The sequence below is a fragment of the Carlito syrichta genome, unplaced genomic scaffold, assembly GCF_000164805.1.
Source record: "Carlito syrichta isolate Samal-C Ts95f unplaced genomic scaffold, Tarsius_syrichta-2.0.1 Scaffold301957, whole genome shotgun sequence".
Lineage (NCBI taxonomy): Eukaryota > Metazoa > Chordata > Mammalia > Primates > Tarsiidae > Carlito > Carlito syrichta.
The window spans coordinates 389,279-499,053 of NW_007246053.1; the positions used below are offsets into that span (position 1 = coordinate 389,279).

Here is a 109,775-nt window from a genome sequence, read left to right on the forward strand (position 1 = left end):
AGTGGCCACTGCACTCCAGTCTGGGCAACAGAGTGAGACTCCAACTAAAAAAAAAAAAATAGTCTCAGTGGTGTAGTCACCTACTACAGCTCAACATAATACTCTGGATCCTAATATTTGCAGTGTGGATTTTAGATAAGTCACTTCCCCTTTGGGGGTCTTAGTATCTGTCTGGAATGATGATTTTTAAAAATCTCCTTTTTACCTTTACATTTTTCTTTAGGACTTTCAGATGGTTTTTCTTTTTAAAAGTGAGGTAGAATTAATTTTGGCCACCTCACACTTCCATTGAAATTTTCTGGGGCCCCTTTTCTCTGTTTCTCTTTCTCCCTTCCTTCTGGCAGAAGTCTGGAGAGCAGACTCCTAAATTGTGTCTCACACCTAGGTTATGCGGTTTCAGGGTGACAACTCTGCCAAGTGTTTGACTGCTGTGGACATGTCTGAAGCAACGAGATCCCTCTAGATCCTTCAGGGACAATGCTCTGAGAACCCCTCATTAGGGTGAGACCTTGAGTTGTAGTCTTGCATTATGATACAAAAAAAGACATGGTGCAGTTGGTGTGGAGTTTTATTGACTACAAAACAGAAGTGTAATGATGGGAATCTGAACATTATAGTAGGGAAGTAGAACTTTAAACTCATACACTCATACTTTGATTCAAAAAGTACAGTACATTAAGAGCATTATGGGAAGTCTGGTGAGATGATTACAGAGAAAAATGTAAAAGTTTCTGAGTCTGATAACTCCAAGGACACCTTTTAGGCCTTATTCATTAGTGTCTGGCAAGGACTTTTCATTGGGGGAAAATCGTCTTTACAATAGGCAGAAACTTTGGTCTCACATGTATTTTGGGATCTCATTCACTTGAGAAAGAACTATCCTTCCATTGACGCTCTCCTGTGTGATGGCCTTGATCTTTGGAGCTGCAGACGCTGAGAAAAAGAGCACGGAAGAGATCACTGCCATGCTCTCTCCACCACCTGAACTGTTCTTAGTTTCAATTCCCTGCCCTCAGTCCTGAAGGCTTTTCATGCCTTCCAAAATGATCACCAAGCAGTATGGCCGGCTTTGTGGTAGTAAAAAGGGATCTCATCAAAGAGGGTTTTTCCTCCTACTCTCTAGGAGATAAAGGGCCCTGAGTAGTGTCACTGTAAGGAGATTAAGACCTTTATTTTAGGTGTGCCTGATGCAGAATTTAATCTCTGACCACAACCACTCAACAAGCCCATTGTGTACGTGTGGCTTTTGTGACACGTGCACCACAGAGTCTATGACCTGAGGGAGCACTAAATGCCACTTGTGGCACCTTGTTTTAAGACCTAGAAGGTGTGCTGCATGAGGGTTGGGTAAGAAGCCAGGGATGTTTGTTGTGACTGTTTTCAAAGATATGACTTATTTGAACAAGTGCCTTGTTGATACATCAGTAAACCAATTTTAGACCACAGGGAAAAATTGAAGTCATTGACAGAGATATAAGAGAGAACTTTGTTAACAGCAAAGCTCCCCAACAGTAGATGGGGCCATCCCACTAAGTAATGGGTTCCCCATTCTCAGACATGTGAAAAGAGAACCTCACAGACCATCTGTCATATCTTGTGGAGGGATAGTGGTTAGATCAACTGTTCTGTGATGATTAAGCTAACACGGATTCTTTGAATCTCTAATGCCTTAGAACAGTTTTACTACTAAGTAATCAGAAAGTGCCACTTGTCCCAGACTGTGTCTCTTGGAACTTTTCTGTGAGATAAACGTAATCTGAGGAAATAAGTTTCCCAGCTCAAATGTATTTGGGAATACTGGATTAAACAAAGGAAGACTTTTGTCACTGTTTATCTTTCTTGTTCCTTTTCTTTATCAAAGCAGAACTTGTTCTATCTCTAACAGCCCAAAACGTGACATGACTGTTAAAGAGGATAATGGCACATAGTATTTCCAATGTTATCTGGACATAGAACACATCTGTCATAATACACTATTTGAGTCTCTTGGAATACTAGTGTTTAACGGAATAGAGTTTGGGAAACGACATGAAATCATGTCTCTTAATTTCCCAGGGGTTTAATAAACAGACTACATTACTTAATAGAGAACTAATACAATTAATTGTCATTTTAATCTTCTCTACTGCTTACAGAGAGCGTTCCTATATATTGAGGCCAATAATGAGAGTTCACTTCTTTTTATATTACCTAATTGGTTAATTGAAAATTTCTGGCCACTTGGGGGGTGAAATATATTTTGAACACATGACATTTGGGAATACACTAAAGATTATGATTACTGCAGAATGAAAAAACATACTGTTTCATTAAAAAATGGTTTAAAAGTGAAAATTTTGTTTGTTTTTACCTTTCATGCCCGACTTGGATTCTTCCATTGTCCTGCAAAAGAGATAAAGGTTAAAACTTACTGTAGTATTAGCAACAATCATAAAAACTTCTCAGAATGAACTAACTTCCTTTGCCTGCTTGTAAATTCTCACCTCTTTAATGAGGATAATTGTCAGAACTCAGTAGTCCCAAGGTCATGAGTTCATGGGAGAACACTCCTGGATCCAAAAGGCAGTGACCTGCTAACCCTAGGGTCAGGGGAAGTTCACCAAATCATCTTGTCCTTTTAGCTAGCTGCAGGATTTGCCTCTACCAGGATCCCTTCCCGGGTCTGGATCTCAAACCTGGGACCCCTGAGCTTCTGGCTTTTCAAAGTTTGATCCAAATATGTTCTATTTATGCATTGAAAAAAACTTCTAACCCTTTCTCTTGGGTCATAGAATATATGTGCTTTTTATATAAATGGCCAGCTATTGTTATTTCCTGGGGTGGCCAGAAATATTTGATTGAAAATTTAGACAGCTCTTATGAATCTCTTACAGCTGATAGGCTAAAACATTCCCCTTGCCTTCTTTTTTTTGTTTTCAGCCAAAATTCTGTGTATTCCTACTGAGAAACACAATAGTCAAAACCTTCTTAGTTGCTTCTCTCAGGCAATATTAACATACTTGTTTTAAATGGTCTAACTCCAAGTCTCATTGTCCTGGGAGTATGAGCTAATTAATTCATATTCGCTGCTTAATAAAACACAACCTCATGTAGATACCTTTTGGAGGAATTTGGAATGAAGCTTTCTTTCTCTATTGCTAATTGCTAACAGAACCCACAGGATATACGAATACACCCACCAGAGCCAGATGCCCACTGCACCCTCCCCTTGGGCCAGACTTTGCCTTACCCTTCGCTGTCTCCCTCCAGGAGCTGGCGGTAAGTGGAGATTTCCTTCTCTAGGTGGGTTTTCATGCCCAGGAGCGCCTCGTACTCTTTGATCTGACGCTCCAGGTCATGGTGTATCTGTGTCAGTTCCTCCTCATAGTGGGAGATGATCTCTTGCATGTCCTGGAGCTGGTAGGCGTACCGAGACTGAGTCTCTGATAACATGTTTTCCAAAGCAGATTTCTGCAAGAGGAAATGATATTTCGTTTGCTCATTGACTGATGGCCTGATTGAGTCAATGACACGTGCTTGTTGAGTACTTATCATATGCTGACCACTCGGTTGGGTGTCTTGGTGGCTACCAGGGACAACAACATGAGAAATAGAATGACATAGGTTTGGGGCTTGGGCAGTCAGGAGTTGAGCAGTGTTGGGACTTGGGAAGCCCATTTTCTGGGCATAAAACCATTGTTATCAGGGAGCTCTTGGCAACTCTGTTGCACTCGTTAGCATTTATTGTCTTTGCTACTCATTTGGGATGGGGCAACCGCTGCTCTGAAGTGTTCTTTACCTCCTTTTGATTACTTTTCGTGGACAAAGGGAATCTAATGATAGATGAATGAATGAATTTATTGAATCTTGAATGCTTATGACATTTGTATTTTCCTGAAACATGAAGATGATAGAAATGACTTGGACACAAGAACTTATAGTTCTTTGGGTGACAAGACACATATATAATGAACAGAGTAGTACTTTGGAGTTAGCCAGGCCTGGATTGGCCACCTACCATGTTGGCACCAGAATTTCTCTGTATAGGGGTTTGAGGGGCAGCCTAGTTGTAAGTGAAGAGGACACTGATAGAGAGCATGGAAGTCTAGAACCTTCCCAAACATCACATGGTTTCACCACTGCTCACTTACTAGCTGTATGACCTTGTCCAATTTACTAAACTGTTGAAGATTTGGTTTCCTCATCTCTAAAACGAGGACACAGTAAGACCTACCTGGAAAGTAATATGAGGATTAACGACATTTGATGTGCCTGGCACCCTCTGGACACTTGATTCATGGTGGTTTTTATTAGCATTTCCGTGATGAACAACTTGGATGGAACGTGGAGAGTGAGAGATGTCCCAAGGGTGCTGGTGAGTTAGTTGGGGCCCAGGAGAGAGATCAAGGAAGGCTCTGTGGGTTTTTCCCAGCCCTGACTCACCTTGCTGTGCTGCGTCTGCAGGTCAATCTCCAGGGCCTGGAACGTACGTTTCAGCTCGTGGATGTCACCTTGGCTGGTCTGCACAGCAGCCGGAGTGGCCACCTCCTGGGACACGGCTGCTGACTGTGAGACCAAGCAAGGCAGAGAGAGGCATCAGCATTGGGACACCATGGAAACGCAGGATTTAGAAGTTCGGACCCCAAGTAAATGCAGCCTTTGGAAGTTCGGAAGTTTTTACCTGCTCTTTATACCAAGTGTCCAAGTCTCGATGCTTCCTCTTTATTATAAACTCATATTCCTGCCTCATTTCCTCCAGGACCTTAATCAGATCCTCCCCTGGAGTTGTATCCACCTTCACATTGACCTTGAAGTCATTTGGCACATGATGCTCTTTCAATTCCTGTTTAATAACAAAGCAAGAAAATGAGCCGGCTGTGACAACCAGGAGGCTGGATTGCTGTGTTGGTTGGCAGCAGTAAATGAATTTTTTAAAAAATTCAGCTTGGCTGCACTCGGTGGCTCAGCCTGTATTCCAAGCATTTTGAGAGGCTGAGGCGAGTGGCTTGCCTGAGCCTGAGGGTTCGAGACCAGCCCAGCAACTTGATGAAACCTTGTTTCTACAATAAACAGAAAATTAGCTGGGCATGGTAGCATGTGCCTGTCACTCCAGCTACTTGGAAAGCTGAGGCGGAAGGATCGCCAAGCAGGTCGACGCTGGAGTGGCTGTGAGTATGCCACTGCATTCCAGCCTGGGTAACAGAGTGAGACTCCAACTCAAAAAAAAAAAAAAAAAAAAAATTCAGCTTATGTGGTTGCTATGCTTTCACTGGTTTGTTTTGGTTTCTCAGTTGTCACTTGTGGATGGCCAAACATTATATGCCTTTTTTCTGTCATAATTTTATAAAACAAAGGCTAGCACAAGCAGGTAATCAAATGGCCTCTGTGATTACTGACTTAATCCCTGGCTGAAAATATTTCAGAAAGAATTAAGCTTACAAAGTGTGTAAAGTCCTCTCTAGCTGCTATTCATTGATGAAGCAACTACGCTATTAAGCAGTTGAACCTTCGCAGTGATAGGCAATGTTTTTGGGAAGCCATTCAGTAAACAAAAGTCAGAAGGTGAAGAGGCTTTCAAAATCTTGTCAATGGCTTATGACTCTCTAGGGCTGACTCCCATAGGAGCAACCACAGGAAAGGTTTAATTAACAATCATTGTCTAACCAGCTATTTAGACACCAGCCTCTTTGATGTTCAGAAGCAATTTTGTTTGTCTAAAATGGGAATTGTTTTTCTATCGTTTTATGAGTGTCAGAGACGGATGGTAACTCTTTGAAAGTAAGTTTTATGCTTCTGGAAATTAGAATTCTTAATTTTTACCACTAGTCACGTTTATCTTGGTTGGTAGCAGATTCTTTTTATTCTATTACATCCTAATTTGCTGCACTCTGACTCAGTAAAGAAAGTTCAATCTCATGCTATTATTATTATTATATATAATATTTTTGAGACAGGGTCTCACTATGTTGCCCAGGCTGATCTCGAACTCCTGGTCTCAAGTGATCCTTCTGCCTCGACCTCCCAAAGTGCTAGGATTACAGGCATGAACCACTATGCCTGGCTTCACACATTTATTCTTAGAGCATCATACGTACAAACACATCTAGGTAAACATTGTGTGTTAACAAAACTGTTGGCCAATTCATTGTGAATTATGATTGCGTTTTGGTTGTTGTATTTCACTTGTGAGTAGATAAACTTGAAATTGGAGAAACTAGCTATTTCTATGTTTTTAATGGTTACTTAGGTTGAAGGACAACAGGAATGACGTCCAGATGGTAGTGTCATCTATAGTGTGACCCTGAAACAAACAGGCTGAGAGCTGTGCTCACCTCTGGGAATTCCCGGGGGGTGGGGTCCTACCTGTTCGTGACGCTTCTTCATGAGGATGAGCTCTTTCCTCAGTCCCTCCACCTCCTGTTCCAGGTCTGTTGTGACAATGGTTAGATTGTCCAAGGTCTTTCGGAGGCCCTCAACCTCAATTTCCAAATCTTTCTTAAAGGAGTGTTCATTTTCATACCTTTGGTTAGAAGGAAGAGAAGAGTGCACCTGCCATTGGAAGGTCATGGTCTTTGAAAGGATGCATCTTATTTTAGAGGTGACTCTCTTACTTTTTAGGTTTAACAAGAGTGAATAAATACATGCAGGATGTACTTATATGTCTGTTTCATGCTATGCTTTTCTATGATGGTGACTCAATGTCAAATTTTAAATTGAATAGGGAGGATAGAACAATAATAACTATGCACCCATCACCTAGACTTAGCAACCATATTTATTTTGCCATATTAGTTTTATCTATATTCATTACTAGTGTATTTCAGAGTAAATTATAGACATGATGACACTTCACCACTAAATACTTGGGAATGCATCTTTTAAGAAAGGGATTTTTCCTGAATAAACATAATAACATTATCGCACCTAAATTAGTAATAACTCTTTAAAATGTCATTTAATTCTTGACGCACATTCAAATTTCCTTGTACTATAAAATATGTTTTATATCTGGTTTGTTAAGTTAGAATCCATTCAAGGGTCACACATTAAGTTTTTGGTTGTTATGTCTTTTAAGTATAAGATTTTTAGATATGGGTAATAGCAAGATGAGGCTTTTTGTTTTTGTTTTGTTTTTTGGGTTTTTTGGCAAAGAAAACAAACAAAAAACCCCATAACCCTGTGAAGAAGGAACCTACTTGAGGCTGAAGTCATTCACTGCCATCTGGGCATTGTCAATGAGAACAGTAATCCGAGCATTGGCCATTTTACCATCCACGATCTGCAAAACATGTGCCGAGAGTTATTTTAGTTGGACACACTCACACCGGACAGTTGCATCTCATTTCTGTCCCCTAATTTCCTGGGTATTCGACTCGTCAGCATAGACAATCTCTTTTTCTGGCAGTGAAATAATGAATAACCAAATAAGTAAGTATTTATCGAGCATATACTAGGTTCAAAGCACTGAGTGGTTTTATATAAATCTAAGTGGTTTTATGTTAATTGATAAGACTGCTGGAAGAATTACATAGGAAAAGGAAGGACAGAAATTGTTCAAAATGCCTTCTAACTTCGTGTTATGAGCATGCCGTAATGTTCTGCTTAAGCTCATCTACATCTGAAGATGTTAAAAAGACTTTAGGTTATTGTGAATATTAGTCCAGCTCTCCAAAAGAACAATTGTTAATATTTTAGATGAACATATTTCTTCCTTATGATAGCATTCATGTTTTCCAATCCTTGTTACTGAGCAAAGTTGACAAACTAATTTTTTTAATATTATTTATTCATTTTTTTTGAATTGGAGTCTCACTCTGTCACCCAGGCTGGAGGGCAGTGGCACACTCCCAGCCACCGCAGCCTTGACCTGCTGGGCTCAAGCAACCCTTCCGCTTCAGTCTTCCAAGTAGCTGGAACTACAGACGTGCGCCACCATGTCCGGCTAGTTTTTGTGATTTATTGTAGAGATGCAGTCTCGCCAAGTTACCCAGGTTGGTCTCAAATCCAAGAGTTCAGGAAGTCCTCTCAACTTGGCCTCCCAAAGTGCTGGGATTATAGGCATGAGCCACCGTGCCCGGCCAACAAACTAATTTTAAACGAATGCTGTAATCATCATCACATAACATGATTTTATTTTGCCCAAAGTGACTATAGTCATGCCCATAACTTATAGGTATGTGTATGTGTTTGTAACTTATTCCATGGTGAGAATGCTCCAATTGTAGCAATTAAAATATTAACATAAATAATTATTTATCATCAAATGAAGCTGCTTAATAAGCTAAACACTTTCCCTGGGTGTTTATATAATTTTTTACTTCAAAAAGAAAAATATTGTTGAAAGCCTGAACAGTTGCGTACGCACTTAGGATTTGTAAATACCTGCAAGTATGTTATTCTCAGATAAATAGCCCACATTTGATGTATGTCACTGCCTTCAGGAAAATGTAGTGGAAGAGGTCTCACTGTCCAAAGTATAATACCACTTTTGTGCCAAGTGTTGTGCTGACCTAGAAATGGGGAGCTTCTTTTTGGTTCTGACTCTGCTCCTGACCATCCCTGAGGACATGAATTGTTCACTTCACTCCCTGGGCTTCAGTTTCATTACTTGCTAAAGAAGGAGGTTGTACTACAAACAGGCTACCTTGGAGGTCTTAGCTCTAAACTTCTGTAATTTTGTTAGTGTCAGAGAATCTTGTGACATTCCCATTGTATTTATACAGCTAATTCCTTTATTTAGAATGGATTTTCTCAGGACAAAGCTATACCTCAGTACAAAGGCACCTTTTAAAAAATCTGGTCCTATTTAAAGCTCTACTGATTACATGGAATTTGGTATCATGAATGCACAATAGCAGGATTCAGAGGTGGCATAGATGCTGGGCCTGGAACTCAAAGAGCAAGGCCTGGGATCCCGCCCCAGCCCTCCTTGACCGAGTGAGCTCTGGCTGAGTCTCAGTTTCTTCATTCACAAAATGGCAATAATAACTGTCACTTCATCAATGAGCTATGAGATTTAGGAGAGATTAAATGAACTAATGTTATAGCATATTCTTGGCATGTTATAGACACTGAAAAGTTACTTGAAACTGAATTAATTCAGAAAAATATAAATTATACAAATTTCTAGTACTTTTGTAATTAGGTCTGCATTGGATACATCCCCAGACTTTATTTTATTTTATTTTTTTAGCCAGGGGTCTTACTCTGTTGCCCAGGCTGGAGTGTGGTGGCACAATCACGGTTTACCATAGCTCCCACCTCCTAGGCTCAGGTGACTCTCCTGATTCAGTGCCTTGTGTAGCTGTGACTACAGGTGTGGGCCACTATGGCTGGCTAATTTTTTGATTTATGTTTTGGGTAGAGACAAACTCTCACTATATTTCCCAGGCTGGTCTAGAACTCCTGAGTTCAAGAAATCCTCTTGCCTTGGCCTCCCAAAATGCTGGGATTCCAGATGTCAGCCTGTGCCTGGCCACCAGGTTTTCTATGTTGAGAAGCATCCTCAAAGTTTTGCTGTTTGTAGTGGGAGATAGCAGGGCTGGCCACTCCTGCCCAATTCTTCCTTCCCTTTGTGGAATTCCAAATGGTACTATGGCTTCTTCTTGGCTCTCAAAAAGGGTGTCACAGGTATGTCCTTATCTCCTCTCTACAGTGCGGCTTAGGGGCATTCTTACCAATACTTCCCCCTCCCCAGGGCCCCTTTTTCTTTGCATTATCTAAGCACATGCAAAATGAAAAGTAGCTTTATCCCCCAAATCCTGGGGACACCTGGGGTCAGCCTCACTCACTTGGGTATTTGACACATACTATGTGGTGTTGATTGACATCCAAAGAAAGCTTGCACTATATACACCATGGAATCGGAAAGTCAGAAGTACTCCCTGTGGGCTGATTTGGCTTTTCTGAGTTAGATTGATAACCTATCCATTGCAAAGCCCACCTCAAGTGTGGTTCTCCCAGTCAGTGTTCTCATAGCATATGCGTGAGAGTTCTGAAATGTGTTTGATACAGAGCACATTTTAAACAATTTTCCAAGGCTGGGGGGCAGTGGCTGACACCTGTAATCCTAGCACTTTGGGAGCCAAGGCTGGAGGACTGCTTGAGCCCAGGACTTCAAGACCAGCTTAGGCAACATCACGAGACCTAGTCCAAAAACAAAAAAAAATCAGCCAGGTGTGGTGGCACGCATCTGTGGTCTCAGCTACTTGGGAGGCTGAGTTGGAAGGATCACCTGAGGCAAGGAGGTTGAGGCTGCAGCGAACCGTGTTAATGCCACTGCTCTCCAGCCTGGGCGACAGAGCAAGACTCCAACTCAAACAAACAAACAAACAAACAAACAATTCTTGGGCTTACTTGATACAGTATTATTATACAGTCACTATTTCTGAGACAGCTTTTATGGTCATAAATGAATTAAGATGAATTGAGAAATAAAATACGAGGTACAGTTTTTATACTGAATGCTATAATTAATCACCTGGTTTCTCCTCAAGGCCCTGAGTTGGTTCCCTTAAAACCGAGTTGGTACATTAGTGCAGCATGGCTGCTTCAGGGTGTTTGTCCTCCTACCACAGAGAGGGAACAATTTTTTTTTTTTGAGTTGGAGTCTCACTCTGTCACCCAGACTGGAGTGCAGTGGCTGCTCCCGGCCACCGCAGCCTCGACCTGCTGGGCTCCGGCGACCCTTCCACCTCAGCCTTCCAAGTAGCCGGAATTACAGGCATGTGCTACCATGCCCGGCTGATTTTTTGATTTATTATAGAGATGAGGTCTCACTGCCCAGGCGGGTCTCAAACCCGCGGGCTCAGGCAATCCACTCACCTCAGCCTCCCAAAGGCGCAGGCGGGATTACAGGCTGAGCCACCGAGCCCGGCGAGAGGGAACAATTTTGACTGTAGACCAAAATGCCAAATATAGTGCTATTAAGAATCATTCAAGGAATTGTACTTATAATACTCAATGACTATTTCTAATTCTGTATTTCAAAAGGATGAGATTGATTTTTGAACTCCATTTCTTATGAACGATTTTGAGTAACATTTAACATCTCTAAAGTGAGGGTAGGGGAGAGCTGTGTCTACTCAGAGCATTTCATCAAGACCCAGGGAGGACCAGTCCAGGTCACTGTGGGACTTCTTTGGGTCTCTGTTTTCTCACCTGCAAATGATACACAGTCTCATGTTAAATAGTTGCTTTCTTTTCAAATGTAGAGAAATGCAGCATCTGGAGTAAAAATCCAGAAAAGACTGAACTTTGAAGCCAAAGAAGCTTCCTATTTAATCTCAAAACCCAGAATCCTGGGCCATCTGGAGGGTAAGTTTCCCCACCCCCAATAATTGTACCCACTTACTTTTCTCAATTCTGTTCCAAATAACTTGGACAACCACTCAGTCCCAGTCTCCTTATGTATAAATTGGGGATTAAAAACACCTGCTTCACAGAGTTGTAAGAATTAAATATGTGTTGCATAATTAATAATGCAGATGTAGCATGTCATTTTTATTAATAATGTGTCACTTTTGTATGAGGTGGGCTTGTCAGCACCAGGCCGTAGGGGAATTTACAAGGTCATTGGAAACAGACCTGAGTTCCATCCCACCTCTGCCTCTTGCTGGTGGTGTCTGGTGGCTATTTCTTTTTTCTTTTCTTTTTTTGAGTTAGAGTCCCACTCTGTCACCCAGGCTGGAGTGCAGTGGCATGCTCATAGCAACCCCAGCTAGGATCAGGTGATCCTTCCACCTCAGTCTTCCAAGTAACCAGAACTACAGGCATGCGCTACCACGCCCGGCTAATTTTTTGTAGAACCGAGGTCTCACCAAGTTGCTCAGGCAATCCACTCGCCTTGGCCTCCCAAAGTGTTGGGACTACAAGCTTGAACAACTGCACCCTGCCCTGGTAGCTATTTCAGTTTTGTGAGCTTCAGTTTCCTTGTTGTGAGAATTAAATCGAATGTTATAGAACTTTTCTGTCATTGCAGAAAGTTCTTGGGCAACACTGATTAAACATCCAATGTGATGTCTGGGCATATAATAAGTGCTCAATAAACGTTCCCCATCCTTTCCCCCTTTCTTTGTTTCTCTCTTCGGCTGGTGCATAAATTATTTAACCAGGTCTAACCACACATTTTTGTTTTCTTGGGAGTCTTGTTTTCAGCACTCTACCTGCAAAAATCTTCTATTCTTTCCTTTCTAAAACCAAAGCAACTTTATTAGACAAAAAAATATGATGAGGACAGTTGAGTCACCTTGTTTTTTTTCATAAAGGCAAGCATGCACTGTATAGTTAAAGCAATTACACAGTCAGTTATTAGGTTGATTATTCAATAATTAGGGTTCATTATGAGGACAGATTTTTATTATCTTGATTGGTCTTTCCTACATTCAAGCAAGAAAGACTGAGTATTGTGAAATGATGTGGTACACATATTGGAAACCTGTGATGCCCTTTCTAGGTAGGTTAAATCATGATCTTACAGGGAATTTGCTGGGACTGCTTTATGTAAGAGGGAAGTTAGCTTTTAAAAATAGCCTACCAGATGGCTGGATTCCCTCTACTTCTTGCTAATATTGTGAGATGTCCCAGAAGGTATGATCCTAACTTTTTTGATTAAAAATTTATTTATTTAAAGTTATTATTATTTTTGAGTTGGAGTGTCACTGTGTCACCCAGTCTGGAGTGCAGTAGCATGCTCACGGCTATTGTAGTCTCAACTTGCTGGGCTCAGGTGATCCTTCTGTCTCAGCCTTCCAAGTAGCTGGAACCACAGGTGTGCGCCACCATATCTGGCTAATCTTTTGATTTATTATAGAGGCAAGGTCATGCTAAGTTGCCCAGGCTGGTCTTGAACCCCTGGGCTCAGGCAATCCTCTGGCCTCCATCTCCTAGAGTGTTGGAAGTACAGGTGTGAGCCACTACACCTGACAAATTTTTTTTTTTAAGAATATTTTCACAACCCCTCTTAACTCTCAGATCCTAAAAATTGTGCTCATTTTATTATTCTTTTTCTAGCAACAGGTCATTCTTAGAACTGTGAGCAAGTTTATCTTCTAGCAACTTTCAAAAAGAAATATCTAGGAGTGTCCTGATGATTTATCTACTACTGGAGTGACAACTTTCAGGCGTAATCTCTAAAATAGTAAAAGTCAGTCTTCTGTTGATGGATAACCACACTGTTGCCAGGACTTTGAGGTAGAGCAGACCTGATGTAATGAGAAAGCAAACATTCTCTTATGCCTCCTGCACAGAGCATGTAACATGAAAGCTGGCACTTACCATGACTAGGGCATCGTTGGTTCATAAGTGATACCAAACAGCAGCTGGTTGTCTCACATTTTAAAGATTTTTTTGGCGTGTGAAAAATCAGGCAGTCCCATTTTTTAAAATAGCCTACAGCACTTCTGTCACCTTTTCTGAATTCTTTTTCTACATAATTTATGTATAGAAGATTAATGACACAAAACAGACTTGCCCAAGTCCACATTTAAGAAATAATAAGAAAGTCTCTGCAAAAACCTTTGTGCACAACGACTTTTGCCATTTTCCTGGAAATTGACTTCTGTGCTGATTTTTCCTTCCGAGTGTCCCCTGGCTGTGTGGCCCCATCTCGAGCTCCAGGGTCACCCAGCATCTTACCTGTTCCTGTAGATGGCCGATGCTTTCCTCGTATTGGGAGTAATCCTTCTTACTGCCAGGATCTCTCTGCTGGTGCCACTTCAGGATGCAATTTTCCAGTTTCACGTTGGCCTCCTCCAGGGCGCGCACCTTGTCCAGGTAGGAGGCCAACCGATCATTGAGGTTCTGCATGGTGGCCTTTCCATTTCCGCCCAGGAGGGAGCTGCCTCTTCCAGACCCCCAAGACCCTCCGGAGGGTGGGCAACTTGGCGTGGTGAAGGAAAGGGAGATGCGAACACCTCCTGCGCCACCATGGACACTGGGAGCCCGGGGGAAGCTCCTGGGCCAGGCCCAGCCACCGCTGCCGGTGCCATGGCGGGAGGCCAAGTGCGTCTGGCTTAAGCTGTGGCTGGAGTTCATGGTCCCATCTGTGTTTGGGGCAGCGCTGGGCTCTGCTCCACTCCCTGGCACAGCCGAACTGAGCCGCCCCAGACTGCCTTGGATGGTTTTATGCCCTTTGCTGTGGGAGTTCCCTTCGCTGACAATTGTACCAACAAGATCATATCATTGTGCAACATGTGTTTCCTCTTGGTCAATCCAGAAGTGCCCCCGGGCCTTCACACGTTGCTGTTGTTTAGAGCCACATCAGTCTGACAGTTTGCTTCTTCCCTTCTGCTTGCAACTGGGAGGTGTGGCCCACGACAGCAGGTGGGTGTTCTGTCTCAGGTGTCCTTCTGATCTCGCCGTGGAATTTTTTCATTGTCATTTATCTGAAAAGGGTCAGATTAAAGTCTACAAAAAGGGTTACTTGGTGTGACATAGATTTCCTTTTTAAAAAACAGATGAACACACAGAGACGCATTGCTTCCCCTCTCTCCCAAAAAACAAGCCTCAGCTTTAAAGTGAGAGTGGGTGGTATTAGGGGGAGGCTTGTGAGGAAGGAGTCAGCTCAGAACAGCCTCCTGGGGCCTGGGATAAAACTGCTTGTGCTGAGGAAATAGAGAAGGTTCTGAATATCAGATTCCTCTGTGGCAGTGGCTGTTTGATGGAAAGTAATTTCAAAGGACTCACTCTTAAGAACAAACCTTCAATTATAGTTATAATTAATTAATTAATAACCGAGCCTTCCACTTTCAGAGCACCTTTCATCCCAGCACACCTCAAAACCAAACAACCCCGGCCTGAGCTCAGGACTCCTCTTGGTCTGTGGGAAGACTGCGGCCGTGGTGAGTGGCCCTGTCCCCTGTTGAGTCCCGCAATGGCTGGGTCCTGGGTGTCTGTGACCTGCAGAGGGATGGTGGAAAACAGGAAATGTGCCATGGGTTGTCAAATGTGCTTGATGAATCTTATACTTCACCTGCCAAGGTAAAGGTTAAGCATGAATAAAGAAGTAGTCTGGGGGCGGGAGCCACGTGCTGGTTACTGGCAGCTGGATTTAAAGAGGACCTAGACATAAAATGTCAGCGTAGGAAGGGCCGTCAACCTTCCTGGTTCCGAGACTCTAATTTGACAGATGAGGGAGACTGAGGGTTATAGGGAAGAAGGGGGTATGAGGAGGACAAACTGTGGGCTAGTGGCAGCACTGTTATCTTGAGTTGAATATTGATGAGTCCTGTTCAACAGTGGTCCCCAACATTTTTGGCATCAGAGACTAGTTTTGTGGAAGACAATTTTTCCATGGACCAGGGTAGGGGATGGTTTGGGGATGATCCAAATGCATAACATTTACTGTGCACTTTATTTCTATTATTACATTGCAATATATAATGAGATAATTATACAATTCACCATTAAAAAAAGAGGCATGGATGGAAGTGGTAAATAAAACAATGGGCAGGCCACTCGCAGACTAAAATAAGTGTTGGGTTCTGACTTAACTGAAGTATATCAACTCACTTGCCACTCATGGATAGGGTTCTGATATGAGTCTGCAAGCAATTGATTTATTATGTTCTCTGTGCAGTCAAACCTCACTGCTAATGTTCATCTGTATTTGCAACTGCTCCCCACCACTAGCATCACCACCGCACCTCAGATCATCAGGTATTAGAGTCTCATAAGAAGTGTGCAACCTAGATCCCTCGTATGTGCAGTTCACTAGAGAGTTCGTGCTCCTATGAGAATGTAATTCCGCTGCTGATCTGACAGTAAGCAGAGCACAGGTGGTAATGCCAGTGATGGGGAGCAACTGTGCACACAGATGAAACTTTGCTCACTCACCCGCTGCTCACCTCCTGCTGTGTGTCTTGGTTCCTAACGGGTACTGATCTGTGGCCTGGGGGTTGGAACCCCTGCTGAACATTACATCTCTTTCATAATGATAATGGGACTGATCAGTTGACATAGCTCTTTGATATTCTTTATTTAATCCTCACAACAATTCTTAATGTAGCCAGGTAAGAGGTGTTGTCCCCATTCTGCAGATAAAGGATCAGGGGCTCACAGAGGCAAATCATGTGGTGCTGATTTGCATGTCATGGAGCACACTGATTCGTAGGTGTCACTGTCTGTGCAGTCTCCTGTGTCTGAAAAGTCACCAATCCCTGTTTCCTTTGTAGTTCAAGAGTTACCTCCTTGAACAATCATCTGCTAAATTCTCTTGCATGAGTTGGGGGGGTTCCTTCTTGGAGGAACCTGCCTCTTTTGGATACCAAGATTCTCCAGAGGGGCACACACCATGGCATCCCTGCCCCACCTGGAAGCTGGGAGCACCCAGCCAGGCCCAGACATCTCCTGTTCCTGGGATGAAGCCCACCAGTTCTTTCACGCACCACTTTACCCTGCATCTGTCATACTCCTCTGAGACGGAAAGTTCTTGAAAGCAGAGATTATGTCTTCCATCTTTTAAGCACCAAAGACTGGCTTCTTGTAGGCATTTTGCAAATGTGAGTGAACTCTGTAATGAGTTTTCTAGAATCAGAACTTTAACTCAGGTCTTCCAGTGCCATCACCTCCCGCTCCTTTTTGGACTGTGAGTTATAGGACCAGAGAGTAGGCTAAAGTCTCTCGTGGCAGTGTGGACCAGCTATCCACAAAGTCCAATTCACTTCCAGTTACAAATGTAACCACTGAAGCACACCAGCTGTGCTCCTCTTGTCCTTAAAGCAAAACCATGTGAGGGAAGATCCCCTGGATTTTCCTCATCTCACTATGCATAAGCTGAAAAAAAATGTAACCAAAGAGAAAGGATGCTTGAGGAGTGATTAGAAGGAGTATCTATGGTTACTTACATCTCAGACATGAGAGAAAGACAAAAGGGAGTTGGGATTAAAAAAAAAAACAAAACAAAAAACAGAGCATATGAGGGAGCCATTAGAAACTTGTTTGGACGTGTAATGGTGAGCAGTGTTCTGATGGACATGGACGGTTCCCGGTCAAGGTTGTGGTCGGCTCTGGTTCCTAGACCAGCCTTGTAAAATAAGACAGTATCATAATAAGTACAGGGCTGAGACACCCTCCCTTTCTCTCATGAGAATCTACATCAGAAGTGATGGTTCTCTGCTCTTTTAAGGCGTGTCTGAGTGGCAGTGACTTAGCCCTATAAATTTGACCAATGTCTCATTTTATGCCAGTGTGTGGGAGTTTTGATTTATAGGGGTTGACCTTGAGGAAATATTTCTTGTAGCATAGCAGGACCAGGGCAGGAAAAAACTGGTGGTGAGGTGGGAGAGGCCTGGGGAGAAACAATTACTTCTAGTACAATCATATGCTGATTTTCTTTGAACTTCTAATGTGTGGAGTTCCGCTGGGTTTTAAAAGAAATGATGCCTTTTGCGGGGCCTAAAAATGATACATGCTTATTATACACAACTCAAGTAATACATAAAAGTACAAGAAAAAAGATTTTAAAATTCTATAGTTCCACCATACAGACAGACCCATTGGTGACATTCAGTGAATATCACTTCAGATACTCTCTGTGTGTGTATTGGAAGACACAAGGATGGCTAGAATTATGTTAAAAAAGTAAGCTCATGGCTGGGCTCGGTGGCTCAATATGCAATCCCAGCACTTTGGGAGGCCAAAGCGAGTGGATTGCCTGAGCATGTGGGTTTGAGACCAATCCAGGCAACCTGGCAAGACCTTGTCTCTACAGTAAATAAAAAAATTAGCCGGGTGTGGTGGCACGTACCTGTAGTTTTGTCTACTTGGAAGGCTGAGGCAGAAGGATTGCTAGAGCCCAGCAGGTTGATGCTGGAGTGGCTGTGAGTGTGCCATTGCACTCCAGCCTGGGTGACAGAGTGAGACTCCAACTCCAAAAAAAAAAAAAGAAAAGAAAAATGAACTCATATAATTTATTATATTTTAGAAAAACTTAAAAATATCAATTTTCAAATAAGAAACAAAAATGGATTTACTTTAGTTCCTCTTCAAAAATAGAATTTTAAAACTTTCATCATATTCTTTTAAATTTTACATTCTTAAGAAGAGTAAAATAGGGCCAGGCACGGTGGCTCAGCCTGTAATCCCAGCACTTTGGGAGGCTGAGGTGAGAGGATTGCCTGAGCCCATGGGTTCGAGACCAGCCTGGGCAACTTGGCGAGACCTCATCTCTACAATAAATCAAAAAATTAGCTGGGCATGGTAGCACATGCCTGTAGTTTCAGCTACTTGGAAGGTTGAGGCGGAAGGATCACCGGAGCCCAGAAGGTCGAGGCTGCAGTGGCCGGGATCGGCCGCTGCACTCCAGTCTGGGCAATGAAGTGGATGAAGTAAGACTCCAACTCAAAAAAAAAAAAAAAAAAAAAAAAGAGTAAAATGACCTGTAATTGCCAATATTTGTGGAACCACAGAACTGGAAAGAAGTTCAACAACAAGTCATTTGCGGATGATTTCTGCTTTCAGGTAGGCCAACAGCAGATGGTAGAGCTTATTTTTGAATGATTTTTACAGAACTCAAGGATGAAATTTTCCACGGCTTTCTCGGTAGATGGCTAACATTTAATCATCCTTGGCTAATGAGCATTTTTACCTGTGAATGGTTTCATGATTTTCTTTTTTTGTATTTCTGAGGAGTACAGGTTGTTCAGAATCAAATGATTCGTTGTGTGATTTTCTGGCTAAAATAGTTTGTAAGTTTTGAGTTTTCACATTTACTTCATTCTCCTGATGAACTGAGATGCCGTCATGAGAAGGGAGTGAGTATCTTGTAGGAGAAGTTGGGTGATGAGTGCATGAAAGAGGTTTCATGCAGGTTTATCCGGGGTCAGAGGGATACCTTGACAGTAGGTAGCATCATTCACTGGGGGCATATTCTCTTTGTGCCTTTTAAAGACAACCATTCCATCACTGAAGTGTTTTATAGGCATCTCTTCTTTATAGTGAAGGAAGGATGGCTAAAATGACTCCCAAATATATTTTTTACTATGCATGACATTTCGGAACGGATGAGTAGCAGGTCTTTAGGCAAAATCGCTGTCATTATCCTGGAGGATTATATAAAAAGATTAGACCTTTATAGAAATAAAACACGGCTTCTGCAGTGACACCAGACCGGACCTTTTAGAAGTGCACTTGTAGAATGACCATAAGTGACCTTCTTTCCAGTTCTGTGTTTCCGAATTTATTGGCATTTATAGGTCATTTTACTCTTCTTAAAAATGTAAAACTTAAAAGAATGTGGTCGAAGTTTACAAATTCTATAAAAATGTAACATGTATCAAACTGTGGCCAAATAAAAAGAAAACAAACTTTTTTTTTCATATTTCTTTTTGTCCAGGAAAAAGGGTCCAACAGGTAGACGTTTTGAGTTATAAATAATTCAATGCAGTATTTCAAACGAGGAGAAAAACAAGGATTAACCTGAAGGCTCTTCCAAATAGTGTCTGTATATAGTGACTGACATTCAAGGGATAATAATTTAAAATACACACACACAGACAAAAGAGGTTTCAAGATTGCAGGAGGAAGTCTTCTCAAATGATGGGTTATGAGACAACCATGGTGGAAATCTTTCTTAATGTGATTTTTTTAAAATGAAGACAATTTTATTATTTTTATTGTTTAAAATTGTCTTTTAATTGAAGAAGTAATATATTCTTGCAATACAAATCCAGACATTACAAAAGGACATGCAGTATAAGTGTCTTTCCCCTATCAAGATTTCTTTCTTTCTTTTTTTTTTTTTTTGAGTTAGAGTCTCACTCTGTCACCCAGACTGGAGTGCAGTGCCTGCTCCTGGCCACCGCAGCCTCAACCTGCTGGGCTTCAGTGATCCTTCCGCCTCAGCCTTCCAAGTAGCTGGAACTACAGAGGCATGCTACCACACTCAGCTAATTTTTGATTTATTGTAGAGATGAGGTCTCGCCAAGTTGCCCAGGTGGGTCTTGAACCCACGGGCTCAGGTAATTCACTCATCTCAGCCTCCCAAAGTGCAGGATTACAGGCTGAGCCACCAAGCCTGGCTAAGATTTCTTAATTAGGATGTTTCATTGACCTGCGTACCTGTCAGATTACTTCTGGGTTTATATTTTCTTTATATGAAATTTATTTGATTTTTGAGGACAGGAAGAGCTTAATAAAATTGATTGTAGGTAGATGATAAAAACATTTAGAAAGGAAAAAAATTGATTTTTAAACACAGGAAAGCATTAGAAAAGGACATAGAGGTGAACAGGATCTTGTAACTGATCACCAGTGAAGAGCATTTGGGACCTTTAAAGAAGAGTTAGAAAATTTGAAGAGACAAAAATATCAGAATAAAGAAAAAAAAAAGCAGATTTCAATGAAATAGGGTCTGTAGTTACAGAATGCAGGTCAATAAGTATTTATTAAAGTTCTGGTCTGTATTACTACAGTTCTAAGTGATTTGGACACACACAAATGAAAGACATGGTTTTACCTACTGCATGATAACTAACTGCCTGCTTATTTCATTGTTTAGTTGTGAGAAAGCTCAAAGGCCAAAGCCAAGGCCAACTCATCTTCAATTCCCCAGTATTTCCACCTTATGTCAGACCCCATGTTTGTTAAACTTGGTCTTGGGAGGAGTATAAAGCAGAAGGGGAATGTGCAGAATAGACATAGTGAGATAGAAAATGAGGTAAAAAGAAATATGATCGTGAGCAAATATATTTCAAGACAATAAACTCTTCAAAGGCTGGATCTAGAGGGCCAGAGATTGATACTTGAGGGACTCCCAAAGCTGGGAAGGAGCAAGAGACCCCAGGTAACGGAATCAGAAAGAATCAATCCTGGAGAATTTCCCAAGTTCTGGATTTTGCTGATGGTGTGTTATTTTTAAAAACATGTCCCTCTGTATTTCCTGTAAGCTAGTAATTAGTTCTAAAGGTTTATTAGGTTCAGATTTGACTTTTTTGGCAAGACTGCTTGACAGAAAATGCCATATGTTTCTTGCTGTTTATGCAGTAATGAAATGTCTTACATCAACCTTACTTAACCATGGATGCTTAAACTCTTGTTGCATCTTATCCATTGGGAAAATTTTCCCAACTGAAAAATCGACGCAGTTCTTCAATTTAAGCTGTGATTTTAAACTTGGAATTCATGGATAGATTTCAGGAAGTTAGTACAATGTCTAAAACTGTCTGCTAGATTTTGTCTGCATGGTCATATGCTAGCCTTTCTGAAAAGGAGTTTTATTAACTTTTCAAAGGAACATATGGGGGGGCAAAAAACCCTTAGGCAGGCCCCTTGTAATACAGTGAGGGTCTGTCCTGGTGCTTAGGAGTAGATACTAATCTTTACCCATTTATTCTTTCAATTCATAGTTGCCAGTGTTCGGAGGGACAAAGCAACTTGGCATCTCGACCAACAGAGAAAGTCTCTTTCTCCTGATTGTCAAGATCATTTCACCTGGTGGCGATGAAGTCATCATAATTTGAGTGGCATAAATGTCATTCACTATCTTGGTATAAGCCTAGGAAGAATGGGTCAGCCCATCCCATGATACTGGGAGTTGAACCTCATTTATCACAATCGCTTTCAGAGGAGGCCCACCTCTTTCAACTTCCTTTTCCAGCTGACACCAAACCTTTCTGAAGAGGTAAGTGATGTTTCAGCTAGACAACTTCTTTGAAAGCAGTGCCAGGACACTCTGACTCAAGCCTGGCTTTAGAAATATCGTTCAGTCCTTTTGCGCAGCCTGTGGCATGTCACCATGCCTATTGGGTTGATTTCGTTCAGTTAAGGTGGCAGAAGAAAAACAGATCTCTCCTAATGAGTGGGGAGTGCTACTGCAAGGCTGAAATGACTTCACTCTTCTTTTTCTTCTTATTATCATCTTAATCCGATGAACTTGATAGGTGATTAATTAAATCCCTTATGCAAAGACTGCCGACATTAATAATCCTTGAATGAACGGTGTGTTCACTTTCATGCTCACTGGGCGTTGCTCTCTTTTGCCATATAAGGAGACGTTGGGAGTAACTGTGGTATTTGGTTTGCTGAGGCATCATCTTAAGCACTTTGCTGACATTTGCCCTTGTGGTTCATGTCGGAGCAGGGCCAGTGTATGGGGAGCTGTGGGAAGGTCCTTGCCCCACAGGGTTCTTCCCCTCTGGATAGCTGTTGGTGCTTGAATTTCAACCACGTGTTTGGTTGGGTCACCATAATGTTACTTCTTATTCCAAAACAAACCTAAATACATTGTTCACATAGACACACACACACACACACACACACACACACACACACACACACACACACACACATTGTTTGGCTTTTCATTCATTTAGTTATCCACTCATTCACTCAACAAATATCTTGCATACCCACCCTGAGTGGAGCAGAGAGGACAGAAGGAAAGAGGGCTGAGAGGATGCTCGTGCTGCACGAGGACACCAGGTCGTTCCGGGCTTTTCAGATCTGCTAAGTACCTTGATCTCCAGTGTAAGAGACATGGGAGAACAAGGGTTTTAAGCAGGAGGTGCCATGCCACGATCATATTGGTAGCTCAAAAAGGTCACTCTTGCTCTCCTGTGGAGAATGATCGAGAGTGAAGGGTAAGGACAGCTAGGAGGCTACTGCCCCATCCAGAAAAGAGATGAATACTTGCTGTGTTCGTCTGTTCAGCAGGATCATATGATACACACAGTATTTGTTATACTGTCTTAAACTGCATGTTTGATACGTGCCCTATTCAGTATGTTTTGAGACAGGAAGTGGGGTAATCATACGTCTTGCCAAAGTATTCTTTTGTTCAAGGCTCTCAGCTTGTTTTATGGACAAGTGACTACTAGGAGGGACTCTTACAGGTCAAAAAAATTAAAGTGGTGAGGGGCGAAAGACTTGTCTACAGTTGTCCAGTGAGTCAATGCAGAGGTGCCCTAGAGCCCAGCCTCTATGTACTCTCTGGTTCATATTGAATCCATGCACCTGCAGAGACTTCACATGTGTTCACAGTGTCTTCCCATATTTACTTCCAGGTTTCTCTCTTCTAGATTTGTGGATGCTGTTCTCTTTACCTGCCTTACTGCTTATGAATTTCTAGTCACAACTTGACGTTTAGCCTGGGAAACAGGTATATTCTTTTCCCGTCTCTCTTTTCTTTTGGTTTGAGATGCTTGATTTTCAAAGCTCTATTCTTCCAGTGTCAAATAATTCTTTTTATTGTAAAAAATCACCTTGGTGATGATGACCTTTTCTGTATCTTTGTTGCAGTTCAGAATAGCAGAAAGGATTCTGGGCTGGGGGTTAAAGTGTCTGCTCTGCTGTTAACTCAAGGCAACCTTAACCTCTCTGGTCTCAGTGTTCTTATCATGAAAATGAGAATACTAATACTCTTCCCCCTAATTTACAGGGTTATTGTGGGGGATTGAATACATTAATGTACATACATAAGCTCTGTAACTTATGTTATGTTATTACATACACTAGCTATGTAATTGGTATGTACTGTACCAGGGGGTACCCCCAAAAATCTGGAATTATCCTTTGGAGGGTGGACCCTGGTAGTACAGGCTTCTTCTGCTAGGTAAGTGTTCTAGGAGCCCATTGACTTTTATGTGGAAGTTTTTCAGAAGATTGCATCATGTTTTGTGGAAGAAACATCACAAATTGTGGCAAACAAGTGACTGGCTCTTCCATCATGACGACACACCTGCCCATACTGTGCTGAGTGCGCAGCAATTTTTGACCCCAAACAGCATGACCCCATGCTCCACTCTCCTTATTTACTAGATCTTTCCCTGAGTGACTTTTTTGTTTCCTCAGATGATAAAAGTCCTCACAGGGAAACGTTTTGCTAATGTGGAAGAGGTGAAAGGCAGAAGTGCTAAAAGGCATCAAAATTGATGAGCTCAAAAACTGTTTTGAGTGGTGGAAACAGTGTTTTTTTTTTGAGTTGGAGTCTCACTCTGTCACCCAGACTGGCGTTCAGTGGCCTCTCCTGGCCACTGACTCGACCTGCTGTGCTCCAGCAATCCTTCTGCCTCAGCCTTCCAAGTAGCTGGAACTACAGGTGCACGCTACCACGCCTGGCTAATTTTTTTTTTTTTGACTTATTGTAGAGATGAGATCTTGCCAAGTTGCCCAGGCGGGTCTCGAACCCGCGGGCTCAGGCAATTCACTCACCTTGGCCTCCCAAAGCGCGGGATTACAGGCTGAGCCACTGAGCCCGGTGGTAACTGTTTCGATAGGTGTATCCCATCAAACGGAGAGTACTTTGAAGGTGACCGAAGTTTAAACATGTAAGAATAAACACACAATTTTTAATAAATAAATTCTGTTTTCTTGGGGTCCCCCTTGTACATACATGATCCATGTAATTTTTATGTAACACATATACTTAAGCTATGTAATCTGCAGGCAATGTACATACATGATCAATGTACTCTGCATGTAATGTACATATACAGCCATGTAATAGGTCTGTATTTTACATACATGAGCTTTGTGATCTGTAGACTGCTGTTCTCAGATGAAAGTAGAGAAGGAGGGTGTTCGTGACACCCCTAGTTTACTCTGCAGTCATGATCCCACAGGTCTGAAGAGAGGAGCCAAATAATATTGTCAAGAAGTCACAAGGGCTCGATTAAAAATTCTAGGCTAAAATACAAACTTCTGTCTCCAGAGGCATTTAAATGGAAACCGTAACTGCAGGAGTTAACGTTTTATAAACACAATCCATGTCAAGGGCAATCTGGATTTATGCTGGCAAATGTTCCTGCTTTATGTTCAAATCCCAACTCTGCCATCTGCTACCCAACCCCCGAGTCTTCAATTTCCACAACTGTGAGCTGAGATTAAAATTCGGCCCTGATTGATTGGGTTATTGTGTGAATGAAAGCAGATAATCTATGCATTACCAAATCAAAAGTGCTCAAGTACTATTATTAAAGTGTGTGTGTGTGTGTGTGTGTGTGTGTGTGTGTGTGTGTGTATGTGTTAGAAGACTCTATTTTGATTAGGTGAAATAACCTACACCTCTCTATGTTCTGACTTTGGATACAGGTGACTGAAAAGTTATATATTTTTTATAAAAGGTTCTAAACCTATGGAATTTATTTTAATATCCTTTGTGTCTTTAAAGTCTCACTTTTCTATATAAATTATATCCTAATTATAACTCTCAATTTCATTGTTTTGATATATTTGATTCTTATTTGTTTTATGTTATCTGTTTAAAGCTATTTGTATTTTTTTATTTTTTATTTTTTTCGAGTCGGAGTCTCATTCTGTCACCCAGACTGGAGTGCAGCGGCCGCTCCCGGCCACCGCAGCCTCGACCTGCTGGGCTCCGGTGATCCTTCCGCCTCAGCCTTCCGAGTAGCCGGAATTACAGGCATGCACTACCAACGCCCAGCTGATTTTTTGATTTATTGTAGAGATGAGGTCTCGCTGCCCAGGCGGGTCTCGAACCCGCGGGCTCAGGCATTCCACTCACCTCAGCCTCCCAAAGGCGCGGGATTATAGGCTGAGCCACCGAGCCCGGCTAAAGCTATTTATATTTTGGGATAGATACTATTTCCAGTCTGAGGAAGTTACCAGAGCATGCCATACATTACTTTGTGTTCTAATAACTGGGGCTTAAGGAGGGTGGAGCACAGTAAATTTATCTTATAATTCTTTCCTAGGAAGCTTGAATTGGTCTTGTTTTTCTGAGCAGGCGAAAGTCATTCCCAAATGCCTGTGGTTAGGTCTCACTTCCATTTGTCCCTTCTGTCTCTCTGTCTTCCTCATTTCCCCTGTGGACCTGGCTCTTTCCTTCTTTCATTTGTTCTCTCCCAGAATTATAGGAGAGGTCAGAGGAGAGTGGCCAAAATTGGCAGGAAGGAGAGAATTATACCATCTAGTTGTCCCTTTTTTTTTTAACCCTGTGATCACGAGCCGTTTAGGGAATGAATTCTTGCTAAGTGTATGAAGGTAAAAAACAAAAAAGGAAGAGGCAGTTTTGCATGATGGTTAAAAGTGCAGGGTCTGGAGTTCCATGATCCTGGGTTTGAATCTGGCTCTGACATTAACTATGTATGCGATCTTGGTGAGACCTCTCAACCTCACGTTCCTCATTTGTAAAATGAGTGACTGTGTAGCAAATGCATACAGAGAACACTTAGCACTTTGGCACATTGTAGGTGCTCAGTAAATGTTAATTGTTGTTATTGTTGCTATAAAAAGATGATCCAGAATGTTATGGGGTGTTTACATCTTCAACCTACTAGTTAAGGCATAGTCTTAAACATACACTATCCTTACATCAGTGTGTTCTCTGAGGCTTGGAGTACAGCCTGGAAACTCGATTGTTTGGCAAATTTAAATACTCATGACTTCAGCAGAATACACACCAATCTTTAGTTTTGGTCTCGGAGTTTTACAGAGATAATACATGGAATCTCTCTTTTCTCTTCTTTCCCCTCCCCTCCCCTCCTCTCTGCCCCTTCTCTCTCTCTCTCTCTCTTTCTGTCTCTGTCTCTCTCTCTCTGTTTCCTTTAGTTTAATTATAAGCAAGTGTGGTAGGTAGAATAATGGCCCACAAAGATGTCCATGTCCTAACACCACGAACATGTGAATAGGCTGTGTTACATGGCAAAGGCAATTAAAGTTGCAAGTAGAGTTAAGGTTGCTAATCAGCTGGCCTTAAAGTAGGGCGAATATGCCAAATTATTCAGGTGGGCCCAATGCAAACACAGAGTCTTTAAACGTGGAAGAGGGAGGCAGCAGGCTCAGTCAGTGCTGGAGAAGGAAATGTGATAAAGGCTGAGGTAAGAATGATGACATTGCTGACTTTGAAGATGGAATGGGGAGCAGGCCAATGGCTGCAGCAGCTCCCAGGGGCTGGGAAAGGTGAGAAACCAAATTCTCCCCCAGGACCTCCAAGAGGAAACAGTGCTGTCAACACTTTGATTTTAGCACGTCGAAAGCTGAGTTCGATTTTTGAAATAGAGAACAGTAAGATAATAAATGTGTGTTGTTTTGAGCCACTAACTCCATGGGAATCTGTTACCATGGCAGTGAAAATTAATACAGCAAGTGAATGTGTGTTTATGGGGGTGGGTGGCAATAGAGACTCTGGTGATTGATTTTTGCTGAAGATTAAATCGAGGTGAATAGAATTATTTTTTCTATGTTGTTCATAAAACATATTTTCAATACTCACATTTAGTATAGTTCTTCAATTATTAGCATAATGGCAAAGATGGTTCTAGTGACTGATTCTTAAACCCCAAATTTGCCAAATTTGCAAATTTATTTATATAATACACCTCACCAAGTTATACAATTTAAATACAATTAATTAGCTATTTCACAAATCATTTTTATAGAAAAGTATAAGGTTACATACAGCCAAGGCTATTCTTGAAGATCCAGGACTCACGGGTGCCATCATCAGGGCAGTCGTGAATATGGGTCTTTTGTTGACAACCCAAGTCTATCTCTCTCCTGATCTGAGCCTCCGTCCTCAGCTCCTCCTTTGTGCCTAATTGTTGTTTACGCCATAGCCTTCATGTTGTTACTATGGGGAGATGGTGCTATAACTGGGACACTGGACATGGTCCCTGCAATTCAGTCCCACTGGACACTCTGTTCCACTTGGGCAAGCTCCAGGTGAGCTCTTGCTTCTTTTCACTCTGTTGCCACAAGAACATACCCCTTTTGCTCCTTCCTCCTTCTTATTTTGTCTGTTTCTCTCAGTGCATCCCCTGAATTCACAGACATGGCATCTTCTATTATTATTATTTTTTTAAGAGAAAGGGTCTCACTCTGCTGCCCAGACTGGAGTACAGTGGTATGATCATAGCTCACTGCAGCCTCAGTCTCTAAGCTCAAGTGATCCTCCTGCCTCAGCTTCTCAAGTGACTGGGACTACAGGCTTGCACCACTACACTTGGCTAACATATTTAGAAAAATTTTTTTTGGTGGAGATGGAGCCTTGCTATATTGCCCAGGCTGGTCTTAAACTCCTGGCCTCAAGCGATTCTCCTGCCTCACAGCCTCCCAAAGTGCTGGGATCGCAGGCCACTGCACCCAGCTTTCTACTTCAACTAAACCTAATGCATTTGATTTCACTTCTGATTACTATCTCTGCTCCTCTTCCTCAACAATGTGTAGCCTTTTCTTAAAAGGGATCCTGGGGTTGGACTTTGAATATCCTATCCTATCAGCCTTGTGTCTTGTTAATCTTGGAATGAGTCAAAACCAGAAAGTCCCCTGCAGCTTCAGCAACCCACAATTGCTGATGAAGCCATGGGTTGTTGGAAACATGCCTGGCAGCCATTGTCCCGACCCTGAGCTCACCACAAATGCCAACAGGATCAGAAATGAGACCTACACCTTCCTGATGCTTCTCCCAGTAAGACCTCTTAGTTTTATGTCTAGTGGAGCTGAACTCTACTCTGCCAGTCTTCAAACAGTGAACTTCACATGAACCCAGCAACCAAATGCCATGGTTGGAATGAGATGAGATGGAGATGCCTTCAAGGTCATCTAGTCTCCATAGGGTGATACTCCTTTGTGCAGTCACAGGGGTCTATGTCTATATCTGTTTTTAGGCTTGCTCTTAGGAGCCAACCCACAGTAACCTAACTTTTTAGTATCAGATGAATGAGACTGAGTGCAAAGTCTCATAACTTAATATGAAGAGAATGATCCATTCTGAAGCCATAGAATTCCCAACTGCCAATTAGAGCACTTTCTTTGTCATATTTGAGAATTAAAGAAACCAATCTATAATATGAGGGTTTTTGTGTGTGTGTGTGTGTGTGTGTGTGTGTGTGTGTGTGTGTGTGTGTGTGGCAAAAATGGAATCAGAAGAGAGATGTGGGGTCTTAAGGAATAAGGCCTGAAGAATTGCTCTGACTCATGGCATGAGCTTATGGGATCATGTTTAGTGTGGCTCCTTCTTGGATTGGGCTGGACACAGTCAAGCTGTGTTTTTAAGGCTCACTGTTTTAGACTTCCTTGACAAATGTAATTTCTTTCTTTTTTTTTTTTTTGAGTTGGAGTCTCGCTCCTTCGCACGCTCACGGCCACCCCAGCATCGACCTTCTGGGTTTCAGCAATGCTTGTCTCAGTCTTCTGCATAGCTGGAACTACAGACACATGCTACCATGCCCGGCTACTTTTTATTTTACTGTAGAGATGAGGTCTCGCCAGGTTGCCCGGGCTGGTCTCGAATCCACGGGCTCAGGCAATCCACTTGCCTCAGCCTCCCAAAACACTGGGATTACCGGCTGACTCATCGAGCCTGGCCAAATGTAATTTCTTTAATTCTTTATGGCTTTGATTAGGCTTCACATTTTACATTGTCAAACTTAATGCCTGGGCATTAATCTATAACATTATCTTAATGTTATAAAATTAAATGTAATGTTATAACATAACACTTAATGTTATTAAAATTAATATATAATCTTAATGTTATAGCTTATTAATGACTGGGCATTTGGAGTATGGAAGATGAGTTTGTTCACATTTTGACTTTAACATTTATGAACTCTGTGGCATCGAGCAAATTGATTTCTTTAAGCCTGGATTCACTCATGGGTAAAGTGGGAATAGCAATAGTATTATAGGGTACTGGAAAACTCGAGTGAGATGATTCCTGTAAAGCACATAGTACAATGTCTAGGAGCATAATATTCCATCAATTTTTTTCATTGACTAGAAACAGCATTGCTCATTCCCCTTTTGACCTAAGTAGGCATGGTGGCTTCAGTGCATATATAATCACTTTGATTCTGTGTTGACTGAACTGTGTTCACTCTGAGAGTTTTGCCCTCCTGCAGTTTTCTCAATTGACCCTATAACCTGACTCCAGGCAACATTGGGACCATAAGGGTCAAGGGTAACAGATATTGTACTAGGAGAAGTGCTGTCAGTCCTATTTGAACGGTCTTGTAATTTTCCTTCCCCACAAAAGTGAGTCTTTCTTACAGGGCTGAATTCAGGCTGTTCCCCTTCCTCCTCCTGGGCCATCTTCTTCCTATTGGCTGAAAGAGTATGAAAGTTGTACCTTTACAGCATTCCACAACATTCTGGAAAACAGCAGCATACAGTGGCTCACACCTATAATCCCAGCACTTTGGGAAGCTGAGGCAGGGGGATCGCTAGAGGCCAGGAATTTGAGACCAGCCTGGGCAACAAAGTGAGACCCTGTCTCTACAAAAGAAAGAAAGAAAAATTAGCCAGGCATTTGATCGCGGTGTTGAAACAATGGTGGTGCGTGCCTGTAGTCCCAGCTACTCAGGAGGCTGAAGCAGGAGGATTGCTTGAGCCCAGGAGTTCAAGGTTTCAGTGAGCCATGGTTGGTAACACAGTAAAACCCTGTCTAAGGAAAAAAAAAAGCTGAAAAACAACATTCTGGAAAACGGAAGAGTTGGACCTGCATATAATTTTTACTTTGGACCATTGAGTGACTCAACTTTCTATTTAAAAAAAAGTTCCATCACGCGTAATCTAGTATTTTCATTGGTTATCAGGATGGCTTGTATGATTGTGCTGTTGTCAATTAACTCAAGTGAAATATTTCATTAGTTCTAGTGTGATTGTTTTGCCAGTCGAGGTAAGCTTCCCAGAGCAGCATAATGCAATCCTACTAGCAACACTCTGGGTGCCAGGCATGCTTTAAGAGCTTTGCATGCATTAATTGGTGTCATCATCTCAACCCTACGAAGTAGATGCTATTAATAGCCCCATTTTAAAGATGAGGAAGAGGAGATGGAGACTTTAAATGACGTGCCCAAGATCTCACAGTAGTTGGCTGGGCTGGGAATCAGAATGTAATTTTCAAGCACTGGCTGGGTCCACTGGGCCTCCATAAAGAGATGTAACATCAGAGATTTTTGCACTGCACTTGGGAGAAAGATCTTACTGATTTTTTTTCTATTTTTTTTTTTATAGAAAGAAACAGAGGAGGGAGCCCCAAATCTGCTCCCCTCCTAGAAAATAAGAGAACTTATTGCCTGATATGTTTTATCTAGATACCAATAAGTATATACCAATAAGTATATCCACCTTGACTGTTATGCTGTTCCAGATTGAGAGAGAGAGAGAAAAAGAGAGAGAGGGGGAGAGAGAGAGAGAGAGAGAGAGAGAGAGAGAGAGAGAGAGAGAGAGAGAGAGAGAGAAAGAGAGAGAGAGAGAAGGGAAGATCCAAGAAATATCAAAAAACTTCACTACTGTGTCATCTTTTGGGGATGTTTAGACACATGGACATATTACACATTTTTCTTATGTGCGTGGAAGTGGTGGCCCATGGCTTAAAAATATCATCTAGAAAAACCCTCCAAATATGATGTTCAACCTGAAAGGATAATTCCAATTAAAACCAACCTTTTCAGTGTTGCCAAATAGGGTTGTTCCCATTTGAACTAAGTGCGTGGGTTGTTCCCATGAAGCTTGTGAGTCATGCATGAACACACTGACCAGATATTTCCAGTCAGTCAAATAGCCAAGGGATTCATCTCCTATAAAAGACATTTGATTGTGGTGTTGAAACAATGCATTCCAGGCTTACTTGTACGGAACTAACCCTTGGTGCTGGGTCACAGATGCTGATTGCCTCAGCCTAGAGATTCTGCCTAAAATGGAAGGAATATTCTCGTCTCTTCTGGGGCACTTTCCATTTCTCCTGAATTTTAATGTTTCCCCCTTCCTCTCATTTAGAGATGCTTTATTTTAGAGGTGTTTCTTTTTAAAATACTTTTTTATTACAAAAACTTTATTTTAATTATAAAAATTTTAAATCAAAATGAACAGAACTAGGATTCTGTCTGCCTACTCAGGCAATGGGTTCACTTATACTAGAGTAAGAGACTTTTCTCCATTTTTTGATAAATGAAAATTATTACACTTAATAATAACAACAGTATAGAGCACTTAGCTTTTAAAGAACATAAAAGCCTCACTAATGCCATCTAACTGCCTTTAAAAGACACAGGGCTGGCAGCATTGGAGGACATTTTTCTGGTGTCATTTCCTACTGACAGATGTAGACAATGGGACATGATATGCTAAGTAGCAACAGAGCTTGTAAGATAAACAAGAATGCTAGACCTGAAGAGTTCATGGTGAGCGCCCAGGGTCCAAACACAGAGAGGTCAAATGATGCTTCTGAGAGCTGGAGCCCTAGGTTGCTGTCTTGTGGTCCAGCGTTGTTGCCAGAAGACCTCTCGTCACTGCTGCCCACCACAGAAGTGCTGGAATGAGGTTGACGATGTGGTCATGGACCGGTCACTTTTCTCTCTGGGCCCCACATTCTCTATCACTGATATAAAAAGGATATGTACCATACCAAAATACCTTCCTAATTCTCAAATTCACGTCGTCTGTGGATTTCTGAATGAAGAGAACCGTCTATACTCATGGCATAAAGACTCCATGGATGGTTTCTCACTAGAAGCAGGGTCAGGAAAGCTGGAGAGGGGTGGTTTGAAGAGCCAAAATACAAACTTCTGCTATTGTGGATTATTTATATTCTTGGAGACTGACTATATAATGTATCAGGTGCTATTTTGACCTTCCTAAGGCCATAAAAATGCTTAAAATCTCATTATTATAAAAATGCTTAAAGTCTCATTATTATTAAATCTCATTATTGTGTGAAGTTGGATAAATCATTTAGGTTTTCTGTCCAGCAGTTTCCTCATATGTTAAATGGGGCTATTGATATTATCTAATTCATGGTGGTGTTGTGAGGAATCAATGAGTTAGTTATATTTATTAAATTATTGATTATTATTGATTTTATAAACAGGTGGATAGACACATAGAGAAGCAATTATCCATAAGCGCGATCTACTGTCAAGCTATGTCAGAATCTAAAAGAGATTTAAAAAGGCATCAAGTCATCCAGATCTTTAAGGCAAAAATCACTTGTTAATTATAGAGCAGTGGCTTTTAGTTCAGGGCACACACTTCAGCTGAGACTTATTAACATCTGGATTCCCAGGTCCCACACTGGAAGATGCTAATGCAGGAGCTTAAACCAATTATGATATTACATGGAGTCAACAAGAAGAAAGACAAAAGCTAGAAAAAAATACATCCAAATATTTCCCTTGTTTAGAAGTATAATTGTGGATCCTTGCAGTGAGAAGCAGAGATAGGATTTGACCTCAGGCTCCAGAGGTTGTCTTCTGAGCTGTGCTAAAATTATGTTTACACTGATTCCTTTCTTTCCTCCCCAAATGCCATCTTTTGGGCAAATGTCCTACTTAAAATGCGTATATGCATTTTTCTGGCACCCCCTGTATATATCAAGGTCCACCTAGACCCAGCACTGAGCCAGACAGAAAGGAAGAAGAAATGAATGGAAATGACATGTGTCTGTTTTTCAGATTAGGGCATAAGAACTCCCTTCTGCAAGCACCTCACACCTTACAAGCTCTGCAGCGCCTTTGGTTTCAGGTGGCCTCTGGGTCACACTAGAGAAATCCTGGCCAGAAGTCAGGAGGACTGAACTCTGGAGGACAAGTTTCTGGGCAGTCTCTTCCAAGCAGTAATTGCTGGAATTGAACCTGGGAAGTGAGGCTGGAGAGGCTGTGAACCATGTGGTCTGGGGGGCAGTTGAAGGGGGCCAATTGAGGGGTGAGAAGCCAAGGGAAAGAGGGAAGTGTGGTTACCCTTTCCTTATTTGAAAGAGCTTAAACCAGTTATGATATTATGTGGAGTCAATGAGAAGAAAGACAAAAGCTAGAAAAAATACATCCAAATATTTCCCTTGTTTAGCAATATAATTATGGATCCTCGCAGTGAGAAGCAGAGATAGGATTTGACCTCAGGCTCCGGAGGATGTCTTCTGAGCTGTGTTAAAATTATGCTTACACTGATTCCTTTCTTTCCTACCCAAACGCCATCTTTTGAGCAAATGTCCTACTTAAAATGCATATATGCATTTTTCTGGCACCCCTGTATATATCAAGGTCCACCTAGACCCAGCACTGAACCAGACAGAAAGGAAGAAGAAATGAATGAAAATGACATGTGTCTGGTTTTCAGATTAGGTCATAAGAACTCCCTTCTGCAAAACACCTCACAGTTTATAAGATCCTTTCACCATCATTATCCCATTCTATCCTTCTAGTGATATAGTAGGCAAGGTTTATGCTATTATATCTTTTTACTCAAGGACACACACTCCCAAGGTTTCTGGGTCCAAGTTCCATGCTCTTTCCACATTTTCATTCTGTAATCTGAGATTGTATGCAGTTAAGTACTGACTGGAGGTACTCTGCCCATTCAGATGAGAGAGAAATTATTGATAGAAAAGAGACCATTCTGAGAGTTCTGCTTTTCACTTACTTAGTGTAAGTTGCTACTTGTTGAAGGAAATACATTGCCGAGCTGCAAGTTAAACAATGTGTGTATCTTTGATGTGGGCACCAGGCATGGACTGATATCTGATACATACCCTAAGAATTTAAAAAATGTTCTACGGAGTAGAATTGTGGCGTTGATCACAGAAGACTTTATTCTTTTTCTTCCCCCGCCTCAAAGTTAAACACTATTAAAACTCCAAAATCATGACTGGATAAAAAAAGTCAAGGAGAAAGAATTTTAAAATGAGATAATAACGATAAAATGAGATATAGGGCTGTAGCCAAAAACAACGCTTATATAAAAATGACATTTATGCAGTGCTTTTTGGGTTCAAAGCAGTATTATGTAAACAATTTCATTTGATCTTCACAGCCACTCTGTGAAGTAGGCATGCTCCTCATTTATCAAACAAGAACATGAAATTTGATGAAGGCTACATGTTTTTCCCAAGGTCATAGCTAGGAAGCGGCAAGTTTTGGACTCCAGGCCTTTTGACTCCACATCTGTGTTTGATTTGGAATTATTTATTAAAACCTCTGGCAATGTCCAATATGCTTCGTAGGGAACAACTTACACGCTCGGTGACTCTAGTGTTAAGAAGCTGTAATTATGGCTGGTACATAAGCGATGACTTCTCTCATTGGGACTGCCTTTTGCTTGCAAGCAGCAATTATTCACTATTGCTTTCCTGCAAAGTTTTTGGATAAGTCCGTTTCCTTCTCATGGATCGAGTGAAGCAGGAATCTAAGCTATTTTTCTTTTCCTTGTTACTCATCACAGGGAGGGAGAGAAGCAAGGGCTATGTCTTGAGAGTTCCAGCTATATGTGCCTTGTCAAACAATTAGAACAAATTCCCATTCCCTAAAGAGTAGAAAAAGAAATAGCAAACATTTGATGAAAAGACCCACGCGATTTCTTCAAAATGCTCTAGATTCATTTCCCGCAAATATACCTGATTCTAAAGGAACTGGAATTTCACCAAGTTTTGGAGGACAGGAACACCTTTAAAAACATCTCGGGGAAGGTGAAGTATGTTAGTATAGATAAACAACAATCGAGACAGCAAAGTTTAGCAGGTCCCAGACTTGTGGCTATCCAAAGAAAAGAAATATTGAAAATCTTTTCCCCTGTAGGCTTACTGTTCCTCTGTAGGCTTCTTCCTGTATCTAAAGGAGTTTAGAAAGGAAGGTTGTAGCTCTTCTCTGTCATGTGTCAATAGCCAAAAATAATTTTGAACTTGTCTGACTGGCTCTGAGGAAGAACGTGAGTAAACAAGGCCTGAGTAAATGAGAGAGAAACCTGCCCGTCAGTCACCTGTGGAGTCAAGCAATGTAGGCCATCTTCCTGGGTGCTTACTAATTGGTTTCCATCCCTCAGACAAATGCAAAATATCCTTCCAGAGAAATGTAATTTATTATCATGTTGGCAGCAGTGACTTAGGGAAGGAGCAGAATAAAAGATATTCTACCTAGCAACAGGGACCCACTGTAGTGGTAAGAAACTAAATACCTTAAGGGGCTGGGGAGTTCTTAAACCTCTCTGGCAGGAGCCTGTCTTGGCCTCTCAGGAATGTGGGTCACTGTCATCACCTTGAGCTGTTAGACTTTGGCAGGTCTGGTGATGAAGCAAGGCTGCACGTGCTCGTGAGAAGAAATGACCTTCCCATCCTTAATCTCCTTGGTGATGGTGCATATTTTAACGAGTATCCGGGTCAGGGGTCCATAGGCACTGTAAGGCTCACGTAAACCGTGGGGCGCTGAGGTTGCGCAAACTGGGACCATGCATTCCACGGCTCTGGTCTTACAAGGTATATAAGCAAAAGGCTCACATTTGGTGTCACACAGATTACTGGGAAGCCTAAGGAAAAAAACAGATTTTTACTTGTGATTGAGGGAAAGCAATGATGATCATAGAGAAAAATGGTAGTGGTTAATTTTTCAACACTTGTCACGTAAAACAAGCACATACTTCTAAATGCTTATTCATTCACTTTGGACTATAGTTAGTGGGAGAAAAAGAATCAGACCAAATCTATTGGAAAGCAGCATCCTAGGTTTATAAGTATTAGCCAGTGTACATTTGACTATAGTCAATGCCACTGCATCATGGAAAGAACACGCACCAGCAGTCAGAGAATGGGGTGCAGCCCAGCTCTGACATTTACCAGCTGGTGACCTCATGTAACTCCCCTGAGTTTTAATTTTCATCTGCAGCATGGGCATAATGGGAACTAAACTCAAAGGATCAACGGTGAGAAGGAACAAGTTGAGAGGCTTATTATCTGAGGAGTGGAAATTAATCAGATGTTTTTCTCATCAGAGAGTTAGTCACACTGCTAGTGGTGGTCTAAACCCCAACTACAAACGAGTCCTCAGTGTGTCATCAGGAAGCTTCAAAGTGCCCTTTTGGGTGTCTATAAATAGTTTTTAAAGAATTGGAGTAAGAAGTACTTAACAGTAAACACTCTTTCTAGAAGCATAATCTTTTTTTGATGATTCAAGGCACTTTGGTCTATCATCATAGCTCCTAAAGGTGATAGCATTGATTAACATTGTCGACGTGCCAATTAAGAGACTGCTGTGAGCAGAGTTCATCAATTATTTTGGGGAACTGGGCCTCCTTTGCAAATGTAGCTAAATTTGTGTTTGGCGTGTCAGTTTGGACTGAGTTACTTTAAAAAGCTTATACTCTAGATAAGCTCCCCATGGGTTGGTTAGCAACCAATTCTCATTGGGGAGAAATCTGTCAGTCACCAGGAATGTCCATTTTGGGGAAACTATTTTTTTCTCTATTAATTTTTAAAACTGTAAGAAACTAAACAACCCATAAGAAATTAACCTGGTGCACTTCAAAACACTCAGCTCATCTAACACCTCAAATTTGGACTAGGTTACAAATGAAAGTCTCCCAGTGGTATGGTTTGAGAGAATGTGTAGACACCTCTTTCCAAAGTTCCTCATGACTGGCAAGAAGAACCAGCAAAACACTCATCCTCTGTTGCCAGTGGCAGTACATACATGGGTGCATTTGAGCATCTTAGTCATACAAGTTGTTTTTATTTTACGTACTCGCCATCCAAGCTCTCCAGAAGGCTGCGGTAGGTGGCAATCTCACACTCCAGCCGGGACTTGATGTCCAGCAGAATCTCATATTCTTGATTCTGTCTTTCCAGGGCACAGCGGATCTCTGCTAGCTGAGCCTCCAGGCTATCAATCAGACTCTGGATCTGTGTTAGTAGGGCTGTGTAGCGGGCTTCTGTCTCCGTCAGGATGCATTCTTTAGAATCTCTCTACCATGGAGGAAGAAAGTAGGATTTATAATGGGAATGATGACTTCTTTAAACCTGGGTCACTTCTGATCTGTCTCATTTTAAACAATGGTTTCTTGGTGATGGTGCTAATGGATATCCAAGCCCTTTTATTACTTCCTAATCAAACACATTCAAAAACAAAATTATCAACTGTGCTAAGGTTTCCTTTCCTTTATCCTCTCTTTCCCCCACCCCCTTTAAGTATTTACTTCTCTTCTTTCTTGACCACACAATACTCTCCCATCAGATTCTCCTACTTAGGAGAGAAAAAAAATTTCAACTTATTGCACACCCAGGCATTAAAAACACATCATCACAGCATCTTATTCAATGGGTACACCTTAAAAAGGAAGCAAACAATATTTAACCATAAACAATTCCCTCACCAGATCAATTTCCTTAGAGGTAAAATATGACAGTTGAAACTGCTGAACAATGCTCTTTTTTGTTCTATCATTCTGTAAGTCTATAGATAATGGTGAGATTTTAAGTTTTAATAATCTATTATTTGCATGACTTCTGATTTTTATAGATGAGAGAATTGAAGTTCAAGAGGTTCAATGAATTGGCCATGTTACATTGACTAGCTGGTGACAAAACCAGTTTGGGGTGAATACTTCCTAATACTCTTAAATCAGAGCATTTAAGTAATTTTCTACTTCAGAGAGACATTATAATGAGGCAGAAGTGGTACTGGCCTTGGAATTTGAATTCTAGTTCACACTCTTATCTTGTTTGTGACTTTGGACATATTAGTTACTGCTGCGGAATCTCAGTGTCTCTACCTATAAAAGAGGTGAGATGAAACTTACCTTGGACTTGGCTTGGGAAAATCACCTTAGCTCTTGGAAATTGGTTAATAATTATGCCACCTCTCTCATAAGATTGTTTTATAAATCTAATATGGTAGCTTGTAAAAATGCTTTGCATATAGTAAAATGCTCCCCTAGGGTTTCCCAAAGTGTACTCTATGTGACTCATTTTTAACATGAGATGCTCTAAAAAAACAAAAGAAAGCCTACAGTCAAATAAGTTTTGAAATGCTGGATACCATATGTCCCCTCCTTGGAGATTCATGATGTATATCAGCTTATCAGAGGCTCACAAGAAGGTGCCTTGTTTAACCTTTGTCTAATACAGCATTTCCCAGACTTATTTGACCACAAAGTCCCTTTTTGGGCATAGTCCCCTTAACAAATGAGGAACTGTTGTTCTGAGAGACACAGTTTGGGAACAAATGCAACACGCAGGTGTCAGGAGCTGTTGGCATCACTGCTGTGTTAAGCTTGGTCAGCTTGCTGGGTACCATTCGGTGCTGAGCCTGCAGTTCCACCTCCAGGGTGTTCAGAGTACGTCTCAGTTCTATGAACTCCTTCTGGCAGCATTGCTGCTGTTGACAGCTGGTCACCACTTGCTGATTCAGCTCCTCCATCTGAAACACAGACAGAGACCATGGATATTATGGGGAAAAAACATAACTTTGATGAATGGAAATGCAACGCCAGCTTATTGTTTTTGACTTGTCTGCTCTTCCCACCTGCGCATTGAACCATTGCTCCACATCTTTGCGGTTCATCTCCATGATGGACTCATACTGACATCTCATTTCTTGTAGAACCCAGTTTAGGTCAATGGAAGGAGCAGCGGTCACTTCAATGTGAAGTCTGTCTCCAAGCTGGCACTGTAAGGGATTGATTTCCTATGGAAAGAAAAAGAACATGAAGTCACTTGAACAGATGACCCCGTTGTGTGCTTGTTCAGTCTAACAGTTATAACAGCTATAACATAGCTTATCTGTGTCTGAAATATAGCACACATTAAAGGAATCCATGATTTACAGGTGTTATTGAGATGCTATAAAATGACTTAAGGCTATTTCAGATAGGACCATGTTTTTAAAATATGTGCAAAATTAACAAGAATTGAGTAGGAAGATCAGAGTTCCAAGAATATAGGTCCTTTCTAGGCATAGGTAATAGGTGAAGCAGCATAGGGTTGAGATTTGTACTGAGAGGCCATAGTCTGTCTCTATGATACCAGTATGGGCTTGTGCCAATATTGGCTCATACCAATAGGAGGTAGCAGAAGTCTGTGAGTGCCTACATGAATGGGAAGCCAGTGAGGACAGACAAATTGGGGTTCTTCCTTCTCATGGAAAAGGGAGGGTGGAAGCTTCCTTCTCATGGAAGAATTGAGGGGGGTGGTGAAGGTTTTCTCCCCCATGTGGCTCTAGATTAAGGGTTGTAGCCAACGATGTGAAATAATACATTGAACCAGTGGTAGTTGCAGTAGGTACTATCAGGGATAAAACTGGAGTAGTGCCTAGTAGAAATGACCTTCGTCAAGGGCACCTCAAAGGAATTGATGCTATTTTTAGAGACTTAGCTTGTGATGACTCTCTTGGTCTTTCACCTCTTCATGGTTGTTTTTGAGGCCAAGGAGCTCCTCCTTCAGGGACTGAACTTGTGCCTCCAGGTCAGCCTTGGTCAGGGTCAGTGCATTCAGAATCTGCTTTAGGGCATTGATATCTGCCTCTACCAGCTGGCGTAGAGACGTCTCAGCATCATACCTTTAAAAACCAGACATGAAAAGAAAGACATGAAAAAGCAGGAGCAGACCTTCTGTATTTTTCCTCTGGGCGTCACATTTAGCATACTTTATTCCCTTGAGAGATGAAGCCATTTGATAAATATCATGACTTCATAAATATTCCTGAATTGGTTTGCCAGGGTGATGCTACATGGCTGTGCTTGAAGAGGAGGGAATTTATCTTCCTTCTTCTGCCCCTAGAGGCAACGCAGCATAAGAGAGAGAGAGAGAGAGAGAAAAAAAGCACTGGATTAAGGCTCAGAAAGCTTGGGTCCAAATTTTGGCTCTGTCTTGTCCTAATTGTATACTTTTGGATAAGTAACTTAGCCTCATTAAACCATGGTTTTCTCACCCTAAACAGGGTAACACCATATTGAACTATTGCAAAGGAATCAGATGGTTTCATGTGTTAGAAACTGGAAGTCCTGCATACATGTAGGTGGTTATTAATCTTAATCATTTACTAAATTTGAAGGTCTTTTCTGGGCTAGTCCAACATGGTTTGGGACAGGAAGGGTAGTAGACTTGGAGATAGTCTTACTGGGAATTCTAGGTCAGACTCTGGGTGAGTTCTATCATCGATGACAATGTTGGGTGGGCTTACTTGGCTCTCATGTCATCTGCAGCCAGTTTGGTGTTGTCAATTTGTGAGACCAGTCTGGAATTTTCAGCCTTGGTGCACAAGATCTAGAATTAAGAAATTGTACACACAAATGAGACAAACACCAGCAGATCCTTCTTTAAGAAACAAGGGGCTGGCCGGGCTTGGTGGCTCAGCCTGCAATCCCGTGCTTTGGGAGGCCGAGGTGAGTGGATTGCCTGAGCCCGTGGGTTCAAGACCCAACTGGAAAATTGGCGAGACCTCATCTCTACAATTAAAAAAAAAAAAAAAAATTAGCCGGGCGTGGTAGCGCATGCCTGTAATTCCAGCTACTTGAAAGGCTGAGGCGGAAGGATCGCCAGAGCCCAGCAGGTCGAGGCTGCGGTGGCCGGGAGCGGCCACTGCACTCCAGTCTGGGCAGCAGAGTAAGACTCCCAACTCAAAAAAAAAAAAAAAAAAAAAAAAAAGAACGAAGGGGCTTGTGTGTATTTCAATTAGTAGGCAAAGGCTAATTAGACTTTTTAATTAGTCTTCATAGCTATGCTCAGGAAGGTTGGGAAGCTTTAGGAAGTCAGAATTCTTGTTATTTTCCTACACAATCAGCAAAAAACTACTTAAATAGAGACTTGTGTACTTATTTTTCTGTAAAATATAAAATCCAGCTGGACGTGGTGGCTCATAGTAATAATCCCAGCACTTTGGGAGGTGGAAATGAGAGGATTGCCTGAGTCCAGGGGTTTGGGACCAGCCTGGGCAACATGGTGAGACCTCATCTCTACAATAAATAAAAGAATTAGCTGGGAGTGGTGGTACACACCTATAGTCCCAGCTACTTGGAAGGCTGAGGCGGAAGGATTACCTGAGCCCAGCAGGTCAAGTCTGCAGTAGCTGTGATCGTGCCACTGTGGCACATCAGCCTGGGCAACAGAGTAAGACTTTGACTAAAAAAAAAACTCCAAACATATATATTTATTTATTTATTAAGGTGTGAGTTTATTATCGATACAAAATTTGCACAACATACATGTTACTCATGTAGATCTTGTACCTTTCTAACTAACTTTGTTCCTTTATATTTTATATTTGTTGATGCTGTGGTAAATTTTGGGGTCTTCCCTTTCATTTTATAGTATAGAGAATAATGGGCCACAAAAGATGTTCATTTCCTACACCCAGAACCTGTGATATGTTAGGCTGCACAAGAAAGGGAAAGAAATGCTGCTAATTAGTGATCTACTACAATGGAAACTCCATGAGGATAGGGACTTTTTAAAGTTCACCAATATTTCCCCAGAGCCAAAAATAATGCTTGCCAAATTTTGTTGCTGCCCAGTAAATATTTGTTGACAAATAAAATTGAATAAATCCAGATGGGTAGTAGCAACATGTTGTTCTGTATAGGAAAGTTAAGTTTGGTGTAGAAACACACTAAGCCATTTGGAGATAATTGCATAAGCATAAAAGGAGAAAAAGGTGGTGGTGGTTGCAAAATGAACAAAAGCTAAACTGTTTTGAAAATAATTAAGACAAATATTTTTTCTGATCCCTGTGGTAGCAGTTTGTGGTTAACATGCTTTGATCCTAAGTTATCTGGTTATAATGGCAGAGTGTATCTCTGGAAAAAGGAAAAACTATTAATATCAAACTCTGAATGTCGCCTAAAGAGGACAATTTCACTCAAGAGATTTTCTCATTCTTCAAGAAAATTTTCAACATCAAATGAACTAAACATATTAATGTTTAGCAAATAACTATTGCTTGGAGACCACCAGTTCATAACTTAATCACATGGGTTCCTAAGAATCTTACCTTCTGATGGAGCTCCTCAATGGCAGTGTAGTAGGACAGGTAGTCAGGGCATAGGACAGGAAGCTCTTTCTTACACTCTTCCTGGATCTTAGACTCCAGTTCGGCGTTTTCTTGTTCCAGCATCCGCACCTTTTCCAGGTAGTTAGCAAGGCGTTCATTTAAGATCTGCATGGTCTCTTTCTCATTACTGTTAATGCCTTCGCCATACCAGCAGCAGTCATCCAGAGAGCGACAGGCGTTGAAATTGCTTATTACATAGACGGGCGTATGGTGAAACCAAGGAGTGTGTCGGCAACCTTGGTCCTGGGGAGTTCTCAGAACGTGGCTAACCTGTTGGCAGCTGTTGGCTTCAAGATCACCATGATGGCAGCTGTTGTTAGAAGAGTTGATGCTAACATTTGTAATCCTAGGGCAGTTTTGGGATGGGGTGGAAGAAGAAATTGTTGCTGTACAGCCCTTGGTATCCATAGTGTGTGTCCAGCTTTAGTCTATACCAAAGTCTGCGGTCACCAGGATGAAGAGCTTCAGGAACCTCCACTGAGTCTAAATTCCAAGCCTCTTGACTTTTTCCTCTTTGAAGTGCTTATATAGCCTAGTGGTGTCACACAGGTGGGATGTTTTCCTTTCTCATGTTTATATCAAATCCCATAGGAACATCTCATTAGTCTCCTTTTTACTTGCCGGAGAAGAGCTACTTGTCTCATAAAAATGTGCATTTAGGCTGTTACTAAGTTATTACCCATCACAACTACCACTTGCCATTGGACCCAAAGCTTCACATTAGGTCTTCAAAAGAAACTGTCGTCACAGCCCTCACGGCATCCATTATTAAGCAGGTGTGAGTTTATGAAGTTCATTAAGTTCTTGTTGCCCTCTCTGCTTGGTATGAAGCTGGCTCAGGAATGAGTTCATTCTTTTTTTCTTTTCTTTCCTAGAAAAGGAAAACTATTAATATCTAATAATTATTGGTGAATGTAGAAACCAGTATTTTATTTTGTTCTGTTCCACTGATTTTCCCATTGTCATCGTTAGGCCATTGTGAGCATGGGTTTAAAAGTAATTGCTGGATTCATATTTTAGTTTTTCCAGCACTTTTGGAGGTGGAAGCTAGAGGATTGCTTGAGCCCAGGGGTTCGGAACCAGCCCAGGCAACTTAGTGAGACCTCGTCTCTACAATAAATAAAAAAAATTAGCTGGGAGTGGTGATGCGTGCTATAGTCCCAGAGTTTAATTGCTAATAAAATATTTATTGGAAAAGAGACTGGTTATTTTTTATTTTTCCAAAGCTCACATTTTATAATATTTTCAGTGCTCAGTGTTCGCTCGTGGTATTACATCAGCTAGAAATTAGTCTTGGTATTGCTTTATATTGGTTGTTTAAATAGGATACATTTAAGGGTATATGTGTTCTTTCTGAGGAATACTTAGCATTTTCTTGAGAAAGTTATTTGTTCCCGATCCTTTATGGGGAGAATTGTTTCTTGCCTTTTTCAGCTTCTAGAGGCAGTCTACATTCTTGATTTGAGGTTCTTCCATTTTCAAAGTCAGCAAAGGACACTTGAGTCTCATGTTATATCAGTCTGGCACAGATGCTTCTGTATCCTTTTTCTGCGTTCAAGGATCCTTGTGATTACACTGGGTCCACCCAGATAATCCAGGATAAACTTCCTATTTTAACGTTAGCTGATTGGCAAACTTTCTTCCTCTTTGTCCTGTAGCCTAACATATCCACAGGTTCTGGGATTAGGACATAGACATCTTTAGGGGCCCATTATTCTATAAACTGTAGAATAGAAGGGGAAAAATCATAATTTATCAGCACAAACAAATATATAAAATGTAGGAATAAAGTTAGTTACAAAAGTACAAGATCTACATGGATAAAATGTTAGAATATACTGAAGCGCAGAAAACTAGAAAAAGTAGAACGAAGTCCTTAGAAAAATAATATTCATCTTTATTAAAAATATCAGTTTTCTCTATGTTAATTTATCTTAGAGTCCAATAAATTTATTGAGATCCTCCAAACATAGATTTTTTTTCAACAGGTAAAATAATTCTGAAGTTTTATGAGAAAAATTAGACAAGTAGAAATAGCCAGGAAAACTCTGAAAAATAGATCTTCCAGATGCTAAAATATATTCTTAAGCCTCAGTGATTAAAATAGCATGGTATTAATATATGAAAAGTAAGATAGACCAATAGAGTAAAAAAAGAAGTCTAGAAATAGACCCTAAAAGAGATTGGAATTTAGTATAATAAGCATCACATTTAAAATCAATGGCAAGTCAGGTGTGAACTTTTCAGCAACTTGAATGGGTTTAAAGGCTATAATACTCAGTGATCTATCCATAAACAAACACATGTTCTCACTCATAAGTGGGCAGGTGTGCTTGTAAATCACCCATCATGAGATAGGCAAATATATTGAAAGATTCTTAAAAAAAAAATTTGCTTTTCGCTGAAGTCAAACGCAGTGTCTCATTCCTAAAACACCTAGTGGGGGAAACCTGTACTACAAGGGGCCTGCCCTCTAAAAAATAATTCCAGTTTTCTTTTGTTCCCCCTTATGCACACAATTATGTGTCATTTAACGAAAAAGATGCATTCTAAGAAATGCATCGTTAGGTGATTTTATTGTTGCGTGAATATTATAGCATAGTTACACAAACCTAGATGGTATAGCCTACAACACACTTAGGCTATATGGTATAGTCTATTGCTCCTTCTCTTTAAACCTGTACAATGTGTTACTTACTGAATACGGTAGGCAATTGTAACACAATGGTATTTGTGTATCTGAAATATTTAAATATTGAAAAGGTACAGTAAAAAAAGATACAATCTTATGCAATCACTATTATATGTGTTCCATTATTAACTGAAATGTCATGCAGCACATGACTGTATATATGTGCACACGCATATTTTACACACACACACACACACACACACACACACACACACACACACACGTATATAAATGATGAGGGACCCCCAAAGGGCCAACAAAAAGACTTATACAAAATGACTTGTATAAGAATGTGTATAGCAGCTATATTCTTTTTAAAAAAAATTTAAAATTTTAAAGCTGTGGGGTACAATGCAGGATTAGGTATACAAATGTTCATCATGCAGATACACTTGTTGATGAGGTGTGCCCCCTCCCCTGGCAGTTTCCCACTACTGCCAATGCCATCCCACCCTTCCCTGGCAGTTTCTCACTACTGCCAATCCCATCTTTATAGTTTTACAATAGTTGTTCAAGGTTCGTTTATGAGTGAGAACATGTGATTCTCAGTTCTTTGTTTCTGTGATAGATCACTCAGTATTATAACCTCTAAGTCCATCCAAGTTGAATAGGTATATTCCTAATAGCATCAAAATGAAAATAACACAACTGCTCATAAACAAGATAATGGGTCCACAAACTATGGCATATTTATATAATGAAGTAGTACTCAACAGCAAGAAAGAATGAACTATTGGTACTCACAAGAGAGAATCTCAAAAACATATTGAGCTGAAGAAGTCAGGCCAAAAAAAAGGCGGGCAGTATAATTACATTCATATTAACTCCAACAACAGGTAAAACTCATCTACAGTGTTAGATATCAGAATAGTGGTTGCCTCTGTAGGAGAGGTGGGTTGGCTGGAGAGTAGCATGAAGAAATTTTCAAGGTTGATATCCTATATCTTAAAATTCTATTCTATATGCTGATCTGGGTATTGATTTCATGAGTTTATGTCTTCCAAACTTCATGAACTGCATATTTTCACCTGATGCATTTTATTGTGTGAAAATTATATCTCAATAAGGTACAGTTAGTATAAAAATTTAGAATTTGATACAATTATGTAGCTACTTGAATGTTTACTATTTTATTCATATACTTAAAAATAGATAAAAGATTCAAATGTTTATCTATCAATAGATAAAAGATGAATTTTTTTAAAGGAAAAATGGAAATCATAAATGTGCTGAAGACCTAGGAAAATTCTTTTACAAATTCAGGGTGAGAAATGCCTTTGTCCAAAATAAACCATCAAGAGAGTGGGGAGACAGCCCACAGAATGGGAAAAAATACTTGCCAACTGTGTATCTGACAAAGGCCTAACATCCAGGATCTACAAGGAACTCAAATGTGCCGAAAGGAAAAAAAGCAGCTCCATTAAAAAGTGGTCAAAGCCGGGCTCGGTGGCTCAGCCTGTAATCCTGCGCCTTTGGGAGGCTGAGGTGAGTGGATTGCCTGAGCCCGTGGGTTCGAGACCCGCCTGGGCAACTTGGCAGAGACCTCATCTCTACAATAAATCAAAAAATTAGCCGGGCGTGGTAGCGCGTGCCTGTAGTTCCAGCTACTTGGAAGGCTGAGGCGGAAGGATCGCCGGAGCCCAGCAGGTCGAGGCTGCGGTGGCCGAGAGTGGCCACTGCACTCCAGTCTGGGCAACAGAGTGAGATTCCAACTCAAAAATAAATAAATAAAATAAATAAAAATAAAAAGTGGTCAAAAACAACTACCATAATCCTATAACAAAAGGATTGACAGTGGGGGGGAGGGAAGAGGGGGGCAGGGAGGTGGGATTGACAGTAGTGGAGATCTGCCTGGGGAGAGGGGGCACACCTCATCAACAAGGGTATCTGCACAATGAATATTTGTATACCTAACCCTGAATTGTACCCCACAATTTAAAAAATAAAATAAAATAATTAAAAAGTTAAACAAATAAAAAATAGGCAAAAGACATGAATAGATACTTCTCAAAAGAAGATATATGGGCAGCCAACAGACACATGAAAAAGTGCTCAACCTCACTAATCATCAGAAAAATGCAAATTAAGCCACACTGAGATACCACCTAACCCCAGTAAGACTGTCCATCATTAATAAAACAAACAACAACAGATGCTGGTGAGGATGCAGAGAAAAGGGAATGCTTCTACACTGCTGGTGGGAATGCAAACTAGTTCAACCTCTATAGTGTGGCAATTTCTAAAAGAACTAATAACTGACCTTCTATATGGCCTAGCAATCCCTATGCTGGGAATATACCCAGAGGAACTCAAATTATTCTGTAAAAAAGACACCTGCACACGCGTATTTATTGCAGCACTATTCACAATAGCAAAAACATGGAACCAATCATGCTGCCCATCCAAACTGGACTGGAGTTTTAAAAAGGTGGTACATATACACAATGGACTATTATGCAGCCATAAAGAAGGACAAACATATGAACTTCACAGCAACTTGGATGGATTTAGAGCCTATAATACTCAGTGATCTATCACAGAAACAAAGAACTGAGTACCATATGTTCTCACTCATAAGTGGACCCTGGACATTTACTACAATACTATAAGAAAGGGATTGATGGTAGCGGGATACTGCCAGGGTCAAGGGGGCGGCACATAACATCAATAAGGGTACCTGATCTCAAGTCAGGCAAAGTGGGGACCAAAGGGCCCAAACTTTACCTGTATGATGTCCACTTGTATACCTATTCCTGAATTGTACCCCACATCTTTAAAATAAAACATATAAATATAAAAAAATGAAAAAGACCGTTGTCACAGTGACCTGAAATTAAGAAACCACTTAAAATGGATAAGTTTGACTCTAATAGTTCCTAAATGTGTTTAAAAAAAAAAAACTGAAAGGAGATTTATCAAAAGGTTAACAGTGGAATTCTTTACAGTTTGTAGTTATTGATGATTGTTATTTTCTTCTTTATGTTTTTATGTACATCTCACAAATTAATGTGTCACTTTCAGAATCAATCAAGGATCCTCTTGGTGAGCTGTACACAGAACCCAGAATGCAAGTCCCCAGCCTTTTTTTGACTATCTTTTTTACAGATGTGTCACGTGTCCTATTTTAGATTATAATTCTTGTGCAACACTAAGTGCAAAGAAGATTGGTATCTTATTAACTGAATTATTAAAGACATGAAGATATTATATTCTTAATAAAAAAATTAGAACTCTCCTAGATTTTACTGTAGGAGGTCTTATTTTTCTATCAAAGATCACAACTCCTGTTTCAATGCTTGCCAATCCAGGATAATGCCTAGTATGTGTGTCCACGTGGAAAAAGTTGTGATTCCTATAATTTGGAGGGGGCCTCTAAGTACTGTGTTGAGATGTCAACATTTTCAATGGCTGAAATTCTTGCTCTTTATGTATAATTTACTCTCAGTTTATTGTGATTATTAACTAATTTGTTGTGGGTTGTTTTGTTGATGATAGAATATACAAGGATCCAGATTTATATAAAAATAATTTTGGTCTATAAATGCCCAGTAATCAGACTTAAAAATATATGAATTGCTACCCAATTCATGACTGCTAAAGTAGATATATATCTAATGACCCTAGACTTTTAATTTTTTAAAAATCTTTGTTGAAAGGCAGAAAGGAAAAGTCATTTGGTCTCTCCAAGTGGTCAAAAAACGTGAGCCCTCCCATCCTAACACCATTTAGAGCAGGGCGGCTAGCTTCCTAAAAAAGGTCAGATCCAGAATTAACCTACATCTTTAACATAATGTCTAGAACAATACTATATAAAAACGGTAAAACTATCTGTGAAGGACTAAATGAAACACGAGGGCCCCCAAAGTGGCCATCATCTTGTGCTAAAGATATTTCTGCATTTTAGTTACATTTTGATTTTGCATAAACCCAGGCTGAAAAAACATTTTTAACTCCTCAGATACAAATAAATTAATTGATCCACACAAAAATGTCGCATATAACGGAAGGTAGTTACTTACATCTTTCTGATAGGAAACTTGGGATATAGTTCATTGGGAATCATTACAGAGAAAATTTAAACAAAAACATAACATCACCACAATCATAATCAAGTCAGACAGGAAATCATAGCAAAGATAGAGAATAGGTCAATGACAGACAGTCTATAAGATTTATATGGTGGAAGCTTCCAGGCGGTTGGAATTTGTAATTTTATAGCACTGTACTCTTACATTTTTTCCCCAATCTTATTATGAGAGAAGTAATGAAGTTTGAATAATATTCCATGGGTTTATTTATCTGAAAAATATTTTTCCTTGAGTATTTTCACTATTTTTCATTGTGAAATCATGAGAGAACTATGTAAAAACATTTAGCATAAAAGTATAGGTCTGAAACTTGACTGTTTAAAAACTACCCTGTACTAATTATTATTATTATTATTATTATTATTAGCTTTATTTCTGAGTACTCAAAAGATAGAAATGTGAAGAGGAGAACTTTTCTCTAGCCTTCTACTGTGTGTTTTTATCTAACTTTGATATTTTGAAATAATTATAGATTCACAGAATTTGCATAGATAGTACAGCAAAGTTCTGTGTACTTTATTTTCTTCCAATAGTTACACTATAGTGCAATTGTAAGATCAGGAAATTGACATAGAAGCAATATGCATGCTTAATTCTGTATAATTTTTTCCCACACATGTAGATTCATGTGCCATCAGTGCAATCAAGATATGGAACTATTTAATCATCACAAAGACCTCCTTCGTGCTACACCTAATTTGTTCCATCTTTATTATATTGCCATTTCAGCAATGTCATACAGGTAGGATTATGTGGTATGTGATAACCCTTTGAGATTGTTCTTTTTCTGTTTTTTTTTTTTTTTTTTAAATTGTATTTTAAAGATGTAGGGTACAATTCAGGGTTAGGTATACAAATGGTCATTGTACAGGAAAAGTTTGGGTCTCACTTTGGTCCCTACTTCACCTGGTTTGAGATCAGGGACCCTTATTGATTAAGTGTATCCTCTCGGTCCCCTGGGATTGTCCTTTTCCACTCAGCATGATGGCCTTGGGATCTTGAAGACATTTCGGTTGTTTTAGTTTTTGACTAATCCAAACAAAGCTGCTAGGAACAATTGTGTGTCTTTTTCATTCTTTTACTTTCAACTCACCTATATGAGCGGGGCACCCAAAAACCTGGAATTTACTCATAAAAAATTGTGTATTTATTCTTACGTGTTTAAACTTCAGTTGCTTTCAAAGTACTGTCCATTGGATGTAATACACCCATTGAGATGCTTTTTCCACTGCTCAGAATGGATTTTGAACTCATCCATTTTGATGCCTTTTAGTGCTTCTGCAGTTTTTTGATTCACTACTTTCGCATTGACAAAATGTTTCTCTTTGAGAACTTTTTTCATCTGGGGAAACAAAGAAAAGTCATTCGGGGTGAGATAGGGTGAATGGGGGGGTAGATGGGGGTCATGATGTCTTTGGTCGAAAACTGCTGAACACTCAGCATGCTGTAAGCAGGTACACTTGTAAATCTCCCATCATGAAATGGGGAAAAAAATTCACTGAAGCCTACCGCAGCTTCTCATAACAACACTAGCTGGTACACTGATGCTGACGGGTTCCTAGAACACTCAACTAGTGTGAGAAGCCTGTAGTACAAGGGACCTGCCCTCCAAAAAATAATTCAATTTTTTGGCGGGAAGGGAGGGTCCCTTCATATCATCTTTTTTGAAGTGAGCTTCTTGCAGAAAGCATCAAACAGTTGGATCATGCTTTCAAATCTACTCTACCAATCTGTTTTTTCACTGGTCTGTGTAGACCATTTCCATTTACTGTAATTATTGATGTATAGTCTGCATTTTATTTTTTGTTTTCTATTTGTTACTTCTTTATTGTTTGTTTCTCTAGTTTTTTATTTTTCTAGGGGGTGTGGGGTAGGGTCAAGTTCTCACTCTGTGCCAAGGCTGGAGTGCAGTGACACTATCACAGCTCACTGCAGCGTCAACCTCCTGGGCTCAGGCGATCTTTCCACCTCAGCCTCCCAAGTACCTGGGACTACAGGCAGATGCCTCCATGCCCTGCTAATTCTTTCTTTTTCTTTTTCTTTTTTTGTAGAGACAATGTCTTGCAATATTGCCTAGGTGGATCTTGAACTCCTGGGCTCACGCAATTCTCCTGCCTCAGCCTCCCAAAGTACTGGCTCACAAGAGTGAGCCACTGTCCTGGTCTCTATTTTCTTTTTCCTGATTTCCTGTGTGTTACTTGAATATGTTTTAGAATTCTACTTTGACTTATCCATCGTGTTTTTTAGTATATCTTCTTGCATAACTTTTAAAATGGTTGCTCTATGTATTACATGATGTATACATAGCTTGTAGTCTACTAGTGCCAACGTTTTATCAGTTTAAGTGAAATGTAGAAACATTACCTCTGTTTATATTCCTTTTCTTTTCTCCATTTTAATATACTTGTCTTAAATATTTCTACACATACAGTGAACACCACATTAGACAGTGATATACTTATTGCTTAAACCATGAAACATAATTTAGAAAACACAGAAAGAGAAAAATCTATATTCTTCATATTTTAATTTTTTGTTATATCTTTTTTTCTACCTGATATTCCAAGGGTTCTTATTTTCTAATTTCATTTGTGTTTAGAGAACTTCCTTTAGCCATTTTTTTAGATTAGAAAGTATAGTTTATTTAAAAACTAAATTAGAAAGAGAAAGAGAGAGAGAGAGAGAAAGGGAGAGAGAGAGAGAGAGAGAGGAGAGATTCAACTTCCCAAGTTAGGGCAGGGGGCCAAAGCTTAAGAAAACATGGCCTGGCCATAGCTCAAAGAGCACATGGCCACACCATAGTTTAGCAAGGCAATGGTCACAATGGCCTGGAAATGGTGTCTGCTTCTGACAAAATTTATTCTATCTTTCCTTTGCCTGAGAATGTCTTGGTTGCTCTTTCTTTTCCTGAAGGATATTTTCACTGGATATAGAAATCTAGGTTGACAGTTTTTTTTTTCTTTTAGCACTTGAAAAATGTTGTGCCACTTCCTTTGGCTTCCAAGGTTTATGGTGGCAAATCAGCAATAATGTAAATAGTTTTTCTCCTGTTAGCAAAGTGTAATTTGTCTTCCACTGCTTTCATAACTGATCTTTCCTGGTGTGAGTTTCTTTGAAATTCATCGTGTTTTGGAATTTGCTAGCTTCTTGAATCTGTATGTTTTTATCTTTTGCCAAATTTGGAAAAACTTCAGCCTTTATTTTTTCAAATATGTTTTCTGCCCTACTTTCTTTCTCCTTCCCTTATAGAACGCTGATGATATGAATTCTAGATCTTTTGATGTAGCCTTAACATTTCCTGAGGTTCTATTTTTTAATGCTCTTTCTTCTCTGCTTTTCATGTTGGGTGATATCTATTATTCTGTCATCAAATTCACTGATCCTGATCCTCACTCCCCCCCCCCCCCAGCTTGTCCATTCTGCTGTTGATTGAGCCCATTCATGGAGGCTATCTCTTGGTTTTACAGTATTTTTCAGTCCCCAAATTTCCATTCAACTCTTTATATTTTCTACTTCTTTACTGAAGTTTTCTGTTTTTTTCATTTGTTATAAGAGTTTATTGAAGCATTGCTTGTTGAAGCATTGTTATGATAGCTGGTTTAAAATCCTTGTCAGATAATTCTAACATCTTTGTCTTCTTGGTGTTGGAATCTGCTGATTGTCTTTTCTCATTTAAATTGAGATTTTTCTGGGTTTTGGTATGAAGAGTAATTTTGGATTGAAGCCTGGATATTGGGGTATTATGATAAAAAAAAACCCTCTAGGATATTATTTCAATTTCTTGCTTTGGTAGGTCTCTTCTGTCACTGTTTTTGTAGGAGAAAGGGGTTGCTGCCTTGTTACTGCCAGGTGGGATTGCAAGTCTGGGTTCTCATGGCCTCCACTGCCACCCTGAGGAGAGCTCCTCATTACTGCGGGAGGGGCGGGATTTCAGTCTCTTCTGATACCACCCTGGCTGGGAGGGGCAGGAACGTCTCCTTACTGCTCCCATGTGGCCTCCACTGTCACTGCATAGAGGTGGCCTTGTTACTGCTGGGTGACTTTCCAGCAGGCCCGTTTCAACATCAGCCCAGAGGAGAGGGGGATGTCTCATGCTGCTTGGTGGTGTTAAGTCAGCTTGCCCGTGTGGTCTCCACAGGCACTGTGGTGGGATGCCTCAGTGTGTCATGGTACGAATAGAAGTCCTGGATATCCCACTTGCCCTTCTCTGACTCCACCTCAGGGTGGGGGAGTTTGGGTGCCTTGCTATAGTCTGGGAAGCATGAAGTCTAGACTTGCCACTTGGCCTTTCCTGATAGGGATAGGGGTGGGAAAGTCCATTTTTTTCCTGTGGTGTTTGGCTGAGTTGAGTGGTTGTTGTCTAAAGGTATTCTGTCTTGCTAGGCAGACCCTCTTCTGGTTCTGTTGAGAGAAATTTCTTTGTTGTCTGCCCCTGTTGGTGTTTCTGGGTTGTTGGTTTCTCCAACTTCCACTCTGTATATTTGCAATAAAAATAACACCCAGGGAGTCCACCACAGTGCCATTCCTAGGCCTCAAGATCTCTAGCTGGTTTGACTTCTTCTGCTACATTTCAGAGTCTTCTCATGTTTGTTTTATATATAATTTCCAACTTTTTTCTTAAGAAGAAGAATAGGAAAATGCACATGTCCTTCATCTTTCTGAAGGTAGAAATTCTCTACTTTGTCTTTTGTGTATGTGTGTGTGTATCTGAATCTCACTCTGTCACTCAGGCTGGAGTGCAGTGGCACACTCACAGCTACTGCAGCCTCAACCTGCTGGGCTTAGGCAATCCTTAAGCCTCAGCCTTCCAAGTAGCTGGAACCACAGACGCCCGGCTAGTTTTTTTATTTGTTGTAGAGATGAGGTCTCACCAAGTTCCCGAGGCTGGTCTCAAACCCCTGGACTCAGACAATCCTCTTGCCTCTATCTCCCAAAGTACTGGGATTACAGGGTGAGCCATCATGCCCGGCTGTAAGTTTTTTTTTTTTTTTTTTTGATTTGGAGTCTCACTCTGTTGCCCAGCCTGGAGTGCAGTGGCACACTCACAACCACTGCAGCCTCAACCTGCTGGGCTCAGGCGATCCTTCTGCTCAGCCTTCCATGTAGCTAGAGCTACAGGCACACGCTACCATGCCCAGCTAATTTTTTGATATGTTGTAGAGACAAGGTCTCGCCAAGTTGCCCAGGCTGGTCTTGAACCCCTGAGCTCAGGCAATCCTTTTGCCTTGACCTCCCAAAGTTAGGCAGACAGAGAGGGTGATAAGAATTTGCTCTTAAGAAGTTAGGGGTGGATGAGATGCAAGTGAGAGAAACGCCCAGGAAAGATAAGATAAAAACCACACACACACACACAAAAACCCTCCTAGCACCGGGTTACACATTTTGAGCCCCCTCTCTTCTCTGGATAACTTTGTTGCTTGTCCGCATTCTGCAATCTTCTCAGTTGAGAAGAACCTGACTGGTTTAAGTTGACAGTGGAGTTCAAAACTCCTGCTACAGTGACCTTCGTTTAACTATTCAACCATTGAAAATCACCTGGATTGCTTCCAATGTGGGGCTATCATGACTAAAGCTGCTGTAAACATTAGTGCCCATGAATGCAATTTTCAAGTTGCAGGTCAGTTGCATGTTTACTTTCCTAAGACATTGTGAAATATCTTGCTGAGGGGGTCTATCGTTTTATTGTTGTTGTCATTGTTAGAGTCAAGGGGCACATATGCAGATTAGCTACATAGTTACAAGGGGGTACCCCAAAACTGTGAATTTATTTATAAAAATTGTGTATTTGTCCTTACATAGTTAAACTTCAGTCACCTTTAAATACTCTTCATTTGATGCAATACACCTATTAAGATGCCTTTTCCACTGCTCAAAACAGGTTTTAAAATGGGAAATTTTAATGCCTTTTAAGGTGTTTTGGATGCTCTTTGTTTCATCTCTTCTACATTGACAAAATGTATCCCTTTAAGGACTTACTTCATCTTGGGAAACAAACAAACAAAAAATTGTTGGGGGTGAGATCAGGTGAATAGGAAGGGTGGGGCGCTGGGGTCATTTGGTTATGGTCAGAAACGGCTGAACACTCAACGTGGTGTGGGCATGTATGCCTGTAAATCTCCCATCATTAAATGGGCACACACATTAAAGAGTTAGGGGTTACAGGGTTGAGCCACTGCACCTGGCCTTCTACTTCGTCTTTTATGTGTATAGGAATAATTATTCTTATTACTTAAATGCCCAATAACAAAATAGTGTACTTCATGTTATATTATGCTACCAGTGACATGATGGCCATAAGACAATCTTGCATTTTTATTAGAATTGAGAATGTTTAGATGACAAAAACTTTTAAAGAATTGCACAACTATGTGCATATATAAGTATTATTAAAACTGTGCGGAGCAGCCTATTATAAGAAAGAAAACTAGAATACAATTTCTTAAAACGTTGACAATGGATGTTTGGGAGATAAAATTATAAGTGAGCTTCCCCTCTTTACTGTGTCACATTTTAAAAAGGAGAACCTAGTACTACAAGAAAAGGGTTGGCAGTAGCAGGACACTGCCGGGGGAGGGAGGGTGGGGAGGCGATGGAGCACAACATCAGTAAAGGTGCCTGATCTCAATCCAGGTGAAGTGAGGTCCAGTGGGAGGCCCAAACTTCACCTATACGTAGACCACTTATGTACCTAATCCAGACTTGTACTCCCACATCTTTAAAATAAAAAAGAAATGAAGCACAATGAATATAATTTATTATTTATTTATGTTTATGTTTTGTAGAGATAGGGTCTTTGCTGTGTTTCCCAGGTTGGTCTCGAACTCCTGGATTCAAGCAATCCTCCCATCTCAGCTTCCCAAAGCTCTGGGATTACAGGCAAGAGCCATCATGCCCTACCAATTTACCATATCTTCTTCTTCCTAAATTTTCTTTCAGAAAGATACATATCACTGTCTTCTATGATATGTGATGTTTTGCACGAATTGGTTCATCTATTTGTAGTTGAGGCACCAGCCTGAGTTTTTGTAAATTCAAACTATAGTCATGGGTTCAGACAATTCCCCTGCCATAAAATAAATAGTATAATCATCGGCAATTGGCCCCAAACTATATTTGCCATCCTAAAGGAATGAGACATACATTTTATTTGGAGATGAGCAAGAAAGCTTTATGGGTTCCCAGAATACCACAAATGAGTCGGGGGAAGAGGAAGTGTAACACAGAAATAGACGCAGGATATCTGGAGGACTATTCCAGGATATGAAACCTTTCTGGACTCATGTTTCCAGTTTGGATGCCCCTGGCTGAAGTTCCATGTCCTTTCTAAGACATCACTGGTTTCAATTCCTCCATCCGCTGGCTGGTGTTTAACATTCATGAACAGCATTTTTCAACTGCGCAAATTACATAGGCTGAGCAGGGCTCACACGTGTTGCTTGACGTGCATGTGGTAGAGCATGGATTACTGGGAAGCCTGGGGAAAAACAATTTTACACTAAGCTTAACGAGGGAATCTTGATAAAATGTTAACTCAGGAAAATGATGTCAAAATGTGTCCTACAGTAAATTGTGTTCTAAGAATTAGGACTTTGCAGAATAGCATTTGATCGAAGCCTATTTCATCACGTTCACTGTAGCAGTGGAAGTTGAATAATATTCTATATTTTTTTCTTTATTTTTCAAATGCTATCTTAGGCCTGCCCCTGATTTCTCATTAGTGGAAAACAGGAGCAGAGAGAGACGCCCCGCATGAAATATTATGTGTGAGGATTATTCTGCTTTAAAACCTTAGACTGTTTTAGAATGTTACTATTGTCATGTGCTTAGCCTCAGCCACTTTGCATCACTATTGTAAGAAGATCCCTTCACACACGAGGGAGGTTTGACCTTGGCCAGACCTTGGGGAAACAGGATGGTGCTACACAGGCCTTGTTGTGACTCTGGGGATTTCAGAGGTAACTGTGGAACTTGCCTGCAGTCCTCGCTATCCAGAAGGCCCTGGTACGTAGTGATCTCGCTCTCCAGCTGGGCCTTCACGTCCAGCAGCACCTGGTACTCCTGGTTCTGCCGCTCCAAGTCACAGCGGATCTCAGCCAGCTGGTTCTCCACGTTATCGATCAGGCACTGGATCTGGGCCAGCTGGGAGCTGTACTGGGTCTCAGTTTCTGCCATGGTGCATTCGAGAGATTCTGTCTGCAGGAGGAAACATTGTCTAAAGGTCCATAAAGCACAATCTCTAGAACCAGATTGCCTGTTTTCAAATCCTTACTCTATCCTTTTCTAGCGATGTGACCTTGAGCAAATTCCTCAATTTCTCTGAGCCTCAGTTTTATTTTATATAAAGTGGGAAGTGCAAATTCCTGTCTCATAGGAGAGTTGTAAAGATTAAGTGAGTTGATATGTGTAAAACACTTAGAACAGTGCCTGGAACATTTTAAGGGCTGTGTAAGTGTCAGCTATTATGACCATCACGATGGCTGCAGCAACCCCTGATACATCTGTGTAACTCAAGGATGATGAACAGCACTGGAGAGGAAACATTGAGTTAGGCTTCTGGCAAGGAGGGGTGCTATAGTGTGGTTAAGAGAAGAGGCTCTGGACAGCAGAGGCTGGGAAGGGTATAGGGTGGAGGATGAAGAGAGGTTGGTTAATAGGTACAGACACACCGTTCGATAGAAGGGATAGGTTCTAATGTTTGATATCAGAGTAGGGTGACTATAGTCAACAACAATGTACTATATATTTCAAAATAGCTGGAAGAGAGGACTTGAAATGTTTCCAACACATGGTAAACACTTGAAGTGATGGATACCTAAATACCCTGACTTGATCATTAAACATTCTGTGCATATGACAAAATATCACATGTGTTCCATAAATACATATGAATGTTATATGCCAATAAAAAATAAATTTAAAAAAGAAAAAAGACTCTGGAATTGAACCTCCTGGATTCTGCTTCCATGTTTGCCTCTCAGATGTTACTTAATCTGGAGTCTCAGTTTTCCTTATCTGTGTAATGGGGGAAAGATATCTACCCCATAAATTTATTGTGAGGCCTATATTAATGTGGTCCTCTCACAAAAGAATGCTTGGCTATTATCCTTCTGGGCATGCTCCATGGGACCTAATATAACGTACACAGCAATGTTTGACTGGAACTGGCTAATATAATCTTGCATGGATGGTATTCTGGTTGCTTGGATGGAGTGGGACGAAATGGAGGGACAGATTGAAGTATGGATCCTGGGAAACTTGGAATAGTTGTGGGATGAAAAGTTTGGAAATGACTCTTTGTTTTAGATATGACAGTGAGTCTGGAAAACTGGCCTGAATGAAAGGAGAATGCAAGCCGTTGGAATGATCGAACACCTTGGGCTCAAAGGTGCCTCTCTTGCTCTGCCCATGTCTGCTCCCCCCCATCTCTGGAGGATGCTGCAGTATCAGGCTCAAGCACAGGAGAGAAGTTTAGTATCCTCAGGGAACAATACAAGCTGTGGACCTGTCACTTCTGTTTCTAGCTGGTAAGTGGCAGTGGTTGCAAAAGGTAAGGGCGTGTAACCCTTGGCTTATGGAAGAGGACATGGCATCTCAGGGCCTGACCTATCTGGGACACAACTGACACTGCCTCTGCCATACGCACCAAACTTTGCTGTGCTTGAAGCTCAATTTCCAGAGCGTTGACTGTGCGTTTCAGCTCCAGGATCTCTGTCTGGCAGCCCTGCAGCTGCTCTGTGCTGGACAGCTGCTGCTGATTCAGCTCCTCTGTCTGAAACACAGGTGCCATTAGAGAATCCAGTGATCTATCACAAAAACAAAGAACTGAGTACCACAAGTTCTCACTCATAAGTGAACCCTGAACAATTTATCATAATACTATATGAAAGAGATTGACAGTCGTGGGAAACTGCCAGAGTTGGCAAGGGGCACACTTTATTAATAAGGATACCTGAGCTCAAACCAGGTGAAGTGGGGACCAAAGTGAGGCCCAAATTTTACCTGTACAATGACCATTTGTATACCTAACCCTGAATTGTATCCCGCATCTTTAAAAATTAAAAATAATAAAAAGACAGCGGATTCAGTGAGAGAGAGAGAGAGAGAGAGAGAGAGAGAGAGAGAGAGAGAGAGAGAGAGAGAGTTGTGGAGTCTGCCTTTGATCGCATGGGTGCTGACCTGAATGGTGAACCATTCTTCCACATCTCTGCGGTTGTTGGCGAGCACTGTTTCATACTGACAGCGCATTTCATCCAGGACTCTGTTGAGGTCGAGGGTGGGGGCAGTGTCTAGCTCTACACTGAGACGGTCACCGAGCTGCCCACGAAGCAAACCAACTTTCTGAAAGTGGGCATGGGGTAAAGAATGTCAGAGTGGTGGGGGAAAATAGATTTGATGTCTAATAGCATTCCATTTCTGTTTTTTTGGAGTGGTGAGTAAAAGTGTGGGATTTTGACTCAGATTGCCTGTGCGGAATCTCCCTTCAGCACACATAAGGGCTTCAATTTATTCCTCTGCAAAATGGGTATAATAATCGTACCTTTCCCAGAAAACTATTGTGAGATGTAGAAGAGTTAATCTACACATAAGGAACCTGTAAAAGTTCTGGCATATAGTGAGCTCTCAATAAATATTAGCTATTATTATCACCAGCAAATATTCAAAGAGTAAATATGCTTTGTTACAGCATTCAACTTTTCATTTTCCAGCTTCTTCAATATGAGATACATGGAAAACAGAAGAACTAAACATAGATCTACCATTCTATCCAGCAATCTACTGGGTATCTACCCAAAGTAAAAGAAATCATTTTATCAAAAAGATGCCTGCATTAGTATGTTTATTGCAGGACAATTCACAATACAAAAACATGGAATCAACCTAAGTGTTCATCAATGGATGATCAGATGAAGAAAATGTGGTCTATATACACAACGGAATACTATTCATCTATACAAAAGAACAAAATCATGCCTTTTGCAGCAACATGGATGGAATTGAAGGTTGTCATCCTAAGCGAAATACATCAGGCATAGAAAGACAAATTTTGCATATTCTTCTAAGTGGACATAGGGTATGGAATAATAGACAATGGAGACTTGGAAGGGTGAGGTGGTGGATGATGAGATATTACTTCATGGGAACAATGTTGTTTGGGTGATGAATGCCATAAAATACCTGACTTGACTACAATGCAATCATGCATGAAGAAAATTGCACTTGTGCCCCATAAATTTGTACAAATAAAAAGTAAGATAATCAATCACTTCATATTTTATGATTTTTTAAAAAATTTATCAATGCAGAATATTTAAAAACACTGGCTCAAATAGTGCATGAGTCTTGATCACCCTCTTGAAATGGACCTCACAGTCTGAGTCTACAGCCCGATTTTCATACCCTGTGTATTGGAATTAGGAGTGGCAAAAAGCCTCCAAGGAAAACCATTGGGGAACCACTCGCCTCCTCCACAAAAACAGTGAAGAGTTTGGTTCCCTCACCTGGCACTCTACACACACCAGCATGACTAAGCCGAGTAGAATAGTGCCTCCAGTAATTGTAGTCCAGCCTCAGCGACATCTGCCCACGTTCAGTGTACGTACATCCATAAAAAAACTATCAGTTTAACTTCCTTACACTTGGAGTCCTTCAGGGGTGTTACCACTTTCTTTACCTCTTCATGGTTTTTCTTAAGGCAGAGGAGGTCTTCCTTCAGAGATTCCACGTGGGCCTCCAGATTGGATTTGCAGAGGGTCAGCTCGTCCAGGATTCCACGTAGGCCACTTATGTCAGCCTCTAACAGCTGGCGAAGGGACAATTCATTCTCGTACCTTTCTCGGCAAAAGAGACATATCCAATGCTTACTTTGCTGGACATTGTGTAAAGTGAGGGGGTACATGATGATTGACACATGGATTTCAGAAAGCCACTTTCTGTCATTTATTTTACATCCTGCATAGTAATACATTTGAGCTTTTAAATCATTCTTAATGTAAATGTATTATATAGAGAATATTTGGCGAGAGAGAGAGAGAGAGAGAGGAAGAACCATATATTATTTTCAAATTCAAATTAAACTTACTTTGACCTGAAGTCATCGGTGGCTAGTTTGCAGTTGTCAAGCTGTACAGCAAGTCTAGAATTCTCTGCCTTTGTGCACAAGATCTGGGAAGTAAGTCAGTGTGTAATAATTCTTTGAGCTAAATCTAAAGAAATATCTATTCACTTAACAGTTATGCCACTAGTTACCTTTTGAAAGTCTTTATAAGAAATACTTTATAAAATCTTTATAAAATTGTATTTCAGCTTGCTTTTTCATATTAGCCATCTCACTTCATTAAGAAAAAGAAGCAGTGTCAATTTAGAAATAAATAGGTTTGCTTTTTTAATGACCCAGGACATTCTGGAATATTCCTTGCAATGGCAGTTGAACGCCATTAAAGCTTCCTGCATCAGTTGTTTCTATTTTGACTACATCCCCGTCCATAATAATAGAATTTAATTCATGAGAGAAGAAAAGGATTTCTAGGTGAAATTATATGATTTTTAAAAAGGCATTTCAAGACCTGTGTGAAAATAATTAAAAGATTCAGTGTTATAGATATAATAGTTTTTCCCTGTGCTATATAGATGGTAGAGCTGAGGTCTACAGGTAAGTGACTTTACCGTAGTCACTCCATAATTAGGGGCAGCACTGCAGCCGGGGCTGAGGTTTCTTGACTTTCAATCCAGGGCCCTCACCTGTATATCCCATTAGCTCTTGGGATTCCCCTTTCCTTGGCTTCCCTCCATCAAACAGCTTCTTCTAGCATACAGGTAAAGCAGATCTTAGATTGGGAAGGCGGAGTAGCAGGGCAAGGAGCCCACGAACCTTTTGCTGGAGCTCTTCGATGGCGTCGAAGTAGTGCTGGTAATCAGGGCACGCCAGAGGGGTGTCCTGTTCGCATTGCTCTCGGATCTGGCATTCCAGCTCCGCGTTGGTCTCCTCCAGGGTGCGCACCTTCTCCAGATAGTTGGCGAGTCTGTCGTTCAGGAACTGCATCGTCTCCTTCTCGTTGCTGGTGAACACCCCATCCTCACACCAGGCACAGCTCCCCACCAAGCAGGGACTGTTGCAACTCCCAGCCAAGTAGCAAGGCATGAGGCAACCGGTCAGCAGGCGAGACCTGGGTAGGAAGCTCGGCGTGTGACATCGGGATGCAGCACAGGCACTGGGGAGACACTTCATTTCCACGGAACAGGTTGAAGCAGATGCCCTGGCACAGGGCTCAGAAGGGCAGTCCGTGGGGGGGCAGTCGGAAGTCATCCTTTGAGAAGCCAAGGGCAGAGACTGGCTGCCAAACTCTGACTGCCTTGACTCCAAAACTCTCCTTCCCCCCAAGAGTTTTATACAGCCCCACCAAAATGGGTATTTACAGACTGCACCGGATGTTTTCTTTGTCACTGTTGGTGCCAGTTTTCACACAAACACTTCATTAGAGTTGTTTATTTCATAAGGAAGAGTTTCATGCCTCATAAAAGAGGGCTAACTTCAGGTTACTAAATCAGGACTTACACCATTTCCATATGCAAGACAAAACACTTCTTTCAGAAAATCGTCATAGGCAGCATTGCCCTTTTGACAGAATAAGAAAAGAAAGAGACAATTGGACCAAACAGTAATTACAGAGACAACTCATTACAAATGAGGAAAATAGTATTCCTGCAGATTTCGAGTTTGTACATTGATTGCATGGGTCTCCTTTTAACATTAATATTACAACTCATGAAATGACATTTATTTGTGCTATCATCATAAAAATGGTCAGTCAGTGTGATTAATAGTCTTGCAATGCTTCTTTGTAATCTTGGAGCATGTGTTAACATGGTAGAGGGGTGAGGGGTGTGTGTGTGTGTGTGTGTGTCTGAACCATATCTCCCTGTGCACAAATGGGAAAAGTCACTTTACACAGCTGTCACGAATAAGCTGTGCCCTGCCTGCCAAAATATAAATGAGTCAAGACCTGGAGTTATGGTTTTTGATTTCCTAAAATGTGTCTTCTCTCCATTTCCCGTATTTTATTTTTAGGTCAGTTCTACGATTTTTTAATCTGTATTTCTAATGAGTGAAATATAAATTCTAAATTATAATCTTTTAGTCTCTTGGGAAACCCTCATTGATTATACTTCAGAGTAGGGACCAGGCAGCCACAAAAGTCTTTTCTTCTGAGGTATGAATCTGTTTTCTCTCATTTATTTATTTATGAAGGCACATATTTCATGAACGTTAAAAATATTGGAACTTGGGAAATAAAATTACTATAATGTAGGCACCAAATCAGCACTTCCACTGGATGAAACCTCTGGAGTAGAACCTGAAGGATAGGAACTTGAAAGGCAACTTATTTAGATTCTTTCTTGAGTTTCATCTCCTTTATGAAACATAATCTATTTCATTTTGCTTGGCTTTAATTGTGGCATTTTTTTTTTTTTTCATTTTCAAAGGTTCACAGAGGAAATCGTCTCCAGAATCTTTAAGACCTTTATGAGGGAAAAAAAAAAAAACCCAAAACATTAATCTGACAAAGTTAAAAATTTTATGATCCAAAATAAACTTATTTTTCCCCTAACTCTGAGTACTATTTCCTAAGCAGCTGATAATAGAAGCCAATCCAATCCAAACCAAACCAAAAGGACATACGTGAATTAAAATAGTCTCTTAGGATTTATTTTTCACTAGGCCAAGTTGGGTTTGAATTGAGGAATTCTCTTTGCATTTCCACTTTATGCTAAAAATTCTTAGAGTGTCTCATGTTATATCAATGCCGCTCTGCAAAGGACATGAGTACAAGGATTCAAAACCATGTTTTGAAAATTAAAATCTCTGAAAAAATTATAATTTCACAGTAAACTATTGAGTAAAAGAAAAATATCTTTGAAGAGAAACTCATTGTTAGGTCAAGAAAATGAGCAGATCGGAAAAGAGAGACAGGAGATGGGTGGCTCAACTGCAACACAGGTTTATTCCAAAGAGGAGACCCTGCGAAGGGACTCCAGAAAATTGAAGCCCACTGCTACTTGCAGGCTAGGGCAGTTATAGGGCTTGGGGGGATTTTTGTGGTTGGCATTGCTAGGGGGTAACTAAGGCTTGTGGTTAAGTTAAGTGGAAACCTTGTGGTTAAGCTAGGTGCTAGACAGGATGCTATATATGGCAGGATGTTTTTATAGTCTGAGTTTTCCATCCCAGGGTAGCTAGCAAAATAGGGGGAGAGGGGGGATGGTCTCTAAGATAGTGCTACCTGGGCTAACACCCATCTTGGTTGTCCTTACAGATTCCAGTTAATTAAATACAGTAATGTAATTGCAGGTACAATAAAAAATATTCTCTTTTGTCTTGAGCTAAAAATTTCTGTGTTAAATGCTAGTTACTGGTATATACACAGGGCAGAACTATTTATTTTGGTCTTGATTAATTAGGTAGTGTTATATAATGATCTATAGCTATAATTCCCATTTCAGAATCTGGAAATTGCCCAGAATTCATTTCAATAGCATATCATTCTTAGGAGAAAGGAACATTGGGCATAGAGGAAACAAATAAATAGATGACATGAAAGATCGTGATAAAAGGACATATTTGTTTCATTTTGTAATATACTCTTATCTCAGAATATTCACTTACTGCTGCCAGAATCATTTTTTTCCCTAAAATCCACGTCTAATTTTTGTTACTCTCCACTTATGAAATCCATCCAAACTTCTGCCCTGGTAAATACGACCTTCCTTAATCTGGTGCCAACTTATCTTTCCAGGCTTATTTCTTGATCCTCTCTCACACAAACCCCAAGCTCCAGCCACCCTTCAAGCTTTGTAGTTCCTGTTTTCTTGGCCCAGTGCTCTTCTGCCAGTGATTTCCTGGAGTAACTCACATGCCCAGACTCAGATGAAACATTGCTTAACTGCCTCATGTTGAGACTGGGCTATCCCAGAGCACTTTACACATACTACCACCATAGCAGTTGTCACAGTTCTTTGAAAATTCATATATGTTTTTTATGTTTATTGGTCTTTTTTTATTTTTGCAATACCCCTTTTAAGAAAGGCATGTCTTCCAAAAGGCGTGTCTTCAAAAAGTATTTGTCTTCAAAGTGATAGTGTCAAATATATTTGAGGAGTGATGTCTTAACAACATTGTGTCTTCCAGAATATGGAAATGGTGTATGGGGGGGAACCCAAAAAACTCAAGAATTTATTTATAAAAAATTGTGCATCTTCTTACATGTTTAAACTTCAGTCATCTTCAAAGTACTCTCTGTTTGATGCAATGTACCTATTGAGACACTTTTTCTGCTGCTCAAAACAGTTTTTGATACCTTTTAGTACTTCTGCCATTTTTTTGTTTCACTTATTCTACATCAGCAAAACGTTTCCCTTTGAGGACTTTTTTCATCCGGGGAAACAAACAAAAAAATCGCTTGGGGCAAGATAGGGTGAGTAGGGAGGTCATGCCGTTGTTGAGTAGGGCACGGAGGTCACGCCATTGTTGATCAAAAACTGCTGGACACTCAGCACGGTGGTCAGATGTGTTGTCATGGTGGAAGAACCAGTTACCTGTTGGCCACAGCTAGGATGTTTCTTCTGCAAATCGTGATGCAACTTCCTCAAAACTTCCAGATACAAACTGATGGGTTCCTAGAGTACTAATCTAGCAGGGGAAGCCTGTACTACAAGGAGCCTTTCCTCCAAAAAGATAATTCTTGGCGGGGGGTGGATCTCCTCTCATAGTTCTCCATTTACTTAGATTTTTAAAATTTTGTTTTTAGCACTGCTTTGTGTTTTTTTTAGTGAGGAGGTCTTACAGATTTTTCGTTTAATTCATTCCTGACTGTTTTATATTTCGATGCTGTTATATATGATATTTTTAAAAATTATAATTTCCAAATTGGTTGCGGCCAGCATATTGACATATAACCAATGTCATACATTCACCTTATGTCCTAAAAACTTGCTGAATTAATTTATTAATTATAAAAGTTATACTGTTTTATAGATTTGAATTTTTAATAAACATAACTATCATCTACCAAAAGAGATAATTTGGCTGCATTCTTTCTGATTTCTCTGAATTTTATTTCATTTTCTTGCCTTATTGAATTGCCTTGGACTTTCAATAAAATATTGAATAGTGTTGGGAGCAAACACCTTTATCCTGTGCCTTAGGAGAAAAGTATATGTTCAATGTTTCACCCTCAAGTATGCTGTTAGCTGTAAGGTTTCCTTTAGATGTTATCAAACTCATGGAGTTTCCTTATATTCCTAGCTTGCTGAGGATTTTTATCATGAATGAGTGTTACATTTTTTCAAATGCTTCTTTGGTATCTGTTGAGGTGATCGTGTTGTTTTTCTCCTTTATTTGGCTAATGTATGTTCTGTCTAGGTGAACCCACAGGTGGAATTGCCTCCAAAGCAATTGCAGAGTAATTCTTGAGGGGGACAGCGTCCAAGTGTCCTCAGATGGGGCCATTTGGAATTCCAAAGGAGAAAGCACTGAAGGCCAGAGTAGTCAGTCCAAAGCATTTATTAGGGGAACTTCTTAAGCCGAGAACTTCAGTGTCCTCATGACAGACAGTATGTTTTAGCCAAGTATGCTCCTAATGAGGGAGCTGGTTTATGAGTTTAGATGAGGCTTTAAGAAAAAGAAAAAGTCTCATATTTTACCCACATATTTGCAATTTTTCCTTTTTCCCTTCTTGAAGGTCTGAGAGTTCATTTGGTGTAATTATTCTTTTAAAAATCTATTATTTTTATGGCTACATAATATTCCATGGTTATATGTACCACATTTTTTGTAGCAAATGGGATGGAGTTGGAGACAATCAAGCATAGTGATCTGTCACAGAAGAAAAGAACCAAATACCATGTGTTCTCACTCATATGTGGGATCTGAACATTCATCACGACAGCACAAGGAACAGATTACACAATAGCACAGTTGCAGGACACCGCTGTGTGGGAGGGATGGGGCACATAACAACACAAAAGATACCTGGTACTAAACCAGGGGAATTGAGGGCTAGTTGGAGGCTCAAACTTCACCTGTACGTAGATTGCATATGTACCTAATTCTGACTTGTGCCCCACATCTTTATAATAAAATAAAGTTAAAAAAGAAAAAAATTATTATTTTTTATTGTGGTGAAATATATTTACCATCTTAACTATTTTTAAGTATACTTTTCAAAGATATTAAATACACTCAAATGTTGTGCAACCATCACCAATACCTGTCTCTATAACTTTTCATCTTGTAAAACAGAAGTTCTGTACCCTTATGACAACTCTCCATCACCCCTACTCCCATCTCTTGGCAATCACTCATATTTTCTGTCTCTATGGTTTCGATGACTCTTAACTACCTAATGGAAGTAGAATCATCCAGTGTTTGTCTTTTTGTGACTGGCTTATTTCACTTAGCACAACATCCTCAAGATACATGCACGTGGACATGTATGTCAGAATTTCCTTTCTTTTTAAGGTTAAATAATATACCATTATATAGACAGACCACATCTTGCTTATCCACTCATTCATTAGGACACTTGAGTTGCTTCCACATTTTAGCTATTGCTGAATAATGCTGCTGTAAACACAGGTGTTCACATGTCTTTGAGAAACCCTGATTTCACCTCTTTAGTGTTAAGTCACACTCCCAGTGGGGCCTCCAGAATGTTGGGTCAGGCCCGTTGGGGGTGTGGGTGTCTGGTGTGTGATCTGATGCCATGAAAAGGATGCAAAGAATTGCACAGAAGTTTGATTAGAAAATATAGTTTATTTAGAAAGTAAGTTAGAGAGTGAGAGAAAGAGGAGTTTCACCTCCCCAAGGTAGAGGAGGAGGCCAAGGTCAGGAAACATGGCAGCAGCCATAGCCCCAAGAGCACGTGATCACACCAGAATCTAGTTAGGCAATGGCGACTACTTGCTTGTAGTTGAGTCCTTTCAATCCTTCCCTTTGATGGGGGAAGGTTAGTAAGGTGATTGGGTGGTGGTCTGCTCCACATCATTACGAAGTGGCAGGTAAGCCCAGGTACAGACATTAGGTGATGGACAGCAGGCAGATGGGTGGGTGAGTTGCATGATTGCTGCCATGGTGGTGGGCTAGAAGGAAGGAGACAGGGGAGGGGTTTTTCCTGCAAAAGACCTGTCAAATGTTTCCAATCCACAAGCTCCTTAGCAAAAATGTGGTCTTATTATCATTTCTATGACTTCGGCCAGCTAAGGGGTGATCTTTGACCTTCTGCCTTCCATAAGGAACCTGAGTCTCTTAGAGATTATTATGCTAAACCATGAATTGAAAGATTGGGTTGTTCTTGTCTTGCATCTGATGGAGATTTGCCGAAGGGGTAGATTAGGCTGCCAGCTTGGCCTGCCGTAAAATGTCTGAACGCTTCCAAAAACCCTCCCGTTGGAAATGTATCTATGTCTATCCTGTGCTAGATTCAAAGTGTGTCTGTCTAGGCAAAATGAGAACTAAGTTTATTCTAAGTTTCTCAGGGTTCCTCCTTTCATTTAGGATATATGCCCAGAAGTAGAATTGCAGGATCTTATGGTATTTCTATTTTTTGAGGTACAGCTCCTACTGTTTTTTACAGTGATTGTACCGTATTACCTTCCCACAAGCAGTACATGAAGGTTGCAATTTTTCTACATCTTTTTTAAAAATTATAGCCAGTCCAATGGGTAGAAGGTAGTATCTTGTAGTTTTGATTTGCATTTCTCTAGTTATTAGTGATGTTGGGCATCTTTTCATGTGCTTATTGGCCATTTGTATAATTTTTTTGAAGAAATGTCTATACAAGTTTTTTTGTCCATTTTTTGCCCTTTGCAGTCAGGGGTTTATAAAGTCTTGAGATTTTTTTTGTCCATTTTTAAGTTGGTTTGTTTACATTTTGGTGTTTAGATGTAATTACTCTTAAACCAACAAGACTTCCTTTAATGTTTCTTATAATGTTCTCTGACAACACTTTTTAAAAATAAGCTTTATTAATCTAAAAGTGTTTTTAAATTTTTCTTCAGTTTTGAAGTTTGTTTTTTACAGACTGTAGTATTTTAAATTGGCACAATTTTTTCTCTTTAAGACCAGAAAAATGAGGTTTGATTGTCCTCTGGTCTCCATTTTATCTAAATAGAAGTCAGACATTCATTTTTTCTTTGCTGACTTATATGTCTTTCAAGACATTCTACAGATTTTTGTTATTAAGCAGTTTGGCTGTGTTATGTCTAGGGGTGTGTGTGTGTGTGAGAACACGCTTAGGTTGCATTTTTCCTGCTAAAAATGTGTTGAGGTTCTTGCATCTGTAGGCTAACAAAATATGCCACCAAATTTGGAAAATTTTTAGCCTTCTCCCCAATTTTTCTTCCTCATTTCCTCATTCCTCTCATTCTGAGATTCCAATTTCATATATGCTGGACCACTTGATATTGTCCCACAGGCTGCTCACTTTCTTTAATTTTTTCAATATTTTCTCCCTTCTCTTGTGTTTTAGTTTGGATAATTTTGACTTATCTTAAGATCATTTTGATCTATCTTAATTCACTGACTTGGTCCCTAATTGGCAGTGTTCAATCTGCTATTAAGCCTATCTATTGAATTCTTTAGATACTGTACCCTTTTGTTCTATAATCTGTATGTGTTTCTTTCTAATTTAAATAATTTAAATGAAGTTAGTTATTTTAAAAATAAAAGTTTAAAATTTCACTTTTTTGTTGAGATCCCTTACCTTGTTTACTCTTTCTTTTTCACATCTTGTTTATCTTTTTCTTTAAATTAATGAAAATATTTATAGCTGCTTTAAGATCTTTGTCTAATAATTCTAACATCTATGTATATCTGGAATTATTTTTATTGGCTTCTTTTGTTCTTGGTCATGAATGACATTTTCCTGCTCCTTCACATGTCTGATTTTTTTTTTAGATTGGAAAAATATATTTTATTTAGAATGTAAATTAGGGGGAGAGAGAGAGAAAGAGAAAGAGAGGTGACTCACCTCCCCCAAGGTAGGGGAGGGGGTCTAAGTTAGGAAACACGGCAGCCACAGCTCTGGACATACCAGAGTTTAACAAAGCAATGGTTACATGTCTGATAATTTTTTCTCCTATACCATTCTTCTTGGATGATATGTTTTAGAAAATCTTGATTATGTTGTAGAGTTTTGAATGTTCAGTTTTGATTGAACAGGACATTAAATGACTGGCAGAACGTCTTGATCCTCTCAAGCTTAGTTTAGACTCAGTTGTTAGGGTTGGTATAATCTGGTATATTCCTTACTCAAGGTTGGGATATCTCTATCTATCTATCTATCTATCTATCTATCTATCTATCTATCTATCTATCTAATGTTTATATATTTGTGTATGTGTGTCTGTGTGTTCTTTCTGGAATATCAATTGAATATCTGAGGTGCCTTAGACAGCTTCTTCCATCCTGGGTAGGCTAGAACCTCAATGTCTGTTAGTAGTGAATGACCTCTGGTATCTCCATTCAGCTTCTAATTATCCCACCATCCACTCTTTGCTTTGTCTGATGGGATTTCATCCTGTGCACACGCACCTCAGCCTTCTGAAAGAACTTGAGAAGAACTTTTACAAACTTCAGCACCTACCCATATATGTCTTCTTCCTCTCCAGAAGAGCTGTCCAAACTCCATGGAGATCTCCCCCTTGTGCCTCAAACTTGACATGTCTAGAGCAGAACACAGTATTTCCATCTTGGATTCTCTCCTACTCTGTTCCCATGCTCAGCTGGTGACAGAACCTCACTGTCTAGTTCTTTTCGATACCTTCTTCTCCTCCATATTTCTTTGACCACCTGCTCCAATACAGCTTCCCATTTTATACCCATGACAACAATCTTAATTGTTTTCAACTGTATTGTCCCACAGTACTTTACTAATGTTGCTGGTGGATCACATTTTTAATAAAAATATAGCAACTGGCATTTAATAAATAATCGTTAATTGTATGAAGGAATGAATGGCTGTTGTGTTCGTATCTGCCTCACTTGTCACATGGTCAGCTCACTTTTGTCAGGAACACTGGAACACAGAACAAGCAACAACTATTTAATAAATGCTAGTTGAATAAATAATGCCACTATTATAATATTTTTTTTCATACATAGATGAAGTCACTTAAATAGTTTATATGTTTTGTCATATTTGGCCTTTGGGTCATGCTCAGTATTTCCTAATCTACCCTAAACCTTTTTAAAAAAGGATAAGTCAGGAAGTCTACTTTCAAGTATGCCAGTATAACAGATTGTCTTTGATGCAAGCCGTTTTGTTTTCTTAAAACAGAAACAAAGGCAGGAAATATTTGTCTCTATTGCCACCATTTTCAGTTTTACTAATGTTCCTAGTTTTTCTTGAAATGCCAACATTAAAAAATTCATTTAATGAATACACAGAAATAAACAGAAGTAATTGTAGATATTTGTGCTATGCCAGAGATATACAATTTATTAGGATGATCATGAAGAACTTCCTCAATTTCCAGAAAGATACCACCCAAGACTGGAAACAGAATTCCCAAAGCACCAAAAAAAGTTACACTTTAATACGAAGGAACCGGAACAACTTTGGGATGCCTATAGACATTCGCCTAGTCAAACAGCACTGCACTTGATTACAGATAACAGCGACATGGTCATTGAATGTCTCTTTGTTTCTTTTTTTCTTTTTGTCAGTGATAGTGCCACAGCTGTTTCAACTTCTAAAGTAGGGTAGATTGGTTGCAGGTACTGAGATAAGAACGCTAAAGCTTCTGAGTTGACTCTTTCAGTGTCAGGCACTGAACAAAGCAGCCGTCAGTCAGCAGCATCTTGGGAGACAGGGCTCACAGCAGGGCTGAGTGCATGTGGTGAGGTTGAGGGTCTCCAGGTCTGGGGTTGGCTGGCAGGAGTTGAGCAGGAAGCAGGTGGGCACACAAGGCTGAGGAATGTGGCAGGGTGGGGGGCAGTTGTCACAGCAGGTTGGCTCCAGTAACCACACTGTGTGTGGGCAGGTGCTGGGCAGGCAGACTCCGCACCGGCAGCACTTGTCGGAGGTGCAGATGGTGGTGGCGGGTCCGGTGGGGACGCTGCAGCAGCGGGTGACACAGCAGGCCATGGCGATGGGAGTCTGTGATTTTTGTTGTTTGGTTGAAAAGAAAGATGAGGCTTCTGAGGTGTGAATGTTGTTCTTTGCTCTGGGGCTCTTATATACCCTCTCCACTGGGTGTTGGTCCAGCCAGAAGGCTTCTTTCCTGGTTCCTGTTTATGTTAGTGTGCCCATTATCCTTTAATTGGTTTGACATTTAGATGCCTGTAAAGAGTCTCTGTTTTCCTAATTAACTTTTATGTGAGTTCATTACTAAATTTGAGCTGATTACTCTTGTTTGTCACTGCACACAAGCTTTATGAGGTATCATGGAAGGCTGCTGTGATAATTCCCCGCACCCGCCCAGCTGTAGAATATTGCATGACAGCAGATCTGTAATATGAGGGTCTTCTGTCCAGTGCTATTTGTTTTTTGTTCTCTTTCTCTTTATCTGGACCACTTTGTTAGATAAAGTATTCTTGTTTTAAAGAGTTGAACTTAATTTTAGTCATTTTCTTTTTAGTTTTGAGGTTTTGAAGATCTAAATTGCATTAACATGGAGAAATATGCCATTGAGAAACATGGGCAAATTCTTAAAAAAAAACAAACCAAAAAAACCCACTTATTCAGCCTGGGCAACAGAGCAAGACCTTGTCTCTACAAAAAAATAAAAATGTAAAAGTTAGCTAGGCGTGGTGGCGCATGCCTGTAGTCCCAGCTACTCAGGGGGTTGAAGTGAAAGGATCACCTGAATCCAGGATGTCGTGGCTATGGTGAGTCAAGATCATGCCATTACACTCCAGCCTGGGTGACAAAGACCCAGACTTAGAACACACACACACGCGCGCGCACACACACACACACACACACACACACACACACACACACACACTCTCTCTCTCTCTCTCTTATTAGTCCAGTGTTTTACTATAAAATATCATATATTCATTTTAAAGATTTGGAAAATATAAAAAAGTATAAAGAAAACAACTTATCCATAATCTTATTATAAAGATAAGTTCTCTATTAATATTATATATATAATATATATATATACCCCTAGTAATTTTTGTATACATTGCTTATCATTTTATTACATTACTGGAATTATCTTGTCCATAGGTTCTTTAACTCGCCTTTTACTTACACATGTTGTTACTTTTAATATTTCTTAGTATTTATCATATAATTATACTTCTAAGTTACTTTAACATTCCATGCTGTTTAAACATTTAGGTTATTTTCAACTTTTCTGTATAACTGTAGCACGAAAAAGCATCTGTGTATATAAATCTTTATGCACATTTCTGATTATTTCAGAAACAGAAATAATTATTAAGGAAAATTGTAAGGACAAGTGATAATTTTCAATATTTTTAAGCTCTTTAATACCGTTGCCATACTACTGGTCAGAATGGTTTTACTTGCCTATTTTTCTCTAATTCTCACCAGCTGTGTTTAATGAAGAATTCACAATTTCCTGTATCTTTCATGAATATTTTATTTGAAAAGTTCTTCTCAATTGAATGAGTGAAAAGGAAAATTTCATTATCGTTGTGTTTGTATTTTTTTTATAACTAGTTAGGTTAAAATATTCTTTCATAGGAATGTGTATTGTCGTTTATCTTTCTGTTAACTGGCTTGCTCTGCTTTCTTCACTGCTGAATGTGGACAAGTTGGAATTCTAGTTTATGTCCACATAGATTAAGTAAAAGAATACTTCGGACCACAATATTGAAATTCAAGTAAAATTGCTAAAAACAGAAAGTAGAGTTATGTGTCTGAGCTAGAGTAATCTGTTGACATTTGACTTCATTCTCTTTTTTTCAATATATTGTATTTTCTCCTAAAATAAAATGTAGGTATGGTAGGAAAGACCTGGATTCTAGTTCCAGTGCAGCATTTAGGGTTCAGACATAGTTCTGTGTTTAAGAGGGAGCACAAGGGGTCTCCAGGCCAACATCAGCCTTATGCATCAATCCACTTCCATCCAGCTTGGCCTTGTTTGTCTTACAAGTCATGGCTCTTCTCACATTCTTCCTGCACCCTCCTTTAGTTTACCTGGACAACAGTGCATGATGGTGGGCGTGTCCACATGTTTTGGGAATGAGAATGTAGAATCACTATGACCACTTTAGGAGTCAGAAGAGCTCTTGACTGGTCCCCGTGCTTCTGGTTACCTTCCTTGCTATGGCAAGGAATTCACTTTTTGGAGCCTCATCCTTCTTCTCTGCAAAATAAAGATAATAATATATCTATTCTTCCACTCAGAAGATTATTGTGAGGTTCACGTGAGATAAAAAGCATTCAAGTTAACGGACAATCATAAAATGCTATGGAAAGATAAACTATTATCATTCTCGAAGTAAGTTGCAGATCAAATGTAAGGCAAGGTAGAGATAAAAGAAACATACTCAAAAGAAGAAAAAAAAGATCTGAAGTTAAGAGAACAATCTTATAGGAAATAGCAAACATTTGTCTTAAAAGTTTATACACTAATAACTAACTAAATAAATATGTGTTCACACCTACAATTATAGAAAGTAGCTGACACGTAAATTAACACATTAAGAAACTGGAGAAGTTATCTATGGCTCTTCTTTTTTAATTAAATATATGGGGTACAGTTCAAGTTTAGCTATACAAATGTTCATTATGCAGGCACCCTTGTTGATGAGGTGTGCCCCCGCCCTCTGGCAGTTTCCCACTACTTATGGCTCTTCTTGAAAGAGCGGTTTCATGATTTCTATTTGTGTCCTTGGACTTTCTTCAGGTTTATCTTTGCATGAATACTTGCCAAATTGTGCTCCCCCCTTTTAAAACACAGGACAGATTAATATCTCACTCATTGTCTTAAAAATAATTCAACAGACGTTTATTGAGCAGGTACTGTGTGCCAGGCACTGTAATAAGTGTTGAATGTTTAGCAGTGAGCAACATAGATAGCATATCTGCCCTAATGAAGTTTAGTATGGCAAAAAAAATCTATCACACACATCATATATTATTATAAGTTACTGCATTTATACATTATGATAGGAAGGAAAGAGATTGAATTCTCGGGGCAAAGAATAAATGAATAAAAAGAAGGAGATTATTTTGGACATTTTAAGGAAACATCACAAAGGAATAAAATCCTGCAGACCTTCACAATTAGTAGTACATAGCAAAAATATATCAATCCATTTTTTGGGATGCAATATTACTTTAAATTCACCATAAAAAGTTAAAGGAATTGTTACTGTTTATGTAGAACAGCAGGCTTTTCTAATTACAAATTAAGACTTAAGGTTAAAGATTACAGTCAGTTGTATAACAAGTTTATGATAATAAACTCATCTTTTTTATTGACAAGACTTACAATACTTTATTAGAATTTATTTTCTCTTTTTGAACGTGACTGAAGTTTTTTTAAAAGTTTATTTTATTTTAGTTCAGGGGTTCACATGCATATTCATTACACGGAAATATTGTGTAGTGGCAGAGATTGGGTTTTAGGTGGCCCATTCCCCAGATAGTGAACATTTTGCCCCATAGGTAGTTTCTGAGCCCTAACCCTACTCCTCCTCCATACTAACTGATGTCCCCAGTGTCTATTATTTTCATCTTTGTGACTGTTTAGCTCCTACATATGAACGAGAACAGGCGGTGTTTGGTTTTCTGTTTCTGAGTCCGTTCACTTAGTATGATGATCTTCTGCTCCATCCGTGTTGCTGTAGAGGACATGATTTCATCCTCTTTAATGGCTGCATAGTAATCCACATTTTCATTATTCACTGATCAGTTAATGGGCATTTAGGTTGACTTCACGTCTTTGCAATTGTGAATTGTGCTGTGATGAACATGTGGGTATAACGACCTCTGTTCCTTAGGATAGATACCTAGTAGTGGGATTCCTGGATCAAATGGTAGATCTACTTTTAGTTCTTTGAGCAATCTCCATACTGCTTTCCATAGAGGATGTTTTAATTCACACTCCCACAACAGTGTATAAGTGTTTCTTTTTTTCCACATCTGTGCCAGACTCTACTTTTTTTTATTTGTTAAGAATGGCTATTCTGGCTGGTATGAGGTGGTTTCTCATTGTGGTTTTAATTTGCATTTCCCTGGTTATGTGTGATATTGAGCATTTTTTCATATGTTTGTAGGCCATTTGTACATATAATTTTTGAGGGATGTTTGTTCATGTCATTTGCCCACTTTTTAATGAGGTTTTTTGCTTTTTTTCTGGATATTAGTTCTTTGTCAGATGTGTAGTGTGCAAATATTGTCTCTCATTCTGTAGGTTGCCTATTTGCTCTGTTGATTATTTCTTTTGCTGTGCAGAAGCTTTTTAGTTTAGTTTAAGTCTCACTTAGTTATTTTTGTTTTAGTTGCATTTATTTTTGGGTTTTTAGCCATCAATTCTTTGTTAGGCCAATGTTCATAAGAGTTTTTCCTAGGTTTCTCGTAAGATTTTTATGGTTTCAGTTCTAAAATTTAAGTCTTTAGGCCATCTTGAGTTAATTTTTGTGTATGGGGAGAGATAGTGACCAAGTGGGTTTTATCCCAGGGATGCGAGGGGTGTTCAACATATGCAAGCAAGTCCATAAACATGATCCACTACATAAACAGACTTAAAAGTAAAAATTATATACTCACTTCAATAGATGCAGAAAAGCATTTGGTTAAATCCAACATCCCTTCATTATAAAAACCCTCAGCAAAATTGGCCTAGATGGACCATTCCTCAAAATAACAAAAGGTATATATGACAAACCCACAGCCAATGCCATCCTGAACAGAGAAAAGTTGAACACATTCCTCCTCAGAACTGGAACAAGGCAAAAATGCCCACTTTCAACACTACTATCTCTGTATGCTGACAACATGATCTTATACCTACAGAACCCTAAAGACACCTCCAGGACTTGATAAATGAATTTGGTAAGGTTTCAGAATACAAAATTAACACACACAAATCAGTATCACCAATACAACAATAGCGACCAAGCTGAGAGTCAAATCAAGAACTCAATTTCATTTATAATAGCAGCCAAAAAACTAAAATACCTAGGGATATATTTAACCAAGGAGGAGCAAGATCTCTACAAGGAGAACCACAAACTTCTGATGAAAGAAATTGCAGCAGACACAAACAAATGGAGAAACATCCTATGCTCATGGATGGGAAGAATCAACGTTATTTTATTTTTAAATTTTTAAAAAAGATGTGGGTTTCAATTCATGTTTAGATATACTAATGTTCATTATGCAGGTACCCTTGTTGATGAGGTATGCCCTTCCCTTCCCTGGCAGTTTCCCTCAACTGGCAATCCCTGCCCCCGCTGAGAATCAACATTATTAAAAGAACTGTATTACCCAAAGTAATCTACATATTTAATGCAATCACTATCAAACTACCAATGTCATCTTTCACAGAATTAGGGAAAAACTCATAAAATTCATATGGAACCAAAAAGAGCCAGAATAGCCAAAGCAATCCTAAGCAAAAAGAACAAGGCTTGGAGGCAGCACATTAGATAACGTGAAGTACAACTTCAAATTATGCTACAAGACTGTAGTAACCAAAACAGCATAGTACTAGTATAAGAGGAGACACAGATCTATGGAACAGAATAGATAATCCAGAAATAAATCCACAACCAACTGATCTTTGATAAAGCAGACAAGAACACACATTGGGGAAAGGATATCCTATTCAACAAATGGTTCTGGGAAAATTGAATAGCTGCATGTAAAATTTATTTTCTCTGCTTTGGCATAAGAGACCTGGGAATTATTCTCCTTAGTTTGTAATAAAGATAGTGAGTGCTAGTGAGGTGAGATAATTTACTTTAGGTGGCCTGGAAGCTGATGTGTTAAAAACGAAATATAGGACCTGTAGGGATTGAGCTACCTCTTATGTGGTTAAAAATGGAAGTTCAAACAATGTGTCACAGAGACTAAACATTTTATTTTAAAAAACAAAGGATATCTTTTTCCTTTAAGCAAATGCAGGAAAACATGGTGATTCTTGATGAGCTGGTAAATTTTCACAGGACTGAAAGTCTAGACACATACACACACGTACACACACATACACACACACACTCAAGATTTTTACCTTTCTATAGTCACTGGGGATATCTGGCACAGTGAAGACATAAATGAAAGACTGATAATGAAAAGAAATGGTTAGAAGCAAATTATGATGATATTAGTTTTTTGCTTCAAATCTTTTGCTGCCTCAAGGTTTCAGTCTAAACCCCCTTGCTTTGGAGAGTCCCCCCACATAAGGGTTTTTGTATTGTTTTCCCCTCCCTCTTCTCATTTTCTTTTTCTTTTTTTCCCTGAGTTGAAACCTCACTCCATTGCCTAGGCTGGGGTGCTGTGACATGCTCATGGCCACTGCAGCCTCGACCTGCTGGGCTCAGGTGATCCTTCTGTCTCAGCCTTCCAAGTAGCCAGAACTACAAGTGTGTGGTAACAAACCTGGCAAATTTTTTTTTTATTTTTATTGTAGAGACAATGTCTCACTATGTTACCCAGGTTGGGTCTCAAATCTGCGGGCTCAGGCAATCCTCCAGCCTCCGCCTCCCGATGTGCTGGGATTACAGACTTGAGCCACTGGCCTGCCTCCTCATTTTCAACGTATCTTTAGCTCTGGTCATTTCCAATTACTTCCTGTAGCTTAAAAACACCAAGCTCTCTGATGCCTCTGTGATTTATTAAGCTGCTGTTCTCTCTCAAACAACTGCTTCCTGTCTCTCCCACTGCCTATTCATATTTTAAAGCTTAAGGTGGGTAGCTCAGAGGCTTTTCATGACTGTTCCTCACTCTGACAATGCATCACCAAATCTGGGTTTTAACTCCTCTTCCTGTGTGCCTGTACGGCATACTACTGGCCTCTCAGTCACAGCAAGTCTCACACAGCATGGCGAGTCTATTCATACAACATACACACCACACATATACTGTGATTATAATAACTTGTCTCTCTCCTTCCATATCTTTGAGAATTGAGGGCGCCTCAGATAATAACATTTCTTATTTCTTTATACTTCTAACATGAATGTGGTGCCTGACACAGGGGAAACACTCAAGAAATACTGGCCAAATGAATGGGTAAATGGACTAAATCTCTTGTTGACAGTATTCTAGGTTGTGTGTCAGTTCTGTTCATTTAAAGTTGGTCTGCTAACAAGCCTGTGGGATCCTCTGAGAAATCCCTCTCCAGAGAGGCTGACAGCCACATTGAGGATGTTTACAAACATGTTTGTGTAAAAGCATTGTTTTCCCCCTTCCTTGCCTTACGTTTTTTTCCACATACATTTTTTTGATTTTATTTCAATGCTTTTTAATATTTTGACTTGTGTCTTTATATAGGTACCATAGTATATATATATTTACATGTGTTAATGTATATTGCATATGTGACATAAAGGCTAATTATGTGTTTGTTATATATATTTGCATAAATGTTACATAGATATTCTCTCTAGGCCTGGAAATGGATAAATGCATGAGATAATACTCACGTAGGTTGATAAAATTAAGCAATAGATTAAACCATGTTTATCTGTTTTATTTCTAACTCTCAACCTGTCACCTGAAAAGTGCTGGCATTTCATTGATTATGGGGGTAGAACTTCTGTGCTGAGTATAGTGGGAAATAGAGATGTGTTCCCAGTATCTTGTTATTAGAGTTGGCCACTTTGAGTTCTCTCTAAGGGAAAATAAAGTAGAAATAGGTAAGGCCACTAAATGACTCAGATCTTGGAACTGAATATGGGTCAACTTTAGTCTAAGAGCTAATATACCCTTTTCTATTATAATTGAATATAGAATTTCATTAAATAATTCTTACACTTTTTCTTACTCTTGCATATTTTAAGTTAATGTCATAACTGCGTTCATTAAGCCTCTAAATCCATTAGTACTGGAGGTTCTATTTTTTTTTTTTTTTTGAGTTGGAGTCTCACTCGGTCACCCAGACTGGAGTGCAGTGGCCGCTCCTGACCACAGCAGCCTCGACCTTCTGGGCTCCGGCGATCCTTCTGCCTCAGCCTTCCGAGTAGCCGGAATTACAGGCATGTGCTACCACGCCCGGCTGATTTTTTGATTTATTGTAGAAATGAGGTCTCGCTGCCCAGGCGGGTCTCGAGCCCGCGGGCTCAGGCAATCCACTCACCTCAGCCTCCCAAAGGCGCGGGATTACAGGCTGAGCCACCGAGTCTGGCATTGGATAACTCTTAAAGCATCATTGAAAAAAATTTTATTTAGTGTTGTTTTAAGACTTAAATGGATGATTCACCTAGCAAAGAGTAGTTAAATAAATGCTAGCTTGCTCCTCAAATTCTGTTTGTCTAAGGAAGAGGAGAGAAGAGAAGGTGAACATAAAAGATAATCAATGAAAAGTTAGCAAGCCATGTTAGTAGTAACAATGTTAGTCATTCTCCAATATATTATTTTTTAAATATTAAAATAATCATCTTATTGTTATCTTTTTAAAATGGAAGAAATATACTCCAAAACATTAACATAAACAAAGAACATGTCTTTCCAGAGAAATAAAGTTTATTGAAAAGCCCATCAAGAAATCATTTTGCCTCTATGAAAATACCCAATATAGGATAGAAGATCCAGGAAGCATCATAACCAAGAAAACATAGTGTGAGGTCTTAAATATCTCAATAGTATTTTGATAATGGAAGACATTCACTTTTCCAAATGAACCAAATGGTTATTCAAAAATTACTTTTTTTCCCATTAAAACCAAAGGTAGGTTTTCCATATCTGGGCCATCTGGTGAACTTAACATCTGATAAACTACCAAAGCAGGTAAATACTGAATGGACTGCTTCTGGGTTCTTCATCGTCAGGTGCTGAACAAAGCAGCCGTCAATCAGCAGCATCTTGGGAGACAGGGCTCACAGCAGGGCTGAGTGCATGTGGTGAGGTTGAGGGTCTCCAGGTCTGGGGTTGGCTGGCAGGAGTTGAGCAGGAAGCAGGTGGGCACACAAGGCTGAGGAATGTGGCAGGGTGGGGGGCAGTTGTCACAGCAGGTTGGCTCCAGTAACCACACTGTGTGTGGGCAGGTGCTGGGCAGGCAGACTCCGCACCGGCAGCACTTGTCGGAGGTGCAGATGGTGGTGGCGGGTCCGGTGGGGACGCTGCAGCAGCGGGTGACACAGCAGGCCATGGCGATGGGAGTCTGGCTTGCTTTGGCTCCTTAGCAAGATGAGTTTTCTGAGGTACAAATGTCTCCTCGGTATTTGAGCCTCTTATATATCCTCCCCAATGGGCGTTGGTCCAACCAGAAGCCTTCTTGTCCTTATTTTTGTTTATGGTATCTCTTTTCACTAAGATTCTGTAATCAGTTTGGCATTTACATATTCATGTTCATTAAGAGTTCCTGCTCTTATTAAATTCATCATGTTTTTGACTCATTGACTTGTCATTTTTGTCATAAGATCATCACATTTTATCTTCACGGGGTTTTGGCATGCCAAACTTTACAGGAATTAGGTGTAATCAGTCCAAGTGACAATTTAGCTTTAATTTCAGAGGCTTAACTCTTCTTGTTTTTTACCCTTAATTTAAAATAATATGGATAACATGAAATGGCTTCTAATTATTAATTTCAGAATAAGCAACTTTAAGTGATTAATTTGACCATTTTCGATTCAATAAAGTCAACAAGGATATGCCTATTTACAGATGAATGTTTCATGTGACTACATGTATCTCAAACTTACTTGCATTATTTATTGATGATATAATTCAGGTTTGATTAGCAAGCAAGGTGACAGTTTGATATAGAATGAAACTCCTTTTCATTATTTTAAAATAAATCTAGAGTACTCCCAAAGGTTGTATTATTCCATGGTTCTTATTTTTTCTAAAAGAGAATCTTTTCTCAAAGTTATGACAATTTTGTGATGAGTCAAAGTGTAAATTCACTGGCTGGAAAGACTCACCCAGTTGCTATCCTTTGTTGAATGTACCTTTAAAAAACAAACAAATAAAACCACTTTAGTCTTCCTTCATTTTCACATGAATGATGTACATGCTTTAAAGTAAGATGAAATAGGAATTAAAAGGAGAAATCATAAGATTCACAGAATAACAGTAGATTTTGGAGGGGTGTCTGATTCAACGAGTTTAGAACTACAACATTCACATGAATCATTGCTTTTTTCACTGACTTATTTGCTACTTTACATGTTTATGTGCTTTCCTATCTTGTTATCTCCAACTGGATTGTAAATAACTTTGAGGAATGACTTATACAACATTCTTCACCTCAGTTAGCCTTGATCTGTCTTACTGTAAGTTGGCAGATGAAGGAGTTTAACTTGATAATATCCAGTGCGTAATGTAGTCTATAATTCCAACATCCCATTCCTTCCCACAATCAGCACAAATCCATTCCAATGGCACAATCTAAATTGCATAATTTGTTGGATGGCAAATGATTGTTGAATAAGCACATAATACAGATTTTTGGTGGGTTGTCTTCAAGGAGATAGTACTAAAAACCATTTCGATCTGTTTAAAAGAGAAGAAAGTTGATTCAAAAGTCAGTGGAAAATACCAAATGTCATTGGTAAGTGACTTCAAACATTATAATGTGCGAAGAGCCTTGTTAGTACAGCTAGTATAATTACTGCTTAAATATTAATATTTATCCCCCCTCCCTTTTTTTTACAAATGATTTTCAAGCCATGGCCAGGAAACTATGTGATTCTTCTAAATGTTTTCATTCTCTTCTCTGCTCTCATAAAATGTGCTGCTTATCCTTTCATTTCAACTTCGTTTTTTTCTGTCATATATTATAATTTGGCACTTAAATTTGTTTTTGTTATTCCAATGTAAGATCCTTGAAAGTGGGAACTGTATCTTAATCTTATTTGTTTCTTTCAAGCACATAGGACAATTCCTGAAACATAGTAAGCATCTGATAAATGTCTACTGAATTTGATTAATTATAAGTTAGGATAAAAAATGAGTATTTATTTCTATAATGGCCCCTTGGAATAATTCTTTACATCGTTAGAATGATTCACTTTATTAGTGAACTGCTTTACAGTTGTCAGAACACTTTTAAATTCAAAACTTTGCCTAAATGAGACAATGGAAAAACAATGCTGAGCTAAATCATTGGGGTCCTTTCTGTATGTTCATCTCTAATTACCAGCTTTGCTGGCTCTTTAAGGATACATGCGAATTTATTTAGAGGCAAGGATAAAAAATAAAAATTCAAAATAGGGGTTGACCTTGAAATTTAAAGCAATTCTAAACTCAGAGCCTAATGCATTTTATTATCCACACAGATTCTTCAGGTATCTACATATTCACGTGAGGCCTCCTTTTGGCTATGAGATTTATGTTGATGTCATCAGAAAGTGTAATTTTGCTGGATATATTTATAGGTTTATGATGCATGTGTCAAGAGTCGTTGGGTAATTATAGCATTAAACATTGAGACAGTATGTAGTTTGGGGAGTAGTAATGTTTATTTAGTGTCAAAGTAAGGAGAACTATGATAGCATTTTCCTACTTCTCATTTGAAACCACTGTTCAAAATGGAGAAAGAAGACTTCTGTAAAACTGAAGACACACATTTAAGACACTTTCTTCCAGAAAGCCTAATTAAAGGTCACTTGCTAGGCAGCCCTTAATACTACTGAAGGTCCTTAGGGCAGTGTGGGCAAGCTCTTTGAAATATTCCTGGCTAGCTACAAGGTGGCTGACACTTACAGGGGTGGATGTAGGTGGTGACGGAGATCCCACTCAGGTTTGGAGTTGGGTGGCAATTGTCAACCGGCCAATAGGATGGCACGTAGGGGTCAGACATGCAGAAGGACAGAGGGCAGAGTCACAGCAGGTGGGCTGAAGGAGGCTGATCTCATGTAAGCAGGTACTGGGCAGGCAGACGCAGCATTGACAGCACGTGTCAGAAGAGCAGAGGATGGTGGCTGGACCAAAGGGAATGCTACAGCATTCTTGGAGACAGGAATCACAGCAAGATATGGCAGTAGTGGGCCAGGTAGATGTTTTGTTGCAAAGGAAGGCTTTCTTCTACAAGGTTGTCCTCTGTGGGTCTTTTATATTCCCCTGTATCAGGGAACAAACATGGCCTCCAACCATCAGAATGTTGGGCAGGATATCCTTGTTGTTGTTTGCATAATCCTACACAAATAACTCACTAAGTTTTTTTTTTTTTGAGTTAGAGTCTCACTCTGTCGCCCAGACTGGAGTGCAGTGGCTGCTCCCGGCCACCGCAGCCTCGATCTGCTGGGCTCCGGCGATCCTTGCGCCTCAGCCTTCCAAGTAGCCAGAATTACAGGCATGCGCTACAACGCCCGGCTGATTTTTCTTTTACTTATTGTAGAGATGAGGTCTCGCTGCCCAGGTGGGTCTCGAACCCGTGGGCTCAGGCAATCCACTCACCTCAGCCTCCCAAAGGCACGGGATTACAGGCTGAGCCTCCGAGCCCAGCTTCACTAAGTTTTTTAAGTAGCAGTCTTGGGATGAGCTCTACTTCGGTTTTATTTGATTGAGTTGCTACATTCAAGCTTGCCTCCTGTTGCAGTTTCTATTTTCATTTTTCTTTTTGAGTTGGAGTCTCACTCTTGCGATGGCCGCTCCCGGCCACCACAGCCTCGACCTGCTGGGCTCTGGCGATCCTTCCGCCTCAGCCTTCCAAGTAGCCAGAATTACAGGCATGCGCTACCATGCCCGGCTAATTTTTTTATTCATTGTAGAGATGAGGTCTTGCTACCCAGGCAGGTCTCGAACCCGCAGGCTCAGGCAATCCACTCACCTCGGCCTCCCAAAGGCACGGGATTATAGGCTGAGCCACTGAGCCTGGCTCTGTTGCAGTTTCAAATAGTGTCAGTTTAGTTCTCTACTTAATCCATGTAAACACACCTGTATCTACCCTGGCTTTCCTCTTTCTTTCTTTTTCTTTTTTTTTTTTTTTTGAGTCAGAGTCTCACTCTGTCACCCAGACTGGAGTGCAGTGGCCGCTCCCGGCCACCGCAGCCTCGACCTGCTGGGCTCCAGTGATCCTTCTGCCTCAGCCTTCCAAGTAGCTGGAATTACAGGTCCGCGCTACCATGCCCGGCTAATTTTTCGATTTTATTTTAGAGAGAGATGAGGTCTCGCCTGCCCAGGCGGGTCTCGAACCCGCAGGCTCAGGCAATCCACTCACCTCCTCTTTCTAACAACCAGAATTTCTTCCTACAAGTGATCCCTGCTGAGAGTGAAGAATAAAGGGTGATTTCTCTGAGAACTAAGAAGTGAGCCATCTCGTATTATGTGCCCTTGAAATATCTGGGAAGCTGAAATCTGTGGGACTTCTTTTCATACCAGATTTACCTTGGCATCTTTTCATGGGTTTGAGGGAATAAACGAATATTGAAGATATGCAACTGATCTTATTTGAAAAGTGCAGAGCTATATGATTTTCCATTTGACCCACTACATTATCTAGATATGTGCTTATATAAAAATATGAATAGTCTCTCAGTCTTACAAAGTACTGGTTGTTTTAACTACAAGTTGGAACAGATTAAAACACAGGTTCCTGGGACTATGTATGGGCCAAAAAAATGAGCTTGCATGTATTTTCAAAACAGCATGAAAATTTTTGCTTTTTCAGAAAAACCGAAGTGCTGACTTGCATGTTTCATTTTTCAAAACCATTGCCAAAGCTGATAATTGCTTCCTATCAAACAGATAGATAATCATTTCAAAGTTCTTTCCACTTTAATTCAGTTATAAGGTAAACATGTTATGGCTAAAGCTCATATGTGACTACAATAAAGAAGACTGATCACAAATTCATTCATTTTAAATCAAGCGTTTCTTGACTCTACAGTATATTGTGAAGACTATGGTAGAGATTAAAAAAAATAGGAGGCACGGTCCCATGTCCTACAAGATCTGATAGAAAAGGCTAGAAATTCCTTTGTATATATTTAAACAAGATATAACTGAGTACTTGGTAAGGTAACAAAAGGAGTTTCAGAACTAGGTTTAAATCCTGCTTAAAATGTACAAGTTGTAAGACACAGGTCAAGTTATTTAACCTTTTTGGGCTTCAATTTTTCCAACTACACATTTGGGAAAAATAACAATTACTTATTATCATCTTATTGCAACAGTTAAATAATGTTAAATGAGAGTCACTTATGTAAGTCATTCAGTATTGTGTGTGGCATAACAAAGTTATTAAATAAATGGCAGGTTCACCTGTGAGTACTGTGAGAATTCCCATACAAGGGAATACTATGAAAGGGGGTTGAGTAATTGAAGAAGTTTCATGAGAGATTTGGATTGTTTTTTAAAAAAAATTTACTAGAAAGGCTTAGAAAAGAGGTAAGTGTATTGGCCTTCTTTTATGATACTGTCCTGTTCCACTTTTAGCCCCTGCCCCTAGTAGAATTGACCACTCCCATTTTTGAGACTCTGTTGAACTCCATATGTACCCATAACACTTTGCTGTATTGTTTTATACATACATTGGTTCTCTTAAGTAGGTTGCAATCCCTTTCCTAGCAGAAGCATTATCTTATTCACCTTGGTATCTCTAGTACCTAGCATAGTGTCTGGATGATTGATGGAGTCTGAAGGCTGGAAACACATGGAATAGATATTTAAGGAAAGATATTTGAAAGTAATGATAACCAGAATTTATTACATAATTTTGCATAACATTCATTCAGGAAAACAAGCAAGCAAGAGAAACTGCACACAAGATATTTCAACAGAGAGTATTTTAATATAGGGATTTGTTAACCAGGTATTGGAAGACCAAAAAGAAACAACAACAACAAAAAAAAAAAACTGAGGTAATACAGGAAACAACTTCAGTTTGAGGACTGGAGGATAGAGAGGAGGTGGGGATTACTTGAACCAAGAGACTTGGAAGAGCAGAACTGGGCTCAGGCTTGTGGGTGCTGCCTAGCTGCTGCTCTTATTTCAAAGACTTATAAGAGAGGTCCTATGGAGCCAGTCTGTGGGCCTCTGCAGGGAGGCATCTCTACTCTGAGGATGCTGGTGTTTCTAGGAAGTGCAATGATGCTGTTTTTTAGAATGCCCAAAGAACTTGGCAACTAGAATCTTCTACTGGTGCCAGACAAAGGATTGTTGGTGGAGCAAGTCCCTTCTTCCTTCCTCAGGACTTAGTCTCCTTCTGGCGCCCTTTATTGGTATTGGTGGAACCTTGTAGAAAACCAGCCAAAGGAACAACATAGAGCCTTCATTCCAGCATCGTAAAGCAGAATGCAAAAAAGTTGAACTTAGACAATCAGCACATATTGTTTTAATTAATTTAGAGTTTTATAAGGTACACACTGTTTTTACTCTTATTTAACAGTTGACCACATAACTAATAGGTGATAGAAGCAGGATTTAAAGCAAGACAGTTTTTCAGAGACCCCTCTTTTGACCACTGTATATAAAGCATTGTTTTGACTAGAGTGTAAGCCACACGTTACCTCGAGATTAGTAGCAAGTAAGATATGGTGGGAATGACTGTACAAGGTTATTGAGAGTCTTGAAAGCCACAGTGAAGTGTTTAGCCCTGATTCAGCAAAAAACAAAAATATTGAGTCCTAGTGTTTTGAACACTACCATGTAACCAATATTCATAAAGGTCTAGAAACTTAATCTCACTAGATGTAATTTGAGTGGAGGAAGGGACACAGAATATTTGACTCAAGTTTAACTAGGAGGCTGTTGCTGTCATCAGGGTTGAGATTAGCCTAGAGTCAGTAAGGATGGAAAGAAAAGCCTGGATGTCAGCAACAATTTGAAGAAAAAATGAAATACCTTGGTTTTCTATTCTACTGTCAAGAGTAAACAATTACTAACTTTAAGGGTTGTTTGTTTTACCTTGATATTTGAAGCTCATCAGAAAATTGAAAATATGTTTGAGTTGCCAACCATTATGCATTTCTGTTCGAGGTTAATGACCAAGCCAATATTTTTCCTGTGCTGACATTGCTAGTCATATTTAAAGCATGAATTTTAAAAAATAATTTGCCTTGTATACCTAATCTTGGATTGTACCCCATAAATTTAAAATAAAAAATAAAAATAAAAAAGATGATTTGCTCTCACCTCAGAGACATAAATAGTTTACCTGATACTCATTGCATGCATTCATTTTTATCTTACACTATTATCACTACAGGGAAAGCTGAGTTGCTGTATACACCCAAGTGTACAATTTACGGAAATGGTAGAGAGTGTATTATCAAGTGGCATATGCTTGAAAGAAAGTCACATGTAATCACATTTCTTTTAGACATTTTACTGTCTGCGAAGGTGGTGAATGTTTGGTATAGTAGAAAGAGAAGGACTATAGGGTCAGACGGTTTGGGGTTTAATTCTTTCTCTGTCACTCATGACTTGTGTTACTTTTGCAAGTAACTTAATCTTTCTCAGCCTTAGTTTCCTCACATATAAAGTAAGGAGAATCATGGTAGCAATTCTCAGTAGTTTTTGTTGGAAATAAGTGAGATATTGCACTTAAAGCACCTGTTAGAATGCATAGTCAACTTTCTAAGAATCGTTATTGGTTTTGTTGGAAATAAATGTGATATCACACATAAAGTGCCTGTTGGAATGCTCATTAGATGTTTTAAAATGTTAGCTATTACCAATGAAAGCAGAAAAGTAATAAGGTGGAGTGCAGTTGGTTGGTGGCAAGGAGTACTTGTTACTTAGAATGCTTCTGGATGATCTAGAACCACAGAACATTAAAACTGAAAGCGATTTTAGAGATGATCTGGTCAACTAGCCCGTTTTACTGATTTAAGATCTGATACCTAGAGAACTTAAGTGACTTACTCGGGGTCACAGAGGCAGCCTGAGACAGCCAGGACTGAAACGCTCATCTTCTGGTTTTCATTTGGGGCCTTTAAACTAGCCATGAGCTCTTCTTGAATGCTAAAGATGCATATTGGAATTAGTAGGATATTTACTTTCAATATTAAAAATAAACTCCAGCAGGTGATGGTAGCTCACACTTATAATCCCAGCACTTTGGGAGGCCGAGGTGAGAAGATTGCCTGAGCCACAGGTTCGAGACCAGCCTGGGCAACTTGGCGAGACCTCATCTCTACAATAAATAAAAAAATTAGCTGGGCATGGTGGCGCATGCCTGTAGTTCCAGCTACTTGGAAGGCTGAGGTGGAAAGATCACCTGAGCCTAGTAGGTAGAGGCTGTGGTAGCCGTGAACATGGCATGGCACTCCAGCCTGGACGACAGAGTGAGTTCCAAGTAAAAAAAAAAAAAAAACAACCAAAAAACCAAAACTCTAAATGTTGGCCTCTTACTAGCATGTATGGAAGCAAGAAACCTCTTTCCTTTGATTAAAAAAGTACTAACTTGGCACGGTAACATTGGTTGTCTTATATCAATCCTAAAATTCTCAGTGATACTTATACACAGTATTCATGAACAGAAATCAGAGAATTAACATATTTTTATTTTAAAAAGCCATTTGGAAAAATGCATATTTCAAGAAATAACAGATGCCTCTCAGTGAGAAAGTTGGGGTCACTGTGTGGAGTAATGGCGAGAGTCTCGTATGTGACAGGTTGATGGCTGGGGGCATGGTGCTTTCCACACTTTGATTCATTTGATCTTCACAAGAATCCTGAGACATAAGGAGGGCAGAGAGTAATAACAAGGAAACTGAAGTTGTAGGAAACCACTTAATAACAAGGAACTAGAGACTGAGAAGGAAGCAACCGACTCAGAGTCCAAAGGCAAGTCCAAAAAATATACAACTAGATATTATATTTTGGGATACTTTGTGCAAAGACCTTATGGCACTTGAATTTTTCCAGGACAACTGAAGAGATGAATTATTGGTTATCTTAAAAGTTTTGTTCTAAGAGGAAGTGTGTGCTTTTGCTCTCAGAATTTCTATTTCTGGTGATATAGAGAGTATTGCCCTGTGGTCTGATATTTTAAGTACATTTCAATGACATGATATTATGTGTCACTGGGGCTAGTAAACTTCTAAGCATAACTATGGCTAATGTCAACCAGTGTAAGCCTGATTTGAGGGAACAAGGAATACTCAAAAAATGCGAATATTCACTCAAAGTGTATTTTTCTGGAAGACAGCATATGTCAAGAAATGAGTCTATATACTTCCTCAAATTGCCTTGCATTTTGAGCTTGGAATTTCACTGATGACCATGACTAAGGGAGTCACAGCACAATGATGAATTTGTTTTGTCAATTAAGGAAGAAAGAAAAAGCAATGTGAGAATCAAGAGAAACTAACAATAAACCAAATGTTTTGTAACATTATATTAATCTCTAGACTCTGGCATAATGCTTGGCACAACGAGTGTCTTCAAAAAATATCTATAGAATTAAAAGAACCTACAAAATGACCCATCAAATTTTTTACCTTTTAACCTTTCACAAAGAATTAGTATCTGATTTTTCAATATTTGCACCATAAGAGCTCTTACTCTGATGAGGTAAATATTGGGTAGTATTCTTACAGGTTTAGGTCAGCATTTCACTTTCCCTAGGTGAAAACATGGAAATAAATAATCACAAGGCCATATTTGCTAAACCAGAATGAAGTTTATTAATAGTTAAAATGGTTATTTCTCAAAGAGCAATGAAATGGCCTGAAAGATAGAAAGGAGGTCTCCAACCATACCCAAAGGAGCAAGAACTAGGAAGCTGAGCAAATTCTTGGAAACACAGCCCCAGAAATTGGGATTGCTTTAGCCTCAACATAAGTGGTAGCAAGTGTCGAAGGCCAGACAATGCAGGATGCTGAACAACTATACTATGACCTGGGCACAGACTTGGCTGGTTAACAGCAGGGCTCACAGGGACTTTCACAGCCAGGCTGGACATAGGTCATCACGTTGATTCCACTCAGGCCGGGAGTCGGATGGCAAGAATTGAGCAGCCAGCACGTTGGCACGTAGGTGTCAGGCTCACAGCAGGGTGGAGGGCAGGTGTCACAGCAGGTGGGCTGGAGGAGGCTGATCTCATGTGGGCAGGTGCTGGGCAGGCAGACTCCGCACCGGCAGCACTTGTCGGAGGTGCAGATGGTGGTGGCGGGTCCGGTGGGGACGCTGCAGCAGCGGGTGACACAGCAGGCCATGGCGATGGGAGTTGGGTTTTTGTTGGGTTGAGAGGAGAAGTCTCTTGGTGTCTTGATGCTTCCCTCTTCTGCCCTGGCCCTTATATACCCACCTCCCTGGGCGTCGGCCTATTACCAAGATTTTTTTTCCTCATGTTTCAGTTTATAGCTGTCTCCATAAAAAACATTTAATTACGTAAGTGTTTATTGCCTAAGACACACTGCTCACCTCATAAAAGAGATTTAGGTTGTTTTGTTGTTGAATTAGGCTCTTCCACTGTCCATGTGTCACTGCACAGAGAGCTTCATTTCAGCCTTCAAAGGCTGAGCCATTATCTCCTAATCATTACACATCATTAGTGATAGTCTGGTATGCCAGGTATCTGTAAGTCTTCCCCAGTTTTGTGTTTACTTTTTAGATGAAGCGATGAATAGGCTTTTTAAATTGCCGTTCTACCAACAACTAAAGATTCTGCATAATCATTTAGGTCCTCTGGATCAAAAAGTGAAACAATCTTTAGACTTATTCTTTGTGGCTCCAAGAAGCAGAAGTAAGATGAATGGATGGGATCTTCAGAGAAATAGATTTTGGTTCTTTGTCAAGAGGCACTTTCTAGCGGGTCTATAAACAAATCATTTGTTCTCCATCCCCTTCAGATGTGCTTTGAGGGATAACTTGACAGGAACATGATGATGAGAGTCAAGAGGGTGACAGGGTTGGGTACCCTTTCAAACTCCATCCCACCGTGTCTTGAATTTATGACCAAAAAATGAGTAGTATTGGGCCATCATTTAAAGGCAAAATGGTGCAGTAGTTCCCAAAGTGAGTTCCATGAATCCCTGTTTCAAGGGACTTGAAAGAGTTCTTTGGTAAATAAGTTTGGGAAACTACTATATTTATATAGATATACTGTTAAATGCTTACCACAGTCAAGCTAACTAGCACATTCATCACCTCACATGGTTTCCACTTTTTTTCTTGGTGGTAAGAACCCTTAAGATCTTCTCTCTTAGTGAATTTCATACCTACAATACAGTGTTATCAACTGGAGTCATCTCTCTGTACTTTATATTTCCAGAAGTTATTCATCTTACAACCAAAACTTTATACCATACCACAATTTCCCTATTTCTCTCACTCCTAACCCCTGGCAATTACCATTCTGCACTGTTTCTGTGAGTCTGAGTTTTTTAGATTCCACACATTGGTGAGATAATATAGTATTTGTCTTATTGTGTCTGGCTTATTTCACTCAGCGTAATTGTCCTCCAGGTTCATTCATGTTGTCACAAATGGCAAGGTTTTTTATTTTCTATATCTGAAATAATAGACCACTGTGTGAGTGTGCTTGTGTACATGTACATGTCAATATCTGTCTACCTATCTCTATCTCTATCAAACTGTCATCTCTATGTCTCACATTTTCTTTGTATATTTATCTATCAATGAACATTTATATCATTCTCACATCTTGATTATTATAAGTGTTGCTGTAATTACATGGGAGTGCAGATATCTCTTTGAGGTCCTGATTTCAGTTCTTTTGGGTATATACCCAGAAGTAGGATTACTGGCTCATGCAGTATGCTTTTGAATTGTTTATTTTTATAGATTAGCATCATTGATCAGTGTTCTATGGTGCATACTTGAGGATATTTAGCGATGCCTTAAAAACTTTGTTGGGCAGGAGAATAAAGACTTTTCAAAATTATATCTCAGCCACTAAAATCCTAATAATGAACTTTTAAAACTAAATAATGTCATCCAATTTAACATGATGTTTTAGAATTACTTTAGAGTAGGAAAAATATTAAGCTGGTAAAGCCTTTAGAAATAGCTCGCCTTGAAAGGCTTAAAAACTTGGACTAATATCTTTTCTTAACACATTTTTCAGATACAAAGGCCTGTTTTCTTAATCAAAACACTATGTTATAGAACAGAGGTATTTTGAAGACAGGGACAATGGCTTGGAATCTATTGGGTATTTTAAGGGAGTGAGGAGGAGAGTGTGTTTTCTGTCTTATTGAGTATCATCATTTGGTGGGAATGAGAAGAGGGACTTACCTGGGATTTCTCATCACACCATTAATTTCTGGGAACCAGCATCTAGGTGGTACATCAGTTTTCATAATAAAACTAATATTCGTTTTTAAAATAACTGGAACACTAGTCCCCCACTAATACTTAGTATTTATTTAATGCAAACCATGTGCCAAGGCACTGTGCTAAGTAGTTTATGCACATCATTCCTTAGATCTTACAACTCTAAGATCAGGACTATTGCTATACCCATTTCCCAGATGATAAAACTGAGTGTAAGGATATTAAGTAATGATTCTAAAGTCACACAGCTAGTGAATGATGGCTCATTTGATAGCAGTTGCTGACACTTACAAGAAAGTGATAATTTTGTGAAATTAAATTTTATATAATTGTAGATTTTGTTCATTTATCTTTTTCATTTACCATTTTACTCAACAAAATGCTGAGAATCATGCTAGGGGCCAAGCATATAGAAATAAACAGATAAGATCAGGTCTTTGTTTTTAAGGTGTTCATTCTAGTGGGAGAAACTGATAGTAAAAAAGCAAACAAATGAATACATAAGAACTTCAGCCAATGACAAGTGCTGGGGTGGTTCCTATTTTGTTAGGGTAATCAGAGGCAGTCTTTGCCAGGGTGGCTGGAGTAAAGAGAAGGGAAGGAGTGTCACAGGAGATGAGGTCAAAGAGGTAGGTGGCCGGCCATGTAGGATTTTCTGGGTTGCTGTACAGAGTTAAGATTTTATTCTCAGGGCGTGGAGAATCCACTAGGTGACTTAAAGCATGGAGTGATAAGATGAGATTTATGTTCCAAGGAACATGAACTGCAGCAGAGCTAATGTGGAAACAGGAAGAAATCATACGTGGTCCAGGTGAGAGGATGAACAACTGATCCTAGTGGCTGATGAATTGGTAGGAGGTAGTAGCATTTGGGAGACATTTTTGACAGTGGAGATGATAAGTCATGCTGATTGAGAGGTTGGAGGAAAGAGAGGCCAAAGACCATGTCTAGGTGTCAGATTTACTCATTGATGAGAGGATATCTGAGCCAAAAGCCTGTCCTCTGGGGTGGTAGGGAAGGGGCTGATGATAATTCAGTTTGGGACCTGCAGAGAGACAGCAGCCTGAAGCCATGAGAGGGAGCAGAGCTGGAGGTGAAGATCTGGGAGGCTTCAACGTGTAGTTGAAAATTTTGCTTACTATGAAGTTCCCGAACTGAGAATGAGATGATCACATTTATTTGTGTGCATCACAACTTGTTGTGATCCTCTTTGTGTCTGACCAACATGCATCTCCCAACCTCTTTGGATTTCTGGGTTGCTGTTGGGAAAACCCTCTGCAATGGTGCCTCCTGAGTCAGCAGGAATGCCAGGAAGCTTTGCACACTGGGGACATTTAATGCTCTTGAAGCCTATGGGAGTGCTTCATCTCTTTACAAAAGCAGGACGTAGATACCTTTTAAGTTTGTCACCCTAATAAAAATGCCTAGTAAGTTAAAAAAATTGGTTTTTATTTCTTGAATTGCGTGACCTTTTAAATCACGGATGAATGCCTTTATAACAAATTGTAAGAAAGAATGACCAGTATCAGGGCTGCCATTGACGTCAAACTACTCAGTGCAGAATGTGTACATTGCAGTTTGCTGAACATTCAGGCAAAGGATTCTGGGCTTGAATTAAATGGTGCTCCTTGGGGTCTTTTCCAGTTGCAGAAGAATATTTTTTCCCCCAGTGTGTGGTTATAGTCAAGTCTGATATGACTCTTGCCAGTGTATTAGGCTGCACTGAAAATTACTCTCATATTGGATTTCTTTTCGATGGAAGTTGTGTTTTCTGCATGAGAACAGCTGATATTCACTATAGTTGTGTAGGTGTATATGACCTGAAGGGAGTGATACTTCCACCCTGTGTTACCTGGGGCTGTGTGAGACCCATGGCAACATGTAGGACCCATCACATTGTACTCAGTTTCATGGCTCATGCAACATTCTTACAAGTTGTTGCTCAACCCAGCTCTTGGTGTCTGGAAATGTTGCCTATTTTTCCTGGGAACCCTAGGCTTTCAGTTTAATTTTCACATATTATTGTAGGGCACAGAGCACACAGATAGTAACAGAGAATTATACACAATTATGTAAAAATATGTGTTAACTAAAATTAACCTAGTTGAGAAAATGGCCATTCAATAAAATTTGAGTGTCTAATGTACGCCAGGGTCTGGGAAAATAAAATTTTCATCTGTTTACTATGTGAAATTGAATCCTGAGATGTTTAAACTTATCATTATTCTATAGTAAGTTTTGGAGTTTTCATCCTTGGAGTTATTTGGTAGCAACAGTTGTATTTTATCATTTTATTTTGATTGAGAGTCATTTTTTCTCCACTGGTTAGACAAATCTAACCACTGCATTGAATTAAATAACTACTGTTTTTTAAAAGACCTCCTATAGTACTTGAAATTTTCTGAAATTGAGAAACTTAAGTGTTGCATATTTAAATATTAGCTGAGCTGGGTGTGGTGGCTCACATGTAATCCCAGTACTTTGGGAGGCAGAAGCAAGAGGATTGTTTGAGCCCAGGGGTTCAAGACCAGCCTGGGAAACTTGGTGAGACCTTGTCTCTATAATAAATAATAATTTTAAAAAATAGTTGGGTGTGGCCACGTGCATCTGTGGTTCCAGCTACTTGGAAGGTTGAGGTGGAAGGATTGCCTGAGTCCAGCAGGTTGAGGCTGTGGTGGCTGTGAGCATGCCACTGCACTCCAGCCTGGATGACAGAGTGAGATTCTGATTCAGAAATAAATATTAGTTGAAATTATGATTTTAAAATTTATTTTGAGTTGTTACCCTATTTTCCTCAATATATAACTGGCTATACAATAACAGCAAACAGTCATACAGAATTTTCTCTGTAACATATTGCTTTAAGTGCTTTGCTTGTATCATGTAATTTAATTCTTATAATAGCCTTATGAAGTCATTATTAAAGTTATCCTCCCTTTTATAGATAAGGGAAACTGAGGCATAGAACAGTTAAGCAAGTTACTCAAGGTCAATAATCAGTCAATGGGGGGATTGGGATCTGAATCAAGGCCACCTGGCTCCAGAGTCTGTGTTCTTAATCACAACACATTAATCTGTAATCACTCTTTGAGTGATGCCTACATTTTTCAAGAGAAAATATATAAATTGGTTTATTTCATCAAGTCTTTAGGAAGCACCTGCTATTCGCCCTATAGGAGACTTGGGGCATTCAAAGACAAGCAGGATGTGTACTGTCAAGTGTCTCAGACTCTACTGAGATTCACAGGGTACCCAGGATGTGGATACAAGGTAGAGGGGTGGGAAAGGCATTCCAGCTGTAGAGAGCAGCAGCAACGAATACATAGAGGTGGAAAAGAACAATTGTCATTAGAAAGTGGCACATAGTGCACTGTGTCTAGGAACACTCACATGAGATAAAAAGCAAGATATACATCTTTGACTCCCAGGATGAAGAATTTAGATACAATTCGGTAGAACATTGAGAGCCACTGGTGTATGGTTTTCTTTCTTTCTTCTTTTTGAGTTGGAGACTCACTCCTTCGCCCAGGCTGGAGTGCAGTGACACGCTCCCAGGCACCGCAGCCTCCACCTGCTGGGCTCCGGCGATCCTTCTGCCTCACCCTTCCAAGCAACCAGAGCTACAGATGCATGCTACCACACCAGGCTAATTTTTGATTTATCGTAGAGACGAGGTCTCGCAAAGTTACCCAGGCGGGTCTCGAACCCGCAGGCTCAGGCAATCCACTCGCCTCGGCCTCCCAAAATGCTGGGATTACAGGCTGAGCCACCAAGTGCGGCCAGTATGGTTTTCTAAAGCAGAGAAGTTACCCCCCTAATCCCCTCGTTGGTCAATATGGCTAAATTTGCTATCACATGGATAGGACGTTTAAATGTAATAAACTTTTAAACATAGTGAATTAAACCATGCATTAAAATGTGTAATGCAGTGTCTGGGACATACCAAGTGCTCAATAAATAGTTCTAACAGGTGATATTAAATAAGCTTAGGAAAGCTGGAGCTCTTTTTCAGTCATCTTCAGGTGTTCTTTTTCTCTAACAATGGGGCTTCCTAGGGGTAAATTCAGGACTTTAGCTCCCCAGTGTCTCATGTCTGGAAAGTCTACCTGTTCCTAGTCTTCACCATGACTTTTGTCACCAATGGAGAGACTCCACCACCACAAAGGGGGGACTTCAACCTTGCTTTGCTGGAGCCACGGGACCACCAGAATGCAGCATTTGCTTCTCAGGGACCGTCCGCCATGTTGCCTTTCTGCGGAGTCAATCCTCACAAACCTCCAGGAGGACTCGTCAGTCAGAGAGAACTGGAGCAATGCTCTAGCTTAAGTATTGAATTCTTCCCCAGTCTGTTTTTCTCACTCATATCTGTGAGTTATATGAAGTGATACAGTTTGCATTTAAATACAGTGAGGAATCTTAGCTAGAGAATAAGATGGATTGGAACAGCTTGTAATCATAGTTGGTTCGTGTTACTGAGTGGAAATTTGGCTTCTGGACCCGTTGGGAAGAAGTTTGTGAAGAAAGAGGAGGACAGAAAGCAAGGAGCAGGGCATGAGGGGAAAAGAAATCCACAAATGTTAAGGGTGTTTTGTTGTTTGAGAGTGTAAATTGGCTGGGTAGAGAAGGACCAACCACTCAAATGGAATAAAACAACACCCTGAGCAATCCTATTCCTACTTTGTGTGGTGTGTGTGTGTGTGTGTGTGTGTGTGTGTGTGTGTGTGTGTGTGTGAATTATTTTCCATACATGGGTTTCTGATCTTCTGATCCCTTTTCTTATCCCACTCTCAGCCCCTCCCTAAATTTCTTTTTGAAGTTTAAAGTTCAAACTCCCAAATATATTTAGAATAATCAAAGCATAAAAACTATACTCAAATACAGCATACATTTTTATTGTTGTTGTGTTTTGCTTAGTACATGCTAACACACAGAGCAAGTGTTTAGTATTACTTCTGGTTCACTCTGATTTCTCTTTCCAATCTTTGTGCAGTGACCAGTGACACTGGTTCTCTTTCATTTTGGTCTGCTCTGGTCTCTAAAACAACAAGTGTTAAAGTTTTAAAATGCCAGCCTAAGAGTTTTCTGAATTTCATATTTAGGATTCTATAATTTTGTCTCCATCACCCCCTCCTAAGTAGAGAACCTTGAATTCCTTCTGTTTGGAGCTCTTTGTGGCTGCTGCTCTCAAACCCTGTGGTTTCCAACTCTTCTCAAACTTTCTCATCCTTCCTGACCTCCACTGCCCTGACAATCCTGAGTTTCTTCATCCCATGGTATTACCAGCCCCACTGGACCCTTCTTCCAGGTTTACAAGTCTCATCTTTCGAACAAGTGAATATTATTTTACAGATAACATCAACAAGATTTCTCTGATCCTTGTGAAAAAGGTTTTGTTTCATCCAACTAAAATAAACAATATATTAAAAGTTCAAGGAAACAAGACTTAAAATTTTGTATGTTAAATATCAATGCATTAAAAGCCAGGGGTTTTTATTTTAGAGTCATGTAACATCAATTCAATTTCTCTTTCATATTAGTAAGGCAGGAACAGAGGAGAAAAAGGAGTGTACTTAGAGACGAATAGACCCAGCATAGATGACTACTAGGTGCTTTGAATTAGTTCTTCTCAACCTCAGAAAAACAATTTTACTAAACTCGCAAATCCCTGACCTTATCCAAGGCTTTCATGCTTTAGTTGATGTGATGATTCAACATCTCCTCCCTTCAAGTTTCTCAAAATACTTTTATGGACTTGGGCTTTTAAAGCTAATTTTGATCATTAGCAGTTAATAGAAAAATAATAATGGAACACATATTTCTTAAATCAGTGTTATGATTCTGGGGATAAGTCAGTAATGAACAAGGGCCGGCTGCAGTCAGGTCTCCTGGGACAGCCCGTTTAAAAAAATTTTTTTTATGGAAGCCTTAACTACTGAGCTAAATAGTCCTGAGTAATCTTTCTAGTTTCTCAACCAGATTCTGTGAGATCTAAAATATTGTAATTCTCTGGCTGCCACTTCCAAAGCCCAGAGACTAACTTTATTCCCCCCATGATCAGTAATGATGATTAACCAAAGGGAGTGAGAAATCTGAACAAATGGTTAACTAAATAATTTGATGTTTTTTTAGCTGGAGTCCCACTCTGTTGCCCAGGCTAGAGTGCAGTGGCATGCTCACGGCCACCGCAGCCTCGATCTGCTGGGCTCTGGTGATCCTTCCGCCTCAGCCTTCCAAGTAGCTGGAACCACAGGCATGCACCACTATGCCCGGTTAATTTTTTGATTTATTGTAGAGACGAGGTCTCACCACATTGCTCAGGCTGGTCTCAAACTCTTGAGCTCAGGTAATCCTCTCGCCACCACCTCCCAAAGTGCTGGGATTACAGGTATGAGCCATGGCACCCAGCTATTTTGAATTTTTAAAGGCAATGAGAGTGTAACAGAGTAGAGCAGGAGATGAGATGAGAACTATCCCCATTGCTTTTATTAAATAATTTTTTTTTTTTAGTTGGAGTGTCACTTCATTGCCCAGGCTGGAGTGCAGTGGCACACTCACAGCCACCCCAGCGTCGACTTGCTGGCTCCGGCGATCCTTCCGCCGCAGCCTTCCAAGTAGCCAGAATTACAGTTGTGCACTACCACCTCTGGCTAATTGCTTTTTGACTTATTGTAGAGACGAGGTCTCGCCAAGTTGCCCAGGCTGGTCTCGAACCTGCGGGCTCAGGCAATCCAGTCGCTTCGGCCTCCCAAAGTGGATTACGGGCTGAGCCACCATACCCCGCCTGAGTAAATTTTATATGAAGACTTTAAAACCAAATTGCTAGCTAGATAACCGAAAGGGTTAAAAGAGGACCCTAAGATACTACACAGGTGGGAACTGCAGAAAGCCCTTGTTTTAAAGGGAAGTTTTAAAGTACTAGTTTTAAAGAGAAGCTTTGAAGCCCCAGCTTTAAAGGGAAGAGGGAAGGAATTACAATTTAGAAACTTAGAGAGGAGGTTGGCCTGCAGAGCTGAAACTTGAATGTTTTAAGAGACGACTGGCTGGAGCTGGTGACCCTGAGGGGGGCGCAGTGACACTGGTTCCACAAGTGCTGAGAAAACTGCAAACTGAATTCAGGTGCTGCCATGGTCAGGATCTGCACCTGCTGGAGTGAAGCAGTGCAACAGGGTTGGTAATCCTGGGATGCAGGAAGCCCCAGTTAAGCAGAACGAAGACAGAAGTCCCTCCCGCTAGTCTAGTTTGCAGTTTCCCTCTATCGTCCCCTAGTGGCAAAGTCTGACAGAGCCGCCGGCAAAGCCACACCGGTTTGCAGAGCACCTCACAGGCATCACAGAGCCAGGTACCAGGGGAGGGTGGGGACCGGAGAAACCGTGTCTTAACAACCGGCACAAAGAGGAGCTTTTTCTGAAGTCCACAGCTTCCAAAACAGCCATCTTTAGATCTGCTGAATCATCCCACACCATTCCTTACTTCTGGTTGCTAAATTTCGTCATCTCTTCATGAGTTTTGGGGGCAGAGCTGGGTTCCTATTTCAGTCTTATGGCACACTTTTAACCTCTTTTAGGTTTCATTTACTCATCTACAAAACCAAGGTAACGGTATCTATTTTGCAGGGTGGGTGTAAGTAATCAATGAAATTAGGGTTGTGTGAGGTTTACTTAGCCTGGGGGACAGCACATGGTACGAAACAAAGGAAAACAAGCAAGGAAGAAAATAGATATCATTCCTACATTCCTACTACAGTAGGTCATGAGGCTATAGTTTATCAGTCTTTTCTTCCAGTACACATTTCCTTGACCTTTGGCTAGGATCTCAGCTGGTTGTGGTTCCTTACCTGGTGGGGTGATTTAAATCTTCATTCCTGAAGGATCTGGATTCACAGTAGTCCTTTTTTTTTTTTTTTGACTTCAGTCATTTTCCATGAACTTTCTTTTTTTCTTTTTTGAGTGGAATCTCACTCCCTCGTCACCCAGGCTGAAGTGCTGGAGTGCAGTGACATGCTTATGGCCACCCCAGCATTGACCTGCTGGGCTCTGGCGATCCTTCCGCCTCAGCCTTCCAAGTAGCCAGAACTACAGTCCTGCAGCTACCATGCCCAGCCAATTTTTGGATTTATTGTAGAGACGAGGTCTCACCATGTTGCTCAGGCTGGTCTTGAACACGCGGGCTCAGGCAATCCTCTTGCCTCAGCCTCCTGAAGTGCTGGGATTACAGGCTTGAGCCACTGTGCCCAGCCTCCATGAACTTTTACCAAGTGCCAAGATAATACCCTGGTTTCCAGATACAGTCCTTTCACACTCTCCCCACCCCCAACCCCCACCATTGCATGCCAGTAACACAAATTTCCTTTTGGGAGTCAGAATCAATTACAAAAGCCAGTAGAGCAACTCCCTTCTTTGCCTGTGGTTCAGTGACACGAGGAGCCCCAAATAGCCAGATGGTAGTCTCAACTTCCAATCCATTGGTTTATCCATTGTTAGAAGCATTATTTCCTTAGGAACCAAGACCTCTAACAAGCAGGGCTAAAAGTTGGGTGGGCAGGAAGCAATGAAACCAAATATGCAACCGGATTACTAGGTTTAGTAGTGAGAGAAGTTACTCTCACTTCCACCCTTTGAGTTTGGTTGTGAGAAACAGTCTCATACATTGTTCTCGGATTCAAATCATAATCTGCATTCTGTAAAGAATCATATTCTTTCAGTGTATCACCTTCCAACTGGTGCCATATAGCCTTTGGGAGGCCATTTGACATTTTTGTTAGGCCAGCTGCTTTTTGGTGATGACATGCAAGATGATACCAGTTAATACTACAGATATGGACCAATTGCTGCATTTCTTTTGTTATATTGAGCCAAATCAATGTTGTGTAGAAACACCATGATGGCAAATAAAACATTTCTTGGATCTAGGGATGGTGGTTCAAGTAGTGTGCATCTTTATCTAGACTGTCTCTTCCAAGTGAGTCAAATCTCTGCTCCTTCTAATGGAAGGACATTGAAAGTAATCAACTTACCGCCAACTGTGTGGCTGGTACCCCCACAAATCGGAAGCTCATTAATGAAGTCTGATTTTGGTTGGTTATGTACTTAGCAGAGGTCTCCAGGTCAATGTTGGGAAAGGGGAGTCTGTGTTGTTGAGCTCATGTAGAACATCTATCACAGCCACCAGAGCTACCTTGTACATGAAAAAGCACTGATGTGACTGGATTTTGTCTAATTGCCTATTAGGGGCCTCCTTTGCCATGGCTCCCCTTTGGTAACTGTTCTCCGAGGACACATATGTCTTTGTACTTTGTTACCATTATGAACGAGGTCCATCAGCAAACTTCTTCCCCAGACCTCCTTGCCACCAATAATCCATTTTTTCTCTTCCTAAACCTTTGGTTGTCCAGCCAAAACAGCTACCTTTGAGTCACCATGGATCTGAGCTTCCAGCATATTTAGTCCAGACAACGCAAGCCAATCCATGTACCACCTGAAGTTCTTCGCACTGAGAGGATTTCCTTTCCATCTCTTTTCTTCACAGCCATCCTTGAGATGAAGCTATCTATCCATTTTCAGGTGGTGCCAGTATATCACTCAGAACTGTGTGTAAACAGATTATTTTTCCTTCTCAACAAACTGCTTATAAGGAATTACCCATGAAATCAAATGTGTGGACTGAGGAAGAGCTGATGGTGCAGCAGGGCCGAGTGTCAAGGGAGCCTGAGCGTATTCAACTCACGTGGACCATTTGGCTTCTCTCAAGTCTCATTTCTTTTTTTTAATTCAATAGCTTTGGAGGATGTCTCACTTCTTATAGACCAGTTTCACTTTAATCGATTGCTCCTGTGCACACCCACCCTTATGGCTTGGTGGGTGGGAAGCTCAGGTAGCATCATCATGCTGGCTCTCCTGGAAACACTTGCTCACTAACAAGCCCAAAAAAGCCAAAAGAAGGGGACTTATTTTCAGAAGGGGCATGAGGTTTCTCCAAAACCTTGTATATCTGCCCTATTTCTCTTCTCTTGGTGCTTGCCAGAGGTTACACACGGTGACTGTATTTTTCATAGACACCTTAAGCATCACTGGATATGCTGACTTACAAAACTTAAATGAAATTGTAGCTGGGACTTTTCTTCAGATCTTTCTCTAGCTATTAGCCCTCCTAAAATCTGGTAGCACTTTGAGTTATTTATTAAGCAGGTTGAAATAGCACACTCACATATGTTATACGTTGACTCCAAAATTCAAAAAAAGATCACCAAAGGCTGTGATTTTTTTTCTTTAGCTCAAGTTAGTTCAAAGTTCAGCAATTTTTCTTTCACCTTAGAAAGGATATTTCAATGCATTCCAGACAATGTGCTCCAAGAAACTTTACTGAGGTGGTGAGCATCTTAATTTTTGTAGACTTTTTAAAAAAATTTTATTTTATTATAGGAATGTGGGGTACAAGTGAGGATTAACTATACAAGTAGGCTGCATGCAGATGAAGTTTGGGCTTCTAACTGGCCCTCACTCCCCTGATAATGAACCAGTGACCTTTGTGTTGTCATGTGCCTCCCATGCTCCTCCTCTTCTCCGTCCCCTAGCAGTGCCTAGTGACTGCTGATCCCTCCCTTGTGCTAATGTGACTAATGTTCAAGGCCCACTTGTGAGTGAAAACATGCAGTATTCAGTTATTTGTTTCTGTGATAGTTCACTTAGTATGATGGACTCCAACTCCATCCAATTTGCAGCAAAGTCTATTATTTTGTTCTTCTTTATGGCTACATAATATTTCATCACATATAAGTACCACATCTTCTTTATCCAATCCACTTTTGAGCAGTAGGGTTGGTTCCATGTTTTTGCTATTGTGAACAGTGCAGCAATAAACATGCATGTGCAGGTGTCTTTTTTGTAGAGCGATTTCTGTTCCTCCAGATATATTCCCAGAGGGATTGCTGGATCATGTGGAAGGCCAATTTCTATGCTTTCTATAGAGGTTGAATTAGCTTGCACTCCCACCAACAGTGTAGAAGCATTCCCTTTTACCCACACTTGAACCAGCATCTGTTGTTTTTGACTTATTAATGACAGCCTTACTGGAGTTAGGTGGTGTCTCGTAGTTTTGAGTTGCATTTCTCTGATTATTAGTGAGGCTGAGCATTTTTTCATATGTCTGTTGGCTGCTTGGATGTCATCTTATGAGAAGTGTCTGCTCATATCCTTTGCCCATTTATTATTGAGTTTGTTTTTTTTTTTCTTCCCACTTCATTTGAGTTCCTTGTGGATCCTGGATGTAGGCCCATATCAGATGCATAATTTGCAGATATTTTTTCCCATTCTGTGGGTTGTCTCTTTACTCTCTTGATGCTTTCTTTTGATGTGCAAAAGCTTTTCAGTTTAAGTTTCCACTTGTATATCTTAGATTTTATGGCATTCTCTTTTGCTGACTTGGTCAAGAATTCGTTGCCTACTGTGATGTGCATAAGGATATTTCCTATGTTTTCTTCCAGGATTCTTATAATTTGTGTTTTTACATTTAGGTCTTTGATCCATTTGAGTTGATTTTTGTGTGTGGTTATAGGTAGGGATTCAGTTTCATTGTTCTGCATGTGGCCAACCAGTTTTCTAAGCACCATTTGCTAAATATGGTCTCCTTTCTCTAGTGATTGTTATTGGTGGCTTTGCCAAAGATGAGTTAGTTTAGAGATGATATTTTTGTTTCTGGAATCTCTGTCCTGTTCCATTGGTCTATGTGCCTATTCTTGGACCAATACCAGGCTGCTTTGGTTACTGTAACCTTGTAGTAAAGTTTGAGGTCTGGAAGTGTGATACCTCCTGCTTTGTTCTTTTTTTTTTGGCTGAGGATTGTTTTGGCTATTCATGCTCTTTTCTGTTTCCATATGAATTTCTGTATTGTCATTTCCAAGTCTGAAAAAAAATGAGTTTGGTAATTTGAAGGTTATTGCATTGAATCTGTAGATTCCTTGGGTAGGATGGACTTCTTGACAATATTGGTTCTTCTAATTCATGAGTATAAAAGATTTTTCCATTTGTTTGTGTCACCCTTGATTTCTCTGAGCAGTGTTTTGTAGTCCTCGTTGTAAAGGTCTTTCACTTCTCTGGTTAGGTGGATGCCAAGGTATTTCATTTTTTGGTGGCTATTGTGAATGGGATTGTGCTTTTTATTTGGTTCTCTGTCTCTTTGTTGCTTGTGTATAGAAATGTAACTGTCTTTTGCATGATGATTTTTGTAACCTGAGACTTTCCCAAAGTCATTTATCAGTGCGAGGAGGCTTTTGACAGACTCCATAGGGTTTTCAAGGTATAAAATCATATTGTCTGCAAAGAGGGATAGCTTAACTTTCTCTTTTCTTATTTGGATACCCCTGATTTCCTTCTATTTCCTGATTGCTCTGGCTAGGACTTCCAGCGCTATGTTGAACAGGAGGGGTGAGTGTGGGCATTTTTGTCTTTTTTCTGTTCTTAGGGGGGAATGCTTCTAGCTTCTGCCCATTGAGCAAAATATTGCCTGCGGTTTTACCATAGATGACTCCTACTGTTTTGAGGAATTTCCTTCTATGCCTAGGTGCTCAAGGATTTTTATAAAGAAGGGAGCTGGATTTTCTTATGAGTTTCCTGAAGGACTGGTCTAGAGGTGACATATGCTCTCAGGAATTGGATGTCTGGGAATTCTCTGTCACTGATGAAGCTTAGTCTGGTGGGGTGGGAAATTCTTGGCTTGAATTGCTTATTTTTAAGAACATTAAAGATTGGACTCCAGTCTTCTGGTTTGTAGTGTTTCTGTAGACAAGTTTGAAGCAATTCTGATGGGTCTTCCCTGGTAGGTAGTCTGAACTTTCTCTCTTGCTGCTTTGATGATTTTTTTTTCTTTTATGATTACTTTGTGGAGGCTGATTACTATATGCCTTGTGATGGTCTTCTCATACCCTACCATGAGGGGATTCTCTGAATCTCTTGTGATTAAATGATCACTTTTCTAGCGAGATGTGAGAAGTTTTCCTAGATAACCTCATGGAATCTTCTTCCATGGTGTGCTCAGTTTCTATTTCTGTTTCAGGGATACCAATCAGGTGTAATTTGGCTTCTTGACATAGTCACATATCTCTCTGAGGCTTTGCTCTTTAATGAACTTTATTTCTATGTTTTTGACAGACTGAGTTAATTCCATCTTTTGGTCTTCAAACTCTGAGATTCTTTCCTCTGCCTGACTGATCCTAATTTTTATGCTTGTTAGTGCGTTTTTAATTTCCAGGATGAAATTTTTCATTTCCATTATTTCAGAATGGGCTTTTCTGAAACTGGCCAATTCTGTTTTTACTTCCTATACAACATTGGTGAATTTTGCTTCTATTTCTTTTGGCTCTCTCTGCTAATTTTAACCATTCAATCTCTGATTTCTGTGTCTGTCATCTGGGGCAGGTCATTTGGAAAGGATTTCCATTGTTTGTGCTCTGAAAGCTGCTTTTTCAGGCACTGTCTCTTTAATACTCTGATGGTTGCCTATATTTTTTCATTGATTTTTCCTCATTTGTGGCAGGCCTCTCCTCCCTCTCTGTAATTCCTTTTGGTTTTGTTGCTCTGTAGCTAGTCACTGACCCTCTGTTCTAGGGTCCCTTCTGTGATTCAATATAGGTCACACAGTGAGAGAGGGAGGCACATTCACTTCTGTAACTTGCTCCATCTTCTGGCAGGTTTCTCAACTGTATCAGCCCCTGCTAGCACTCTGCAAACACTGTATGGGGAGATGGACCCCCATGTCTGCTGTCTGTAGTTTGTAGCCCAGAACCCTTCCTACCAAGAGAGACTTTGGGTGACTTTCATATCACCTCCTCCATGTTCAAGTCCACACTCTGCTCTTGAAAAAGAGCTATTTTCCTGCCACAGGGGAGGGGAGGAGGTCCACCCTGTAGGCCTTCAGTGCTTGGAGATGGTTCTTCATTTTCTGGCTGGGAAGATGGGATGGGCACCAGCAAGTTTTACTCTGCAGGCAGCCTTTCCCTGCTTAAAAGCCAGTCAGTCTCCACTGGTGGAAGCCATGCTCATGGCTGCTGACCCAGTGTGGGTTTTGTTTTTATTTTTCCTGTTATTCTTGGAGTCTAATTGGTTGCCTGGCACTGTGTCTTGACCTGGACTCCTTCTTCACGGGACATGGCTGGGAGGAGTGAATGGACCCAAAGTGTCTTAGGTATACTCACCCACTCCTGTTCACTGGGCAGGGCTTCAGTTCCTGTGTGAGCCTGGCACACAGCAGGGGATGGGGTGCCCAGATTCCTGCATCTGTTGTCATTTTCTGGTCTCTATGCATTCAAAGAGTCCTTTGCTGGATGCAGAGTGCTTCATCCATTCAGAAGTATTTGGGGTATCTCTGCCTACTGGTAGCTTGGTCCCTACTCTCTGCCTTGCTCAGCAAGAGTGATACCTGTATGCTGCTTCATGGTGGCCACCTTGGGTTCCCCACCTCAATAACTAGAGTTTGTTTTTTTACACTAGAGTTCACATATGAGTATGTTTTACTAAGATAACTAAGGCACTTGCTACTTCCTGCCATCAGACGTAATCAGCATGATGTCATTGATGTAGTGGACTGATATGATGTTGTATAGAAAGTCAGGATAATTAAAACCTTAATCATCTTGATTTTCCATATCATCTGAGTATGTTAGGACAGACAGCAGGAGACTTGACATAGCCCTGAGGCAATACTTGGAATGTTACTGTTGGTCACACCAGGTGAAAGAAAACTACTGGTTGTCTTAATATGAAGAAAAAGGCAATTTCATGTCAATAGCTGTGTACTAGGCATCAGGGGCTATGCTAATTTGCTCCTTAAAGATACTACATTCAGAAAATTAGCTTCAATTGGGGTCACCACCTGAATTAGTTTAAAACAATAATACATACTTTTTCTGTTATACTCCATGATTTGCTTGTTTTCTCCACATGAAAAACAAGTAAGCTTATTGGGGAGAGGGTAGGTATTGTCACTATCTTTTTCCAAGTCTCTGGTAATAGCACTCATTTCCAAAATTTCCCCATGGATATAGTATTATTTTTGGTTTACTATTCTTGTATCAAGAGGGGACTTCTGGGGTCTTCTACTTGGCCTTTCTTACCTGATGAGCTTTATTCCTCAAGTCAGAGTGCTAATGTGCAGATTCTGCTAGTTATCAAGAATTATTATTTAATTATGCATTCACAAATTGGGAAATTGGTCTGCAACCTACTAGGTCCACTCTGATTCAAATGTGGACTAAGATTTTAACTGGCCACCATAAGCCTTCACTTTTATTTTTGGTGGACCAGTGGCATTTTGGGTCTCTAGAAATTATTGTTAACTCAATGTCTAGTAAGTTCTGTTACAGACAGAATTTCAGCTCCCATGGTCTCTGAGTCCTGGTGTCACGCCCATGAATATGTTTTACTACATAATGAAAGGGACATTTCAGATGTAATTAAAGTTAGTAATCAGTTGACTTCAAGATAGGGAGAATATCCTGAGCTATACAGCTAAGCCCGGTGTAATTGTATGAGCCCTTTCTAACTGAGAGCAAAAGAGGAAGTTACAGATATATAGCAGGGATGAGGGGAAGTCAGAGAGAGTCAAAGTGTAAAAAGAACTTGATCTGCCATTGCTGGTTTGAAGATGGAGTGGGGCATGTAAAAACATGAGAACAATGAATTCTGCCAAAAAAAAAATTTTTTTTTTATGAAGAAGACTGAGCTCCTCATGAAAATCAGCTTATACTTTCATTTTACTCCAGTGAGACCTTGAGCAAAGAATCTCACCATGTTCTGGTATTCTTCTGACCTACAAAATCTGTGAGGTAATACATTTGTGTTGTTTTAAACCAGTAAATATGTAGTAATTTTTTATAAGAGTGATTGGAGAATAATTCATTCCCCAGAAGTTCTGAGTGTACAGATCAATGAACATTTTAATAAACTTTCCATGTATTTCTTTTTTTTTTTTTTGAGTTGGAGTCTCATTC

At 40.1% G+C, this 109,775-nt stretch overlaps 4 protein-coding genes and 1 long non-coding RNA gene across 5 annotated transcripts; 1 reads left to right on the forward strand and 4 right to left on the reverse strand.

The window, feature by feature from the left end:
• Window positions 1–550: 550 nt before the first annotated feature.
• On the reverse strand, window positions 551–15,014 carry KRT23 (keratin 23). The gene is made up of 9 exons (XM_008055826.1): window positions 14,718–15,014; window positions 13,615–14,363; window positions 7,176–7,258; window positions 6,343–6,499; window positions 4,661–4,822; window positions 4,423–4,545; window positions 3,230–3,450; window positions 2,351–2,382; window positions 551–933 (listed from the first exon to the last, which is right to left on the reverse strand). The coding sequence occupies exons 2-9, from the start codon at window positions 14,011–14,013 to the stop codon at window positions 839–841; spliced, it is 1,272 nt and encodes a 423-aa protein (XP_008054017.1). The 5' UTR covers window positions 14,014–14,363; window positions 14,718–15,014; the 3' UTR covers window positions 551–838.
• A 6,321-nt stretch (window positions 15,015–21,335) lies between these two features.
• LOC110595441 lies at window positions 21,336–60,264 on the forward strand. Its single transcript, XR_002481842.1, has 5 exons — window positions 21,336–21,598; window positions 22,980–23,074; window positions 50,083–50,202; window positions 58,764–58,984; window positions 60,167–60,264. It is a non-coding gene; the product is annotated as an uncharacterized LOC110595441 (long non-coding RNA).
• Window positions 35,714–43,123, reverse strand: KRT39 (keratin 39). The gene is made up of 7 exons (XM_008055827.1): window positions 42,621–43,123; window positions 40,815–40,897; window positions 40,034–40,190; window positions 39,159–39,320; window positions 38,928–39,053; window positions 37,380–37,600; window positions 35,714–36,168 (listed from the first exon to the last, which is right to left on the reverse strand). The coding sequence occupies exons 1-7, from the start codon at window positions 43,086–43,088 to the stop codon at window positions 35,910–35,912; spliced, it is 1,476 nt and encodes a 491-aa protein (XP_008054018.1). The 5' UTR covers window positions 43,089–43,123; the 3' UTR covers window positions 35,714–35,909.
• Window positions 56,754–62,764, reverse strand: KRT40 (keratin 40). Its single transcript, XM_008055828.1, has 7 exons — window positions 62,329–62,764; window positions 61,540–61,622; window positions 61,132–61,288; window positions 59,637–59,798; window positions 59,104–59,229; window positions 57,433–57,653; window positions 56,754–56,934 (listed from the first exon to the last, which is right to left on the reverse strand). Exons 1-7 carry the CDS (start codon window positions 62,761–62,763, stop codon window positions 56,835–56,837), a joined length of 1,284 nt encoding a protein of 427 aa, XP_008054019.1. The 5' UTR covers window position 62,764; the 3' UTR covers window positions 56,754–56,834.
• Window positions 62,765–91,400: 28,636 nt separating this feature from the next.
• Window positions 91,401–91,730, reverse strand: LOC103258115 (keratin-associated protein 3-1). Its single transcript, XM_008055831.1, has one exon. The coding sequence runs from the start codon at window positions 91,711–91,713 to the stop codon at window positions 91,417–91,419; it is 297 nt and encodes a 98-aa protein (XP_008054022.1). The 5' UTR covers window positions 91,714–91,730; the 3' UTR covers window positions 91,401–91,416.
• Between the last annotated feature and the right edge of the window lie 18,045 nt (window positions 91,731–109,775).

What these genes read in the sequence shown, in the direction of transcription:
- KRT40 (XM_008055828.1), bottom strand. Translation starts at nt 62,763, where the DNA reads ATGACTTCCGACTGCCCCCCCACGGACTGCCCTTCTGAGCCCTGTGCC. An exon ending in TTAAGAAAAACCATGAAGAG is followed by an intron (nt 59,799 to 61,131) that starts GTAAAGAAAGTG and finishes GCCCACTTTCAG; the next exon opens with AAAGTTGGTTTGCTTCGTGG. An exon ending in CTGGATAGCGAGGACTGCAG is followed by an intron (nt 56,935 to 57,432) that starts GCAAGTTCCACA and finishes GTTTTTCCCCAG; the next exon opens with GCTTCCCAGTAATCCATGCT.
- KRT23 (XM_008055826.1), bottom strand. Translation starts at nt 14,013, where the DNA reads ATGAACTCCAGCCACAGCTTAAGCCAGACGCACTTGGCCTCCCGCCAT. An exon ending in TCGGCCATCTACAGGAACAG is followed by an intron (nt 7,259 to 13,614) that starts GTAAGATGCTGG and finishes CATGTTTTGCAG; the next exon opens with ATCGTGGATGGTAAAATGGC. An exon ending in ATCCAAGTCGGGCATGAAAG is followed by an intron (nt 934 to 2,350) that starts GTAAAAACAAAC and finishes TCTTTTTCTCAG; the next exon opens with CGTCTGCAGCTCCAAAGATC.
- LOC103258115 (XM_008055831.1), bottom strand. Translation starts at nt 91,713, where the DNA reads ATGGCCTGCTGTGTCACCCGCTGCTGCAGCGTCCCCACCGGACCCGCC.
- KRT39 (XM_008055827.1), bottom strand. Translation starts at nt 43,088, where the DNA reads ATGGATACCAAGGGCTGTACAGCAACAATTTCTTCTTCCACCCCATCC. An exon ending in AGCAATGGTTCAATGCGCAG is followed by an intron (nt 39,054 to 39,158) that starts GTGGGAAGAGCA and finishes TCTGTGTTTCAG; the next exon opens with ATGGAGGAGCTGAATCAGCA. An exon ending in TGCAGGCTCAGCACCGAATG is followed by an intron (nt 37,601 to 38,927) that starts GTACCCAGCAAG and finishes CCTCCATGGTAG; the next exon opens with AGAGATTCTAAAGAATGCAT.